This window comes from Salarias fasciatus, chromosome 1 (genome assembly GCF_902148845.1).
Source record: "Salarias fasciatus chromosome 1, fSalaFa1.1, whole genome shotgun sequence".
Lineage (NCBI taxonomy): Eukaryota > Metazoa > Chordata > Actinopteri > Blenniiformes > Blenniidae > Salarias > Salarias fasciatus.
In genome coordinates, this window is record NC_043745.1 from 37,281,763 (window position 1) to 37,397,304 (window position 115,542).

General features: G+C 43.5%; 3 protein-coding genes across 3 annotated transcripts; 2 read left to right on the plus strand and 1 right to left on the minus strand.

Annotated features, from left to right (window-relative positions):
• The first annotated feature begins 5,519 nt into the window (after positions 1-5,519).
• LOC115387748 (transmembrane protein 138-like) lies at positions 5,520-9,605 on the plus strand. The gene is made up of 4 exons (XM_030090595.1): positions 5,520-5,763; positions 5,979-6,150; positions 7,058-7,133; positions 9,185-9,605. Exons 2-4 carry the CDS (start codon positions 6,025-6,027, stop codon positions 9,295-9,297), a joined length of 315 nt encoding a protein of 104 aa, XP_029946455.1. The 5' UTR covers positions 5,520-5,763; positions 5,979-6,024; the 3' UTR covers positions 9,298-9,605.
• A 192-nt stretch (positions 9,606-9,797) lies between these two features.
• cfap70 (cilia and flagella associated protein 70) lies at positions 9,798-24,367 on the minus strand. Its single transcript, XM_030091558.1, is given in 26 exon segments — positions 9,798-9,902; positions 10,139-10,186; positions 10,816-10,917; positions 11,071-11,160; positions 11,245-11,406; positions 11,727-11,879; positions 12,042-12,184; positions 12,595-12,795; positions 12,915-13,030; positions 13,612-13,745; positions 13,995-14,126; positions 14,217-14,348; positions 14,762-14,935; positions 15,023-15,083; positions 15,313-15,404; positions 15,894-15,983; positions 16,496-16,657; positions 16,829-16,966; positions 17,517-17,589; positions 17,716-17,810; positions 19,334-19,516; positions 19,604-19,845; positions 22,368-22,409; positions 22,547-22,642; positions 23,287-23,471; positions 24,294-24,367. Coding segments are annotated over 26 exon segments (3,225 nt in total).
• A 493-nt stretch (positions 24,368-24,860) lies between these two features.
• ddb1 (damage-specific DNA binding protein 1) lies at positions 24,861-84,983 on the plus strand. The gene is made up of 27 exons (XM_030089387.1): positions 24,861-25,017; positions 26,875-27,023; positions 28,544-28,660; positions 28,972-29,193; positions 29,412-29,526; positions 30,051-30,148; positions 34,648-34,806; positions 36,657-36,740; positions 38,044-38,160; positions 42,328-42,430; positions 43,022-43,097; positions 43,205-43,313; positions 48,198-48,376; positions 50,953-51,116; positions 54,684-54,791; positions 56,971-57,178; positions 57,923-58,018; positions 58,355-58,466; positions 61,217-61,340; positions 62,918-63,082; positions 63,525-63,619; positions 69,612-69,782; positions 75,184-75,293; positions 75,892-76,061; positions 80,841-80,943; positions 81,981-82,104; positions 84,388-84,983. The coding sequence occupies exons 1-27, from the start codon at positions 24,957-24,959 to the stop codon at positions 84,469-84,471; spliced, it is 3,423 nt and encodes a 1,140-aa protein (XP_029945247.1). The 5' UTR covers positions 24,861-24,956; the 3' UTR covers positions 84,472-84,983.
• Positions 84,984-115,542: the final 30,559 nt, after the last annotated feature.

Sequence of the window (115,542 nt, forward strand, 5' to 3'; positions counted from 1 at the left end):
GCAATTTAAAAAAAAATCTATTTTCTAAAATCTGCCGATAAATAAAGACCCTATGTCAAAATTAGAATTAAAGCATTCTGCATAGATTCTGGATGATTTGTTAAATAGGAAAACTGGCTTTTTATTTAAATATAATAGCTGTTCAATCAGGTGGTTCAAGACATCTCGTCATCGGTGTGATTAGGCCGCAGGTCCATGGTGCAGTAGCACAGATCGACCACCAGGGGCCAGTGCCACATCCCTCACAGCATTACCGTAATGCTGAATAAATTGTGACTGGAAAAGGCTGAGACTGCATCCACCTCCTCCACACAGCAGCTTCATCACCAGCCTGCTGGAGGCTGCAGCCTTAACCTGCTGTCCTTTCCAGTAAATGTCAGGCAGGAAAGGAGAAGCAGACTCTAATGAACGCAAAGAGGGGGGAAAAAAAATAACTCACTTTGGCATTTCAGTTAGTCTGTTTGTGTGAGTGTGAGCAGGACCTTTATGTCAGAGAACAGCATTAAGAAGAAGCCAGGGAGTGGGGAAATTAAAGCACACTCTTCCAGGGCTTGGAAATCTCCCGCCTGTCTATTAGAGAGCAGAAGGGATAAAACCTGTTAGTAGGACAGACACAAGCTGTCAATCTGCCGCTCTACACGGTTGTTGGTGGAGACCACATGCACCATCTGAAGGAACACACTGACAGCAACACGCCTTCAGACACAGGTGGGTGCTTTTCTCTTCAGATTGTGTAGCTGCTTGTAGATTATCACATAAAAACAGAATAAATATAGGAATGTGTTGTTGTTTCTGTGTAGAGCAACAAGCAGGTTTCTAAGAAGATTAAGTCCTAAGAACTACGAGCTAGAAGCACAATAATAACAACGGCTTTCAAAAGCGAACTCTTCACTAAGAAACACAAACATCCAACGCTGATGTGTTTTTAAAAACATCTGAGCTAAAACTGAACAGAACACGTTCGTGTCAGAGGTATATTTAAAGAGAACACGCTTCCATGATGCTTCCCCGTCAGCACTCCATTGTCTTTGTTTGAAAAGTGCTTGTTGAACCTAAAAAGGATCAATAACCCAGAAACTGAGTGGGAAAGCTTTCAGGATTGAGCCGTCTTCTCCCGGTGGACGGTTCGGTTGTTAATCTCCCTCACACCTGCCATGGCCGTGCCAAGCTATAAATACGGGGTCATAAGAGGATCCGCCTGGTGTCAGGAGGAGCAGCGATCCCACCTCACAACATGGTGGAGGACTCACTCTGTCCAATGATTACCAGCATGCATTGCTCCAAACGCTACCAGGATGCATGAGTTCTCAGTTCAAGCTCACTTGGGAGTGGTTTACATCCACTTGGACATTGCACAAACTTATGCTCCAGTACCTTGTTGTTTTTATTGGGCCTTTGAATATTGATTAACTTTTTCTTACCAGGAAGGCCAATAGAGAGGCGGTTCTCATTCAGGGGTTATGAGTGCAGTGGTTCTTCATTACTGATTGTACGGACTTCATGGAGTAAATGTACAACATTGTGTCGTCTGTTACAGATGATTTCAGTCATTTGCAGCAGAAAACAGAAACAGAAGAAGGTTCAGGCTTTGGGTGTGACTGAACTGAAGCAGCTGCAAGGCTGCAAAATGTGCTGTGAATATTGAGAAGGGATGGTCGATATAGAGAAGTTTTGTATAAGAAATGAAAGCAGCAAGTCAGTCTGTCTGTCCAGTTTATCGGTGAATACAACATTAAAAAAATAAAGCATAAAAAAATGGAAGACAGATCATTTAATTGCATGTGTTACTTGTTTAAAAAACTGAGCTGAACTGGTAAAGGTAGAAGGAACCGAGAACATGATTTCTAAACAGGAGGTCAGTGGAGGTGCGGAAGTGGACGATCAGAAGGACAGATGAAATCAGAAAACTAGTTTACGGAACAAGACGCTGTGAGACATTAAAGCACAATCAAGGTGAGCGAAGGATAAAGGATGAGTGGAAAAGCAACTGGAATGAAAGAACTATGAGTCGAAAAACAGAATATAGAATCTCAGGTACTACAGTCCCATAAACCAGACAATAAACTGACTGAAGGTTACTGGCTCGTCCTGTATGAAACACAGGTGTTAAAACATGATTCCTGTAATTTTTCTCTTAAGAAATCATGACAAAACATTCATTTGACCAAGTTGGATTGTTAACACGATGACTGTAGGAGCCAAACAATGGAAAGTGGGCTGTTCACAAGGTATTGCTGTGGTTATTTAGGTAGCGGTTACCCGTCACAGTAAAGGCTAATGTTACACTGGAAGAGCAAACAGGTTTCTGAATGTTTTTTGCCACTGCTCTTATCACAGTGTCGAATATGTTTGACTTCAAGCCAATGTATTTTCACTATTGACACAAATCATTGTTGTTGCAAGATAAACGGTATATTACTATGTTTTTTTTGCCTTACACAGCAATCAGAGTTGTATCCAGGAGGCAGCAAGGGAGTAAACTGAATGTCAGTCAGGTCTAACTTGGGCCGACATCCCCTCAGTAGTTAGTATTAGACTGTGCTGCTTTAATTTCAACTCTAAAACCACCGAGTCCCTGGAGAACAATGACTAGAAGTCATGACACTCTAGAGATAAATGCTGTTATTGTGCAGAAAACCTATTTACTATGGCTGTGGTGCTCATGCACATTGGCAGCAACTCCTCCGTCTACAAAGAGTCGAAGATAGAGCGTTTTCAACAACCTCCATTTTTGCCCAAAATGCTACTAACGTTTTGTGTTTCCACTTGAAAGTGTTGTTTTGTAACGAGGCCTTATTTTATAAAAAGACCTTACTGAAGAACAGGGGCCTCGGTGTGGTGTGGAAGTTCCCACTCTCACTACATGACAAGAAGACTCCCAGTTTAGTCCATGTTGCGGACATTCCTGTGTTATTTGCATGTTTCCATTGTGGATATTCTCCAGATATGGGCACACCACTACAATCCAACAGCATGAGTTTGAGGGTAATGAGCAATTCTAAATTCTTGCTTTTCCCATAGTTAGCTGGGATCCAGCGCTCTATAACCCAATACCCAAGGATGGATGGATGGATTCCAACAGCTGATTTAATGTAAAATACCATTGGAAGTCTGAAATCGACCAAACCTTAATTTGCTCCAGAGAGTTGGCAGTTCATCCCCATTTGAGATTTAATTTCCAGTTACAGTGCTTTGATCAGCCTGCTGTTACAGTAACTTCCATCACTGTGATCGGGACAGATTTTACCCGGTCACGCTAATAAACTGAGCAGATAGCGGATACATCCAGCCGGGGGCACAGCTGGTAGAGTTTCAGTGCATTTGCCTTTCTTAAGCTATATTCTCAGTTATCTGAGCTACAAAACACAAAACCAGTGAAGTTGGCACGTTGTGTAAATCACAAATAAAAACAGAATACAATGGTTTGAAAATCCTTTTCAATTTATATTCAATTTAATACACTGCAAAGACAAGATATTCAATTTTCGAACAGAGAAACTTTATTTTGTTTTTTTTGCAAATAATCATCAACTTAGAATTTAATGGCAGCAACAAATTGCAAAAACGTTGACACAGGGGTATTTTTTACCACTGTGTTACATCGCCTTTCCTTTTAAGAACACTTAGTAAACGTTTGTGAACTGAGGAGACCAATTTTTGAAGCTTGTCGGGTGGAATTCTTTCCCATTCTTGCAGCTTACAGCTTAAGTTGCTCAACAGTCCGGAGTCTAAGTTGTTGTATTTTACGCTTCATAATGCGCCACACATTTTCAATGGGGGACAGGTCTGGACTACAGGCAGGCCAGTCCAGTACCCGCACACTTTTACTACAAAGCCACTCTGTTGTAACACCTGCAGAATGTGGCTTGGCCTTGTCTTGCTGAAATAAGCAGGTGCATCCATGAAAAAGACGTTGCTTGGATGGCAACATATGTTGCTCCAAAACCTGTATGTACCTTTCAGCATGAATGGTGCCTTCACAGATGTGTAAGTTACCCATGCCTCGGGCACTAATACACCTCCAGACCATCACAGATGCTGGCTTTTGAACTTTGCGCCTGTAACAGTCCGGCCGGTTCTTTTCCTCTTTGGTCCGGAGGACACAACGACCACACTTCCCAAAAACAATCTGTAATGTGGACTCGTCAGACCACAGAACACTTTTCAACTTTGCATCAGTCCATCTTAGATGAGCTCGGGCCCAGCGAAGTCAACTCAGCATTTCTGAGTGTTGTTGATAAATGACTTTCACTTTTCATAGTAGAGTTTTAACTTCCACTTACAGATGTAGCGATGAACTGTAGTTACTGACCGTGGCTTTCTGAAGTGTTCCTGAGCCCATGTGGTGATGTCCTTTACACAGTGATGCCAGTTTGTGATGCAGTACCGCCTGAGGGATCGGACTTCACGGGCATTCAGTGTTGGTTTTTGGTCTTGCCTCTTACGTGCAGTAATTTATCCATATTCTCTGAATCTTTTGACGATATTATGAACAATAGATGATGAAATCCCTAAACTCCCTTGCAATAGCTCGTTGGGAAATGTTGTTTTTAAACTTTTCAATAATTTGCTCACGCATTTGTTCACAAAGTGGTGACCCTCGCCCCATCCTTGTTTGCGGATGACTGACCATTTCCGGAAAGCTGCTTTTATACCCAATCATGGCACCCACCTGTTCTCAATTAGCCTGTTCAACTGTGGGATGTTCCAAATAAGTGTTTGATGAGCATCACTCAACTTTCTCAGGCTTTTTTGCTACTTGTGGCAACTTTTTTGAAACATGTTGCAGGCATCAAATTCAAAATGAGCTAAGTTTACCAGTTTGAATGTTAGGTATCTTGTCTTTGCTGTGTATTCAATTGAATATAGGTTGAAAAGGATTTGCAAATCATTTTATTCTGTTTTTATTTACAATTTACACAACGTGCCTACTTCATTGGTTTTGGGTTTTGCACTTTGAGTCATTGAAAAGAAGTAAAATATCCAGTGGTCCAGTATGGTAGTGGACATTTGTTTGTATGCGGGGTCCTGGAAATGTTGGTATTTCTTTAAGGGAGCCACTAGAAAAAGCTGGGGAACCACTGCATTAGAGTCACTGAATTGGGCCGTTTCTAACTTCTGGATGTTGATATAGATGCTCCCAGTAGCAGAGCGAAAGCTGAACTACATGCAAAACACTGTTTCATCGCATCTCATGAAGTCTGTCTTGTCTCTGTTTGCAGGCTGTCCTCGGGGTTCACTCGTACGCTGACGACTCACGTCTTCCAACACGACCTTTGCTCCCGCAGTCGCATCTCATCAGGCCGTTCTTCTTCGTGCCTCCAAGTTGGTAGGATCGAAACCGAAGCTGTGACATGACGTCTTCTCGACGGTTCACCCCTGAAGCAAACTCTGCCGCTGTTCCAGAGTAAAGAGGATTCATTCAGACAACAGGACCCCTCATGCTGTATCGATCCAACGTTACCAGGGTTTCGGCCGTCAAATCGGAAATATGTGAAGGTCTCCCCGAGACCCTCGGACCGTCACAGCTGCCGTGCAGGGATTTCTATGTAGTGTGCGTGTGTGAGTGTGCACTGCAGCCTTGGATCCGCCGAGGAACCACAGTCCGCCCGGGCGTCTGGCCTTCGGGCCGGAGACGCTCCAGACCAGCAACTACTCCCTGGTGCTGCTGATCCAGCTCAGCCTGCTGTCCTTCGATCTGTTCGTCAACTCCTTCAGCGAGCTGCTGAGGACGGAGCCGGCCGTCCAGCTCGTTCTCTTCATGTGAGACACACTTTCTCCCACTGTTTCCTAACACCGTCTCCAGCTGGAGGGGCAGACAGTCTGCGGCTAAAAATAGCCAGCTTAAGTTATCTATATGAGTCATTTGGGATGTTGGAATACAATGAGCGTGATCCACAGAGAAATCTTGCAGACAAATTGCATCTTTTTGTCCTCTTTCTTCCTGCTCTTGACTCAATTTATCTTCTCTTCAACAGCATCCAGGACATTTCCATCCTCTTTAACCTGATCATCATTCTGTTGATGCTGTTCAACACCTACGTGTTCCAGGTTGGCCTGGTTGCCATATTGCTGGAGCGGTTTAGATCCCTGCTAATGCTCTCTGCTCTCTACCTGACCTTCAGTATCATACTCCACTCCTGGCTTGTGGTGAGTGCGTGCCCAAGCTGCAAATGCACAGGCTTCTGGGTTTGTTTTATTTTTCAGCATCAAAATAACAATTTGCATTTAAATTATTTGTTTGTCCTCTATCCAAAGACAGCTGAAGAGACACGGTTAAGAATTTTCTTATTAAAAGAGAAAGTAAGAATGAAGGTTGAAAAGTGGCTGACAGAGGAGCAAAATATAGATTCTTGCAAACTTTTTAACAATTATAAAGAGAAAAAAAATCTAAATAGCCTTCAGCACACATTTATTTAGAAAGCTAACAGTTATTAATTTGTCATTTTTGGACAACAGTTTAGTTTCATTTCAGTTGTTGTCTTTTTGAGACCCTGTTTAAGCAACATTTCAAGTGAAAATGCATTGTTTTTGTGTTTTTATTTAAAAAAAAATATTTGTAAAGAAATCACATGCATGCAGAGAACAACACATTATAAACATTATCAATGGCGAGTACACGGACATCAGTATGGACAGACGACCAGGTTGGATTGCTATCACTCACTCTTAATTCTAAAACTACCAAGTCCAGGAGAATATGGAGTTGCGTTTCCTCCCTGTTTCCACGGAGACGGTGCATTTCCAGAAAAGCTGTATTTATCAGTGTTTCTGAGCACCGTTGTCATGTAAACAGACTCTCAGACCGAAGGTTTCCATTTTCACTTGAAAACGATGTTGTGTGAACAGTTGGGTGATGTAAATGTGACATTTTTCTGAACTGAATATGTTCATAAAAGCCAAGAACAACACAGACAAAAACAACAAAATGCTATTCTGGTACTGGTGGAATACTGCAGTTATTTTATTTTATTTTATTTTTTTAACCGCCTATGAAATAAAAGGAAGAAGGTACAGACAGGAGGCCACACAGTGAAAACTTTTTTTTTCCTTCCAGAATCTTCGCTGGCTGAATTCCAATAGATTTATTTGGACGGACGGTCTTCAGACTCTGTTTGTGCTCCAAAGATCTGGTAAGATGCTGAGTTGCTACCTCTTTTTGGACAGAATATCCAGCCTTCTATAATCCAGAGTCACCAGTTCACCTGGAATGCATGTTTTTGGATTGCATGTGGAAACTGCAGCACTCATCCCAAACGTACATGCTAATGCTAAAGCAAGCTTTAGTGGTGGGTTTGTTTGGAGGTTTTGTGCCCCCAGTGGACGAATTGTGCTGAGTTTCCAGGCTGTGGCAGCACATCACCACCGGTGTGATTCTCACATAAGCTCATAAGTGGATTTAAATTTTTTTTTTTTTTTTTTTTTTGTCTGTTTTGGTGTTGTTCTCAGCATGAGATGCGACAGTGTGAGAACCACTACAGCTCTGTTGAAGTTCCTCCTTTGTTTTGTCTGCTTGTTAAGCCCCGTGCACACAGTGACTCAGTGGGTTTGAACCATTTCTTTCATTATGACACAGTAAAACCCTCCCATGCTGAGTTCTTCTCCCACAGTCCCACGCTGGTTTAAACGCTGCTGGGAAAATCTCTTTTCTCTGTCTATTTCAAAAGCAAGGATCCACTGAAATCTCTCACATATTCACAACTAACTTCTGCACTAATAAAGCTTTGGCAAATTGCATTATTCCCATCATTAGTATAATATTAGCGAAACCTGAATGATCATTACGTAATGTTTGATTATCTTCATTGTACCCTTCTAGTGCATTCATTCACTAAAGATATGACAGTGGAAGAGGATTATAGGAAACAGCGTCATCAACATAGAAATACATTATGCATTAATTTAAACTTAATTGTGTGACAGTTTGATCACTTTAACGCTTCCCTACAGATTTTACTGTACAGAAAAGATGTGCAAGGATTTTAAAAATTCACCAAGCAGTCTTGGGATATCTTCTAAAAACTGCTGCAGAGTTGATTTTTTTTCAGTATTGATGGATATCCTAAAAAGGTAATTGTAACTTAGTGATTTCAAAACATTTTCTCTCAGATTCCCCTTTTAAGTTTGCAGAGTTTGCCCCACAGACTATGCTCCCTGACGCTGGTTTTAGGAAAGTGTGACTGAGTCCATAATGTGATGTAGAAGATGGATCTAAATGTGGGATCTAAATTTCTTTTGGTTGGAATTTACAAAAACATTTCAATGAAATTGTTCCTCTATTTTTAGACTAGTGAACCTCTTATAAGACACTTTACTGCCCTCAGGCCACATTTACACAACAACGCAAAACTTTCATTGTGTTTTGGGGGTCCATTTACATGGAATCACTAAAAACACAACTTTTTGACCCACAGTTTTCTGAAACACAGTTTTATTTAACACTGCTGCTCTACAAGGAAAATAAATAGACTTCATTTCCAAAATGTTGCCGTGTAAATGCAAATCTTCTCTGAGATAAAAACAGAGAAACAATGCGTTCTCACTGGAAATGTCTTTTGTATATACAGCATATTTGTTATCCCATCCTTAACCTTTTTTAGTTAATGTCACTCTTTAAATACAGAGAAAAATGTCTTGAATTATTATTAGCTGTTCTTTTTTCAATTGCAGTTGTAATGTTTTGCAGTGAGCATTTTTTTTAATCATTTGGATGAACAGAAAGTATATTGTTATGTTTTCTTAAAAAATGCTTCTCAGCTTCATATTGGAAGAATTAAAATGATGTCTAGATGTCTGGTGCTAATATAGGCTCTATGCACAACTCAACCACTTCCTGAACTTCAGGAGGCTCCTTGTTTCCTGTCTTTCATGATAGGACGAGCTGATTAATACAGGTGTGTCTGAAGTTGTTACAGAGGCCAGACACACCTGCATTAATCAGCTCGTCCTATCATGAAAGACAGGAAACAAGGAGCCTCCTGAAGTTCAGGAAGTGGTGAAGTTGTGCATAGAGTCCATTATCAGATTCAAGATGCTTGTGATGTGAAAACTTTCACCATCACAAAGAGAAAGATATTTGAGAAGTGGACACCAGGAGAAACTTGACAGTGGGATAAAGGTGTCTTTTCTGTGATGTGCGAGTGATTTTTTTCTGTTTATATCTGACTTATTTTTCCATTCACAGCTTCAGTTTTGTACTACTACTTCTACAAGCGGACCTCGGAGTACCTGGGTGACCCTCGCCTGTACGAGGACTCGCCGTGGCTCCGAGACGCCTTCGCTCGTAGCCGTCAGTGATCAGGAGGGTCTCAAGCGATGTGACCGAGGCAGCATCGTGACAAAACGCCCATATAGTGTACGTTACAACCATAACACGTGGAGCTGAAACAATGGCCACTTTAATTTAAGGAATGTACTTCAAACATACTTTCTTACATTTCGGTAACATTTATTTCCAAATGACGACACTCAGCGTAACATTTCCTTTCAACACAGGAGGAATTGTGCCAAAATCTGAGAGGGTGTTTTAAATACAAGCCAGAAATTCTTGTTTTCATATTAAAAAATGACGTGAAAAATGGGATTAAATATGTTTCTATGTCCTGCTGTTACCACTCACCACATGCCCTTTGTATTACTTTGTTGTTGCTGTACATTTTTTAAGAAATACACTGCAGTTGTTTTATATAAGTGATACTTTGAGGGTTTTTTTGTTGTTAATGTCTCATTTTTTTTGCCCATCTTGTCAAAATTCTGCACTCGCACAATAAACGTGTTTTAAAACTGGTGTGTGTGTTTCAAACTTGGGTGTGGCTGTTGAAGCAGGACTGCAGGTGACTGAGTCGGAGCCTTTCTTTCTCTTCGTCCAGCTCTTTCAGCAGCGACTCCTTCTGCAGGTTGAACTGTATCCCCAGAAAACACAAAGAGTCCTACCTGTCAGTGGCTATATGGACTGTAAGGACTCAGATTAGATGATAATTCAAACAAAACTGTGTGTGTAACCTCGACTATCTGATTAAATTGAGCCTATCCTGGTTTAGATTGGATCAGAGGAGGTGGTGTCAAGCGATAGGTGTCACAGCATGATCAGTTGATTTGATCTTATTACACACCTGATCAACACATTAAAGCTACTCACCATTTTTGCATATCTATAAAACTGCTCTGCTTGCTCTTTCTTGCCAGACTGAAACAAAAAGATCATCAGATTAATTCAATCAGTGTTAATTCCAATGTTAAGGAGGCACTCAGGAGCTGCATTAATGAAAGAGCAAAGGTTACGGGTGGAAACTTTAAACGCTTTTTATATCTTTTCTAAAGAAAAATGTTTTTTTCTATCTTCCCATCCGAACCGGTGGTGAAGTTCTGCCATCAGTGAAGGCATCTGGAGAAGCTATGGGACGCACTGCATGTTCAGGAAGCATGCTGACGTACGCTCATAACCCTGAAGGTATATTCACTGTCTCATCCACCGATTTATCTCATAAATGATTCATGTTTTGGACGTTATACTGAAACATTCAAACTGACAGAATCACTTCAAAGGATGATCTTTCTTTTTGCTATAAAATGCAAAATTGTCAATAAAAATATGTGCGAGAGCTGCAGGAAGCCAGTGGCTAGACGTCAGAGCTGCTTATGATTTGATCTGCCTCCTCCTTATTGCTGGTGGCGATCGGGGTCGACTGAGGCTGGCTGGGTGGAGAAAAGCTCCATTTCTGGTTCTTCTTTTGGGCAAACTGTCTCGACAAATAGACTTGAGGGGAATCTGAAGTGGGACACGGCTGGAGGGTTTCTGCAGAAGTCATCACTCACCCTGAGGCGCAGCAGAGACAGGTACGCACACACCTCTGCGTTCTGAGGGTCCAGACGGTTGGCCTCGATCAGAGCTTCCTCAGCCGCCGCCAGCTCCTCCAGCTGTAAACACACACAAGACCCAGCTCCATTTAAAGTAATCATCACAGGAAGTCATAAAAAAAAATCTTCATTAGGTACAACTTTGTTTGAGCTTGTTCCAGTCAGATTTGCTGTATTTAGATCGAGGTCGGGGAGTTGGAGGTTGAGTTTTACCCGGTAACAGGCCGTGCCAAGGCCCAGCCAGGTCAGGCAGGATGGAGACTGCTCACAGGCCTGCAGGTAGATGAGTTTGGCGTCCTCAAACTGAAATAAGAACAGTCATTAGTGTCTTCATGGAGGAGGTTTTACACGCATTTTCTTCCACTTCGTCTTTTCCACTAAAACGACCTTCTGCTGCAGCAGGTAGATGGATCCAAGGCGGAGGAAGACGATGTGGGAGTCGGACGGCTGCTGCAGCACGTTGAGGCTCCACTCGTAGCTCTCCTGAGCGTCAGTGAACGCCTCGCGCAGGTAGTGACAGTGGCCATTCAGGGCCCACGCGTCAGCATCCTGATCAGAGGGGAACACGTCAGGTCAGTGCACAGTGCGCAGTTCTACTGGTAACGGTAGTAAAAGCAGGGGTTCGATGTCTTGCTCAAGGGCTCATGGTAGAAGCAGTATTATTAGTGGTAGCAGTTGATAAAACAGTAGTGGTAGCAGCAGTCATAAATTAGTGGCTATAGCAGCAGTTGTGACTCAGTTTCTGTGTATCTTTGCTGCAGTTTGAACATGTTGAGTCACAGATGGCAGATTTTAACAGCTTGGTACAACAGAAGAGCACAGCAACACCAAACCACACACTCCACCAGCAGCCAGCAGGCAGTCAGCACCTGGTTTGAGAGCAGCAGCGCCTCCCTGAGGCTGGAAGCGGCACTGCAGTAGTCGGCCTTCAGCAGCTGCAGCTGCGCCAGGTGAACCAGGTAGGAGGCGCTGCGGCCACCCTCTGGACTCAGCAGCTCCTGGGACAACGCCAGCTCGGCCATCTGCGGATGGCAACAGCGGATTATGACTGGACGGATGATTAGATTCCATTTTTAAATATAAAAACAATCCCCGTTGCTGTCTTCAAACCCACTGATCATGACCTGACGACGCTCCAGATTACATTCAGCCTCGCAGCCTGCAGGCGCTGTGTGTGTTTGTACCTGCAGGGCGTTGTTCTGTAGCAGGAAGTGGATCGTCTGTGTGTAAATGTTGGCTGGGAGCTCAGTGGGAGCTGATGTGGAGCTGACACTCTGTGTTAGAGACTCTCTGTGAAGATCCAAATCCTGACCGACAGATTCTGGATCTGAGGGAAACACGGGAGAGTTCAAGCTGCTTAATTTGTGGTGGTTACTGCCAACGGGATGCATTTCAACAGGACATCGAATACGAGCTGAGACTGTGTATTTATACAGGGTGTGATTTGTGTGTATTACAATTCAAATTAAACTACAGTTTCACAAGTGAGCTTTATTGTCAAGTCCGCTGTATGTGGACAATATACTCCTGAATGTGGAATCTATGATACAATATACCCCGAAGCCTGCAAGGAAACAGTCCAGTGTAGCCTCAGAATAAGCAGTGAGAGTCCATGCATGTGAAATGTGCATAATGAACAGACATCCTGCTCCTCAGGTGTGTTTCTATAACGGTGCACTCCAAACGACAGAGAGGTCAAACTTTTTTCACACGTTCCCTCCTCCTGCTGCACCTCACCTGTGTTTCCACTGGGAGACTGTGCAGGAGCATCAGTGTCTTCTTCCTCCTGCTGGTCCTTCTCACTCTGATCCTCCCAGTCTTGACTGCACTCCGCTCTGTGTGCTCGCTCCTGCGCTTCTGCTGCCCTCAGCGTCCTTCTGGCCTCCAGAAACGCCCTCTCACAGAGGATGGATTCGTTTTGGCAGTTATGGAGCAAACCTGGGCAGCGAATCCAGAAATGTTGAATTAGATTCCCCTGAACGTTCGTCAGCACGAGCTCCTCGGCTCCCTGAAGCAGTAAAGCCAGGGGATTTCTGACTGGAGCCGGTTCTCCTCACCCAGCAGAGTCCAGGCCGCCACGCTGGGCGGGTCGACAGAGGTGGCTCGCTCCAGGAAGATCTGAGCCTCGTCGTAACGCTCAGCCATCACCGCTAACACCCCGCACATCATCAGACTGGAAACAAAGGAGGATATACACACACAGATACACACAGTTAAAGACGGTAGGGCTCGTGTCTTTTTGACATTGTGATATGTGAGTACATTTAAAATTCAGTACTATTCTATTATAACATTGACTGAGTGCAAGTTAAAAAAGAGAAGTCAAAACCATTAACAGTAGAATTAGTGTGAATGTTCCTTGAAAGGTGAATTTGCCAAGTTTTAATGAAACATTCCTATAAAAATGGTGGATGGATGTTGTTGTGTTATTAGATGCTTCACAAATTTCAAAGGAGGAACTTATTTCAAGTGTATATCTATTATTTGCTTGAAATATGGGAAAAGTTTTCTTTTTTTTTACCTCATAATAATTCTCACCTGTTGTATGAAAGTCATCTCTTCATCCAAATTGCCTCATGGGGGAAATAACGCTCACTTTGAGCTTGAACAATAAAAAGTGTATATGAAATTCTGCTGGTATTTTGTCCTGGTAGAGTGAGGATGAGAGTTTCTAACCTGGGTTGGTGAGTTTGTGGAGTGAGGAGAGTTTCTAACCTGGGTTGGTGAGTTTGTGGAGTGAGGAGAGTTTCTAACCTGGGTTGGTGAGTCTGCTGGATGGAAACGGCATTATGGAAACACTCCTTTGCCTTCATGTAGTCTCCTGTCAGCATGTACAAACTTCCCCATTCAGACATGTGAGAAGCCTCACGGGGGTTCCTCACTACTAACTGAAGAAGAGCAGATATACAAAATAACAGGTTTATTTTACCAGCTAGACTGTTATCCACACAGAGATGACCACTGTCACTTAACCATTACAACATTTTAATCCTTTGTCTCACGGCCGGTTGTCACTATGAGTGAAGGCAGGCTCTGTCCCAGGTTGTCTCTGGACTGACCGCAGGTCCCTGGCCTGAACCATGCCGACCAGGATATAGATGGGTCTATAAAGAATAACACACTGCTCCTCTTTGTACCTCTTTATAATACTCAGAAGCTTGAGGATAATTCCCAGTGAGCTGTGCTTCTTTGGCAAAATGTCTGAGCTGAGAAGTACTTGGCTGGAATTCATTTGTGGATTCTTCATCATTAACATCATCGGAATAAATCTGGAGAGACAGTAAAAGAATCGTTAAAAAGCCACCTGCAGACTGACGGTGTGACAGTAAACAGTGACGGTGTTGAAGGATGTCTGTGACCTTGTCAAGAGCGACGTGCATCTCGTCCACCAGGTAGACGTAGAGGCGGCTGACGAACGCCTTGAGCTCCTGAGGGTCAGTGAACGCCTCGCTCCGCTGCATCTTATCGCGAACGACTCTCACCACCGCATGCTGCACACCGCAAACACAAAGACCTTCATCTCATCTCTGATGGCAGCAGGAAGTGTTTAGAATAAACTGAAATCCAAGATGACATGAATAACTGAACACTGTGCTACACAATCATGAAGAAAACACTGTTTTTACTGTCCATGTGCAGAGCAACTGTTCACTACGGCCACGAAGCACATCTCCAGTGGCAGTGTTTCTGGCATTTCCTTGAAGTCTGAGCATTTTGAGAAAGTTACGTTTTCATAAAGTTGAAACCATTTCCAAAAAGTTGTTTTCAATGACTCCAAGCACTCTTGTCATGTAAGCAGACACCCAAAAGTTTTTCTTTTTCACTTGAAAAACTGTAGGCAGCTACAGTTTTAGTGTCTCTGTATGTTTCCTGACCCTGTCGAGGAGCGAGCGGCTGATCTGACCTTCATCCGCTCCTTGAACGTGAAGTATCTCCCGGACACATTGAGCGCCTCCACCAGCTGAACCTTCCTCAGCTCTCTGCTGTGCTCTTCTTGACTCTGTCCAAACAATTCTTCATATTGCTCTGAAATGTTTGCTGCTGCGTTGCTCACCTGCCTATGGAAGTCCAGTACTGCCTGCAGGAGAGAATTTAACAGCTAAGCAATTTTTCAGTTTTTTTTTTTTGTCAGCACGGTCTGTGTGTGACTATTTGTATCTGTTACCCTTTCTGCTCTGCTGGGACCCGCTGGGATTGGAGGTCTGGGAGGAATCAGAGCTCTCAACCTGCAGGACAAGAATAATCTGAGTGCACCATCCTTCCAGTTTTACTCGTCAGTTATAAGCCAGCTGGAAACTAACAATAACGAACAATAAATCTGGCCTTAGTGGATCACAGTCATGAAAGTAGCTGCTGAGCCAAAGGGTGAAGTGACAGTTCTTCACCATAATCTGACAAAATATAACCAAATGGAGCAGATCCCCCTCACTGACCACAGGGTCTCTTTAGCGTTACCTTTTGGCTAGCTCCTCTGGAGATGTTTTTGGCACCAGGGGTTTCTCCAAGGCAATCTCAACAATGACATAAGTTCTGGCCTCCAGGTAAATCTGTTATACGGCAGATGAGATTGGATTCGGTAAGATTACATCACTTTTTATTGATCCTATTGGGCATCATAATGGACAGGAAATAAAAAGTACAAATGGAACAATACAGAATACTATTAGGCGAAAACAGGAGTGTCAAACACGTTTTAGTTCAGGAGCCTCATACAGCCCGATTTCACCTTAAGTGGGTCGGACCAGTAAACTAGTGCCATTATAACCTTTAAATCTAAACTTTAAAGTTCTCTATTGTGGCACAACGTAAACATGATGAAAATGCTGACATTTTCACAAAACCAAACAACTGTGATGGAAAATTACTATAATCTCAACATAAAGACACTTTTAATGAAACCTTTTGATGTAAAACACAGTGATATGTCCACAAACTGCATGTTTTTATAGACTAAACTACAGCTGACAGTACATTCTGAATAGAGCCTAATTGATGAATATTCTCTGATACCATACGTTGTTGTGTGGCGTACTCACATTTTCCTTGGTATTAACTTGCAGCTCGGTTTCAGTCAGACTGTCTGTGATGTTCTCACCGACGGAAGTCCTCTTCTGACTGGTAGTTTGCTGCAGTGATTAAAATATAATGCATCATGATCCGACACTCATGACAGAATTTATAATAAACAATCATAATGCCATATTCAGAGAAACAGTGTTGAATGATTTTATTGTGAGCACTTCTGCGTCGGTATGCAATCAATCCATGACATCTCTCTATCAAGATGAAAAAAATGAGATATAAACATGATTTTACAGTTTAGGAACATGTAAACATATTCATTAATTGCTGGAATTCCAGAACATCAGCTTGAATGGAAAACATTTCCTGAGATGTGATCAGACTGTCGTTAATGGTGATAAATTAAACACACACTTTTTTCCAGACAAGTTCCACCACAAATTGATTTACAGGCTCTTTAACTACTTAAATCTGGATTGATTGGGGGACCAAAGGAAACACCTAATGAGTGTTGCTCCAGTTGGAAAGCTTTCTCTGACTCCCAACTAAACATTCTTTACTTGCTGTTGCTTTTATAATTCAACTTTATAGCGAACATCAGTCCAGTATTTCCGACCTTTTTGGCAGACTGGTTGGACTCCTTTAATGCTTTGTTGATTCCATCCGAGTTCTTCCCAGCTTTTGTCCTCTGGGAGCCGAGGGCTGAGCCGGCGCGAGTTCTGGCCTCTCTGGCCGCTAAAACAGCCTGTTCCTTCAACACACTGACACTGCGCCTGGTCTGAAGGGAAAGATCAATGATAGACTCACTTCAAACCACTGAGCCAGCACAAAGGGTGGTTAATCGACTGTTTTTAGCCAAATAAAGAGACGTAGTGTAATCTGGATTCTACATATCAGACATATGTACAAACAAATGAGCACTGAAGAATTATGGAGGCGTCTGTGTGACCTTCTTCAGCATCTCAGACTCGGAGAAAGGCTGAATGCAGAACGCCCCTCTGATGCGCTTGACTCCGGGATACAGCAGCCGCCCCACGTCCACTAAAGCCACTCCATGAGAGGGGATCTCTGGGTTTTCATCAGCGAGCTACACATAAATATATGCAAAACATCAATGGTTTACCTCTACAACCTGGACTGAGGGTCAGGGGGGTCAAACACATTTCGGTTCAGGGGTCACATCCAGCTCTATTTCATCTTGGGTGGCTGCAGAGTATGCCTGATAAAAATGTCCATATTTTCACAAAATAATTACTACCTGAAATGACTAGAATTTCAAAATAAGGCCAATTTAATGAAATATTATAATGAAAATTCTGTGAAATATCCACAAAATTTCTCCTACAGCTGTTGCATTATGGGTGTTTTTACAAACTCGCCCTGACAGCATGCCTTTGAAGGGAATGCTAGTTTGCTAGCAGCGCAGTAGTTACTTTTCATGGCATCTTCATTGATATCTCAGCTGTTGTGTTGTGTCTGCTACTCTTAAGAAATTTGGAATTACTTTTTGCCTGGTGGTTTTACGGGCAGGACTGGAACCTCTTGTGGGCCGGTTTTGGCCCACACACCTTATGTTTGACATCCCTTTACTTTGTAAATAACAACAAACAAACTGGAGACTCCAAACAGTTCCAAACCTTTTCCAGAGGAGCCGGCGACCTCATGACCTCCAGCGGCCACAGTCTGCTCTCAGAGATCTTCTGCTGCATCCTGAAGAGACAGTCAGCTTTGGCTCAGAAGTTTCACTATCTCGCTCTGTGCGAGATCCTTTCTGTTTATCTTGTTCCTGAACGTGATGTAAAGTAATCACAGGGGGCAGGTTTGTTTGTATCTCACCTGGAAACTCCGCCTGCATCCAGGAAGCAGCAGATCTCGGTGTCCCAGCTCACTCTGCTCTTCAAGGTCTCCGCCTCGTTACGAAACGCCTGATCCTGTGGGAGCGTTTATCACTTCAGGATTACATTCACCATGTACCGTACCTGTTATTGTCTGTGATTCTCTGCCCAAACGCAACAATAACAAGATCCACCTAAAACTGTGAAAACCTCTCAGGACCCACCCAACTCCAACATCTTTAACTTGAGCAAAATAAAAGACTGAGACTAATTCCACAGAGGAAGTTAATAAACATCCATAATTTTTCCTTCACATTTATGCAACATTAGTAAGAAACATATGCTACAAATAGTGTGGAATCTGTTTCAGGTCTGAAAGTAGCACACTTTCCAACGGAAAACTAACTTCAAGACAAAACTGGATTCTGCCATCGATCTGATCAACACATGGAAAAACAGGTCATCTTGTCTCTGATATTCATGTTTTTCCCTGAAGCTACAAGAGGTGAAGTTTTAGTTCACCTACAATCTTTTGGACTGCAATGAACAATCTACAGAACTCTCCATCCATCCATCCATTTTCTTCCGCTTATCCGGGGCCAGGTCGCAGGGGCAACAGTCTCAGCAGGGATGCCCAAACTTCCCTGTCCCCAGACACTTCCTCCAGCTCTTCCGGGAGGATCCCGAGGCGTTCCCAGGCCAGCCGAGAGACATCGTCTCTCCAGCGTGTCCTAGGTCTTCCCCGGGGTCTCCTCCCAGTGGGACATGCCCGGAACACCTCTCTAGGGAGGCGTCCAGGAGGCATCCTAACCAGATGCCCGAGCCACCTCAGCTGGCCCCTCTCGATGTGGAGGAGTAGCGGCTCTACTCCGAGCTCCTCCCTGGTGACTGAGTTCCTCACCCTATCTCTAAGGGAGCGCCCAGCCACCCTACGGAGGAAGCTCATTTCAGCCGCTTGTATCCGGGATCTTGTCCTTTCGGTCATGACCCAAAGTTCATGACCATAGATGAGGGTAGGAACGTAGATTGACTGGTAAATCGAGAGCTTCGCCTTTCGGCTCAGCTCCCTCTTCACCACAACAGGACGATACAACGACCGCATCACTGCGGCCGCTGCACCGATCTGCCTGTCAATCTCACGCTTCATCCGTCCCTCGCTCATGAACAAGACCCCAAGATACTTAAACTCCTCCACTGTGGATTGGGTGGCAGCCGACGGCAGGGTGCCCGGCGACCCGATCCTCAGACGCAGAGACTACAGAACTCTCTTTAAGGCTAAAATCAAAAAGGTAGTTTTCCAAAGTGGATTTGGTTCTTTAATTCCTAATAAAGATTTTAGTGGGGAACAAAGAGGAAAAGCAAACATTGAGGTACAGTACAGTCTCCAGAAACATTCCTTTAGATACAGTAATAAAGCACATACTGTATATTCTGACCCTTAAGATCTAACTGTCTCATTTGTAGGTCAATTAAACCGATAAGTTGAGCCTTCTTTGTCATTTTTGATGCCGTATTTTCTGTTCTGACACTTGATACTTGCATGTAACTCTGTTTTCTATAAACTGCAGAATCAGGGCACTGACACTTTCCAGCCGAAAAAGAAAAGAGAGTTTGATCACCTGTGAGCTGGTCAGCTCTCCGGCCTCCTGTTCGATGGACTCGGGCTGGAAAAAGGTTCCGGGCAGGAAGTAGTTCCCGGGGATGAGCGTGGCCCGGTGGGGCCTCTTCTTCTGCCGGCCGCCCTCCTCCCTCTGCCCCCCCGCCTTCAGCTCTCCGTCACAGAACATTAGCACCTGATCTTCCTGGGAGTCGGAGGGAGTCGGAGGAACCGCACAGCTCTGATGTTCTGACTCCAGGTCAGTCAGGAAGCTTTAGAGACAGCTCCTTACCTTGGCGGTAAGCGGGATCTCCAAGGCGGCGATGCATGTGTAAGGAGTGGAGGAGGAGTTGGACGGCAGCGTCCACGACTCGGGGACCGAATATGCAGTTTCCAGAGTCACCCTCATGAGGTTGCAAGATGAACGCTCGGCCTCAGACAGCAGGGGCTTCGAAACACTGACACACACGTCCAGGGTTGATGGCTGAAAGAAGGAGTCAAATCACAAATCAAAGTCACGACAGGACGTATTGTCTCAGGAATTGAAACACTAGTTCACAAAAAGTGAAGTCAAAGCTGCTTTCCAGCTCAGTATTTCAAAATTTTCTGTGTGGGCTGTCTTCCCTCTCTGACGTTGACCCAGATGCTAAAAGTGTGGAGACTTTAATATGAAGACACTAATGGCGCTCTGTTAACGCTCGCACCACACTGTCCCGACACTGACCCTCAGCCTGTGCCAGTTTATCACACTACATTCAGCAATCAGTCAGAATGAAAAGTCCATAAACCCTCCTAACAACACGATTCAATTAGAGCAATCAACATGGAGGTCGATAGAGGACAAACATAAAGGGAGTAAAAACAGACGTGAGGTTGTAAATGTATTGATTTCCTTTCAGCTCAGTGACAGACTGGTGCAACTTCACTTATCTATAAATCATAATATAATATCAGAGTGTGCTGCTTTTCGTCAGGACTGATTGATTACAGAGATGAAGAACCAAACCAGTGTCCAGCTGCACCAGTGTTTCCAGTGGCAACAAGAAGAGACACAAAGTTTCAGCTGCATAAACAACTGGAGTGTTGCCTCAGGTTACAAGTCTGGTCTTGTGTTTTGCTTCCTGGCTGCTGAGTAAGCTAATGTAAGTTAGCCTTGAGCGAGCTTTTCCCTCTGCAACTACGGAGATTGAGTGGGGGAAAAAAAAGAAGACCAATACAGGTTTTTAAGGGACCTCTGTGGTTTCCTCATCTCATTCCTGATACACCTGAAACATTAAAGGAAATTTTATCTTGAAATCTTAACTGTTAACCTCAGATGCAGCTTCTCCAACAGCATGAAGGCTAAACACACGACTCAAATCATAAACTGAAGTGCTGCACCATTTATTTCCCAGACACAGCAGTCAAAAATGAAAATTTATCGTCACGTCATGTCTGTTTCAATTCTTCTTCTGGCTGCCCTGAGCATTGCTCAGTGGTGTAGTGGTAGTCTCTGGCTTGAGCTCATTTTTGAGGTCAATTGTTGACTTTAAATTACTCATAAGAGTGAACGTGTGGCTGTTTATCTCTGTTTACCTGCCTAACCTGTCTAGGCTGCATCCTGCATTCACTCAAACTAACCTGTGGTCTTCTAAATAACAAGATGGATGGATGGATTTATGAATGATGTAAGTGCAGCTTTTTCTCATGTCTTCTTCTCTCTGCATCTACAGAAATAAAAAAGCTGTGAAAACCTACATCACTCACAATCAAAACTACAGCCTAAATCATTTTACCATAAGGTTCTTTGTATTCATGCATCCAGGATGGTAAATACGGCGGCAAAGGGACTGAAGTGCTAAAGTAATGGGGCCATCTAGAGGCCAAAAGTGTATAAAGCTTGCAAGATGGAGAAAAATGTGACTGATGTTTTCTCTCCAGACGACATTTGAGCATATTCTACACCTCTGCATTGATTACTTTATCTTAACACTGTGTATTCGACACATGCAACAGATGTCAACATGGTTGAAATTAAAGTGCCTGCACTGCAGCCTGCTTTAAAAACAGAGATCAGAAATCTTTCTTGGTGACATGTGGGAAATGCTACATTCCCCCTACTGTGGCTGTTACTACCTTGAGATATTCTAAATGTGATTACCTTCCTCCACCCGCTTAGGTGGAGCTGACTCTCCATCTGCTTCTGTCTGGCTGTCAGAGCTTTCTCCACGCTGCTGCTGCTCTGTGGTGGCAGAATATTCACTCAAACTGCTGGAAACAGCTGCCAATGCAATCACTGACTTATCCTGTAGAGCAGGGGTGTCAAACATAAGGCCCATGGGCCAAAATTGGCCCCAAACAGGCTCCAATCCAGCCAAACCATACCGGAAATTGTACAAATTTCAAAGAAAATATATTTTTTTAAACATTTTTTTTGAAGAGTAGCTCAAACAACTCAACACTGGCTGAACTATCGGTGATGCTGCCATGAAAACGAGCAAACTACCATAAGCCTCGAGGCCATGCTCTCAGAGTGAGTTTGTAGAATCATGCATCATTTTTTGGACATTTCACTGCATTTTTCACCAGGTTTCATGAAAACTGGCTTTATGTTGAGATTGTTGTAATTTTTGGTAGTCGTTCTTTTGTGAAAATATGGATTTTTTTTCCATTACGTATGATCTGCGGCACAACAACAACAAAAAGTTTAAATCCAAAGGTTATCGTGGAAATGTTTTACTGGCATGGCCCACTGAAAAATGAAATTGGGCTGTTTGTAAATTCTGTTTGACACCCCTGCTGTGGATGGACAGTCGGCATCATGGGGAAAAAAACGAAGCTTCCATCGGGTTATTTGTGAAAACTTCAAGGTTAATCTCCACAAAAGCCAAATATCCTATAAACAATCCTACTCATAAACTTCTATCATCTAGACTGTTTCTGTACATTTAACTGTTTCATTCCATGAAATCAAAATGAAAGCGAGAACGTGCCTTCTGTGTATGTCAGTGATTTCCCAGAAAGTGAGAAATGATGATGATGTGAACCAACCTTCCTTCCTTCTGCTTGGAGGCTGCTCGCGGGATTGACTGAGACTGTGGTGGAGAAGCTGCTCTGTCCTGAGGACGAAGAGGGAAACCATTCCAACCATCAAGGCTCCTGCTTTTTCTGCTCCCCCGATGTTCACACAAACAGCTGATTGGCTGTTCAGTCCCAAAGGGAAGTACTACATCACTTATAACAGGTAGAGTCGCACCTTGAAGCAGAGGTAGGAGGTCGAGCACAGCCTGGCCTAACACTGAAGTCTTCGCCTGCACTTTCTTCTCCTCGGGCAGGAACTTCATCACCGTCACTGATCACGACAGCATCACACAGCAAGTCCATACATAAAAGACACATCAATACTCCTGATCTTATTTTAGGTCTGGTTAAAAAAATTGTGAGCACTTGAATGGTAGTTGACAATTATTGTAGGAGATGTGTCAGTATATTAATACTATACTGCTATCAGTAAGTATATATGATCACTGATAAAAACACTCTGAATGTCCCAGTACAGAACATAACAGAGTGGGATATCAGATGGACGGATGAATGGATAAATGAGCATGTGCATATTATATCTCTCACAGACAATAACCTTCCACTACTAAATGTTACTTTTCAATGAATTGTGAAGGCGACTGTCTGTCTCTTTCACTGCTTGTGTATGAATTACAGAGAATATGAAGCTGGAGCTCCAGAGAGGAGGAAGAAAGCCCAGCTTCCTGTGATGTGAGGAGGAAGCTCGCTCTCTCCACAGACCTCCCAGTGTTTGCACCACAGGAATTTTTTCTTTGTTCTTTACACCTCAACATCACATGCCACATTCTCACACATCCAGTCTTCTCTTCACTGCTGATTACACAACCATACTTAACTCCTTTAATTCATGTTTACCTGATCTGATTGTAAGCCATAAAGCAGACGCTAGATTTGCAGAATGTGTCCGCTCACCAGTGATTGGTTTGTGGGCAAAGTCACTGAGGGCCTGAGCATCACACGGGCTTTGGAAAGTGCAGGTGAAGTCATAGACGACATGCTGCTCCGCAGGGTCGACTTGCTTCTTTTCAGATTCGCCCAGCACCAATTCATTGAACGCAACCTGCAAGAAACTCTGCCAACTTTCTGCCTTTTTTCCAAGCTGTCAGGGAAAAATCAGAAGACAATCAGATGGATGTTTTCATCTACGCACCTCATCAATCTCCGTTAAGGCCTTATAACTCCAGTCCAAATGGACTTGAATCGCTGAGCAGCATGATTATGTAATCAATAGTACTAATGAGTAAGTGTCTGTCCCACAACTTATAAAATAATACTAATACAAAGACTAATAGTAATAGCAACACTACTAATAACAATTGCAATAATAATTCACACTTAGAATCGTGATAGCAAAAAGGTATGCTCATAGACTTGGAAACTAAAAATACTTTGAGGAATTACTGAATGATAGAAGGGAGGTTGCAAGGAATTATTGATAATACGAACACAAAAATATATTTACATTGATTGAAATATTTTGGGAAGTTCAAAACAGACCGAAATGTGATATTTTTCTAACATGTATAACTTAAAATATCTCTAAACAAGATTTTTCACTGGGTTTGAAGGTTCTAACATCTGGTTTCCATCTCATAGCTATACACCAATATCCCACATTAATGTGTTCGTAGAAAATATACTCTATATAAAGAAAACATTAAATTAGCACAGTGTGTATACCCTGTGAAGAAATGTGGAAAAGTGGCATATATAATGATTAGTGTTTCTAATTTTCTCTTTTGTCAGCAACACAATGTAAATATTGTTTGTTCCCTTTGACCTTAATATTTTCAGCCAAAACACATAATATGCAGTCAGATACAAAAAGTGCAGCTCCACCTTCGCCCGCGTTCAACAGTTAAAATTAGCTAACATCTACAAATCTATCACTTACGCTTACATTGACGCTGGACGAACTTTGTATGTTGTTTCCGCGTAAAATTGAGATTTTTGTCAATGAGTTTGGTCCTGCGTCGCCTCCAAATGTCTCCATTGTGTAGATAAATGTAAAAAAGAATAGTTTAGTGTTGTTTCTGTTCAGCGTGTGGAGACCGCTGACAGTGTATGGTGGAGACACGTTTCCATGGGAACGCCAACCCGCGGCTCTGATGCTTTCATGAACATCGGAAATTTCAGGAGTCAGAATCGCAAAAGATCTTTATTCAATGTAATTTAAGCTACAGCAAGGTTTGACATGAAATCATGGTTGGCACATCCTGATGTCTCTTACAAAGTATAAAAAACGACGCTGGACTTTTGGGACTGACTTTTTGGTTCCGTGGTTATCTATTCTTGGAAATGTACCATACTGTAAATGCAGCGTTATGGAAACATAAAATTTCCAGTCTTTATTCATCGTCAATAACACTCGTATAGTTTTGCAACTTTAAACCATCTGTCTATGTATCCATCAGTAATAAATGCAGTTCTCCTCCGTACCACAAGAGACGGTGTGACTGCTGATTCTCCCTGATTGCCTGCACGGTTCCGCTAACTACTTCCGGGAGTGTGTTAATATCAATGATTGCACTTGTGTGATATTAAAACACTGCATTGGTGTTTGTTTTTTGTCGGTGTCGAAAATGTCGTACAACTACGTAGTGACAGCCCAGAAACCCACGGCGGTCAACGCCTGCATAACAGGTAAAAACGTGTTGTTTTTTTGGAGAGTTTTGTAGTTAAAAACACAGCATTAGCCTTCTGCGTGCTAGCTGCGTGCTGCTAGCTGAGCTCCCGCGCTACAGTTCCGAACGGGCCTGTAGCCGCTGCTAGCTGCAACGCACTGCTACGAATAATTCTCTCTCCTCTCCATGCATGACACACATTTATTACATTTCCGACTGCATCGTGCACACATTCAGGCGGACTTTCTGCCTTTGTGTGTGTCGTGCTGTCGACTGTCCTGCTATTCAGGTTACCAAGGATCTAGACGCGTTTTCTCCTTACCTACATTTTCTTAGAGCTTCCTTTTTTAAAACACCGCGAACAAAAGTGCAAATAGTTCAAATACTTGATGATGAGATTGTTGAAAATGTTACGGTTGTGGTGAAATAATGCTAATGCTTCAAACACATGTGATATTTACCATCAATTCAATATGTCGGAATGTTGATGAGATCAAGACGAAACAATTTTTTTCCAATATTTCTACTTTGAATTTTTGAATGACAATTGTCACCGGATTTCTCTTAAGGCTTGTAAGATCATGTTTTCATGACATATATATCACTGCAGTGCAACAAATTACCTTAAAAATGAAGTTCTTAGTTTTTAAGATACGCCCTAATATCAAATATATTAAATTAGACCATATAATGGACTCTTCTTCCTGTTAGTCAATTTTCTGTTTAAACCAATAGGTATGTTGTGTGCAAGTGATATATAAAACGTGTTATTTATATGTTGAGACGTTTAGAACAGGCCCAAATCAGACATTTTTTAGCACTTAGATTTTCATTCACACTGTGTTGTAGTGAGGATCTCTCATCTTTCTACATTATTCTGCTAAGCACTATATGCAATTATGTGTATTAAACCAGAATCTGACATATTCTCCTCATTTTTTTCTTAGGCATTAATTAGGTTATTAGGTTAATAGGTCACTGACTGTTTTACTGAGTGTGGCACTGAATGAAACGCTTGAACATGAGGCTCAGTGATGACGGTTATTCATCTGTGTTGTTCGGAGGAAAGAGATGGTAAGATAGAAAAGAGGAGCAACATCAGATGATAGCCTAATCAGCACAGTGCAGAACAGATCACAGAAGAAATCCTTCAAGCTCAGAGGGAGGTGCATTTGAATATGTAGAGTGAGAATAAGGAGAGAAGTCTGGTGCATTAAAGAAAATCTCCCAGTCTAAATCTATAGCAACTTAATTGCAGAATAGCACATGTTGTCTTGAGCCTGGGTTCAAGTCTTAAATGCTTCTATTTCAGAACAAAAATCTAGAAGAAACAACCACTCAGTAGTATTAGAATATCTATCATGCTTTTCAAGCACCAGTAACTTTCAGCAGTCATTCGTTATGTGGGTAATAAATTCTATTAACTATTTGAATAACTATTCACATCTGTAATGTTTAAAATATGAAATAATTTCCAGCTTTTCATTGCACTATTTCAGTTAGACTGAATACCTCTGAAAATCAGCCGTGGTTGTTCTTTTAAATCATCAAATGATTCTTGAAAACGTCTGAGGTGGATTTTTCTTAGTTTTCAGTTGCTATGTCATTTATTGTGGTTTGTATTTCCTTCAATTATTTTCATAACTCTACTTTTTCCACCCCTTTTACTCATTTAGCTTTAAGTATGTTATGTTTCTAGTTGATCTCTTTCATAAGAGGTGATTTGAAAGAAATGTCTCACTGGGTCCAACAATGACAACATAATTCACACCTTTCTTGAAATTGTATGTACTTGATAGATGTTCTTGTACTTGTTAGATTTCTGTTTTTGAAAAGTGAAACTCATCCATTGATTAACATTTTGACTTCCATACAGGCCACTTCACCTCTGCTGAAGATCTGAACCTGCTGATAGCCAAAAACACTCGTCTGGAGATCTATGTGGTCACTGCAGAGGGACTCCGGCCAGTCAAGGAAGTGGGCATGTATGGCAAAATTGCTGTCATGGAGCTCTTCAGGCCAAAGGTATGTGCAGCTGGTAACAAGGTGAATGCTGGGTAGGATTAGCTGGTCAGTTTGTTCCATTTCATTAATTTCAGCAGCTTTAAGTTTGTCAGAAATGTTTCCACTCAAGAACAGTGGTGGGACTGTAATGTACATCTGGAAAGACTTGTTTATTTCAGACACCGTAGCCACCTTAGTGACGCCACTGTGCTCAATCTGCTTTCATTACTGATCTGGGTCACAGATTGCTGGATCTGATCCAGACTGTATCGAGAGATCACCACCTGCACGTAACAAATAGTCACGCCCACTCACTTTCCCTCCTGTGGGTCATGTGGAGTTATTAAGTAACCTCAAATGCTTGTTTTCACACTGTGTGCAGGAACAGTGCATGCACAGGAAGAACTTGCAGATTTACCTCAAAAAGGTTCTAAAGCTGGACTTGAAGCAGGGATATTGTCACTATTGGAGCTTTTCTGCTGGTGGCTTTACTCCTGTCGGGTTTCCCATCATGGCCGATTGGCTGTGAGTTGTTTGCAACAACCTGCCATCTTTAAAACCCCAAAACTAGAACTGTGTGTTTGTATATGAAACGGAAGCAGTGAGTTTCGCTGTGCACATGAAGAAAGGAGCAGTTTACCAGGGAATTCAGGCAGCAGTGCTGACTGGAGCTCCAGCCACAGAGCGGACAGCAGCATGGTGAATAACATCCAGCTAGTGAGGGAGAGTTTCTGAGGCAGATCTGTGGATTATATCGCGTTAATCTAAGATTAGGACAACTGTCATTATTATGACGAGATGTTGTTTGGCAGAATTTGTAAAGGAAGGATTTGTTGTGGTCAAGAAAGCAATGCAGGATTTGACCCTCTTGAGCAGCATATTGATTTGTCTTTGCTGTCAAGCCAGATACTGATACTTGTAGCTTTGAATGTACTCGCTATAAGAGTAATCCAAGGAGAAAGTTTTGAGTAGATCTGTTATTGAAGTTTTATTTTAGTAGTTTGATTTGTGTTCAAAACAAAAGTAAACGGAGACTGGAAAAAGCTAGTTGGAAGCTATGGAAGCTGGCTGTAATGAAGACAGTGCGGCAGTCAGGGAGGAACTCGATGCATAAATAATGGTGTCATCGGCTTACAGATGCTGGCTCGCTGCTCGTTATTTTCCCAATCTCCATTTTTACCCGTTTAGGCTCTAACACGGGTCTGTTATTACGGCTTTAATGCATTCTGTGGCTTCCTTAAGTTTTAAAGTCATTCATCAATGAGCCTAAAGGGGGAGGAAAGAGATTACCGCCACTGATTGATGATTACGACTTTCTAAACTTTGTGAAGTTGTTTGGGGTGATACATGTTAGCACCAGACTTTGATCCTAAAAATAAAAAATGAGCCTCTTTGTTTGGAAAAACTGTTTTCTGACATTTTTTTAAAGAGTCAAACCGAGTTTGTGATGTGATGTAAATCAGATGATTACCACGTGCAAATCATCCTTGAAGTGCAGCTGAGATTCATCCTGAATGTGTCTTCGTCTCTGTATTCTCCAGGGTGAGAGCAAAGACCTGCTCTTCATCCTCACGTCCAAATACAACGCCTGCATCCTGGAGTACAAACAGAACGGCGAGAGCATCGACATTATCACCCGCGCTCACGGCAACGTGCAGGTCAGTCCAGCCATAGTAACACTCCTCACCAGCGGTCCAGGCAGATTTCACACACGGGTGTCGAACGTAAGGCTTGTGGACCAAAACCGCAACCGATTTCTTTTTCTTTTTCCTAACAAAGCTGTGCTGTCATGGTGAGTTGGAAAAGCACTTAAGTACATCGATAAACCCTCGTTAAGGTCTTTTCATGCACCATCCTGCGGGCACACATAAAAATGATGTTGCTTAAAACCACACCTCTGTCCCATGATGCTTTCCTAAAAAGTGCAGCGCCAGATCGGTGAGTTTCTCACTGAGTGCTCCTTCCACAGGACCGAATTGGGCGTCCGTCTGAAACCGGCATCATCGGAATCGTGGACCCGGAGTGCCGCATGATCGGCCTGCGGCTGTACGACGGCCTGTTCAAGGTGATCCCTCTGGACCGGGACAACCGCGAGCTCAAAGCCTTCAACATCAGACTGGAGGAGCTGCAGGTCATCGACGTCCACTTCCTGTACGGCTGCCAGGCCCCCACAGTCTGCTTCATCTACCAGGTAACAACAGATCAGTACCACTCCTGCGTCGGAGGGAAGCTTTGAGTCTTTTTCCTTTTCCTTTCTCTTTTTAAAGATTTTTTTATTGTTCTTTTTTATATACATATAAATTTACAGAAAAAAAGGAAAACTCAGTGATTGAGATTACCTACCTTTCTCCATGAAACTAGTTTTTTGATTGACATGTGAGGGCATATTTTACTATCTCTGCATCATAGGACCCACAGGGACGCCACGTGAAGACATATGAGGTCTCTCTGAGGGAGAAGGAGTTCAACAAGGGTCCCTGGAAGCAGGAGAACGTGGAGGCCGAGGCGTCCATGGTCATCCCAGGTAATTATTGAGCTCAGCGCCTGAGAAAGGGGAAGAGTAATTGATGTGCAGAGGGAGCAAATGTAGTTTATGATCACGAATTAACATTAATAACAGACCCTGTTATGATGTGACAGCTGATTGTCAAAAAGCGTGGCTCTTTTTTCACTTCAGCTGTCAGTTTCTCACAATTATTCGGTGTTGTTGTGTTCTTGATGTTCCGGGTTGCAGTGAGTGAGTCTTGTCGGCCACAATAATGCTGTATACACACACAGCTGTACTTCTTTTTAAGCTGCTGTATATATAAACAATATAGGAGCTATGGTTATGAAAAGTTTGAATGTCTAATCATTTCTGCAGTGTATTTGAAAAAGGGTCAAATCACAATACAGAAAGCAGAATCATGGCAGGGATAATAGTAATCTGTCCTAATTAACATTATCCAATGATAACAGACCTGCGGCGTCTTACACTGCACCCAGAAAATGCCAGCTCCTCAGATAGTTTAGATTCAGCTCTGACTCTCTCTTCTGCTTGCATTTCAGTTCCTGAGCCATTTGGTGGCGCTATAATCATAGGACAAGAATCCATCACCTACCACAATGGAGACAAATACTTGGCCATTGCACCACCCACCATCAAGGTAAGGGCGTCCCATCAGGCAGATCGCTGCATTTCACTGTCAAAACAAAAGTCGCTTTTTTCCCAAAATTTGTGGAAGTTTGCAGGTTTTTATCTGCGAAGGATCAGCAGCAATGAATGTGATGTGGATAAAAATGTTAATTTTATGAGAACACAAAGCTTCACAACTTGATCTGTTTCCAGAATAAACCAGAAATGCTCCACTGCTCATGACTGTTCTGTTGTGAAGTGGGGTAGTTTTAGCATGCTAGCATCGCATTGAGAATGTACCCAGGTTTTGAGTTCTGGCACGGGAGCCTTTCTGCATGGAGTCTGCATTTTCTTCCTGTGTGTGCATGCATGGTTTTTCCTCACGAACTGCCTGCATAAAAGCAGGTTTTTTTTTTTTTTTTTTTTTAAAAAGGAAGCCGTTTTCATTATTACATAACATTATGTGCAAATGAAGTTTCCTCTTATGGGAAAAGTCATTTGAGTTATTGTGATCCATGCTATTTTCATTGCTAAGATGTCTCATCAAAGCAGTTATGCTCATTTCTTGACAAATTGATTGTTGAAAAGGACTTTAATGATTTATTTTTTTTTATTTTTTATTTTTTTTACATGTAATAAAAGACTTTAAATAACCTCTGCAAGTATCTAGACCAGGGGTGTCAAACACAGGTTACTTCAGGGGCCGCATACAGCCCAATTTCATCTTTGGTGGGCTGCGCTGATAAAATAATGCTATAATAACGCTTAAATTTAAAGTTTATTTTGTTTTCCTTTGTTGTAGTGTAGAATATGTGCTGATGATGTTGTCGGTATTTTCTCTAAAACTAACTAAATACCACTGAAAATGACTCTAATCTCAACATGAAGCCGGTTTGATTGAAACCTTCTGGGAAAACAACATTGGAATGTCCAGCAAATGTCTCCTATAGCTGTTGAATCAGGGATGTAAACTAATGTAAAATCCAGATTTATTTGCTGAACGGATTGTTCCTGCATCGCCTGCTTCCTCGTTCCTCTCGATGAGATGAAGCTGTAAGGTGTGAACATGTGACTGTTGATCAGCTCTCAGAGCCTCCTGAGTTGTGCGTGTTGGTTCAGACCTCGTGACGATGACTGCAGCTTCCCTACGCCGCTGCCGTTCGTGTACCACATTAACTGCAGGTCTCTGCTCGCATTTTTACAAAGCTCAGGACCCGGAGGAGCTCCTAAATGGACTCCTGCTTCTATAATTAACAAACACGGCCTCCTCTCTCGCCGCTGTCTGCTACCACAGTTTGGGGAGGAACATTTCAGGTTGCTGTCACGTTGTAGCTCTCTGCTGTTATACAGCTTGACTGAGCACCGAAGCCAGAAGTATGGTTTGTCAGATATGACGAACTACATGACAGCCACTTGAAAATGGATAGAACTGTGTAGCGTTAGTGTTTATTTCCGCAAGCAGCAGACTCAGGGTGATGCCACTTTCTGGTCGTGTGGCGTTCACAGTGCAGCCTGATGGAAGACGTATTGACCGTGTAGTGAGAATGGTCACTGAAAGAAATCAGATCTCAAAGAATCGGAACTGAGCATCAACATTTGCATGTGTGAACAGAGTCTGACCTGCATTTCCTGCACATTTATTAATGATGTCAACCATTACCTGAGTTTAACCTAAACATAATCACAGTCCTAAAGATAAGAGATCAGATGAAATAAACCTTTATTTGGCCCTCAGTGGGCGTGACTCCCAGCCATTATTCTCCTCGGACTCCGTTTTATAGGCTGAGGGTCTCAGTAATATCAATCCAACTCTGTCGTGTGTGTGTGTGTGTGTGTGTGTGTGTGTGTGTGTGTGTGTGTGTGTGTGTGTGTGTGTGTGTGTGTGTGTGTGTGTGTGTGTGTGTGTGTGTGTGTGTGTGTGTGTGTGTGTGTGTGTGTGTGTGTGTGTGTGTGTGTGTGTGTGTGTGTGTGTGTGTGTGTGTGTGTGTGTGTGTGTGTGTGTGTGTGTGTGTGTGTGTGTGTGTGTGTGTGTGTGTGTGTGTGTGTGTTCTCGTATTTCTATCCTTGTTGGGGCCAAATGTCCCCACAAGGATAGCAAAACGTGAAACGACGTGCCTTGTGGGGACCTTTTTCTGGTCCTAAGTAGGAGAAACAGTGTTTTCTTGACCATGTTGTTGTTACTGAAAAAAGTAAAAGTGCAAAAACATTTCTTTAGGGTTAGGCTTTGTTGTGGTGTGGGTTAGGGTAAGGGTAAGGGTTAGGGGCTAGACATGAATGGGAGTCAATGGACGGTCCCCACAAGGATAGAAATACAAGACTCTGTGTGTGTGTGTGTGTGTGTGTGTGTGTGTGTGTGTGTGTGTGTGTGTGTGTGTGTGTGTGTGTGTGTGTGTGTGTGTGTGTGTGTGTGTGTGTGTGTGTGTGTGTGTGTGTGTGTGTGTGTGTGTGTGTGTGTGTGTGTGTGTGTGTGTGTGTGTGTGTGTGTGTGTGTGTGTGTGTGACCATCCAGCTGTGCTAACTACATCTTTAATGCCATTCTTGTATGAACACACATCGTTTTAAAAGTGCTGCCATGTGAATGTGAAACTTTTCTGAAACAGAAACGCAAAAACAGTGTTTTCACTTGAAAAGTGGTAGAAATTTGAGCTTAATGTTCAGTATAATCTACTCACGCCTGTGCAGATAAACTATCCGCTTCGACTGTAGTGCGTATGCAAAAAAAACCTTGCTTTATTGAAGCAATTTTCAAAATATGTCAAAGCAGTACAAGTGTAATGGTGTAAAAACATATCAGCATCTCTCGTTTTCACAAACCAACCTGTGTGGATTCGATTTGGATGCAGTTTTCCTGAAAGCCGGATTAGTGTTTGGCCATCTCGAAATGTCCCGCGGGCCGAACGGAGCCGTGTGATAAGTTTGTGTTATAAGGTTTGTGTTCAGACAAAACACATCCTAATTTCCTCAGTGTCAAAGAAACGCCTCTGATGTGTAACACCGTCTCTGGCAGCTAATTAATAAATTGTCATTTCAAGGTAGTGAAGTGAAAAACTAATATGAGACGCGGCAGACTGAGAAAGTTTACTTAACTTGTCTGAGTTTATGCAAAACAGTTTGTGTAGTTTGGGCCTGCGGTGGGCCGGCAGAGTGCTTCTCGCTTGTAGAAACTAACAGGCTAATTATCTGCCTTTGACTGGAGAGCAGCGCCGGAGGTTTGAGGAGCTGTGAAAAGAAAAGTGGGCTCATGTTTTGACAAGAGATGTAAGCAATGCCTCAGTCAGGAGGATTGTGAAAATGAGTTTTGTAAAGGCTCGATCAAGTGAGAAATTGACTGGGCCCGTACAGTAGACAATGACAGTGACAATGACGGCGTCTTCTTTTGAATGAGAAGCGGAGCGGGCTGAGTCACTCGACGTGACTTTAATGCCAATTCCAGTCATGGATGCCGTCCCAGCCAGCTGGGCAGCTCCTCCTCTGTTTGCACTGCAGGAGGAACGTTTTGGGTGTTAGAGGCTTTCTCTGTTCTTTAGCGCACGTGTGTGCGTGTGTGTGTGTGTGTAGCCCAGCCTGGTGAGAAAGCTCAGACTGAAAGCTGAGAATGACCCTGGCAGTATCTAAATGGAGCCGAGTCCAAGATGAAAGTATTAAAAGATGTTTCTCAACTCCCACTTGCTGAATTCAGCCTGTGTGTGTGTGTGTGTGTCTCTCTCTTCCTCCTCTTTTGAAGAGCTGTGCAGTTTTCTTTGGAAAACATGTGCCGCACAGTCTGAGAAATGTCCTGATGAGATTGATAAAGCCATTCAAATCCATGACAGGGTTGATAAACCAGCCTGTCACATGATTCCAGATGAGCGAGCTCGGTAACGAATGCTGCAGAGAAAGACGAGTGTGCTGAAAGCGTGTGTGTGTGTGTGTGTGTGCACTTGTGCGTAGTGTGAGCAATGACATTGTTGCACATGGATCTTGTGATTTACAAGCGTGTGGCGTGCGAGATTACTTGTGTGTGTGTGTGTGTGTGTGTGTGTGTGTGTGTGTGTGTGTGTGTGTGTGTGTGTGTGTGTGTGTGTGTGTGTGTGTGTGTGTGTGTGTGTGTGTGTGTGTGTGTGTGTGATCAGTGCCATTGCTGTGTGCAGGTGTGTAATGAAATGTGTTTGTGCAGAATTGTGTGTGTGTGTGTTTAAAGGCACTTCTGCGTCTTTGTGTGTTCCAGGAAGCGTCCGGTCAGCTGTTGGATGTTTTACCACATGTTGATGGGACTTTACCTTTGGAAGACAAATCGTAGAAACAGAGAATAGACTGAGGAATTGTTTGTTTTCACCTCTTTGTCGCATTTGTCCCGGCGGAGCACCGAGAGCTTTGTGTTTTCTCGGTTCCTTGTTATAAAACCCACATCCTGAGGGTTTCATGGCCGCCGTTTGGCGTTTCCAGGCAGCGTAGCTAACGCACGCGGCGAGGAGGAAGATTTGGTTACAGGTGCAGCTCTCAAACCTCCACTGAGACGTCCCTGTGTGTGTTTTTGCTCTCAATTTGCAGCAGTGCACCATCGTCTGCCACAACCGCGTGGACCCCAACGGCTCGCGCTACCTGCTGGGGGACATGGAGGGCCGGCTCTTCATGCTGCTGCTGGAGAAGGAGGAGCTGATGGACGGCACCGTGGCGCTCAAGGACCTCCACGTGGAGCTGCTGGGAGAGGTCTGCCCGTTTCTCTTTCCGTTTCTGTTTCCCCGCCCGCCTCGTCCCATCTGCCCCGCTCCACCTGGCTCCACCCGCCCGTCTGCTGCTCTCGCCACCCTCCTTCTGTGACTATCGACTTTTTAATGGTTTATGTGCCTGACAGGAACTAATGGATCTGTCGGCGCTCGAACACAAGATGAGAAAAAATGATCGCACCTCTGTGGCGCTGGCTGGCCGGGGTGTCACTTATCCCTTTAAAGTTGATTTAGACAATGGCCGTATTTCAATACTGTGAAGTGAAATCTCAAAGGCAGCGCCTTCCTCTGATGACTCGCCAAAAAGTGCAGGAAGGCAAAACGCTTTCTGGAGAGTCGTCTGAGCAATCGGAGCAGACACAGATTGCTTTTCAAATGACTCCAGTTTAGTGTTGCGGCCGGCCCGTTCAGTCAGCCGCAGATCTGCAATGAAACGTCAGACAGAGAAACCGCCATTTATCTCGTTTCAGCAGCAGCTCGGGGCAACAAACCTGTTCACGCATACGTGTCAACAAAAAGCAGTTCTTTTTTCTTTAGTTTTCCACAATAACCTGAAGAGTCTGCTCCGTCATCCAGAAGACAACACTGTGCTGTTCTGCTGCCGTGTTCACCAAAAGCACGACGTCAACGGTTCAGCAAAGTGCAATTAGGGAAGAACCGATACGAAAACTTTGATACAGATAACTGATATTAATGTTACAGTTTTTGCTGATAGCCGATGTTTACTGAGTTTTAGGATGACTTTAAACTTGTAGCAAGAACCTGAAAGCACAATTAAACTTGCAAAGCTTTTAATCTTAAATCACAAATAAAAATACCCTGATGACCAGATTATTGGATGGAAGAACTCTCAATTTTCCAGTCATTTAATTTTTCAATCACATATAAAGTATGAAATCATATTTAACGTGTATGTTCTTAACAGAGTCTAAAGTGACGTCTCATACTTGACTATTTAAATCACAAAAGAGAAAACCAGCAACATCAGGTCTGTGTGATCCAGCTGAGAGGAATAAAAGCTTCTCAGCTGTCAGAACCGATGAATATTGAATATTTTGGGAGTCTCCAGAAGGTCCTTTTATCACCGTTCCAGTTTGTGTGAAGTTCGCTTGTGGCTTTTATTTTATTTTGTTAACCTTCATGTTATGCAACTGAATGCGGATGGAAATTGGAAGCAGAGCACAAACCGCTTTCAGATGTTTCTGCCTAATTGCGGGCTGGATCGACAGTATTATTCACAGTGTGATTGACAGAAAACAAATCTACAACGAGAGTTTTCAAATAAAAACGGAGAACTGAGTAAATTAATTCTGACTCCAGCTTTTGTGAAGCTTTTTTTTTTTTTTTTTTTACATTATTATTATTCCATTCTTGTGAAAGTCTGTTATACAGATGCATCACAGAATGACGTTTTCTAGCCGGGCGGAGGGGATAGTACTAGAATTTAAAAGACTACCTTTAGACATTAATAGTTAAAACTAAAATGCTCTATTACTGTTATTATTCAACGCATTAAAAGATGTTTTCATCAAAGAAACCTGGAAACTGTGGTTCAGTTAATCATTAAGTTTACTCCAACAGAAACAAACTGGGGAAGTTAGGCTCATTTCATCTCCTCTAAAAAAATCTCTGCAAACCTGTTTAAAATACACCTTTTTTTCACTGGACTGTATTTTGTCTCGCTATTTTAAGCTGCATTGTTTCACTTTCCATTGAATTTGATTCTTTCATTTCACTCTTCTCTCCCGTGTCGTTTTGTTTCATAAAGTCAAAGCAGCACAAATAGTTTCTGTCCTTGCCTCCTGAACCATTTGTGTTTCTCGTCACCGACAGACGTCCATCGCCGAGTGTTTGACCTACTTGGACAACGGCGTGGTGTTCGTGGGCTCCAGGCTGGGCGACTCCCAGCTGGTGAAGGTAAGACGGGAGACGAACCCGGGGTTCAGAGCTGTGCTAGCGTCAAAGATTTCTGGAACAAAAATGAGGCGTTGTCACTTGGAGTGATGTGTAAAAGTCCCTTGTATAATGTTTATGAAAGTCTTTAATGACATTTTTAGAAGTTTAGAGGGAGACAGTCAGTCCATGGAAAGGAAAATAAACTCCTATGAGAAGAAAAAATGATTGTAAATGGAACGGTTCCTTATTTGTTTGTGTTCCAGTGGAAGTGTCCTCTGGAGGTTCTGAACTCGGTTTAATTTTTCAAGCCCGATGATATTTGACTTAATTACCTCCAGTTCTCACCGACAGGTTGCTCTTGCACACAGACATTTTAATCCAGTGAGAGTTTAAATGTTAATTATGTGGGAAATACCATCTGAATTTGTGTTTTGATTTACAAGTGTTGCAGCTACATTAATTAGCTTTGCTCACTCCGGTGGCCAGAAGTGAATGAAGACTCTGCTGCGATGAACGCTCGTCTCAGGAGATGGTTTATTTGTTTTAATAATCCACCAATAAAAACTGGAGCTAGAGTCTTTAAAAAAAAGAAAAGAAAAAGAGTCCCAGACCAACGAGTGTAGATCAGATTGAGAGTTTCCCTGAATGCTTGGTGAATCAAACAAAAATAACTCTCAAGTCACTTAAAGTCGTTAACAGTTAAGACTCCTGTAATGCCATTTGTGTCCATTTGGGGGCAGTGAACAACAACTTTATCAATAATCTATCCAAGGTCTCAGTTTTCTTCTTTTTGTGAAGCAGTTATTTCAGTCATTTTCAACTGGCAGGTCATAGTTCTTCTTCTTGGCTAAAAACACACTAAAGCACCATCTGGTGGCTTAAGGTGGTATTGCAGTAGATGTGCAGCGACTCCACCAACCAAGGCTAAACGGTGAGCCTTCTAAACTCACAGAGATGATGCCACTGTTCTTCCGTTAAATGCGTAGAATCATGTGAGCTGCAGAATATCACAGATTGCGCTCTGTAATGCAGCAACAAGCCTTTGAGAAGTTGAAAAAAAGAACATGAAGAGACATTTTTACATGATAGATTCTCCACTCATAGTGTGAACACAAACATTTGAAGCATTTCTTAGAATTGACTTGTCATAAGTGGGGGAAAAAACTAAAATCCTTAATATTTTGACATATTATAAATAAAAGGGGTGAAACTTTTCACTTTGTATTGTATATTCAGTTCTACATTTTGTATTGTGCCCTAACAGTTTCAGATGCTCGACGCAGGCAGTGTGTGTGACACCGGAGTGTTTTTTTTTTTCTCGCAGCTCAACGTGGACAGTAACGACCAGGGCTCGTACGTGGCGGTAATGGAGACGTTCACCAACCTGGGCCCGATCGTGGACATGTGCGTGGTGGACCTGGAGAGGCAAGGCCAGGGCCAGGTAACGACCCCAAGCTGCCGAGTCACATGAAGCACACCCGAGAAACTCAGCCTGAAAAGTTTAGCTTTATTTTTTTTTCTAAACTACCTTGATTCTTGCTCCCAGCAAAAACAGAAAACTATGATTCACACTTACATAAGAGAAGGATATCATTCGAGATTGGGTAAAAGGTTTCCTGGGTATCTGCCAGAGGATGTAGACACGACACGCTGATTAGTGAAAACCCACTTAACACAGTCCCTGGATCCACTTGATGGCGGATGTCTGTTTTCTGTCTTTGTTGTCGTCTCGGCCTCAGCCTTCAGGGCGTCTGCTGCAGCGCACACTTCTCCATTCATGCTAACACTGTTTTTTGTTTGTTTGTTTTGTTTTTGTGTTTTGGGGCATAATGAAGTGTGCTGCATGGCGGAGTGGGAATCTGCCACTGGCTGGAGTATCTGAGTGTATTCAGGAGTTTTATCGCTCGTCTGGATGCTGGTGTATCTCTTGCAGCAGACATCAACATGCGCGGCGTCGCCCAGTGCGAACGTGATGCAGTACGACTGCAGCTACATCAGATGTTAAAATGCGTCTCTTGTACACAAGCGCAGATTGGCTCTTCTTGTTCGACTGCTAAAAAGGCGGCATGTAATTCCCTCTAATAATATTTACACCCTTTAAAACCGCCAGCGAAGACCTTGCCTCAGTCACTTCCTGTCCGCGTGCTCGCCGACCATCCATCATCCTCACGACCGGTGTGTGTACTCAGGTTTGTTTACTGTCACACACTTTGCATTTTGACGACAGTGTGAGGTAACCTCCGTTGCATCTTAATGGCATTCCCGCCAAAAAAAATAACACAAAAAAGTGTCCACAAGGTTGTTAGGTTTACTTCAGACAAGTCTGTTTATTCCTCACCGAAGGTCGAAGCCACCCGCCAATCACTGCCGAGAAAACGTTGAAAGCCGATAAACGTGGATGGGATTTCATTTTTATCTTGAGAATGACCTGGAATTAGTTTACATGTATTACACATGTATATATTGTTTTAACAGTGGATATTTCAGAACTTTTATTTATTTCATATTCCACAAAGTTTTCTTCTTTTCATAATAAAGTCCCATCAAACGGATGTTTTAGGGCTTTAAAAAGAGTCATTAAAGCGTGGAGGGATAATCCCCCCAGAGCTTAAACCACCGTCTCCCCCCCATCAGCTCTGGACAAATAGTCATTTTATGTTGAATGCTGGAATTCCTCATTTTTTCCACTTCATAACATTCTCTTAAGAGCTGTTCAGATCCACAAGGAACAAAAAACAACTGTTCTTCTGCTTGTTAATTTTAATTTGATTGCTTTTTTTATGCAGTTTTCAGTTTTGCACCAAAACTTATTTAATATATTTGGTTTTTTTGTGACAATTAGAGTAAATTGTGATCTCGAAATCTATGCTTTGTGAGAATAACTAGTAGTAGGGATGCACTGATATGAACGTTTTCATCGATACTGATATTAATGTAGTGGTTATGGTCGATAGCAGATAATTACAGATATCAGTATTGGTATGAAAACAAGTTTCCATTCCATGATGCTTTTGTATACTGAAAACCATGTAAAACACTGAATATGAAAAAAAAAATTATTTGTGTTGATAACGGACCGCTTTTACTTACCGGATCAATACTGATCTGTTAAAAAAAAAAGAGAGAGAGATATCGGCCCATAATGGTGCCTCCACACTGTAAACATTAATAAAGGCGAGTCACTGGTTAATATAAACCATGAGATCATCCAAACAGCTGGAAGCTGTGTGACTCGCAGTCCTGTAAATACAGTAATATGTGTCTGTTGTTTCCGTCTTTTCTCACAATCGCAGCATCCAGCTGCTGGTTTTGACTCAGGAGGACTGAAAAGTGAGCTTTCTGAGGGAGAATCGGCCGAGCTGTAAGGCTGGAGCTGCAGTGCAGAGGGTTTTGTTGGCAGGTTTCAGGAGCAGGGCCTCGGGGGTTCTTCATGTGCTTCCAGGGGGCAGCGGTCCACTGGTGCACTGAGCCGCTCTCTCCCAGATGGAGACCAGAGACTATATTCATACGACTCCAACTGAGGTCCGGAGCTCCTTCCAATCTCAGTAGTTTCGATTTGCCAATTGCTGCGAGTCCGCAGAGCATTTGGTCCCAGTTAATGGAGACGGACACATTCCAGCACAGTAAAGAGACGATTCACGCACAAAAAACATAGAAAGATAAAATGACTCAATCTCCGTCAGGAAAAAGAAAAGACATGACGGCACTGGAAGCTGGAGAGCGATTCTATTCATGGACTCGAAATCAGGCAGGGATTTGAGACTGATAACCGGCGCTCCAACACATTAGGTGCAGATGAAGAGGATCCCCTGGGAGGGGGGGCGACGCGTGTGCAGGAATCTCACTCCATCCGGTGGGCTGCCGGGTTCGCCGCGGCCGTTGTGTGGCAGGTGGCAGGAGCAGCGATTATGTGGGCTCCAGTATTAATCCTGTTAGTGCACCATGACTGGATGAACAAATAACACTCCGCCGCTCTCCAGTCACACGACAGGCACCAGATTTATTTACCTCCAGGCTGCTGGATCTCAACACCGCCATGTTTGTAATGGCAGTCTCTGAGAGACTCCTCCACCATCTAGTACTGATTCGCCGAGTCCTCCAGAGCCGCAGAGAGCTCTTCTCCGGGCGCCAGGCGGATGAAACGAGAACAAACAGCACAAACGACTCAATCTCATAACGCAGCGTTACTGCGAAGATGGCACAAAATTTGTAATGACCGCTATTCTTCGTGCTTTCATACATCCGGTAGTTAAACAAGCTACGCAGAAAAGAGAGGAGAAAAACACCTGATGGTGACGGTTCCTCGTCGGGTGCTTCGGTGCACGTAGGAACGTGAAGCTGCGGCTCAATCACCGCTTTGAGGAGATCTGTGTTCAGCTCACACTTCAGAAGTGGATGATTCACGTGATCCGCTGACGATAATCTCATTGTCGTTTTGAAAGAGAAGAGGAGATTTAAGGTTCATCTGTGTGCTGCCTGCTCTGCCTCGGCCGTCCAGACGGATCTCAGGACGCTCGGCGGCAGCGGCGGCGTTGTGGATGCTGCGAGCACACGAAGAGCAGAAACACAAATAATGAACATGTGATGGATGGTTTCTTCTGCTCTGTGAGAGAATCAACATGGAAGTGTTTGTGGAGTGGAGAAGATTGCTGTACAATCCCCATGGATTGTGTGTGCGCTCTCTCTCTCTGTCTCGCTCTCTCTCTCTCTCTCTCTCTCTCTCTTCTCCTGACTCGAGGTGTATTTGTTCATTTTTATTTCTAAGACCTTTTCCCCTCCTGATGCAGTGAAAATGCAAACCGTTGATACGCCTCCCTTGTATCTCACAAACACCACTGTTAATGTAAGATGCTGATGTGTGACTGCAAAACGCCGGAAATCAAACATTTCCCACAAGGAAGTGTTTTCTCGATCCACATCTCACCTTTTCCAACAGTTTGTCGTTTTATAGTCTTTCTTATACAAACCGTGAGCTCTGTGCGGTGTAAACAAACTGCCCCCCTTCCCCTCCTGAAGCTGTTTAACAGAGAAACAGCCTGAATCATCGATTGTGATAACTTTGATAACGTTGTTAATTACGCGGAGCTCTGAAACGTGAAGGCGGCGCCGCAGCGTTTGGCCCGATTATTTAAATGGCTTCATTTGGAAGTAAACACGGCGGCGGCGCCTGGCTGCACACGTTTTGTGCCCCATTAGACTTTTGTTTCCGAATCCGCTGGAGTTTAGTCCGCAGTGTCCACACCGTTTCCACACTCTGAACAGTCTATTTACCCCTCCCGGGAGCTCGAAGCCCGGAGGCTCGGTTCAAACATGCACCGTCACGTCTCCTGTTAAATGGAATAAACTGACATAAATCACTTATTTCACCACCTCGAGGCTAGAAAATCATCTATGTGGTCCGTTCACACAACGTTGGCGCTTGAGTGTCTTGACGAAAGCATCACTCCTTTCATTTTAAGTCTGTTTAATGGAAATCAAGATGGAAGTGACAGAGATAAATGGTTAATCTATGACGATGAACCTGAGAGCAACAGGACGGGAATTAAAAGAATGAAGCGGTTCGAGCTCGGTGTCAAACTAACGGCGTTGTGATCCTGTGTCCTTTCAGCTGGTCACTTGCTCCGGTGCATTCAAAGAGGGCTCTCTCCGGATCATCCGCAACGGCATTGGGATTCATGAGCATGCCAGCATTGACCTGCCGGGAATCAAAGGTGTGTGTGTGTGTGTGTGTGTGTTTTGTCTTTGAGATCCACTCCCCTCCCGCCTCACAAGCTCCTGTGTTTTCTGGACCTTAATCCTCGGCGGCGCCGCGGGCCCGAACATCTGCCTGCCTCGCCGCGTCCTCAGCCGCCCGGCACCATCTGCCGCTCGCTCGCACACCGGGTCCTGGAAGGCGAAGAGCTCCTCTGTTGTAAACGCCGGCGTTGAAGTTGAATCCCGTCAGCTTTTAACACAGCCGAGACCTCTTAATCCCTGAAAATGAGGTTCCTCTCGGAGGACTCTGCTCTCGCGCTCAAAGGAGACTCGCGGGCCAGTTCAGGTCTGCTCGCTCTTGTTTTATTGACCGGCGCCGCCCTAAAAGTCTCCGCCGCCGCCGGCCTCTTCACGAGAGGCAGTTATTCCATTAGCCGATCAATGGCTCTCAGAGAGGGATCGCCAGCTTCCACATGCTAACATGTGGCAGATGGAGTAGTTAAAAGATTACAAGCTGGCTGCGTTCTGTCTTTATCTCAGTGAAACAGTGCAGAAAGCGACTTTCTCCTCCTTTTTTTAACACTCTCCCCTCCTGCATCGTCCTCCAGGCCTGTGGCCGCTGCGCTCCGAGGCCGGCCGCGAGACGGACGACATGCTGGTGCTGTCTTTTGTGGGTCAGACACGGTGAGTGTTTACCAGATAAGTGCAGAGTGGATTCCAAACACGCGGATCTTATCTGAAGTGTGTGTGTGTGTGTGTATATATGTGTGTTTCTCCGGCTCCACCTGCAGAGTGCTGATGCTGAGCGGGGAGGAAGTGGAGGAGACGGAGCTCCCGGGCTTTGTGGACAACCAGCAGACCTTCTACTGCGGGAACGTGGCACACCAGCAACTAATTCAAGTTGGTGTTCACACACACACACACACACACACACAGACACTCCTCCACTAATCGCAGTATTTTCTGAAGTAGGAACATCCTCAGATCTCGCAAATTCTAAATTAGTTATCAAAATTCATGATTCATCCTGGTCTCCTCAGTAGAACACACGGACTCCTGCATGTTGAAAATGGGCAGTTCAGATTGTAAGAGCACAAAATAATAGTAAAAAAGACTCGCAGGAGATGAATATTGCTCCTCATTTAAATACGAGTTTGCGAGTGCAGGAACCCTGCTGGGAAATCTGCCAAATGTTCGACCTTCAACTGTAAGTCTTTAGGTTGTTATGACAACCGTGGCTGGATTTTGACGCGGGAGCCTTTTCACTTGCCGTGTTGTTTCGTACAGTCGGCGTGTTTACTCTGAGTACATTTATGCCACTGCTCTCCTGACTGCTGCAACACAGCTGATGCTTCAGGAAGTGTCGCTGCAGACAGCAGCAGTCAGCAATAAATTAGCATTCAGCTGCTCATGTATGCACTATAACAGAAAGAATCAAGAGATTTCACGTGTTTTACTTCTCATTTTCCAGTTTTTAATGCTGTAAAACAATAATAGATTGTGCCTGAAGCCACATTTTATAAAGTAAATCAGTGCATGTAAAGCATATGTTGGCCATCATTGTTCCCCATAGTGCCAAGCTCTAAAGGAAACTGTGCTTCCAGCTTTCAGCTCTGCTTTAGCTCATTATTTTGATGCCGCACACAGTGGGTTTTTATTTATTTATTTATTTTTGAATGCAATGTTAATTAGAGTAGCAACACAATCTGGAGGCATCTGAATCCAGTAAACAAGCTGCAACAAGCCAAGTGTGCACAGCCTCCGTAGCAGAAGAATCCAGCGGATCCACTGGGAAGCAGAGCGCGAGACCATGCTGCAGATATAGTCAGGACGAAATCACTCTGGGAAATAACATAAACACACTCACACTGGTCATGATGGATATTGAGAAACTGTAAATCAAAGACAATCATCTAAATTTCTCCAGTGTAGTTCTTTGGCCATTTTCATGGTGTTGAAAGACTTTCTGCAATCGCACAAAACAATTGAAATAAAATGCAGTGGGATACAGTTTTTTTTTTTTTTTTTTCATCCGACATGGAGCCGAGTTGTTGGACTCGTTACTAGTTTTTTAGTGTTTCTCCCTCCAAATGTAATTTGGCTGAGTTGGTTCATTTTGCTGGTCGATACACAGAAGCTGCCCCTCAGTCTGTCGGTTGAGCTTTTATGAAGTCTGTATCTGAAGCGTTCTGCCATCCTCACCACCTGCTGCAGGTCCCTCCCTTCTCATGAAGATCCTTCAGCAGGCAGGTTGAAGCTGTGGCTCCCTGATCGTGACCCTAGACCCCCAGCGACTCCCCAGCGCGCCCTAACGCGGGTGTTCTCCGCGTGATTAGTTTAGATTATGGCTGATGTATTGAAGTCAGCTGAAAGGACATCAGTGCGGCGTGCAGAGGAAGTTGAAAGTCTCTGTCACGTTGACATTATACATTCTGTAAGGAAACCAGAAACGACACACACAGTGAGAGAATGCAAACTCCACACATAAAGACCCTTGAAATATTCTGAGGGAAGAGTGCTGTTGTGCCCCCTGCTGCTTAACATGGCCCTTCTGTGGATGAATTAATCACTTAATTTGTGATTTCCACACTTAGTTTCTCTACCCTCTTTCTCTGTCCCAGATCAGAAATCCCACATGATGCTACGTCATCATGCTAATAGGTTTTTAAATCCCAGGTAGCAGTTATTATCGAAATCAGAGGCAGTGTTTTAGAACAGAAAGTAAAATTTCTCTGTTTCAGCGGTTAAAATAGACATGGCAGAAAAATGTCGGATAACTGAAGTAATGTGATTATCCTCAAACTTTGCTCTGATGCAATCTCACAGCCGTCAGTGAGGCTGAATCTGCCTTCTGAACACCGCCTTCAAAATCACCCATTTTATTCGTTTCTGATTTATCTGTTCTGAGTCACAGGAGATCCTTCCTTCCTTCCTTCCTTCCTTCCTTCCTTCCTTCCTTCCTTCCTTCTGTTCTTACACCAGTCACCACTGAACCCTGTATTCCTTTATGTTAATATTCAAATGTCATATTGATGTTTAACTTGAATTTATTCTGTTCAAAACAAAGCTTTCAAAATATATTCTATTCTTTATATTAAAAAGATATCTTGTTATATAATATTGAATAAAATAGATTTACAGTTTACAGCCATAGTGTCAAACATAAGGCCCGTGAGCCAGAACTGGCCCGTGAGAGGTTCTAATGTGGCCTACCAAACCCACCAAGCAGCTGGTTATATGAAAGCTGTTGGATCATTTTCTGTTACTGTATTTTGTACCAGAAGTTTAAATAAAATCAGCCCAATTTTTGAGACTGTAGTCATTTTCTGTCACAATAGTTAGAAAGTTGTGGAAATAAATACATTTTCATCTGGAATACTCGGCACCACTACAAAGGAAAACATTAAAGTTCAAGTTTAAAGGTTATTACGGTCCCGTTTTGCCCGTCCAGCCCACTCGAGAGAAAATCCATCTGCTTGAGGCCACTGAACTAAAATGTGCTAGACACCCCTCGAGTTATGGCCAGGAGCTGATATTTACCAGTATTCATACTGGTATAAAACTAGTTTCTTAGACTAGTTTTAGGCCAATTTTAAAGTTCTTACTAATCAAACTTGTTGATCAGACAATATAGTAAGTATACGTTTTCCTACTTTAGATTGTAACATTGAAGTAAATGTCCAGACATCGAAATCATGTTTTGAGGAGGAAACCTGAAAAAACGCTCGTCTACTGGTCCAGTTTTCCACATCACTTCAATATGGATATGTTAAAAAATGATGATAAATTGGGCTTCTCTGTGCCGAACACTGTGTTTCCTCAGATGTAATAAAGCTCACAGTGGAAACTGGACAATATGGTCTCCAGAACTCCTTCCAAGGACTCTATTAAGGCTACATATTGAATATGTGCTGGTTTCACGTCTCATTACCCCTCCAAATTATGTCTGCCTCCTAACTGTGCAACACCTCCATTTATAGCTTTTCTGTTTTTTTTTTGTACCTGCTGAAGTTTGTTAATGAGACTTCTTCAGCTCCTTTTCTTTCCTTTGTCTTGCCTTTCCGAGCTGTGCGCTTCTCACATCAAATTATCACACCAACAAAATGAGAGCTCCGCACTGTCCTCCAGCATTTTTTTTTTTTTTCCAACACACCTTTTGTGGATGTTGTAAGATAAATGCGGTCGAAGATACCTTTGTACCGCTAATCAGAGCTCTGAACCCATCGTCTTCATGTTGCACTAAACAGGATTTCAGCAGCATCTTTCCAGTTCAGTGCCCTTTAGATCGGATTTCCCGGACGCTGTCCTGCTTGGATCGACTGTGCTGGTCGTGAACCTGGTGGCGCCGCTCAGCTCTCTGGCCCTGCTCTGAATGCGGTAGTCAGTCTTTACGAGAGGAGGAGAGGCGGCGAGAGGGTTCAGAGGTCACACACTCAACGAGGGGAAGAAAAAAATGAAAAATTGGTGCTTAAAAAAAGTTTCCAGTGTTTGGACCGCTGGATCCCGGCTCTAAATATGGTACAGGGCAGGTTTTTTTTACCCTCTAAAAGTCCTCATATTATGGGTTTGCACTTTAAAAAAGTTTGGAAACTTTAGGGCAGCGCTCTGCAGTACAGTGGTGATTGCTCCAAAGACTGGCTAACCCAAGGTTTTTAAATGAAAACGAAAGAGCTTTTTAGCAAAAGAAAGAAGCTAAAATGGCAGAAGTGCTCAAGTGATAAAGTTGGAATTAGTAGTTAATAAAATAGGTAAGTACAGAAAAATAAGGTCAAAATGTTAATTATGCTAAGTAAAGCGAAACCCAATGCTACTTTTTTTTAGACGGTGTAATCTTTATCTGGAAAATTGAATATGTTTCTTTGGGTCTTAAAGCATCACAGAGACCTGTGGTTCAGGTGTTTGGGGTTTTTAATCCAGCGCTGAACAAACTGAAGCTGCTGATTTTACATGTGTTAGTTTTATAGTGCAGTGACTCCTGATGTATGATAGGAAGTTTTGAAAGCTTTACTTACTTTGGTTTAGGAGATCTTTGATTATGGATGATGTGATTAATGAAGGCCAGTCTTCTCTCTACCGCTGCGTTACGGTCTAAACATTCACCGGCAGCGCTAATCGATAAAGTAGATTATTCAGTATGGCACATGGAAACAGTCACTGAAGCAAATCATGCAGAAGACAAACTAAATCTCCGTTTTGCTCAGTGTTTTCCTCCATTAGAACAGCCAAGCGTCTGGTAACTTGTGTTGCCAGTTAATATGTTGAACTTACAGGACGCCAAAGCGTTTCTTCCTCTTCGTGAAACCATTATCCTCTATTCATCTTGACATTTATGTTATTAAAATGCTAAATCTCCCCTGAGCACACACATTATTTTGCTGTTGTTTGTACTGAATGAAATGTCAGTGTAGCCTCTGTGTGGTTTAATTATCCGCTCTGATCCTCTTTTCAGCGTGTATCGGCTCAATCAGTCCTGCTTGAATCGGGCTTTTTTTCTTTTTCTGTTAAAGACGAACTCTTTAAACATTATCTCGCCATCAGCTGCTGCAGTTTATTGTGTGGAAAGTGATTTATTTTCTGTGAGCTGCAGAGAAAAATAATGAAACGCAGGTTTTAGTGGGTGAGAGTCTCAGGTACAGTCCTGGAATAGAAGCACATATAAACAATGGGATTTGCTTTGAAACGTCTCCCGGCTTCCAGCCTCCTCTTCAGTTTCTGTCACTTCCTCCAGATGCAGCTGTTTTACTAAAGAATGGAAACCGTGTTTGTGTGTGTGTGCGTCTGCAGATCACGTCGGGCTCCGTGCGCCTCGTCCTCCAGGACAGCAAGGCCCTGGTGAGCGAGTGGAAGGAGCCGCAGGGGCGGAACATCAGCGTGGCGGCCTGTAACCACACCCAGGTGGTGCTGGCGGTGGGGCGGGCGCTGTACTACCTGCAGATCCTGGCCGGGGAGCTCAAACAGATCAGGTACGTCTCGGATCATCACTGGCGTCCATCCCAGATCTTCTTCCCACTACTCGCTTTGATCTGCTGGTGATTTTAGGCCCTGTTCACGTGGAACGTTTTTTTCTTAACAGTACTTTAAAGCGGTGCTCTCCAACATTTTTTAGCGCCACGTACCAGTTTCAAACAAACCTTTTCTTCAAACCATCAGAACAGCACTTAAAAAACGCCTTAACGAGGGATTAAAGATGCATTAAAAAAAAACTGACAGCCTAAAGCGCAGGAAAGAAGCGCTGATGGACGTGAAGCGTTTTCAAAATAAAACTCGGTGCGCTCCTTAAAGTGCACTTTCAAAATAAACCGTTTCATTTTCTCTTTGCTTCCCAGGACTGAATGATCCATGGACAGTTTTGTTTTGCTAATAGCCGTTGTTCAGGGTAATCGTAACCGCATTAGTGTTAATAAAAGGTGAATTTTTCACATGATTTCTTGATTGATACATTTTTGAAAATGTTCTTTCTAAAGAGAAATAAAAAATAAGTAGTTCTGGATCGATAACCTGTATCAGTATTCGTAGTCCTGCCAATGTCCGTTTCCACGACAACGGTGCTCGGAGCCAATTAGAGTGGAGAAATTATTTTGCAGGTCACAAAAAGAGGGAATGTGGTGACTGCCGTTTGCTCGTCTGGACGCCATGCCGCCTTTCATTTTACTTCTAGATGAAAGTACGAACAATATGCAGGTTTTTGTGAGACGATGTGAAGGAAATTTCCCTCCGAGCTGCTTTGAAACTGCATTTTACTGCATCACTGCTGTGTGGAGCGGCCGGATGTCGGACGGCTCTGCAGCTCCGGCTTTAAGGGATGCTCCGAGATGGAACATACTGCACCCTTAAAACATATTTTTACGCTACTTTCCAGCTAATTGACTTGGTAATAAGATCCAGCCGCAGTGAGATTCCGTTTCCCTGCATGCAGTTAAATTAATCAAACATCGATTTCAGCACGTTCCCTGTAGTTACCTGTGAATTACAGTGATGAATGTCTCCACCGAGCTGCATTATTTTCCTTTCGTTTGTGCATTGCACCAAAATTTTGGGAGTGCTCGGTGAAAGGAGCAGCGCTGCAGAGTGGATTATTCTTCAGTCTGGATGCCGCTCCGGCGGATCCTCACGGCGATCTGTGGGCCCGCGCCGCAATAAAGCTGCTTTGAGGCCTTCTTTGTACAGGTAGTTCTTACAGAAACCAAGGACACACAGACATGTTGGTTTTTTTTTTTTTTTTTTTATCCTCTGAACAAACAGGCGCAGCTCGTAATAAAGAAAAAATAAAAAATGGCCACCGGGTCTGCTGGAAGCACGCGTTATTTGTTTACAGCCTTGAGAGCGTTCAGAAATGATGAAACAAAGAAGGTGGCGGAGCGCAGCGCCTCGCCAGGGCTGTGAAATAATATTCCGTCGCTATCAGAAAGCAGCTGGTTTTCCATCAGAAAACAGCAGGCTGGATTTCAGCAGCGGAGAAGTCTGAAATCCTCTCAGCAGACTGACGTTCTCTCCATTGTTTGCATTATTAAGAAGCTCCAGCGAAAACTGTGAAGTCTGGAGCGTCTCCCATCAAACCTCCATGTTTAACCTTGGTTGTGCCGAGCGGTGTGTGACATTAAAGGCTCGTGATTTCTCAAAACCGTCCTGAAATTCAACTTTGCGGTGTGTCTCTGTAGCTGGATTTGGGACTTTTTTTTAGTTTTTTTTTTTTTTTTTTTTTCCACAATTAGTTTGGAAGCAATCCAGGTCCAATAAGGAGCTTATGTAAGTGTGAAGGGAGTCTCAGCCAACTTTTGTCACACTCTCAGGAAGAAACTTTATATTAAACTATTTTTATACTTAAAAATGATGGGTTTTTATCTCAGAGGGAGGCAGGTTTAGATGTCAATTTAGGAATTTGAAAGCAGGTAATTAACTCCGATTTAATTATTCAAAGTAGAGTATATTTATCTCAGACGTGTCTGCTCTGATTTTGTGTCCAAGATTGATCTAAAACCCTGTTTGCACAACAATTGCAGTGAAAAGTTTCATGTTCCTGTGCGTCGCTGACGATACTTCCATCTTCAGTTGTTCTTACAGAGAAAGAGTGAACAGTTGAGATGATGAGCAGTGTCTTCTTCTGTTTTTGGAGTACTGCTGTGTTTTGCTGCCGCGCCCCGACAGACCTGCTCTGGATACAACGGTCTCATGCCTGCAGGTTTTGGAGCTCAGGAGGCTTTTAAATAAGCAACCTGTCCATACAGGCAAGATGTGTCACATTTCATGAGCAGTGAATGAATAGGTCAGAGGTCAACCTGGCGTTGCGCTCGGCGGAGGAGATTCCTCCACGGCTTCATGAGAAAATTGAATTTGACCATCTGGCAGCTTCAGTCGGTGTGAACTCGAAGCTCGGCTCACCAGATGACCGCATAACAGTTCATAATTCACATCTCGTGTGAGAGTGAAAATCAATTAGCCCCTCTGGTCCGCAGCCCCCCAACACAATTATCCCGTTTGCTCTGGAGGTGGGGGGCGGCTGGCGACTGTGTTCCTCAAGTCCTTCTGTTCTCTCCTCCAGCACCACAGAGATGGAGCATGAAGTGGCCTGCCTGGACATCACGCCTCTGGGCGAGGGCGGCGCCGAGTCGCCGCTGTGCGCCGTGGGACTGTGGACCGACATCTCGGCCCGCGTGCTCAAACTGCCCTGCTTCACGGCCCTGCACAAGGAGATGCTGGGCGGAGGTGAGACGCCTCGGACATGTTTCTGTAGCCCGGCGGCGCCGGCGGCTTCTCCGCAGTCTCACAATGGGAAGCTTTCCTTTCAGACAACTCTCTTAAAATATCTCACAGCTGGCTGAATGCCGCAGATTCAGATATTCACAGTGACTTCTTCACCGACTCGTCACAGAAATGAACAAATCGCACCAGCAGCCTTCCTTACACTCATCAGTATCCTTCCTGCAAGTCCAATTCAATATCTATCCTCAGTTGATATTAAATATTTTTTGGCCCAAATCAGTTCTTGATGCTGAACTCCCGCTAATGTAGCTGATTATAACAGCTTCTGTCAATATTACCATATACTAAAATTTATTTAGCCTCAACCACATACAGTCTGATTCTGAAATAATCCAGAAATGCTACATCTTCTTCAGTTGCACATGCAGCTTCGTTCGCGCTGGTGTGACGTTATAAGTGACCATGGAGAAGCTGTTTGAGGCTCCCACATACGAGGAATGACGCTCTGACCGTGACCCCACACGTTCTCACTCTTCTTAATTAGTAATAAAGTTCACGCAGCCAAACTAACAGTTCAAAACCTCAGCATCCATTTATGCCATTTGCAGTTTGTGTGTTATTTGCGTTGTTATGCAATGTTTCAAGTAGGAATAGGTCAGGTATTCTAAAACCTAGCACTTATGTACCACTGACTAAGTTGACACACACACACACACAAAAAAAAAAAAAGGTGGGGGGGTAGTGGCTCCTCTTCTGCAACTTGATGGCAACTCCCTTGACCAATCGCACTTGAAGCAATTGAAGCATTTGCTAATGGTTTCTTTCTTTCTTATGTCTATATTCTTGCTTGTGTTGTACGTCGCTTTGGACAAAAGCGTCTGCTAAATGAAATTGTGGAATTGTAGAATGCACCGTTTTTACTGGGGGTTTTTTAGAAACCGTTTTAAAACGATGTTGGTTCACATAAAAATGACTGAAAAGCTGAATATCGTTTAGTTTTCCACTAGTGGGAGCTGCTGTTTGTTTTTATGATGGGAAAAAGACACGTACACTGAACAATACGCTATTAACATCAACAGTAGCTGAGTTTGATTGCTAAAGATTGATACAGTGACTGACTTTCAGTACAGTTGCTTTTTCCTCCTTTTCCTCAAAGACGGAGCATTTTCAAAAAGTTGTCTCCGACACCATTGTCATGGAGACGAACCCCGAGAACGCAATGAAAATTTTGCATTTAACAAGCAAAAACATGCAGAATGCAGCCACGACAGAAGTATTTTGGACAGTTCACTGTATTTTCCACCGGGAGGTTTCATTAAAACTGGCCTGATGTTTAAGTCTGCACTGAGTGATGATGGAAAAAAAAAACAAAAAGCTTTAAAAAAAGTGATTATAACGTGTCAGAGGTCTGTCCTGCTTGCTGTCGGGCTTATGGGTAAATACAAGTCATATGTTCACATCCTGGATATAATAGCAAAACATATTTCAGTGTTTAGATTTTTGTCCGTCAGGCTGGAAGCCAACAAACAGTTAGCTTAGCATAAAGGCCACAGATGGCCTGGCTCCATCCGGAGGTGAAAAATGAACCCAGAAGGACCTTTAATGAACATGTTAATGCTCCAGAGCTGATCTTTTCCCCGAAAACGTGCTGCACATAGGCTGCTTCGATAAATGAGCTATAAGGTCTCCTCCGGTGAAATGCAGCGCAGCTGCTGCGTCTTTAAAGATACAAGTCGTGTCTTCATTTGTTTCAGTCCGTGCTTGAACATTAGCCATGCTGCTCCGCTAAATGCTTCCACTGAACCAGTTCGACGCTTGGAAAGTATTTAAACTCCGAACATTAAAGTATGCAAGAGAGAACTTGAAGACTTTTTTTGGTTAAACTTATGAAAAAGTTATCAGTCACTGGAGACTCGGTTTCATAAGACGGAAAGCTGGCACCGGCAGGTCTTTCACTCTCTAATTAGACTGTGAAGAATACGTCTTCTCTCTTCCCCACAGTGTCACAGTTTAATCTGCGTTTGGACAACAGCTGCGATAAACGCTTCCACTTTTCAATTCCTCCACAACAATAAGTCTGACGGCAGAAGCCAAACTGCAAGGCGATTAAATCAGGATGGATCAGGACGAGCCACGTTCAGATCAATTACACTCTAATAGGTCGTTCCAGTTAAACTGTAGCTTGATAACCTTCAATGTGGACAATTCCAAACATCAGCCACCTTTTTTTATACTGTTTTTTTTCTTTTTTACAAAACTTTCTGTGAACAACTAAGTTCCCCTCTTCAGATCCACCATTTCTGCAGCCTTTTTTCGTCTTTTTAGCAGCTCTCTCTTGTTCACTTATGCTAATCAAATTCTTGCTGGAACATTTTCTCCCGTATGGCCCCTTTTACACGACAGTGTTTCAAGTTGAGACGCGTCGTTTTGGCTTTGTTGTTTGAGAAAAGGTTTGTGTTTACGCAGCAGCATTTTGAAAATGATGTCTGTTTACACGGAAACAGCAGAAACACTGAAAGCAGTGTTGTTTCATCTTGTTGTGAACCCACATGTGCACGCAGAGAACAGTATCTTTGAATGTGCATCGGGGTGTTTACACAAAGAGTTTTATCCCGTTTCCACAGAGACGAAGCTGGGCTATTTTCAAAAACTTGTTTTCCCCTGTTTCAACGCAGATGAAATCTTAGCATTTCCAAAAAGTGTTGTAATCACTCGTTTAAACAGAGAGGAAGTTGGAGCGTTTCTAGGAAGTGTTGGTTTTTGCCTGTTTACACAATGACAGAGTCGGGGTATTTTCAAAAGTTGCATTTTTCTTCGTTTCCACAGGGACAGAACAGAAGCGTTTTTCAAAAAGTTACATTTTCCTACATTTCCACAGAAATGAAGTTGAAGCGTTTCCAGAAAGTGTTGTTTTCGCCCGTTTACACGACGACGGAGTTGGAGCATTTCCTCAAACTCCCACCTTGGGAACCGTTTTCAAAAAGTTACTCTTTCAGTGATTTACATTGTTTTGTAAACGGACTCCCGGAATGCAACGAAAATCCTTCGTGGCTGTGTAAACGGTGTCTCAGTTTGAGTTGCATGAAATTGTATGATGTTATGGGGCGTGCCCACGCTGTGGGTGGAGCTCTGCCGTTGACCGTAACTCTCTGATTGAACTTTGGCTGCGTCGCTCGGCCCAAAATAACTGGTCCATATTTCCATGGAAGGACGCTCCCCTTCATCTCACCCCGCTCCGCTCCCCGTCAGCCAGCAAACACTCCGTCAGAGCCAGGGCTGTTTTCGTCCAGCTGGCCTGCAGTCAGAGGAGGCGCAATTTGGGAAAGAGAAGAAGACAGGAGACGTTATATTTATCCCGGAGCGTTGAAATCCGTATCCCTCCGCCCGCACACTTTCTGTTTTCCCTTCTAAAGTTACCAGTCAGTTTGGACAATAGCCCGATTGATTTTTCTGACAAACATTTCTCCAGACATTCATCACATGGTGGAGGAAGCCGGGGCTGGAGTTGAGAGGAAATAAATCATTGGTGTGTGTTTGTGTGTGTGTGTGTTTGTGTGTGTCTTTCCTCAGAGATCATCCCTCGCTCCATCCTAATGACCACCTTCGAAGGCAGCTACTACCTTCTGTGCGCGCTGGGAGACGGCGCGCTCTTCTACTTCGGGCTGGACCTGCAGACCGGTAAGGCGCTCCTCCCCTCGCCGCCGGCCGGGGGCCTTCGGGCACAGCCACGGGCAGCTGTCTGGAAGCGTTTTCACGTTCAGAATGTGAGATGGCGTTGCGTTGCGTAAGTGAAGAAGCCGACGCGTTCGATGGAAGGCCCGGCGTTGACCCGCCGGAGATCTGCAGTTCAGGGCCGTCAGGGTGGAGAGCGAGGTGGAGGCTGACAGCAAAACATCTCCGCCCATCAGAACGGATCAGAGTGATGCTGCCAGCCGTCACCCAGAGTTAAGCATCGAGACGAGAGAACGTCCAACGTCTGCTTTAAATTCCTCACACTCACTCTGGTTTCGATTGGATTTAAAACTTCATTTAATTCAAAGCAGATCAGAACATATTAAATGTTTCTTGTGATGAAACATTAAAAACATGCTGAAGCAGCTTCATCAGTCGGTATGACCATTAAGACACTCAGACCTCATTGATTCCTATCATAATGTCCATTATCCTTCTCTATTGGGACAGTTTGGTAACATGTCTTCATGTTTTGATGGCTTTGAGATATTTTTCCTGTGAAGCACGTGGAGCTCTGATTTAATTGTTTTCTTTCTGTCCTCCTCTTCTTTTGCTCCTTTCCTTCCTCTTCCTCCCACTGCTTCACCATTTCCTCCTGATTCCCCCTCTGTGTTCTTCTAAACCTTCATTTAAGTATTAATCTTTTAGCTTCCTGCTCTTTCTCCTACTCGCTGAACTCTTTTCATCTGATTCTTTCATTTCCTCCACCGGTGTGTGAATGTGAGTGTGAATGGGTGAATGTGATCCTGCAGTGTAAAGCGCTTTGGTCTCTGCTAATGCAGTAGAAAAAGCGCTATATAAGTGTAGTCCATTTACCATTTCATCTCCTGGTGCTTGTTCCTCCTCCTCGTCCTTCTTCTTCTTTGTTTTGTACTCCATCCATCCTTCATTTCAACTCCTGCTCCTTCTTTCACTCCTGCTGTTTTGTTTTCTTCTTTCTGTCCTCTGACTGGTTTTGTCCTGATGATTCTTTAAATTCACCTTATTCCAGTAGTCTTTTTCTCCTTCTTTTCTCTGTACTACTTTTTCTTTGACTTCTTTGAGTTCTTTCACTTGTTCATCAAGATCTATTCAACCTTCCTGTACGGTTTTATTCAGTTTATTCTTCTTGTACTTTTACATCCACTTTAGTTCCTTTCTGTTATAGTTCTTCACTTTTTCCTTTTCCTCTGACTGTTTTCTCTGCCCCTGCTTTAGGTGCTTTTTCTACTTCAATGTTTCATTTGATCTTTAACTACTGGTATTTCTTGCGCTACTTTTTCACTTCTTAATTTTCTCAAAGTTTTTTCTCAATCAGCTCTGACAACTAGTTACTCCTGATGCTTCTTCCGTGTCTGTTTATTTCTTCTGCTGATTCTTTTTTTCAGCTTCTCCTACTTTCTTTAATTTTTCTGCACTTCTGCTTCTTTGTTGTACTTCTTGATTCTTCTTCTGCTTCTGTCTTTTTCTACTCTTACTTTCTTCCACTTCTGTTTCTTTCTTCTTCTACTTTTCTCTTCTTCTCAGTCTTCTTGTTTTTCTTCACCTCTAAGACACACTTTCTTTGTCATCAGTTCCCCCCGCGTTTCCAAATTGTTTGAGATGATTTGTTTTGGTCAAGTGAACTCTGTAATGAAATAGAATAGAAAACGCATTATTAATCCCGACTGAAATGTCTTTAATAATGGGAGTTAATCCCTGAATGGCCTCAGCTGCTTTGTCCAGGGAAGTGGGATAACGCTGCGCTCGTGGCTCTGAATGTAATCAGCCCTCTCTGCTGTGCAAACAGCTTCTGCTCAGCTGAATTGTAGAAAACAGTGAAATATTAGCGCGCATATGAACGAGCAGGTTTCTTTTGTTTTGCTCGGTTCATGCAGAGTTTGCTGCGGTCACCAAGAACAAAAAGAAACAAGGACATTGAGCACTTGGCGAGGTGCACAGGCTGCTATCAGGACTGGTGGTTGTACGCAGAAGTGGAGCAGAGAGAGGAAGCATAATGAAGGCAGACGCCCCTCGAGGGCTCGTTGAATCGCTTTTTTTTTTAGCACACAAGGACAGTCGCTTTAGGCTCCTGTGACCCTCACGCTGCGAGGGCCAGCCGCAGCCGAGTTTAAACACAGGTTTGGATCTGGTTTCCTTCCTGCAGGCGCCCTGAGCGAGCGGAAGAAGGTGACGCTCGGCACGCAGCCCACCGTGCTCCGCACCTTCAGGTCCCTGTCCACCTCCAACGTCTTCGCCTGCTCCGACCGGCCCACCGTCATCTACTCCTCCAACCACAAGCTGGTCTTCTCCAACGTCAACCTCAAGGAGGTCAACTACATGTGTCCGCTCAACTCCGAGGGATACCCCGACAGGTCAGCGGCTCGGCTCTGAACCGTCGCAACCTTTTATCGACAGAACCAGAACCAGAACCGAGCACCCAGGCGCTGTTTTCACAGCGGAGACAGTTCACCGTTAATTATTATTTTAACTTTCCTCTCAGTTCACATTTGCATTTGTGTTCTGACTTCAAATTCAGATAGTGTCAGAAATAAAAAAGAGAAAGTTGAAACAGATGAATGTATCAATGCATTAATATATAAGAGCTTAATAAAACCAGAATTTAAAAAAATAAATGTAATCATTCAAGCCAATATTCAGAAATGGTTTCATTGCTTGATATCTTCATATATATACTCACTTAAATCAATCACAGAAAACTGTAATGTAACAACACAAATACAAAAATTGGTATTTTGAATGATCTAATCATTTTATTCTCAATTATCAGTATTATTGCATTTTTTTAAATGTTTAGTTTCACCATTTTCTAATATGCTTTTAGTTTCTTCATCCGCCTTTTTAAGTCATGTCAAACTGAAAATATCCCTGTTTTTTTTCCCTGAATAATTCAGCATGTATGTTCTTTCCCTGAGTGATGTGAAGTGTTTTCAGGCTTCCCTTTGTTGTGATCCTCGAGCAGCCCCTCTCAGCTCCGAGGCGTTTCCCTCTGATTACAGAGCTGCATATAATCCCTGTGTTTTGATCTGGAGGGGAGGGTGATGTGTTGCTTCTCCATCTACCTGCTCAAACGCTTTATCACTGCCCTCCGTTCGCAGCCTGGCTCTGGCCAACAACAGCACCCTGACCATCGGCACCATCGACGAGATCCAGAAGCTGCACATCCGCACCGTCCCCCTCTACGAATCCCCCAGGTCGGTCAAATATTGAGCGGAGCCTCCGTCACCTCTGCAAATACTGCTGCGCCTCTCTGGGTGTTTGCAGGGAATTTCTCGTTTGCTTTGACTTTAGCTACTTTCTCCCTCCAAAAAAGAAAAAAAAAAAAAAAAAAAAAAAAGATCCAGCATTGTTTAATAAGTTATTAAAGGTCGACGGTTGTGTTATCCAGTCAGACAACAAAAAGCAGGCTCACCGGGGGGCCTTGTTTTGTTCGGCTTACCTCTGTTTGCTCATTTCGTGTTTACCAGCAGCCTCCCCTTTTGCTCCCCCCCCCCCCCTCACCCCACTTGTCTGGTTTTATCCTCCATCAGGCGGATCTGTTACCAGGAGGTCTCGCAGTGTTTCGGCGTTCTGTCCAGCCGGGTGGAGATCCAGGACGTGAGCGGCACCACGTCGGTGGTACGGCCCAGCGCCAGCACGCAGGTACGGCGTCCGCATCTCGCTTTTTGAATTCCAGACACTCGGGGGGCGTGTGTGTTTTCGCTGCCCTGACGCTGTCATTACAAGATCTCACACAGAGCTCATCAGGACAAATGTTTTAGTCACCCAGCAGGCCTCCTGGAACCAGAATATTACCATAACACGTTGTGCACAAAAACCAAAAAACACATTTGTTTTGGGTAGATTGAGCATTTGCTATTTGGAAATAAATCGGAGACCGTTTTAAAGACTGACATTCGCTTTGTAAATTCACGTTTGGAGAATCAGTTTCACCTCTGTAGTGTTTTTCCACTGCATCAACAGTCCCAAAACATTTTCTATGAATGGGTGCAGGGCTCGCACACTGAACGTATCGATGCTACATGCTGACGTGCAGAGTACTGCATGCTGCAAAGAGCATTTAAGACTAAATTTAAACGTTTCGTACACACGACATATATTTAGAACATCTCTTAACTATCCAGTGTGCTGAAATTTGACAGTTTTTGACCATTTTCGTGTTTTTAGAGTAGTTGAATCGTCGTTATTAGATTATTTTCGTGTCATCAGTGTATAAGTCCCTGGTTAGGAGATTGTCAGTGGTCCAGTCTGGTCACACACTGCTGCAGACCGTCAGCCCGCCCGCCCGCTCGGGTCGGTCACTCCATCATGGCCGGTGTTCAGCGGGGCTCGGGTCAGGACTGCTGACAGGTTAATTCATCCTCTCCACTCCCACATTCTGGAGGTGGTCTCTGATAAACCTGGCTCTGCGGGGGCCGGCGGCAGAATAAAGTTCGGTCTCAGACTGTGGAGATATTCGGGATTTCCACTGGTGCAGAACTTCATCCTGATATGTCTCTGAACTGAGAGGCGCCTGTCAGGGAGCTGATTGTCAGAACCAGAGGCTTAAAATGAGTTAAAACAGCAGCAATGAGTGTTTATCCAGCTCGGTGGCTGCAGTAGTTTTCCAGCACTTTTTGTTGCTGGCATCTCTTTCTGTACATATGGTATTGTTTATGTGCTGCCGTCGTCGTTATTTGGAGAATATGACACAGCCCTGCATTATCTGCGGTGGGTTAGCGTGCCCGTCACCTCCGCCCTCGTGACCCTTTTGACCCTGCTCCTGCAGAGCACGGCGCAGGCTTTTAGTCCTCTCACAGCAGAGTAGGGGAAGATTACTGCTTCCTGTTCTCATTCCTTTAATATGATATACAGAATGAGAAAACTCCCTCCGAGCTGTAGCTCTCTTTCTGAAGCAGAAGAGCCAGGTGAGCATTATTTTACCAAATGAAAATCCTCCGAAGTCATAAAACTGAGACAAAACAGCTCATTTCTTTTTATACTTTTCAGCAAATTGAAGATGCGATTTCATCATTTCAGTCAAAACTATTCCAAAGTAATCATCAAATGTCTTCAAGCCAAATAGGCTAAACAGCTAGCCGCTGCCTGATCAGTGTTGCAGTGCCACTTTGTCCTACAAGATGATGCAGCAACTCTCTTAAAGACTCGTCTTTCAGTCCTACGAAGCACCAGATTCTGGATAAATGACCAAAAGGAATTCAACATATTTCTATCACTGAACCCACTGGAACTAACCTCATTACTGCCACCTAGTGCACATTACTGCCCATTACCTAAACTTTACGGACTGTACCTTTAAGAAAAAAACAAATGAAATTTCTTTTTTGCATAGTTTTCAATGAGTAGATTTCATGACAGATTTCTCAGCACAGGCTGAAAACATGAATTTAAAATCTAGTTATTAATAAAACCCTTCAGTGTTGTTATTTGAGCTGCTGCGTTCTTTCACAGAGTGCAGCCGACAAAGACACTAAAGGCCATTTTCTTGTTCCTGCAGTCTCTGAGGATACCAACGGAAGCTAAATTTAGCCGCGGAGAGACTCTGAATCAAATCTAAACAACATGAAACACAGTCGTCATTTGTTTGATGTGCTGACAAGGAATACAACAGTGTGGTTTTTAACGTGCCACAAAAAGCATAGCGGGAGCAGCTTTTAAACGCCTCCCTCTCTTGGAGAGCTAATCAAAACGTGGCAGCGTGTGCTGTGTCCGCTCAGCTTGGCTCTATAGCTTCCCTGAGGGGACAGGTGTGTGTGTGTGTGTGTGTGTGTGAGTGTGTGTTGGTGTTTGTATTTACTGCAGCACAGCCTCTCGCGTGTGATGACCAAAAAAAAAGAAAAAAATCAACGTGTTTTTAAATGCTGCACATCTGCCGCTGCAGATGGTGCCCACCCCGCTGCGCGCGCACGAGATAACCACATGTGAATTGTAGGGATGCACCGATAACCACCGTTTTCAAAGGCGAGTGGAAGTCCGAGCACGAACCTTCAGCTGCTTGTCAATACTAAGTTCCGATAGGAGCACTAAACTTTGACGATACAAGTTCTTACAGACCATTAATGTGAATTCGCACTCCGTATGCTAACAGTATTTGTTGCCGTGAATCATCAACGCTACGCACTCCTCCAGCATCCTCGCAGCCCGAGCGCCTTGTGTGCCGCCACACACTCCAGTATTCCAGTCACACTTGAACTGTGTTTAGCATGTAGCATCGCTTTAGCTCTTTAGCACGAGCAGCGTCAGGCTAACTCTGCCGGTGCCGATGTCTCCGGCGGTTAAAGCCGCCACCCGGTGCCGGTATCGGTGTCGGTGCATCCCGGGGGAATTGTTTGATGCCTGGTGTTCGACTCGTCTCCCATCTTCACTCGTCTCTCTTCAAACCCAACTTCCAGGCGCTCTCCAGCAGCGTGAGCTCCAGCAAGCTCTTCCCCAGCAGCACTTCCCCCCACGAGACGTCCTTCGGGGAAGAGGTGGAGGTTCACAGCCTGCTCGTCGTGGATCAGCACACCTTTGAAGGTGAGGCAGCCAAATGTTCCTCTCCACGTGAGTCCAACAGAAGAATGGCTTTCAAGTAGGGCTGCCGACGGTAAAATAAAGCGCTCCACTGGAGGAACCTCTCATATTGAAATGAGCGCACTTTCTTTTCTTTCCGCACTGTTATTACGTTTAATTTCGTCTGATGGACTGTTTGAATGGCAGATTCTCATATGTGGAAACAGTAAGGGGGCTTTAGAAACGGTGTTTTTGCTCTGTAAGACATGCAGCAGCCTTTCATAACAGGATTAAACGTGTCATACAGACCATCTCGTTGAAAAAGCCCACTGGATGCAGCAGGTTTTTGCTCTGTTCTGTTTTGCAATGCAGATTTTGCCCCAGCAGACCTTTCTTTTAAAAAAAACACAAATACATTCAGACCGCATACATAGGAATATGTTCTATGTTAATCATATGTAAATAAGGATTTGGTTGAGCACTCAGCGCCCGCAGTCGACTCCACCTTATTAACGTGCGATCAGATTAGGCGGCGCTTATTTTAGGATGTAGCCAGATTTCCATCGGACGCGGAGACATTGAGATTCATCGAGTGCTTCTTCCTCATTCTTCTTAATTTCATCAGCAACTTCCTCATGCTCGCCGCAGAGGTTAATGAGCGAAGCCTGTGATAAAAATGAAATGTTCCCGTCCTGGACAGGTGCAGTTAAACCGTATGAGATGAGATTAATGAAGTCTCTGTTCATGTCCCGGCGCGTGCGTCAGTCCGGTTCTCACGCATGGTCCTCATCCTCGTACACCGAGATCGCCTTCCACTCATAACTGCATTTTTTTGTTTTTTTTTTAATCGGTAAAATAATAATAGTAGTAATAATAAAATGTTTCACTACCACAACTGGTGTTGTTATTATCTTTTTGCTTTTGATTGGTTACAATAAATTGTATGAAATTAAAGGATATTTTTAGGTGTGGAAAAGGGAAAAATGAAAAAAAAAAAAAAAAGATAAAAGGGGAAAAAATGGGGAAGGGGGAAAGAATGTGGCTTCAATCAAATCTATTTTAATACAATTTATTATATAAATAAGTTCTTCATAATATTGAAATCATTAAAATTCTTATTTTCATTATGTTCCTGTGAAAGCCCAGTACGGTGGAATATCAAGTTAAGGAGAATCTATGTGAAAATAAACTGCGAAAATCCTCTAAAGCTCTTTGTGTGAAAAGAAAAGAGAATTTTTTGGTCTGTGACGTTGAGTTTTTAATAAGTACAAACTTCTTCGGATGAGGAAACAAAGGATTTATTGAAATGGTTTAAGTCTCCTGTTCAGTCGGAGAAGAACAGACAGTTTGACACTCTCATGTAAATCTCGCTGCGCGCTGAACCATGACCTGTTTTTCTGTTTATTTTTTAATATTTTTTAATACCTGTCCCGCCACTCATGCCAGCTTTATTAAAGCGCCGTTTGGTTTGTTTCTGGAGGAATCGCTGTGCGGTTGCAACAGAGTGGACCCGGGAGAGACGGTCCCGCCGTGCGGACACACACACATTGCGTCGCCGTCACGCTCTGAGCTGTCTGTCGGTGTTTTTGTGTTTCTGCCAGTTCTCCACGCCCATCAGTTCCTCCCCAGCGAGTACGCCCTCAGCATGGTGTCGTGTCGCCTGGGGAAGGACCCGTCGGTGTACTTCATCGTGGGCACGGCCATGGTCTACCCGGAGGAGGCGGAGCCTAAGCAGGGCCGGATCATCGTCTTCCACTACACCGACGGTCAGTGGCCGCTCCCTTTATCCCTCGTCCTCCCCCCCCCCCTCTCCCGTGTTCTCTCTGGCAGGGACACTCTGTCCTACCGCGCTCCCGTCTCCCTCCTCACTTCATCATTTCCTTATCTCTTCTTATCAGACCTTCCTCCTCTCGCCGCTCTTGATTCTGCTCATTTCCTTTCATACTCCGTCCCTCTCAAGGTGCACCGCTTGCCTTTCATTCATCCCCCGCCTGCTCTTCATTTTAGCCTCATCCCTATTCCGGATGCGTCGCCCTCTTCTCGTTTTCCTCCCCTCACACACACGCGCGCCTCGACACACACCTACACCTCGTTCACAGCTGTGAAGCGCCGCTCTCCAGGATGTTGTCGGTGCCTGTTCAGCTTAACTTTGCCGGCTCTGAACTTGAAGTGAGCGCCGGCTGACAGGCGCTGTGCTCTTTCTTGCAGGTAAACTGCAGACGGTGGCAGAGAAGGAGGTGAAAGGAGCAGTGTACTCAATGGTGGAGTTCAACGGGAAACTGCTAGCCAGCATAAACAGCACAGTAAGTGGTGCTTCGACACCGGTTTCACCCCAACACACAAATCTCTTGACTTTCCCTCATTGAAACGTATTTAAGCTCGTGTTTGTTGAGCAACGTAGTTCAAATGTTAGATTTGCTATAGGATACTGACTGAAAAGACTTTGGAAAAACTTTACGATTGTTGGTGAAACTACTGTCGTACCTCTATCAAGAACACCTCTTTCCTGATTGCACATTCACTCCCAGCATCATAATTTACCATCTGGTGGAAGGATGAAAGCCAGCGCCTCATTTCTGCCTCCGTCTCCTCCTTGTTTGTCACCTGTAACATAATTGTATCGACACTAAGTGGGGAGAAAAGTACTCACGTTCTTCACTTCAACAGATGTACCGATAACTTCGCAGGCCAACGGAGGAACACTGATTTAGCTTATTTCCTCAAGTTAAAGTACACACTCTGAAATGTGCCCACCCAAAAGTAAAAAGTAGCTTTTTGAAGGACATTTCTTCTCAGCCGTTTCTCTTCTCAGAGTCGACAACTTCAAACATTTCTCTTAATTAAGGCTGTGAACAGGAAAAGTCTCGCTGCCCTGAATCTTGTTCGCTCTCAGTCATGTTGCTGCTGGTTCTCCCTGTCACACACGTCACATTTAATAGACCTCTTTTCTGTGTGGTCAAGTCTCCCTGGTTTCCATCTCTCTCCCTGTTCTGTGTCGTTTTGGTGGATTGACATGTGCAGTGCACGGAATCCACTGATGGACGCTCTGAAGAGGATCGATGTGTCCCTGCCTCTCCCATTGAGATTGAGGTCGGCCCTTGAGAATCAAGTAGTAGAGAAAACTCTGCTAATCACCCGTCATTATGACTGTACTCTCAGGCAGGTTTTCTGTCTGATGTCCTTGAGACAGCTGCTTTGATCTCTGAAGGGAAGCTGATAATACGCAGGCCATTAATTCTGTCATCAGACTACTTGAGAGCTACAGTAGAGAAATGCAGGAGCTCTGTTTTGTAAAGCTGAGTGCTTCGTTCTGCCTTCATTCCTGTATTTGTTTATAAGTCTGCTGAGAAGGTTCAGGTTTGCAGTAATGGACTGGTTTGTTATTTAGCTGAATTTTTTTTTTCTTTAGCAGTGGTGGGTGGGTTGCTGTTTTAGTTCTGATGTTATCCGTTCGCTGTTTTTTGTTGGTTTTTGACATTCATCTGTTTGCTTTGCAGGTGGTAACAGGAGTGCTCGATTGAATGGGTGTGTTGCTCACAATGGTCAGTTTAGTTTGATTATCCAGCCTAGTTAAGTACTAAAGGAGACATTACAAACTAGTTCAACTTGTTGAAAAAGGTGTAAAATGTGTTCAAGGCTCATGGCCACGTCCAGGTGATCTGATTCAGTTGCTCTGAGAAAACTGGTCAGTTTATTTGGTTGTGACGGTGGGTTGGTAGGTCGGTTGGCTGTAGGGTTGGGTCATTTGAACGGACAGGTTAGTTTGTCAGTTGTGATGGGAGCCGTATGGTTTTTCGACAGTAAGCTGACTGCTTTGTGGATGATTACAGTGAAATCTTTGTTTGCCGTGGCCGGTTTGGTTAGATTGCCCAGCCTAGTAAAGGTAACACCACTAACTGTTGAAGGTACTTGAATAAGTGGCAAAAGTCCTTCTGAGACATCTGATCACATCCCGATGGCCTGGGTTCGAGGCTCGGAGGAGCTGCTGGTTAGTAGGTTGGTAGAGGGGCAGGCAGACAGGTAGGGACTATGGGTTTTTGTCAGTTGTTGTCAGTGTGTAATACCTGGGTAGTTTGTTGGTTTGATTGCAGGAATGAGGATGTCGGTTGGTTTGCGGTTGGTTGGACGTTTGTGTTGGTCCTTTTATCCTTTGGTCGGCTGTCAAGTTGACTCCGTTGTCCCGTTTGTTTCTTGCTTGCAGTAGGTCGATCAATCATGGGTTCAATCATCGATTGCAGCTTTGAACTGACTGGTTGCTGAGGTGAGGTGCGACAGTGGAACGATCCGTTGGCGAGTTGGAATTGTCCCTTGTTTGCAGTGATGGATTTGTATGTAAGTAGTGGTGTTGGTTGGTGGTTGTTTGATTGCATTAAGGGTTTGGTGCGTTAGTTAATAGCAAAATAGCATTGAGTGCTGTCATTTGCTGGTTGGATAGTTGTCGTTTTCTTGCTACAGTGAGTGGATTAATTGTATTATTTCCGTTTAGAGGCAAAGTAAAAACTCTCCTCATAATGAGAACATTTGCTGCTGAAGAGATTTGCTCATTGTTGCTTCACTCCTGGTTCACTTCCCTCACAGACGAGTCGACCTCCAGATGACTTCTGTGTTGACTTCCTTTCTTTTGTTGTGTCAGAAGTGTGCAGTCTGCTCAGAGAGAGCGAAAAGTGCCACATCAGTGGTTTCTAAATAGATTCATCCCGTACGGATAAATGTGAGTCGCTTGACGGCGGGTGAAGAAAAGGCTCCTCTCTGACTGTCCTGTAACACCACTCTCTCCCGCTCCCTGCTATAGATAGATTAAAAGGATTAAGCGCTTGAAAGGAGCTTTATCTTAAGATACTATGAATCTGATAGTCATGGCTTTCAGATTCCTGCTCCTCATTGTTCAGGACAGCGACTCACTTCCCTCTGAACTTCGTCCTTCCTTAAGTGATATCGGTGAGCAGGGTAGGGCGTTTCTCTTAGGTTGCATTTCTGGATGAAACTTCTGTTATTTAGTCCTGGAAAAGAGCTGAAATACACACTTGAGCCATAAGTATCAATGCTCTTTTAGAAAAAAAATCTCAATAAAGAGCACTTTCTTGCTCTCAAAACATACAATTTATCCTTATTCATCCTAGAAGTGGTGTTTATTTGCCACTTTAACAGCAGTATCACTGGAACATAATACAGAAAAGCGACATTTGAAATTGGTTACTCATAATCTGTCTAATGCAATATATTTAGTTTTTTTTAAAGACCTAACTGAATTTAACACACCGCTCTGGTGTTTCTTCCCGTGACATTTAGCAGATAGCTTCTCATTAATGCTTCACATTTAAACACCACAAAAAAAGAAACGCCTTTTTATATCAGAGTTGATATTTTCTTGAAAGGTAAAAAAAAAAAAATTCTGCGACTGAGAAGATGGAAACAGGCAAGGAACACTGAAATGAAACCATAACATTATGACGACCTGAACGGAGAAACGCCTTGATCTGTCGGTTTGTGAATTCCTCCCAGCTTCTGACAATCTGCTGTGATATCTGTGGCACCAGCAAGGCAGCAGCAGGAGGTCTTGTTTAACCTGGCAAAAGCCATATTCACATGTGCAGCAACGAACTGCTTCACATGTCAATCTGGGATTTCACTCGGCAAATCTGTTCGGGGAAGGAGGGACTTGCTGTAGAACTCTTTGCGTTCATTGGACGGAAGGACACAGTGCGCCCGCCTAACCATGTTTAGTTTCAGCCAATCACTGCAAAGAAAAAACCTCCTGCTGATCGTTTTTCAAAGACGCAATAGAGGATTCATCCAAAACAGATGTAATCGCTGTCGGGACATCCATTGTTTTCGCTAGCCATGCTAATATTATTAGCAGTCCGTCACTTCCTGCTTCCGTCAAAGCTTGATGTCCCGCCCTAAACGACGCGTGATTGGTCTGCACAAAAAAAACCCGAGCGTGATTGGTCCAGCTGAAAAAAGTCTGATTTAGAGCAGCCCGAGCAGTACAAGATGGATTCTCGTGGTGTGTGAGAACAAATACCGCGAGAATTCAGCTTGCCGGCAAGGTTAGGTCTTGTTCCCAGGAGGTCAGATTCTCCGCTGTCTCCAAGCCGAAAATGATGACAGGTGACCTGTAATCCCAAAATGGAACAAATGTTTACCTTTCTGTGGGTAAAAGGTTCAAGCTCATCATTTTCTCCTGGAGTCTACTCATTAAGTGTTGATGTGATTTCAAGGATTGGGCACATTTGCAAGTATATGTGGACTTTGCTGTGTTTTGGTTATATTATGGCAGAAAATCAGCTGTTCCTTCTCTTTATCTTCTGCTTTGACTTGCTTTCTTCTTTCAGCTTCATTTACAGCATCGTTCGTTGAATATATTCATCGTCTCTCCTCCACACTCCAAATCTTCTCAACCTGGCACCGTGAGATTTATCCAAACCGCTCGACATCATGTCTTTGTGATCCGTTCTTGTTTAATTTGTCCATCCTGCTCACTCCCAATTAAAATCCCGGCGTCTCCGTCTCCTCGCCTCCTCCAGCCTCAGCCTCTTTTGAATCCAAGTGTCACTGCTGCCTTTGCAAATATTACATTTCTGGAGTGTATTTACCTGCTGTATCCAGTACAGTGTGTCCACAAGCTTCCTCACACAGCTGGCTTTCTCATATCAACTCAGAACCTGGGAAAACATGGGGATGAGGGATGGAGGGATAAGCAAACATTTACTGGCTGTATGTTGATATTCCCGTAAAGGAAGCTCTCTCACAGCTCTGTCAGAGAAATGTTCATGCCAATGTGAAATGATCCCATTTGGCAGGTCAAACACCTTCTAAACGAACCGTCAACGCCGGCAGTGCAAATCATTGGCTTATTTATAAGCATCCAGGGACCCAAATTAACGGCATTATTCCCACAGTCAGACATCAGCCATGAAAAATGACCCTCAACAGTCTTAAAACAATAGATGTCTGCTCCGATCTAATTGTTGATCCTCACACCGACAGATTTAATAGCTTCTTCCTTTTAGTTAATTAGGTTTCCTGTTTGGCAATAACTGCTCAGAGGTATAAATTGTAGAAAATAAATGGGAAGCGTGTCACTAAGGGTGGAAAGGTTGCTGCTCATAAATATAATCAGGTTAATTAGGAGGGTCCTTATGATTGTAAAAATAAAGCACATTAAAAAAAAAAACAGCAGGGTCTGAAGTGCCTCATATTAGGGATTTAAAATAAAGAAGCAAAATGTTACAACAGAAGGATTCTACTCAGAGCCAGAACTCATTTATATCTCGGCTGGGGGTGTCGGAACTCATTTTAATTGAGGAAGCCACACAGAAAAGATTCATCTCGAGTGGGTCGCTCTGCTAAAATTGTGCCATAATACGCTTTAAATTTAAACTCCAAAGGGTTTGTTGTAGTTGTTGTTGTCTTCAAAGTGGAGTGTATGTGAGGAAAAAAAAAATCTGTTTTTTCACAAAACCAAATAATATGAAAAATTACAAAATGAAGTAAATTTTCATGAAACCTTCAGGTGCAAAAGTCAGTCAAATGTCCAACAAAATAGTTCCATTCTGCATGTTTTTACCGACTTTCCCCGACAGCGTGGCTGAGAGGCTAATGCTAGTTTGCTAGCGTTCATGGCAGCAGCGCCGATATCTCGGCTCCAGTCTCACTGTCATGTTATGTCTGCCGCTCTTAAGAGGGGAAAAATGTTTTCTTTAAAGGTTTTACAATTCACTTGATTGTTTGGTGGGCTGAATCGGAGCCTCCTGCCTCCCTAAAACACAAGAAACCTTCACTTACATGTCAGTCAGTCTTAACCTTAACCTCAAGTCGTGATAGTATCAAAGAACTGCCTGATCGTCACAGTTTACTGGGAGGAAAAAAGACAAATGCACTGATTATATTTTTCACTACACACGTCCTATGCGATTAAAATCCAAATAAATCCTGCAGGTGTAGTTATAATTTAGCTGAGTGATCCTCCACTCAGTTTTTCTCTGACCTGCTGAAACTCCAGCATCTTCCGACATCGCCCCGCTGTCATCCGAACGGCAATTAGATGATGGAAACGGCGTGTCTGTGCCTTCATCGCTCACTCACCTCCAGGCCATTTGTAAAAGCTGCTGAGACGGTGCAGATGGTGTGAAGCCGCCGGTGTAATTAGCCGTTGCTGTTCGTTAATGTGGCAGCCGATACCTTGTTGTTAATTGTCCCCCAGCCTCCCGCTCGCCGCGGCCCGTCGCACCCCGAGCCGCGGGGGGGGGTGTCGCGCAGTTCGCCTAAAAGCCGCCTCTCTCTGGGTTCCAGGTGCGTCTGTACGAGTGGACGGCCGAGAAGGAGCTGCGCACCGAGTGCAACCACTACAACAACATCATGGCTCTGTACCTGAAGACCAAAGGAGACTTCATCCTGGTCGGGGACCTGATGAGGTCCGTGCTGCTGCTGGCCTACAAACCCATGGAGGGGAACTTCGAGGAGGTGAGGAAGCCTTCCTGAACATGGCAGTGGTCCACTTTCCCCGTCTCAGCCTTTCTGTGTATGGGAGTCTGGAGAAAGACACTGTTGAAGATTTTTTAACGCCTTTAAATGGCTCTTAATACAAGCCATGTATTTTCAGAGAAGTCTTTAAAATTGTGCCATATTTTGACTCTTCTCTGAGCAGTTTACTCTTTTTTTTTGGATTATTCAAGCTGCTCCTAATTAAATATTTCATTTGGCAATTCAGTCTCCAGGAAAAACAAAAAAAAAAAGAAATCCCTCGGTGAAACTAAGTGAAAATTTAGCTGCAGCACTGCTGCACACACTTTCCTTCCAATCCGTTTGTCCTCGCAAACCTTTTTGTTGGGACCACGCGTCTTTTTCTCCTCGGTTTTGATGAGCGGCGAGTTGAAATTGATCGGTTGCTGGTAGATGAGGCGGAGGAAGGGGGAGTCACGCGCCCGGCCGGACGCCTGCTGGGAGGCGCCGCGCTCGTCGCGCACAAGCAGCTTTTCACCTTAAACGGCCTCAGATAGAAAACGCCGCGCTCTACATTCCAATGGCAGCGCGATCGATAGTTTTGCTTTAACAATGGATCAAATGGCGAGTGATACAGAAAATTGCAGGCCGGCTCTGCGGTTAGCGTCGGCTCGGCGGGGGTTTGGAGCATCTTTCATTCTCCCGCGATTGTTTGGGCTCCTTTGTCTGCAGCCCCTCTGTTGTGGCTCATCCACACTGCCTCTCATCAGCAGCGTCTCCAGCTGCTTTCAGCGAGGAGGAGTAAAAAAAACAGCCCCGGAAATCCATCGGCGCGAAGCCGCAAACAGCACTCACAGTTAGCAAGAGCCCCATATTTACCTCGGGATCTGCTGACGGACAGAAGGAGCCGCGGAGGAGTAAAGTGAGGAGGCTCGGCTGGGTCCTGCAGCTTTGTCAAAGGATCCATGAGATACACAGTGTTTACAACACAGTGTTTTCAAACGGTTTGCAGAGTTTTGGCTGTGAAGTTACACAAAATCAACGTAGCTCTTTTTTGAAAAAGGGGGAAAAAACAAGTTTTCGGAAATGTGCAGTACTGCATATGTAAACTAAGATTGCCTTCTGCACATGAATATGTATTTGAAGAGCACATGAATTTACAATTAGATCAATGGACAACAATAGCAATGAAGGAATCCAGATAGCTATATTTAGCTCCAGTCATCCGTCACCCTATGCTTTCCTCAAGTGCCTCGAGATGACTGGGTTGTTTTTGACGCTATAGAAATTAAATGGAATCGGTTTGAATCTTGTGGATCTCACGCTGAGACACATTTCCTCCACACAGGAGATACCCAGCAGACCAAAACCATCCAGGAAGACAGTTTAAGACACTTCGAACTAGTCCACTGACACTGTTTTTACAGCTGTGGTATCTCACAGTTATATACCCAAACATTGCTGTCTGCAAGGTTTCTGAAACAAAAGTTCTAAAAATGTTGCACTTCGCCACTGTAATATCTAAAATATGTCACAACACTGTTAGAATTAGAGACATGTGATGAAAGCACGTTTTTCTCGCACACTGGATTGATACTGCTCTCACATATATATAATGGACAGTTTAGCTCAATTCTGCATGTTGCAAACAATTTTTTTTGTAATTTAAGTGAAAGCAAATCTGACTAATATTGTCTGATTGCATTTGGATTTCATATGATTCCCAGAAATTATGGCTTATTTTAGGAGTTGTGCATATTACTGAAGTGTATACATGCTATAGAAACGAGTTGCAGGTCGCCCACGTTTGAACTTTGCATCCACTTCTTTTTATTTATTTATTTTTTTTAACCATTTGAATAAGTATGCGATCATGTTTTTGTTTGTAAAAGTGAAGAGCGAGCACGTTGTGTGCTTTCATTGTGGTGGCTGTATTTTTTTTGACGTGATGAACTGGAACAGGACAGAACAGGTTTTTTTTCCCACCAAGTGACACAATTCCGAGTTGAAGAAACAATATTAGGCAGCTTTTACTCAACGTCCTCTCCCACTGACTATTTCTGACAGAAGTGTTCATCTAATGTTAATCTAAGAACTGGTTGCCTTCTACTATTTTCTTCTGTTGGCTAAAAGTGAGAAATCGCTGCAGTTTGCAGAAGTTAATTCTGATGAGATTTCATGTGAACATTTTTTGATGTTCAAAGACTTTGAAGCTCATTTCTAACATTGAGACGTCCACATAGTTTAGATTTCCGTCTCTTTAACTGACATAATCAAATAATTTTTAATTCTTCTTAATTATAGCTTCTCATCCTGAAAATCTCAATGAGCTCAAAACAAATAATTTTTTTTTAATATACATTTTATCTTTTTTTCAGGGTTGTTTTCAGATAGATATCTGAATTATCTTCATAAAAATATTAAAATGGACTTTTTTTGATTTTCATGGTCTGACTCGATAATTAACTAACTGAGCGATCAATGTTCTTGTTCTGTCATGCAGCTTTTATCTGCTGCATTTCCTTCCCTTGGAAATGTTTTTCTGTTGTGCCTCAGAATTGAAGAGGAAATAAAAGCTGTTAATTCAGCTGTAATTCAGTGGAAGCTTCAGGGAGCCTCTCGACAAAGGCAGAAGAGCCGCGGGCCGCAGACCCCCGATCGAAGCCAGCGAAGCCAGAACCGAGCGACTGTTGAACCCAGTTGAACCGACAATTAATTAAACAAAACTGCCAACAACAACAGCAGAGGAGGGAGGTCAGCGCAGACCAAGGTGACCTCCCGCGGATCGTCGGCGACGAGGCGAGAAGTGGAGCGTAAAAGTTAATTACAGCCCGTCGGGGTCGAGATGCAACGATTTAGACTTCACGAGAGCCACAAACTGGATTTTTACTGGTCTTCAATACCAATGAGGAGATGAGTGAGAACACGGGAGTCCATTGCGAGTTTATAGTCGTCTCAGCCGGGATCCAAGTATCAGTGTGTGTGTGTATTGGCGCAAATGTGTGTGTCGGTGAACCATTCAGGGTGTAAAACCTGCTTTTCAACTGTTTATTTGAACCGTTTTGGTTCATATCAAAGGAGCAGGCGTGTAGCAAACAGAGTAATGTCACGGATGGCCTGTGGTGGCAGTGTTGAGCAGTACAGCTCTTGTATGATCAGTAAAAGGAACAAAGAAGACGATAGAACCGTGAGCTCTTTGATGGAGTCATACAGTCTTTATTCAATCAATGAACTACTTTAAACTGCACCACCCTCTATTAGACGCACTGCTTAATAATCACACCGTCATAACAGACGCATAACATTTCAAACACATAATTCCCATCAGTAAAAAGAGTGTAAATGGGCCTCAATTCATATTTTGCATTAAGCAGGCAGTTGGAAGAACATTTATGTTTCTATAATGAGATTTCTCACTGCGTGCGTAGATCTGTAAGTGTGTATTAAATTAGAGTGTGTTTAATTAGAACGGTGCAACTTTAATCCAATCTGACTGTGATATGTCTGCTGTGTTGGTGCGGAGATTTGTGGTGCCTTCACCTTCTCCTCATATGGAACATATGGGCAATATTCTTCTCGGGGCTGTAAATTATTCACTTTTTTTTTTTCTTTTTTTTTGTGCTTCTCTTTGCTGTCTGGTTGTTTTCCTGTGATCATAAATACCCTGGAACTAAAGGAGAAACTGTCCTTTTCTCTGCATAAGATGGTATCTGATAATGATGTTAAAAGACTTGTTTTCAGGCAGGTCTGGATGTAACAAATGGATTCCGCTCATCCTAAACGCTGGGTTTTCTTTGCCCTGAGCAGAAACTCGCAGGCTCGCAAAGATACACATCGTTTCATCCTTATTGCTTTTGAAATCTATTTAAAAATCTGCAGAATGTTTGTGTGTTTTCTTTTCGTAACGGGCATCATACAGAACTGCTTCGCGCAGATCAGCAGAGACGCCTGCCAGTCTTCTTCCAGAGGAAATAAAATGCAGGGAGGTGAAGACAGGAGACATTTACAGGTCCTTGTAGGCATGCCCACGTCTCAGCGCACGCACGCAAATTGGATTACCCATGCTCAAATATTTTAATGCGCACGTACAGATGTGTCTGCACAAATCTAAGTCGGCAATCACAAATCTCATTACAGGCACAAGTATCATTACACACAAATCAAGATGCACACCAGTCATTCTGCCGCCGTAATAACCGTATAGTCCACGTTGTTTATCCAGTGAGTCCACACAGTCAGAGGCACAAACACAAACTCAGTATATTTAAACCTCAGGGGTGTTCAAATCGTTTCAGTTCAGCCCAATTTTATCCTGAGTGGGCTGTAAAACAGTGAACCAGCGCCACAATAACCTTCGAATGCAAACGATGAAGTTTTCTTTGTTGTGGCAAAAGTGATGAAAATGTCTGTTTTTCACAAAATAAACAGTTGCTCAAGAAAATTACTTCGATCTCAACATAAAGACGGTTCTGATGCAGAATACAGGCGCCATTTACATGAGGACCTTTCAAGTGAAAATGCATCATGTTTGCATTTTCAGTATCAGAAAAGTTTCGCATTTACACGGCAGCATTTTGAAAACGGTCTCTGTTTACTTGGAAACAGCAGAAACACTGAAAGCGATGTAGCTAGCATGTCAGGCCACGAGTTGATGCTGTTGGTTGTTGCTCGCAGAGAACAGTATGAACAGTGGTGAGTACACCCACATTCTAATGCATGGTTTTGGATTGGCATTGCAGATGACTCTAAAACCACCGAATCCAGACACTCAGGAGACTAACGTGGTTTTTGTCTACCTAGTCCAAAGGAGGACGGCTTACTGCAGTGGTTGTGCACATTTCAGCCATTTACACAGAGCCCAGGCGTTTTCAGATTGCTCCACCTTGGGAGCGGTTATCCAGTAGTTGCATTTTAAGTGTAAAAACACTGTGAAAGTCTTGAAACCGTTGTTGTGTCAATGTGGCCAGAGTGGAAAGGTTCTCTTATAGCCGTTGGATGTTTTTACAAACTCACCTTGACAGCCTGGCTTTGAGGCTAATGCTAGTTAGCTAGCGTTCATGGCAGCATCACCGTGATCTCAGCTGGACTCTGTGTTGTCTGCTGCACTAAAGAAATCTGTTGGGGGGGGGGGAGAAATCTGTTTTCTTTGAAAGTTTTACCCTTCACCTGGTGGTTTGGCCAGATTGGAGCCTCTCATGGCCACTTTTGGCCCACTGGCCTTATGTTTGGTTTACCTGATCCATGTCATATATGTTATTTTTTTTGTGTGTGTGTCCTCGGAGCCATGAGGCTTGTTTCGCTGTGTATTTAGACTCCTGCGCTCGTGGAGCGTCTTCTCTCGTAGATAATGCGGTGTCTTCCTGCGGAGAACAGCCGCCCCGCCATCGACCGGCTTCACGCTGCTCGTTGTTTTCCCTGACAGATCGCTCGTGACTTCAATCCCAACTGGATGAGCGCGGTGGAGATCCTGGACGACGACAACTTCCTGGGCGCGGAGAACGCCTTCAACCTGTTTGTCTGCCAAAAGGACAGGTGAGACAAACAGGAAGTGGAACTGCGTGAGCGACGTGATTACTGCAGGTCTGCAGTCCAGCTGACTGAAAGAGTGTGAATCACCTGTGAAGCAGCGTTCCGTCGTCGCGACGCGGCTTCCTCCGGCACGCCACGTTCGTACATTTGTTTAGAAAACAAAGACACATTACTCTCTTCAGTAATGCCACTGTTAAACCGCTGTTGACTTTGAGGGAAACGGAAGAGGGATGCGATACATTCACGCCGCCGCTCATTATCCACCTAATTCATCAGCTCACACCTCTCAGCGCCTCTGACCTTTGCTTCTGTACGCCGCCTCTCTTCCCGTTGCCTCCTTCACTGTTTCTCACCATTTCATCTGTTACTCCTCTATCATCCTCTGACCTTTCACAACACGTCTGCTTTCTTTGCCTCTCGTGTTTTCCCGTTGCTTAACCGATCGATCTCGCCCCCCCCCCCCAGCCGTTTGTCTTTCTCCTCCATTGTTGCTTTTCTTTCGCCGCCACTTGTTGATTTCAGTGTCACGACTCGTCTTCCTCCCACTTCGCTCTTTGTAATCTCTGCTCCGTGTGCTCGTGTCTCCGCGTGCGGCGTCCAGCGCGGCCACCACGGACGAGGAGCGGCAGCACCTGCAGGAGGTGGGGGTCTTCCACCTCGGGGAGTTCGTCAACGTCTTCTGCCACGGCTCGCTGGTGCTGCAGAACCTGGGCGAGAGCTCCACGCCCACCCAGGGCTCCGTGCTGTTCGGCACGGTTAACGGCATGATCGGTGAGTGTATATACACACACACACACACACACACACACACACACACACACGCAGAACATCATGTCATTCATTCATTGTCTCGAGCTGCCGCACCGTTTTGCAGCAGCATGGAATTCATGTTACACACTGAACAAGTCACCAGAAAGTTGCAGAGCAAACAGACACTTTATTCACATGACATCTAGAATATGTCATTCTAATTAGTGCAGTTAATCAATTAAATGTTTGTTTGCTTTAGGAATCCACACACTTTTTATGAATGAGCATCGCTTTCCCTTTATTATTGAAATCGGTCGTTTCACATTTGCAGCATGATTGCAGACAGCGCTGCAGTCGGCCTGCAGCCGCTGATTCCTTTTGAAGTTGAGTAATCTTCTTGATATTTCAGTCATTCGAGTAATCTGATAATACACACTGTGCAAGGCATTCTTGTTTTTTCCCAAACTTTGGCCACTTTATTTACTTAAACTGATACTCAAGGGGGAAAAAATGCTTTAAGCAAGATGCATAGAAGTATTTTAATAATTCTCGATGGAAATTCTTTAAATCACAGTTAAATTAATTAACCTGTTAGTCACGTTTCCTCAGCGCTCCAGCAGTTGTATAATCATCATATCAAACTTTTTATTCTTTCTCGTGCCTCTGTCTGTCTCCTCTTATTCCTCTTGGACTGAAATCAGGAGTAATGGCCGTGACTCCCTCCCTACGCCACCTTGTGGAATAAAATGGAATCACAAAAGTCTGATTTTCAAGCGAGTTAGCTTTAGAAGAAGATACAGGCGAAAGAGCGTTAGTGACATGGAATGGTGAAACATGTTTGAATGTGGAGTGAGAAAGGACAGAAGCTCAGCGTCGATCTCCAGCAGTCTAAACCGACAGCAGCTTCACTAGAAAATGGTCTGAACCAGGTTGAGCTGTAAGCTTCATTAAATAGGACAGTTTGAAATCTAACACTAAAAGTAAAGACCGCGTCGGCCTCCCAGTCTGAACCTGCGAGCCGGTTCCACACGAGTGGAGCCTTAAAGCTGAAAGCTCTGCCTTCAGCAGGCAGCACTCCGAGTTCTGCTGGGTAATACGACACTAACAGCTCTTTAAGATAGCTCCAGAGAACACTTCAAGCACTGGCACTTAATTGTGAAAACTCTTCATTCGTTTTGTAAAATAACCAGCCGATTGCACAGAAAAACTTCTCTTCCGCCACATTTCCAGTAATCCGCTTCCTGCAATAAGACTTCAGACCAGAGTGCACAGAAATCTGTCAGAAACATTTGTTCTGAACTGAAAAACCGCCCAATTAGTTTCCATTTTGTAATGGAGAGCGACGGTTTCCATGAAGACGCGTGTTCCCATTTCAGATTGTGACGTATCGTCTGCAGATTAAATCCGCCTCGGCCCGGCGCGCCTCCTCCGCTCGTGGGCGTTCGGCGGCGGGAAAGAGCCGGAGCGTCGCAAACGGCGTCGCTTTGAATGGAAACTAATGTTTCCATTTGGGACGAGGCCGAGAAATCACGGCGTTCCACCTCATTACTCTGATCTAAAGCAGATACGTTCAGCCTGGCAGTAACGATGACAGAGATGAAAACAAGGAGCGCGTCGTTTAGACGGAGCGGCGAGTCCTGCCGGAGCATCAAGACACGACGCGCCGCATTATTCCACCTCAACGCTTTCTCCAGAAAGTCTCTGAACAAAGTTCGGCGGCAGAGGAGAAGAGGCGCTGTTGTTCACACGGGGTGGGGTTGAAGTCTGTTGTGAAGCAGGGTGAGCAGCAGCGTGTGATGAAGATAAATGGCGGCGCTGCTGTTTATTGCTCCTCGAGATGCTGTGAGGAATTAGATGTTTCTGCGAAGAAGCTGCTGGGGCACACTAACTATCAAAAACACCAACTTATCTCACACTCACTTTGGTTTAGTTCTCCAGAACCGGTCCGCAGGAGCCTCCAGTCCGGCCCGTCAAAAACAGGAAACAGATTTTTATGTAATGAATATTGAACACGGCACTGAGGCCCAAACCAGGCTCAAAGCCAACCTGCTGCAGACTGTTTTAATTAGAGGAGACGGTTTTTGGACATTCCACTGTATCATTCTCATTGGCTTTATGTTGAGATTACAGTAATTTTCTCTTCTAGTTATTTGGTTTTGGGGGGGAAAATAAGGTTTTTATGGTTTTTCAGTCCGACCCACTGCAGAGGAAGTCGGGCTGCATGAGGCCGGGAGCTGAAATGAGTTCCACACCGCTGCTTTATGACTGTTCTTGTGTAAAATTGAATCGATGACTTTACCGATGGATCCGTCTGACTTCAGAAAAAAATGCCTCCATTCTGATAGGTTTGATATCAAGGTATTTATACGCACTTTGAGGTTCTTTGTTGTCGTTACAGTGATATGAAAGAAAATATGTTGTTGGCCAATATGGTAAAAACAATGAACAGTACACCTCAAGGTTAGAAAAATATATTAAAAATGAAAAACATCAAGTCGTATACACACATGAAAATAGGGAAAAACAAACGATGAGTCAGCTCATCACCAGACAGCATCGGATCTTCTTTGTATTAATCAGCTACCGTCATGACGCAGAGTTCTGAGTTCTCCGGACAAACTTCAGAGAGAAATCAGCTGGAGATTCTTCCTTTCAAACATTTCTTAGAGTGAACCCGAGATTTTGCAGACTTCGGTTTTGCTGCCTCGTAAGGATTGAAATATCTTTCATCCGGTGATGAGAAAGCTTTGGATTTCTAATTGATTAGAATTAATCTTCTCGCTCTTCTGGTAGTAAAAGCGATGACATTTGTATCGAGGGTGTTGAAACCCGACCAAAAAAAAAAAAAAAGGATCAACTTGATGAAATTTGTCAAATTATTAAAAAGTTATTTAACTCTGGTTTTAATTTAACTCAATGCAAAGCCCTGTTGTGCTTCTGCTGTGGAAATTTGTGAGGCAGAGTTGGAGATGTCGGCGTTTATTTAGAATTGCAGCGAATACAAACACGTCAGCATGTGTGAGAGCAAAGCAGCAGCTGTAAGTCTCACACATTCGGTCTTCCTCAGTTTATACAGAAGCAACAATCCCCAGAATAGCATCTGTTGTTGGCCTCGTGGCGTCTGGGGATGTCAAGCAATCAGAGTTTATGAGGCCTCGTTAACTCCTCTGACGTGGGCTCGGTCTGAACCCCCCACCAGCGCCGTGTGCTTAAAGGAACTGGAAATGTAAATCTGACCCTGGAACCTCAATATTCCACATCACCACGCAACTCTAAAAGCCTCATTTTAACTTCAGACAAAGAAAACTGGCACAAAAAGTTTCTCTGTTGATGGGTTCATTTGAAGAGTGACGCAGACTTTTCATCGTCTCTCATTGATGTTTTTCTGTTTCGTCTCTTTTCTATCGGCAAAATGAACTCAAGCTGCACTAATCTAAAAGACCTGAACAGAAATGCTCTGTCTCTTCTGCTTTGGCACCGGCTTCGTCACACAGTGTAGATACTTTCCATGGGAGGAGATTGTTGATCAGATTACGCTCCGTAGTAATATGAGGAGCAGGTAATGAACCCAGGACGGATAGATAAAAGGAGAAGTGACGACAAATCGATGGAAACAAAAAGTTTTAAGGTTTTCAGATTTGGATTTCAGCTTCTTTTTTACAAAGCACCAAACTCGCATTAATAAAAGAGGCTGGAGCTCTGGAAGCGAGATATCGATACCCATCCTGATGAGTAACTTTTTAATGCTGTGTTAGAAGTGTGTTCCTGATAAATGATCCGGTGCAGCGAGTGCAGAGCCACCCGAGCTCGCCTGTCTCCGCTCACACTCGCAGTGTGAGTGTGAGTACACTGTGACTTGACACCGCGACGCTGTCGGTTTCAGCCGGCGTGTTAGCACAACGTGCCGCTTCTGCAAACATGTGGAAGGTGTCTGCCGGTGACGGCGCGTAAACCGTTTCACTCCCGGGTATCTGCTGCAGCAAGACGGCCGATCGGAAATCAATCCGTCAGCGGCGCTTCCTGCATGCAGGTGAAGACAGAGCAGAGCGACGGCGTGACGTTAACCGTGGAGAAAAAAAAAAAAAAAAAAAACACCTCTCCTCAGCCCGTCTCCACGCACCGTGTCTTCCTGTTGTGTTGGGAAACCCAAAACAACAATTGTCTTCGCAAATCAGAAACTGTCCTGCAAATTGATGAGTGTAATTGTCCGTTGTTCTGCTGCCGGCGGCTCGTCCCCAAACACTCTAATGGCTTCATGTGCAGAAACCGGCTCTGCATCACAAATCACTGCCAGTCTTTGTTCCACAAGTTTGCCTGTTTTTTTTTTGTGTGTGTGTGTGTGTGCGCGTGCTGTCAGTTCGAGTGCAGATTACCTCCCCCGGAGCAGCGGAGCAACGCACTCAGTGTCACACAACTTCAATTTTTACTAGCGGGGCGAAGTCGGCGCTCCCACAAAGCTTTGTGATTTACTCCAGAATGGCTCTCCAGATGTCGCCGTTTGGAAACGTCTTTAATTATTCAGCCATCGATATCATGCTATTTCACTCCCGACACAGTCCCGGCATACAAGCATCAAACTTGCATGAGTAGTTTTGAAGTCACACTAATGATCTTTTTATTTATTTATTAGGCAGCGGTTAGGAGTTTTATTGTGACTCCTCGAGCTCGCATCTCCCCTCTCGCTCCTGAGGAATCACAAGTGTTTAGCATCGGTTCCACAGAGATGTAAATCTTTCTTTATGTCTCCAAAACTTCAGCGTTGTGTGTGTATGTGTGTGTGTGTTTTCGTGTGTGTCGCAGGTCTGGTGACGTCCCTCTCCGAGGGCTGGTACAGCCTCCTGCTGGACCTGCAGAACCGCCTCAACAAGGTCATCAAGAGCGTGGGCAAGATCGAGCACAGCTTATATCCTTCTCATCGCCATCTGTCACGGCGGCGGGGGCGACCCGCCCCGGCAGGCGCCTGAAACGCGAGTAACAAGGCGACGTCGGGCGCTTTAATTGGCTTCAAAGGTGCCGCATCGACATTTCCTGCATTCAGCGATTTGTACCTGGCCACTTCACCGTATCAGCTCATTAGACGGGACGCAAAGCCGCCCGTGTGACAAATACCACGCAATTAGGGGAACAACAGAAGATTAACCCATTGAGACCTCTGCACGTGCACGCGTGTGCTTTTCTGCAGATCAATCACCTGTTGTTATTTCAGTGGTATGAAAGCGACTCAGGTGTCACTGAAAATGCAGCTTTTTCAAAACAAGGATCCCGGCGAGGAACTTTTCGAAGCCGCTGTGACTTTGAAACCGGGAAAGGTGAGAAACGTCTTCTGAAACGTAAATAACGTTTTCCTTCAGAGTAGTTTTGCCAATTTAAAATATGCTTAAAATGACCGTAATCCTCCAATTCACTGTGAAACTAACAGTTTGCTCAGTTGGAAGTTGGCTTGGAGGAGAATAAAGACCAGTGCAGTGGTGAATTAACAACCTGTACTGTCGAAGGATCAGAAGTGATTGAACTATTAGGAATTGACTCTACTGTACATCCTGTAAACCAAACTGTTTGGTTTTCCAGAGAGAAGAGAATTCTCGCCACATTTCAAACTGATTTGACAGAAATCACAACAAATTAGTGAAAGTTTTAGTTTTCATGCAGTTGAAAGCCGTGATTTCACTGCGTTGTGAAGTTTGTCTCTTTCACCGTGAAATGATTCCGCTGTATTGTTTCTCTGAAGCTGCAGTTCTTCAGTTGTTTAGAAGAGAAGGCAGCTTTCTTCCCCGAGCCCCCCTTGTCGTCTGGAGAGCCGTTTCTATTAGACTCCCTTCACGTCCTGTTGAATATGCGTGGACGGCGCCGGAGGTGAAAACCTGTGTCGGTTTACCTGAGGAGCGGCCCTCAGGTGATGCAGCAGCAGACTGCTATTGATTTTCCTTGACTCTGCCGCACCTGGAGGTCTTTCCACACGGAGCGTAAGACGGAGCAGGCCACGGGATTCATCGACGGGGACCTGATTGAAAGCTTCTTGGATCTGGGCCGGGCCAAGATGCAGGAGGTCGTCAGCACTCTGCAGGTCAGGGCCTCGCTTCGTTCTCATCCACGCTTACACATGCAGGCAGAGCCTTTCACCTGCACAGGCCTCCACTGGGGCAGGATTTAATAAACGCATCGACCCAGACAAGCTTAACTTATTCAGGACTCTTTTAAGGACACAGCATTGTATATTCCTATAGATCTCTCAAGATTAATAACACTGTCTACAAATGGAGCTGAAATTATTCAACACTGCAGTCCCTCTGTTGCACATCTTTCTTCCCCAGAACTTCAATTAAACATTTATAGTATTTTCTTTCAATCGTCTCACATTGAAGCTGGTTCCTCATCTCTAGAAGCCTTTCTTTATCCCAACTCGCGTCTTGTCAACTAAATTAAAACTGAAACTGAAACCCTCTGAAATCATCACAGAGATGACGGAACAAGACAAGGGTAAATCATGAAAACAAGAGTGCGGGCGCAGCGGAGTGCTTCGTCTCTCCCTCCTGCTTAGTTCAGTTATATTTATATATTATTACAAAATCATTCAATTCAAAACAGTTCACCTTTTCCAGTTTCAGGAGTGAACTTTCTCCCCAGTTTAATGAGGTTAACCAGATCAAATCAGAGACACTCAGAAAAGGACATTTCCTGACAATTTAATAAACTCATAACTCTCAACAACTCATATGAAGTGATGTCAATGCTGCCTCCCTCTCTAATAAAACTGTGATTGTGCAACTGAACAAAGTAGCTCCTAAAATAAAACTTCAGCTTTAGCCACATAAACAAGACGCTCCCCATCGTTATCGCTATGTCGTCATGGAAACACGACGCCCTCGATATCAGAATGCTTTTACTGTTACTCTCAGCATCCGTGGAAGAAAATCTCTTCCCTCGTCGTCGTGGAAACGCAGCGCTTCCCTGATTAAGCTCTGTTATCACTGCTTGTCCACTGACCGGTGATGGATACTTGTTCAGAGAATTAGTTTTTCCAGCTTTTAATTTGTCCAGACATCCAACAGAAGCATCTGTTGAAGAAATAAACCCACTTTGTTTTTTTTGTCTTTGAGCCTTGTTGAACTTTGCGCAGCCCTTTGGACAGTTTTTAAGCTGCTGACTGAGTGGGAGGTTCGGATAACGTTCATCCTAGAACAGGTGGCAGCATCACTTTTGGCAGGAACAGCTTTAATGTTCTCCCTTGAGCCTCTTTTTTTCCCTTTAAACTGAGTTTAAAACATTTAATTTTAGCCCATAAACAAAGGCTGTTCCCTGGTTGCCTTTTAAGAACAGCTGATATAGAGCGACTGAATTATTTGGACGGTGTTTTTATCAGGAGACTCTCCTTGAAAGCCAATATCCTCCTCAAGTTAAAATGAAATATGTTGCATCAGTTGTTCACTTGCTTGTTTTTCTCCCAGCAGAAAACATGAGATAAAATCAAATGCGTACACCTAAATCAGTGAGGATCTGGAAGGTTGACTCACCTTTTTCCTCCATATTCATGAACTGAAATGAGCCTCTTGACTTAGTTCTTGCGGTGGAAAAATCCCGTTGCTCCAGCCAAATTCAAAAAATTGTTCAAACAACTTTTTCTTTTTTTTTAAGTTGTCAGAGAAAACTTCAGTCTGCACCAAGAAACGCTCCAGAATGGAACGAGGTTATTTTGTCCTCGACAGTCACAACGACAGACTGTGAGTTAAGTGGACAGAATAAAGCGGCTCACACGACGCTCAGTGGAAGTCCCAACACTTCAAAAGCTCTGCTGGTCACACACTGATAAAAATGTCCGACTAGTCTACTTGCAAACAAAAAGGCAAGTTTTTTTGCTTAATTTATTTGTTGATCAACCAATATTGCTTTTTGTTTAAACTCCTTTTTTGAACATGAAAATACTCAGTGTTTTGTATTTGGATCCAATATTTCTGCCTTCAGTGTGAGAGGTATCTGTGTAAAGATCCTAACGCGCCACCGCAGTCTGCAGTGTGAGGACAGAAAGTTAAAGCCGCCTCACCGCAGGGAGTTGCCAAAGGTTTGACATTGTTTGCATCAAAAGTGTCTTAAGAGACTATTTGATTTTCAAAAGACTCACCGGTTCATTAATTTTGTTGATTGCGTCCCCGGCTGACGCTGAATGCTTCAGCGAGAACGTTTAATTGGAGTCTGCACACAACGCTGAAGCGAGAGCGGCGGCGGATGTGGAAACTTGCTGATCGCTGTCAAAACAGAGGGAGGATTACTTCAGGTGGAGAAAGTGTCAGGAAGGCCGAAGAGTGGCGGCTCGGCTCGGCTCGGCTCACGGCTTGGTGTGGTTGGGTTTCAGATCGATGACGGCAGCGGCATGAAGCGCGAAGCCACGGTGGACGAGGTGATTAAGATCGTGGAGGAGCTGACGAGGATCCACTAGTCCCGGCCGCCGCCCAGCCCCTCCGGCCGGCGGGGGAGGGGAGCGGAGCGCTGTGGGGAGCTCTTTTTTTTTTTTGCAGATTTGTAAATAGTTATAAATAAACGGCGTGTGCGTGTGGGATCTTCAGCGTCGGGTTGCTCGATACCCTGGCGGCGGCGCTGCATGGCGGGAAAGCTGCAGGCGAAGCACGTGGCACAACCGCTTTAAAACAGCAGAGCGACCAAAGTGGAGACGCTGGTCTGCGTGTGTTTGAGTGTGTGTGTGATTGTGGAATAATGCGTGATCATGAAGAGCAGAACATAAATTTTCCCCAGAAAAAAACCAACGCTCAGGCTGAGGATGATCCGCTCCTTCACTTCCCTCTGTTTCAGTCTGATTTACTCCTTTCAGGTTTGTTATTAAAGTCAGACGCACGCAAACGACGATGAAGAAGATGATAGATTTATAGCTATTTTGTCTTTGTGATGTTTTTTCTTTGTTTATTTGAATAAACTTTGCTTTAGTACAGTTCACACCTGTCTCTGACTCATTTGTATGGGGGAAGGAAAGTTTTGCTGATGAATTGATCAGATTCTGCAGCAGAGGGTTTGATTGTTTTGCTCCAACACTTTGCTCAGGAAGTCGAGCGTCGATTTTTCATGAACTTTGACAACATTTGTTTCTGATCCGTCCGTTTACTGAATGCTCCATCGGAACGGAGCCGCTCCCAGCTGAGTGTGTGTGTGAAGCTGGATCAGCAGCCCGTCTGAGAGCAAACACACACACTAACACCTCTGGTTAACCTCACGTTTCACATGTTCCTGGACCACAGAGGACTCGAACCCACAACATTCTCCCTGTGAGGCCAATGTGCCACCCACTGTTCCAACGTGCAGCCTGATAATTTTAACTGACGTCACATCTTTCAGATTAAATACAATTCAGAGATTAAAAATGAAAATGATTTGTCTGCACACACACACGCGTCCATAAAATTAGCCTGGAGTCCAGAGCTGTGAGAAACATCGATCCTTATCGGGGTTGTACTGATCCGAACAATGAGCGGCCGTTGTTTTTTATCGATGGAGAAAGTAGCAGCTTGTGATTCAGGACATCGATGCCGTTTTGACACAGAGCCAGAAACTGATCCACTCTTCACCCGTTTGCTCAACAGGAGCTTTGAAAGGAGGCATGAATCCTGCTTTAGAAGAACGTGCAGCCACATGTCTGGACTGAAGGACACCAGTAATACAGATTTCCCTCATTGTTCACAATAATAATTAATCTCAGAAAATAAATGCTTTAATTCCACAACAAAGCAACGTTTTAAGAGCTTGAAAGCCTCGAACTGAGAGGGGAAAAACCTGGAAGTTGTGTTCATGTTGTGTTTGTGTCACAGACCAGATCTGCTTTTGGGCGGAGTAAGCGGGAAAAGACTGACGCGTTCAGATGTTTTGAGGTCAAATACAGGCTCCGTTTCATGTGGAAGTGAATCAGGTGTGTGTCTGCGACTGCTGTGGAACCAGGCGGATGGGATTTTCTCCACATCGCACCGACGCCACCAAATCTGCAGCCATCAGGCTCATTTTGTCACATAAATAATGAACAGAGTCGGTGAATGAGAAGCATGGAGGCAGGAGGAAATTCCAGCTCAGAGGTCAGTTGCAGAGGTCACATGACGGCTCAGGAAATATTTAAAGCTTAACATGACATTCTTCCTCGTTTCCCTCCTCTGCCTAAAAAAAACTTCTTATGCGTCAAACGTCGTCGGTTTTTCTGGCTTCACAGTTTGCGCTCGGTTCAGAAGGAACCTGAAGTTTTTTTAAACACAACAAGGACAGGTTTCTGACGGAGGCCATTAGGACTGTAAATATATACATTAAAAAAAACAAACTTGTTTTCCAGTAAAAGTTATTTATCCATATTAACCCTTCATTGGGTAATATTTGGTGAATTTGTGGTTAAAACTGACAAAATCAAAGATAGGAAATTATTCTATAAAAGAGATCTGAGCTCCATGAGAGTTACCGCTCGTGTGTTTAGAGCTTAAAAGGACTTAAGGCAAGATTTGTGAAAAACTACACATGCATTTCCAGTTTATTCAATGCTAATGGGCCGTGAAGCATTAAAAACCTAAAATAACAGGCCAATCCGCGTATCTGTCTGTTGCCTTATACAGGCTGTGTGCCACATAATTGGCTGCAGTTCGGAGTCCGAATTTCCCGCCCAATCGTGGGGATGTGACGTACGAGGGCGTGCCCAAAAGAAACCGGAATTTGGTTGTAACTTTTTATTTCTTACATTTCAAAATAAAACACCACCGTCGCCTTCAAAATAATCTCCATTCGCATTAATGCAGCGCTCCAGCCGTGTTTCCCACTTCACAAATGTGTCGGCAAACCCGTGCGTAATTGTGCCTTTAAAGCTCGTGTCCGGAGTTTCCGTTCGTTTCCAACGTATGTATCATTTTTCAACAGAGCTTAAATGTGTCAGTCTGGTTCGATACTACAATATAATAGTAGCATAAAGCAATATAAACATTTATTTATGAGCCCCGCCTTCGTCTCATAGACCCCCATGTTATCCGAAAAAGCGCTGGTCAGCTTCAGCCAATAGATTTCGAGCTTCCGCCTTGTCCTGCTGTCAATCAAAGTGTGGAGCAGCCAGAGAGCACGGCCGCTCGCCCAGGCAGAGGAGAGTTAGCTACGCAGCAGCCGCCGCGCTTACCTCGGATATATCCACTGTCTGCTGAACATCCACCGTAAACAGCTAAACATGGAGGATGCTGTAGGACTCGGAGACTCTCATTTCAACCCAGTCTCACGGCAATTCGTGCTATGAGTCACGTTAATTAATCTATTGCATCGTGTCCGGGAGCACGACTTGCACAGTTTTTTCGTGTCCCACGTCACTCTTTTTAAACTAATACATTTCAATGAGAGTCGCCTGGCCACGCCCCCCTCGCGATTAAACGAGGCATAAACTGTTGTTTCTTTTATCAAGACACTCAAATAATAGCCAGTTTTACTGTTTTATTGCCCTGTCCACGCTGAAGGTAACTTTAAAGATGTGTGCACCCACATAGCTGAACAGGAACATGCTGGAAACATCGCGATAGTATCCATTCAAATATAAAAGGGGATCACCCGACGGATAATAGCGTGCACAATTAAAGGGGCGTGGCTTGGTCGCTCATGAAAGCAGAGCGAGGGGGAACCTCGAGAGGTTGGATTAAAAAAAAACCTCTCTCTTTCAAAACTCCGGACACGAGCTGCTTTGGGTTTTTTTTTTTTTTTTTTTTTGCACCTCCTTTTCGTCTGCAAACCGCCATCCCTTCAGCTGCTTCTTCAACTTGGGGAACAAGGAAAAGTCACATGGGGCCAGATCCAGCGAATAATTCGGATCGGGGAGGACAGTCATCCCATTCTCCGTCAGAAACTGCACCATTTTGGCAAAGACCCGGCACGGCCCCAGATCCTGGCTTATGATCCTCTGGCAGGGACCCCAGGAGACCCCCGTCAGATCAGCCACCTCTCCAACGCCCCGGCGTCGATCTGCCATCACAGCCGCTTCAATTTCCCCAACAATTTCGGCTGTGCGGTAGGTGGAGGGTCGTCCTGATGTGGGCTGATCCTCAATGGACATCTGGCCCTTCTCAAACCGCCCGAACCACTCATGGACCTGCGGCTTCCACAGAGCATCATCCTTGTAGGCTTGCTGCAACAAGGTGAGTGTTTCTGCTGCTGTTTTTCCAAGCAAAGAAACTAATTATTATTAGTAATTTATGACCAAATTCCGGTTTCTTTTGGGTACACCCTCCTAAATTGACACTGTATGCGCGTTGGCGACAGCTCTGTAACAGGAAGAACATGGCCGCCGTGGACACGGACTCAAACACTGCTGGGATACAAATGGATTCTTCAGCAGCCATGAAACGACCTGCATCCACTCAAATCCCACAAAAAAGTGCCACCACAAAGAAAAAAAGGACTTTATCAGCGTTATCTCGTGAGTCAAAAAAAAAAATATGACCGAAGCCGGACAGGCACCCGAATAAATATTGGATATGCGTTTGATTCATGGAGGGAACTTCAGCTGCATTTGGGAGTGAAAACGGATGCTGACAAAAATCACATAATATGCACTGTGGTCTTGCAGTAAACCACGACGTAGTAAACAGCATGAGCATCCCTGGTGCAGCGCTGTGAAGCTGGACATTCTGTAAAATGTTTGTGCGCGCTCCCGTGCCGTCTTGGCCGGTGGCTGCAGTTCCCCACAGCGCCTATCGCGGCAGCACTGAGGTACATTTTGTAAAGTTGCCTTGAGTCCCTTTAACCACGTTTTTGTTTGTGTCAGTTTTTTTTAAGCCATTCTTGCAATATGTGATAGATTTTCAACATATTGACACAGTTATGTAAAAATGTGGGTGTTTAAACTTTTGTGGAAGAAAGTGTAATAATCAAAATTGGTGCCTTGAAAGGGTGAAAGTTAAACCATCACAACATTAAAATTAATTAGATTTTTTTAATAGGATTTTCAGAGTCCAACCCTGAATCAAAAGTCACTGTACTTATTATAAATCCACTAGAAGCTAAAGACACACCGAGTATTACAGACTTTGCAAAACATTATTTATTTAAAAAAAAAAAAAACAGCTATTTTCTTCATCTCCTCCTCTTTCTTCCGTTCATTCGTTCTTTCTCTCGTTTTCCCGCTCTTTCAGTCTTGCCACTCAGACGTCCAGCTGGTTTCTGGAGCCTGATGATACTGAATACTGTCATGCTGCAGCTGAAGGCTCCCTGAGGAAGAAACGGTGAAGTGAGGTCCTGAAAACGTTTAGTCGAATAAACCGAGCGTCGACATGTCGGCATCTGGCGTCATGTGAAAAGGCTTCATCAGAATTACAGCAGCACCTGACAGAACGCCAGATTCAGGTTAAAACTGAATTTGTTGTGTCTCGGTGAAAATACACGTGGCGGTTTTTAATGAATTGTGGTTGTTTTTCCTGTCGGTGCTCTTCCTGCATTCAGCTGCAGCTCCTGTGTTTTCTTGCGTGGTGTTCGTTGACATGAGGGTCGTGGCAGAAGCTCCGATCTTTACGCTGAGCAGCAAAATGACGGATCTCAGAATCAATGGGTTTGAATTCAAATCCCCGCCAGACGCGGTGACCCTGTGGGTGTTTCGCAAGTTTGTTTCCAAATGTGCTTAATAAGCAAAGTTTTCAAAGGAATAAAATAAGTTCTATACACTTTTTGCACTTCCAAGTCAAGACATTGTGTCACAGGAATTGATTTCCATACAGTTCTGCTAAATCGTGAAGAAACGAGTCTCACTAAATGCGGTCAGCGGCACAGTCCGGCTTCATTTCCTCAAGAAAAAAGAAACGACTGGTGGAAAAACTGATTGGCTTCTAACTTTAATAATATCCCAGCCATAATGTCAGCTGGAGGCTGAAACGCTTAATGTTCTGACTGTATATTGGCTTTTGTATTCAAGGCATCAATTATGCTGGTTTATTCTATAATGGACCAAATTATTACACTTTCTTCACTAAGTGGAACACCTGCATTTTATAATAGGCGTCGCAATATGCAATCAGTTCTTGAAAAATTAGTCCGCTGTGTCTGTAAAATGAAACTGAAATAAGTGAAATGTGTCTATGTTGCATCCAGTGGTGTGAAAGCAGCAGGGAGCCGCTGCAGAAGGGCTGAGGAGCCTCACGTGGCTCCAGACCGCTTTATCTCAGCTGTAGGTCACCACTGAGCTCTGCTCCGGTTCACCGCAGGGGCGAAAACCAGCTCGTCAATCCTGAACGGCCTCCTGGCCGCAGCGTGGAGGGTGCTCACGCTGATGTTAGTCTGTTCTGACTAAACTCTGAGAAACACGTTTCGTTGGCGCGTTTTTCATTTTTGGAAAACGATTCGATAGGTGGGCATTTTGGGAAACCGTGGAAACGAGGTTCTCTTGACCCCGATCGTCAGACTGAACCGGATTCTGATCTCTGCTCTGAACCCTGGTGATGGATCTGCCTCGTTTTCTCCTCGTCTGAGTCTCCTGCTGGAAATCAGAGTTGTTATAAAAGCCCTGGTCTCAGCATCCTGACGCTGGCCGGCCCTCGTTTCTCCTCACTCCAGATTGTTTTCATTCTCCACCTCTTCATATTTAAACTTGTTTTCTGAATTCTGGGGAGAGGCGGGGGGGCGGCGTCTGTCACCACAATGAAACGGCATAATGTAAGTGCTGAGAGTGAGCGGAGGTCGCCGAGGGAAGAACAAACAGTTTGACTGACGGAATACATGAATGTCAAATCAAGGGTGAAAAACCTCGGCGTTTCTTTATGCTCAACATCAGATTGTGTTTCTCGCATCCCGTCAACAATCATAATGAGCGTCGGGCAGGTTTTTTTTTTTTTTTTTTTGCTATGTGAATAAATGCAGTTGCTGCCGTGTGGTTACGCAAACCGTTGGCAGATTTCTTGACTTCCTGACAATAAAGCTTGATTACCTCCCCTTTAAAACTGCTGTTTTTCAAGGAACCTGCATCTGAGGGATGAGTAACAAAACATTTTTCCCCTTTTCCCACCAAATAATGTGAAAACTGTGTAAACTAACAATATGGAAACAACACAGGGTAAGATCTTCTGGGATTATCGAGATTATGTGTAATACTTATGCAATCAAACGACTATTACTCAGAATCAAAGATATTTTATTGTGTTTTTGCCTTTAAAAGCCTTTTAAGCCACTTCCCTACTCAAATTGCTTTATCATTTTTAACTGTTGAAGCTATTTTGTGAAGGTGTTGCTGTTTAAAGGTGGAAAACTGTCAGAGAATGAACATGGTTAAAAAAAAATGGTTTAAAGCAAAAATAAAATCAGGCAACAGCAGCTAACAGGCTGAAAAATGAGTAACAGCTGAAGCAGCAAAATTGCCTGAACACTTGACAATGGCTGAAACGACTAAATCTACTTTAAAAAAAAAAAAAAAGGACAGATAACAACAGAATCTTAAAACTGAAAAACATGATTTAAAAAATGTTTTTAATAGTTCAACTCTTTTAAAGGGGCTGTATCATGCTTTTTTTTTAGCTAGTCCAAACCCTAGAAATGGCATTAACATGGTTATAGTTTATTGTTGGCGCTAAGGAAAAGTCATTTTGTGTGAAATAAAAGATTTTCTGGGGCTAATTCTGAAACCCGGAAGAGAAAACGCTCTGTTTCACTGAAATCCCGCCTCTCCCCCTGTGGACTTTGACTGACAGCGAACTTCAACCAATCAGCACTTCAAAAGAAATACATTGGCTAGCTTTAGCTCTTTAGCTCTAGCTTCTCTATACACAAAGACACGCGAAAACGTCTTTTCCTGTTAGAAACTCACCAAGCGCAGACCCTTCAGACCTTTCAGACCCTTCAGACTCTTGCTCTTGCTTGATTGTTGCCATCAGACGATGGTTAAAGTTTATCTCCGTAATCGGAGTTACAAAAAAACAGCAACGCTGATTGCCGAGGGCCTGCAGGAGGGGGGCTCAGGGGAGCCGTCTTCTCCGTGTGACGTGAACGTGGGAAACAGAGTTTTCACGGGTGCGGGAGGGGCTGCCTCTCTGAGCAGCAGAAACACGAGGAAAGCTCAAACACACAGGCATGAAGGGAAAAATGCTTTGGGGGTGTTTTTGGTGAGTACATAACTATATAACAAGGTTAAAACATACAAAAAGTGAATTTTGCATGATACAGCCCCTTTAAATCAGCTTGAGCTGTTTCGGTTCGGTCATCTTAGCTGTTTAAACAGTTGAAGCAGCTTTTTTTTTTTTAAACCTTTTTTAAACTGACTCTATTGTTTGATCCCCTGTTTATGGTTTATCTGCTAATCTGAGCCATTTTTACCGCTTTATGCTTTTTTAGCGCATTTAACTCCTATACTGACTTTTATTTTTGCTGTTTTAGCTGAATTTTGCAGGTTTCACCATTTTAACTGTTGCAATAAATTGTTTTCTTTGGCTGCTTTTATCTTTTTTTTACCTGATTTAACTAGTTTTAGCATTTTAGCCAATAAGTGGCCAGTCGATCTTGGATTTAGCTGTTTAAAACCTTTCAGGCATGTTGCTTACTTTCGCCATTTAGGCCTTAAATTCCATTTTAACGGTCATTCCCTAGTTAGCTGTGTTTAGCTGGTAACTTGTAAACCTGGGTTATTAGCAGTGTATTTAATGAGTCTGAAACTTTTCTTGATTTGGTTTCACTTCTTTGCAGCAAATAAAAGCAATTAAAACATAGCAATGTTTATTGAAATGCAACTTTGAAGCGTTTTCACAAAGAAATAATCCACCAAAGAGAAATTTGCTCCTTTTTGTTTGAAACGTGTTTACAATAGCGTTCAGCCTCCCGCCATATCCGCCCAGCTTTGAAAAGTTCAAACATTTCTGTTTGCAGGCGCTGAAAACTACAGAGAGAGATTGTTTTCATACTTTGATTTCAGCCCAGACTCAAACAAACTCCACAGAAAAAGTTTAAAGCCGTCACTTCAGATCCTGCCGTTTCTCCTCATTGATTTCCAAATTCAATTCTTTCTGCTTTTAATCATTTGAAGCCTCTCATACATTTTTAAATGTATGTTTATGTGAAGTAAGAACCCAATCTGCAGCAAGACACAAACACCTGAACACTACAAAAAGAAGGTCTTCAACACAGAGAAAATTTCAGGATTTTTGCACGTTTTTATTTATTTATCTGAAGACAAACTGAAGGGACAGATTTCCGTCATCCAGCCTCACGTCTATGGAACAAAGGAAACTCTCCCATTCAATATGGATTTTAATTAACATCCATTTAAACTCTTTAATTTCACTAATGTAGTCACGCTGCTGGTCTCTGAACTCCATTAAAAAAGTATTAATGACTGTTTTTCCATGTGAACACGGTGTCCCTTCATTCATACGCCTCTTTTTACCATCTAGAACACTCTGTGCCGCGTTTCACTACGTGAAAGTGTTTCGTCGATCGATTCATTGATTGATTTTACATAGAGGGGTGACTTCTAAATGGTCAAATATGTTGTTAATGTGGGCAAAAATTCTACAATGCCCAGAATAAGTATTCATACCCCTTGAAGTTTTCCTCACTTTCTCACAAGTGTCGTCTGGATGGTGTTAAAAGCAGTCTGACGTGGGTCCCCAGCAGTGTGGGAGGCGGGGCTTCTCTCTGGAAGCGAACTGCTGATCTTAGGGTGGGATTAATATGTGGCTGAACACTCCAGAAAGCATCTCTATGAAGTTCTTCAGCACAACTCCAAGAAGTAAGACCTGGCACCCTATGTTTTCGACTCAACTTAAATTTATAAAACACTTTCAAAATGGCCTTCGCTGTGACAAAGGGCTTACACATGAATAGATAACTAAACATAAAAACATAAAGTATGAGAAAAATTTAATAAAAACAATAAAATATCAGTATCAACAAAATGAAGCTAAGAAAGCAAGGGCCCTGAGTCAGCGGGTTAATCAGTATCCCACCAACAGCACCCACCAGTGGCCCAGCATGAAAACTGCATCATTTCAGTCTTTCTGGCGACATCCTTTTCAGATGGTTTCTGTCTAAACGGGAAACTATTCCAAAATGAAAATTCAGAAATGATGCCTTTTCAGTTTAAGTACCATGTAAACGGAGCAAAAATCTCCACTGGTAATAAAGGGCTATTAAAAAAGGCAAATAGCTAAAAAAAAAAAAAAAAAAAAAGCTAAATCAACTTAAATTTAAAGGGAAAAATGCCTGAACAAATGAATCATATAAAATGGCTTTAAAAAGTAAAACTGCTAGAATTGCTTTTAAACATCAAATAATAATACATAAAAATAAATAATTTCAGAACTGATTGGATACATAAATTCAAAAAAGCATTGTAGTGTAGAACTCGGTGTGTTTATGTCTCTCACAATTTATGTAGATTTATCACACCATCATCTGCATAAATGGAGACAGATTTCCTAAAATGGACAGATAAATGAAGCCGCCTGCATTTATGCTGTGTTTAATGGAGCCAGCTTTTCTTTTTCCAAGTTTACTGATGAACTTTCTATCATCACTACGGAGAAAAGGATGGATTTCCATCTTTTTACTGAAAGAATTCAGTTAGAATGTGTCCGTCAGAGACGGATCTCCTTCATCTCCTCCTTCAAGTCACACCCTGTTGGTTTTATTACACGTTTTAACTTCAAGTGTTTTCCAAATGTGCACAACAGCAAAGCAGTGGATTGATAATGAGATGTTAAAAACACCTGTGGCTTTTCCTGTCTGCTGGGAGAAATCCGTGCCGTCCGACACATAAACTACACAAAAAGGCATCATGTCAGCTCCAGAGAGGACGACCGGTGAGATAGCCACTATGTGGAAGGCTGAGGTTAAAGGTCAGAGCAGATAATGGACTACACCGACACTCCAGGATGTTCTCGAAGTGCTTTAACGCTTTCAGTTTATTTCATTTCTTTCAAGATTAACAGTATGTGTTGGAAGAAAGTCCTCAGGTGTAGAAACCTGATGTAGTTACTTCTCATATCTCCTGGACTGTAAGTGACTCTGCTTTGGTTGTTTGGCCCGTCATGTGACTTGCATTTCAGAATATATCAGTAAATACCATCTGGGACTCCTCAGCGTCTTTAACGGTTGTGTTGTGGAATCCGAAAACGTTGATTCCTACTTATGCTGACTGGATTGAGTCCTTTTGGAAATTGAGGCCAAAAAACATTGAAATGTCATTGAACCTTCTCTGCTTAAACGTTTGTTTGTAGACTGTTGTTTTGTGATGTTCTCTGTATTGTACCCAGTGGTGTGTTGCTCCTGAAGAAGTGGACAAACTCTCGATCTTTGCTCTCTTTCTCTCTTTCAAAACAGCCCAGATTTTTTGGGGGGAAACAGTGGCAGTAGTTCTCTATTTTGTGAACGTCTGTCCATGGTATTTGCTCGTTGCCATATAATTGTGGAATAATGCATACTGGTGCATCATGGGAGATTTGGAAGTGGGTGTATGAAATTCTGACTGGAAAAAGGTGGATATACACCTTATACCTGTAGATCCTGGACGACACCATTGGTTGTACCTCAGATTTGAACTTAGCGACCAATCAACACCTCCATCACAGACTATTCGTCCCTTTTTTTTCTTTGCTGAAATTAGACTTATTTCTTGTAAATGCTTCATTATCTTTTGTGTCTCCCTTCACCACAACTCCATTCAGTCACTCTGTGACGAACAAACACAGAAACGGCAGATCGTCCTCATGTAGGCAAAACCCTGTTTTAAATCCTCCTGTTTGCACACAGTTCACTCATGGCAGTTTTTTCTGAGCCGATCAACAAACTGAAAGCACCGTCTATTGGAGCGAGCTTCAGTTTATATAATATCTCATTAAATCAGGCCCAAAGTGAGGAGTACATGTGACTTCAGTGTGCTTCACGCCAAGAGAGGAAATCACACAAATTAAAGTGACAGACTGATAATGGAGCCTTTTTTTTAATCAGGTGGGATTAAACCATGCCAGACGACTCAGCAGTTTATCATCAGATCATGAAATATTGAAATATGAAAACATCAATATTGGAATTCTCCTCTTCCAAATTTTTCAGACTTAAACCAGAAACTACAAACTGCAATCAAATCCCAGTTACCTATTTTGTCACTCTGTCTTCCCTGTAAGGTGACGTTGGCAGGCGACATCTAGTGGAGGATGGTAGAATTGCAAGCAATGAAAAAAGAAAGAAAAAAATGTTTTTTTTTTTTGTAGTAGTCAGCAATGTTTTCAGACAAGTAATGAATTACTGTAACTTAACAGAATAATTTATGGAGGGGGTGGGGGGTTAGGCTTCATGTGAGCACACTGCAGGAAAAGAAACATAAACGTTCACATTACGTGTGTGTTATCGTGGCATGAATAAGTGTGTCTCTTCAGACTAATGGGTTCTTTTCAGCTCAGCTCTCCCGCTGCTCCACACACACCAGGACAGGCCTTCAGTGCACGTGTGAAGCCATCATAAATAACAGCGTGTGCAGCTCAGCGCCAGCAGCCCAGAGAAACATGCGTGTTGTGTGATTTATTAGCTCCAGCCTCCCACACGTGTTTCCCACGGACCCCTCCTGCTCTGCTGCTCCAGCAGCTGCAGCGGCGTCGGCGAGGAGCCCAGGATATTTTGAGCTGCGTGCACCGACAAATAGAAATAAAGAAACATTTCAATTTCAAAATAACCCTCTTTTATCACGTGTGTGTGTGTGTGTGTGTGTGTGTGTGTGTGTGTGTGTGTGTGAGGCTTCAGAGGAAGGCTGAAGTTAGCAGCAGCACCTCGGGGAAACGTCCACTCCGCGCTGAGTCTGGTATTGATTCCACTCCGCCGCTGCGGGCCGATAATTCCTCCTCAGATTGTTTGAGGCGTGTTGGTCTGGCGGAGCGCGAGCCGACGTGGCGGGCTTCTCTTCTCCACCTACACCTACAGCTCACATCTTCTAATTCCACCGCGCTGCAGCCGCAGGGAGCTCCTCAACGTTCCCGCCACCAAAAAAGCGTGTGAGGCTTTGATGTGCGGAGCCCCCCGGTGGAGGTACCACGGTTTGATTCCTGGAGCTGCTGCTGCTCCTCTCACCTGAGCAGGTTCTTCAGGACTGTTCAGACGTTAACACGGACAGAAGTCTCTTATGCAAAGAAGTGTTTTTAGAAAAAGATCCTTTGTTTTTGTTTAGTTTTTTTTTTTCACATTCTGACTTATTTCTCACAATACTCACTTTAACTGTGGAGTTTTGAACTATTCTGAAAAAATTCTGTAGAATCCAGACTTTTTACTGCAAAATTCTGTCTTTCTTTCCACAATTCTGACTTTATTTGTAGAATTCTAACTTTATTGTTGGAATTAGAACTTTTTGCACAGAATTCAGCTATGTATCCAACAATTCAGATTTTAATATTAGAATTCTGAATTTTTATAAAATTAGAACTAAAATTGGGACTTTTTTTCTCCAAAACATTTTGACTTTATTCTCAAAATTTGGAGTTTAACCACAGAATTAAATTCTTCTTCTTTTTTTTTTTTTTTTTAGAATTCCAATTTGAATCTCAGAGTTCTGAATGTGGTTTTAGGAATCCTGACTTTTTTCTCTTTTTTTTTTTTCAAAAGTCACAAATGATCAGAATTCTAACTTTAACCGCAGATTTAATTTTTTTTTTCTTATCTTCTTATTTTAACTTATTTCTAATAATTCCAACTGGCATCCCAGATTTTTAATTCTAACTTTAGTCTCAAAATTCTGACTTTAACCTTGGAATTTTGTCATTAAACCTTGAATTTTCACTTTTCGCTATGGTAAGCCACTTTCCAAGAATAAAAGTCAGAATTGTGAAGGAGCCATATTCCTTCAGACGCCTCTCTTCCGTTTCCCCTGATCCTCTGCGGTTTGCGGATGACGGCTGTTTACCTGCAGCTGAAGGTTTTCCAGGTAAATGAGCTTCCTGCTCCTGCAGTGAGGGACCCAGCTTGACAACTGCCAGCGCTTCGCCGGCTCACTCTGAAAAATTCCCAAGAAAACAACCTGACGGCCCTGTGCCGGCTTCCCAGACCTCTCAGATGTTTGTTTGTTTATACTGTGTGTGTGTGTGTGTGTGTGTGTCGCTGAGAATCAGCCTCCAGTATGGACTCCATGCAGCAGCTCTGTGGTTTTCGGCAAACGCTCCTCAAACAGCAGTAAATAATGAATTTTCTGGGGACATTTACTGAACTCGTGGTGTTTCACAACACAACTGTTGGAAAAAAAAAAAAAAAAAGAAAAAGTGTGGTTTCTGCTTTGTCTTTATAGTGGCTTTGCTAAAACTCAGAAATCACAGCGACTCTCCAGCGGTTCCCTGACGTCAGTCGCCTGCCTGGTTTGTTGGGTCCAGGCCTTTTCCTAAAATAAAAACGAAAATATGCGAATGGATCTTTTCACTAAAACTGCTATTTCATGGTTATTTTACTAGACTCTACTAAACCAAACACATGGAATCATTCCTTTATGTTCTGAAACAAGAAACTCTAAGAATTTGAAATGTGGAAAAAGGTCTAATTAATTGAGAACTCTTTAATAATGAAATATTTTACAGGTGAACATCTCATTCTGCTTCAGCAGGGAGGAATTACCTTCGCTTTAAATCTTTCCCATCAGTGAATGTTCAGTCGCAGCGCCGCCCTGGAGGACTGTGTGTGTTAACACGGCTCCTTATCCTGGCCGCGGTGAGAGCAGCGCTGCAGCGGACCTGCCTTCAGGCCCCTGGAAGTGCCTTTTTTCCCTCCGTGTGGGTTTTTATTGGTGCTCTGCAGCAGCTGCTCGCCTCTGATTTCCTCCTCGCTGCTGAAAGTGTGTCTGAGTGTTTCTTGTCTTTCCCAAAAAAAAAAAAAAGGAAAAAAACAGAAAAGCAAAGCTATTTGTCACTGATTGAAGAGAGTGAGAGTCCACATTGTCCTGGGATGAACTGTGTTGTCCCCCCCCCCCCCTCCAGGGACTGCTTTATGGAGTCTAAACAGCATGGTTAATGCACCGGGCCCTGGCAGGGAGCCCCTGCTTTCTGCCACATCATTTGTTGCTGCCACTCTGGTCCTGCAGCGACTGAGGGGGCGTCCTGAGTAAAACTACCTCCTTTTTGGGGCAAAAACCTCCTCATTTACTGGATTCTCTGCTCACATACGAAGCCAATCTTCCAGTTCTGAGAAATTCCGAGTGCAGATATTGAAATAATTTCTCAGCAGTAATGCATTTACACTTTTAACACCATTACAGAATTGGATTACAGGAAGATTGCAATGTTGTTTCCCCTCCTTTGGCCTCTCGGTCCCACAATTATCCATAATAACTCGGGAGGATTAGGACATGTGCGAGCACTGACACACCGATGGGGAGGATTGCAGAATGCAAAACGCACAAATTCTGAAGGAAACACGAGCGCTGACATTAAAAAAATAAAAAGGAGCCAGTGCTCTACATCAGAGACACGAAATCACTGCAGCTTTATTTTAAAGTCGCAATCTGAAGGTGAAAATCTTCCCGACGCCGCCGATATTCGCTGGGTGGACGACTGTTTCCACGCCGTCGTGTTAATGGTGTAGCTCCTCTAATCACGTTAACTTAGAAATAACACGGGATTGGTTTTGATGCAGGCGTACGGCATTAAATATTTAAATTGAGGTGCCCTACATTAGGCAGAGAATCTTAATTTTTTATTTATTTCGTTTTAGCACACTGGAGGCGAGCGTCTGATAACACAGCCCAGCTCTGATAACCATGTTGAGATGCTAATCTGGGAATCCAAACATGTAATTACGTCGCCGAGGGAAAATCGAGGCGTTTCCTGGCATTGTTTAAATATGGAGATAGAAACACACTCGCACAGCACAAAAAGAGAGTAAAGCGATGCGCAGATGAAGGAGCACAAGCAGCCTCCGTTTCTCTGATTCCCATCAAATTATGCACGAAAACTGATCAATCACAAGTCGAGAGGAAAAGCTTTTTCACCAGATGAAAGCGACGGCCGTATTTAGCTTCAGGACGCTAAGCTAAATAATACAATAGCATGTTAGCGCGATCAAAGCGGCGGGGATTTCTAACGAGGGGATTTCTCTGTTGATTCTTGGTGGAGTTTTTGGCGTGTTTGGTTTCTTAATATCGTGGAGAGAAGATGGATGGACGCAGTGGAGGAGGTTGGCCGCTGGTGTAAAAGTGGAGAATATAAAACAGATTTTGTTTTTTTCGTTTTTAACTAAACACTGGAAGGAAAAAGTCGTCCGTCCTTGCTGGATACCATAATTCATAACCAGTTAGCATTTACAGTAGAGACTTCCAAGATTTGATAAACCACTTTGTAGTATTATTGTGTGTTAAATGTCAAATTGTATTGATTAAATGTATTGAATAATTGCCTTATTTTCTGAACTCCAAGTCACACCTGAGTATAAGATATGTTTGTCAAAAAATGCATTGTTAGAACAAATTTATTTTCCTAAATATGATAATCCTGATCCAGCAGCTGAATCTGGAGGTTTATCGATGATACTACATTCTGGTTATGAGCAAAATAAATTTGTCCCAAATGACACGTAAATGTACATTTCGATTAATGAAACACTCCTTAAGGTAAGTTGCATAAGAAGCCAAACAGCTAACAACAACGTTTCACTGTTTATGGTTTATTTTACAGATATATTAGGGAGCATTTTTCCCTTTTGGCGAAATGTTTTCAGATCTATTTTTTTTCCTTTGTGGTCACTGCATTTCCTCTCATCTGCGGACCATGAAGGTGAGACCAGTCACACCTGGAGTCAGTCCGGCTGATTGGAGCTGCAGGACAAAGTGTGTGTGATCGCTGCAGTCTGGAGAGTGTGTGACATGTGAGAGGTGAAAGTGGAGAGCCGTGGTGGTTTTTCTCTCTGCAGAGGATATTTTTGGAAGTCTGATTGACTGATCATTTTTGCCTTGCTGTTTTTATTGATCTTGCCAAATAAATGTTTTATTTTAAGAACCTTGGACTCATTTAAGTTTTTTTTTCTTCCACTCACACTGCCTGCCATAACACTGAAAGATACAAATTTCTAAAATCCTGAAACAAGAGATCAATGCTTGGTGTGTTACTTTGATCATCTGCCCGTCTCCAAACTGAATCGATGCTCAGACCTAATAATAAAACACACACACACACACACACGGAGCAACAACTCTCCAACCACACGCACGTTTACTGCACCATCATCTGCATACGTGGAGACTTGTTTCCTCCACCCAGAAGACACTGAGAAGAAAGACAGTTTAAAGGAGCTCAGTGAATTAATTGTTAGGAAATATTATTATGTCGTCTTCAAAAAGTGTTTTCTTGTTATTTTTTTCCAATATTCCTGAAAAATTCTAAAGTTAGCTTGGTTCGGGGTGAGGAGGGCTTCATATGTGCAGCAGGTTTTTACCTTTTTGCCGCTCTCATTCACACACCGATGGAGCTGCCGTAACACACCCACAGGAACTGTTTGATCCGTCCAACGACTCCTCATCACGTTGATGTGAGCTGCCAGCAGCCAGCTGTCAATAATCTGAAAGTGAGAACTTGGAAAACAACAGAATCGGGTAGTGGATTGAGTCCTTGTAAACTGATCAGCTGATAAGGTAATGAGACCATCGAGCTTGATTTGATTACCTGATTGGTTACAGTTGATTAAGGTGGACATGGTAACTGTGTCCAATGTTAATTAGATTCTATATAGACGTCAGATAGCCGTCAATGGAGCGCCATGTAGAATCACTTCAGCATCAGAGCGTCTGCTCCTGGATTTAATTGTTTTCGATCTATTTGGTTAGAAGTTGCAGTGATGTTTGTCTTCACACTTACAAACATCTCCGTGTACCTTCTTGGTGGTCAAGCAGTCATTTTAGACAAAAAGTGGTGAATGTCATGTAAAACAGAGGTGTCCAATCTATGGCCAGCAGACCGATTGTGGCTTTTGGAATGTTTTTAATTGGGCCTCAGCAATTAATTCACGTATTAACTTTTAAAAAATGCTTCAAAATGGAAAAACTTCATTCCAAAGACATATTTTGAATGCAATTTTTTTTTTTTTTTTTTTTTTTGCTTTTTTAAAAAAGCAGCAATGGAAATAAGCTTTTCACACGTAGATATGATAGATATGTTAATAAATGGAAAACTGACTGAAACCACACTTCCCATTAATGACCCTTCTGCAGGTTCACCTCCAAAAACCTTGCTATATCTTTAGCTATGACTGTATAGTCAAGTCTGAGAGCCTTTTGGACCGTGACCCCCCGCCCCCCCCCCCCCCCCCCGCAGTGGGACCAAAAACGAAACCACGGACGAAATCGACATGAGCCTATTCCCGTTACTGGGAATGCCTCATTCTTAACTGAAATCCCCAAGCTCCCTTTGAAGGCCTTCAAATTCCTTTAAAAGTCTCAGTTTTTCATTGGATGTCTATAATCATGTTGCCAGGCTCTACAGACCTCTGTGTCCTCTAATATAAGACAGCATAAACAGGAAAAGCTTGGTGAATGTGCCACACCAGATGACTTGACATGAGGATAAAAACTGGCTTCCTGCCTTGTGCCTGAACCACATTGCATACTGTATATTTTATAGGACTGCAGTTGCAGATTTAATGATCAAACATGGTGTCATGATTTACATTGGATGCATCAGTTACTCTGGGAAAAGTAACAAAGTAAAACCAGCATTTGTCGTATTTTCACAAGTGCAATTAAGATGTGTTGTTGATTCTCGAAATCTTAAAAAACCAGAACCATCTCAACATTTAATACACATTTTTAAGATTGTATTATGTTAATGTAATCAGTTTAGTTTGCAAGAATCAAAGAAATGCTCAAATTACCAAATACTGTATTTGGGATGACCATTTTATACATCCAGTCAATCTGAAAACATATTTATTGTGATGTTTTTTGAATGAACTGGAACAAACTGATACCAGTAATATACTAGAATTCTGCAGTATTTTCTGGACTTTCAGAGGAAAACGTGTAATGCAGAAATTAAAAATGTACCTAACCCACTCAGCAGTGACTCTGCCTTTCTTCTTTTCCTCACAAGTTTCTCACACAATCTGAACACTTTCTGTTTACATTGTCTGTTGCAAACTTGATTGTTTTTACTTTAAATCCCTGTGTTGTTCTTTAAATATGTTGTAAAACTGAGATTTTTTTTAAATGTTCGCAGCATTCTGTTGTCTTGTAGCGACATCTAGTGGTATGAGATGATAACATCAATATATTTAAGATTAAGAGGCTTCATTGTCATTGGAAGGGGGAATAATGAATTTCAGTTTGGCAACATCTCCCGCAGCAGCCAAAAAAATAGTGTCAATAAAAATGTTGCAAAAGTAAATAGTGCAGATCAAAGTATTTTCAGCAGATCGTATAGTCTGTATTAACAGTGCACAAGAGTCAGTAGTCAACAAATACTTGTTCTATATAAAAGTTGTCAGACCAGACACCTAAGAAATAAGCCACTTGAAGTCACAGTAGCCTACTGGTTTTGTGTAGGTTCTGGACCATCTTCTTGCTGCGTCTTTGAACAACTCAGTCGACCCCCTGGTGGAAAAGATGTTGGGAAACTGGATCGTTCTCTGACCTTCATTGTGTGGTGGCGGGGCGTGGCCAAGCTGGGGGGCATGGCATGGGGCTGCTGGAGGAGAGCGGGCTGGGAGAGGACAGCAGGGGGAGACGATCGCTCTCAGGTGTGAGTCGTTAACCGTCTCTCCCTCCTCCCTCCCCCAGGGCTTAGAGGAGAACCCTCTCTGTCTGAGGGGCAGAGACGGAGCAGACGCTCTGCGTCGTTTCTGAACTGTCGAGCAGACAGGGGTGTCTGGTCGCTGCCTGAGGGAATCCGGGGAGGCTCCCCAGGCAGGGCGCTGTTTAATTTTGTATTTTTGAATTTGCAAACAAAGACCACGGACGCCGTGACCATGCTGGCATCCTCCCTGCCACAGATCCTACGGACAGTGACATTTGACATCCCGACTGCACTTTTATCTGATTCAGCTGATTATTTGAGATTTTACAGAACAAAACTATCACGTACTTCACACTGATCTTCACTCGATTTCATTTAACTTGTTGTGCTAGTCGGTGATCTGTTTCAGTCTTGAAGTTATGTTCAGTTTGAACGTGTCTAGCTTTTTTTTTTTAATTATTTTACAGAAGTCGTGACTCCTTAAAAATATATGAAAGCTTTGAGTGTGGTCTTTAATTGTGCATGTGAGGCCGCCATACGGCCTTCAGGCACTCCTATCTGAGAATATCTTTTCTAGCATCAGTGTCTGATGAATTAAATATGAGGTCACACTGGTCTCCAGCCTGAACACAGTCCTGAGGGTCGTGGGGTCGTCTCGCCGGGGTTCCTGGAGGGACGCACTGATTTCAGTTTGTTTGAATCATTCAGCGCTGCTCATGTTGAGTCACGGTCATTATGTGGAGTCTGAAAGACCTCAGCGTTTCAAGTCAGTAACCCGAGTTATGAAAAAGATCCATCCATCCGTGCAGCTTCTGTATTGCTTCATCCAGTTCGAGGTTGCTGAGTGGAGGTGAATGTTTTCATTAGTTCTCTGTAGTAGAGTCGACAGTCACTGTAACGACAATTCAACTTGGTCGTCTGTCCATTCGGAGGTCTGTTTTTTTTTTTTTATGTCAAAGCATTTTTTTCTCTGTGCATGTTTCTATTACAAAACCAAACCCACTAGTGGCCCAATGTGAAGAAAGCATCATTTTTTGCAAAGCTTTTCTGAAACGTTGTCACGTGAACGCGTCTAATCATTGTTCTTTTCTAAATCTGTGCCTTTTCCTTCTTTCACATCATGCAAAAAGCATGTATTTGAGGTTAGTAACTTTAAATTCCATAAAAGTGTAAAGTCTGTCACGCCTGATGGACTGGCTGCACGTCCATTATGTGTGCGACCTTCGACCTGCTGGGATCTGCTCCAGAATCCAGAATCAGATGAAACTGATGATACTCAGACTCAAATCAGGGATCGTCTCACTGTGAGGTAACAGGACAAACCACTACTCCACCGTGCAGCCCTCATGAAAAACACACAGCCGAAAACAAAGTAGAGAGAGGCGGACGGACCCAAAAAGGAAGTGTGACCCGCCCACGGCGGAGGGGGATATATGGGTTTGCGGGGACCTGAACTCTCTCAGCAGTCCTACCTGCAGGATTCATGTTTGCCTCGCAGGCTGTCGGCCGACTGAGCAATCTGGAAATTCATTGTCTGGAAACAGCAGTAAAAGCACCGCTGGTGAGATCAGCCTGAAGATTTGTGTTGTTCTGAAATGGAAAACTTGGACAGTGTTGAGTGTGAGTGTTACTTAGAGGGATAAATATTTAAACTCGCACTGTGCTCCACTAAAAAAACACTTAATGGCCTTTTTTTTTTTTGGACGTATAGATCATTTTAATATCTCCACGCTTTGTGCAGACACTTAAACTCACAGTACTGAAGGATCGGGCTGGGACAAACTTAGCCTGCTGTTAGCATGCGGCACACGGACAGGCAGGTGCAGCGGGGAAGATTGCACAGATTTCAGGGTTTTATAGCTACATATTTTCTCCGCCTGCTCCTGAGGGACCCCCGGCCTGCAGGTGTGTCTGAAGTGTCCGGCGAGACGAGCACACGGAAAGGACTCAAACCAGGGGTTTTCTCACTGTGAGGGGAGCGTACCAACCACTACACCGCCGTGCAGCCCCTTTAACATCTCATGTATTCTAAATTTAGCTCATAAATCCTTCCCGTTTCATTCCGGAAGGAGCGTTTCTCCAGACACGCTGGGGTCTGTGGGATCCCTGGTGAATGCTAAACAGAGCAGCAGATTAGAAAGTCAATTAGGAGAAGCTCCAAAAAAAAACTTCAGGGTTTCATTCAGCCAAAGGTGGAGGGACGACTCTCCACTTCCTGCCAGGCTGCGGTCACGCCCCACCGAGCAGCATTATCAGTGCTGGCAGTGCATTTCAATACAAACACAGAAATAATGGCTGCGGACAGGAAAAGCAAAGGTCACGCAAGAACTGAGCCCGAGAGGAAAAGCGGCAGAAACGACGGCTTCTTTCACCTCTCGCCCTGGAAAATGTAAAAACCGATTCGACTCCAAGTTATTCTTTTCCCCCACTGCTTACAAATTGTGGTGTAATTCAGGATGTCAGATGATTGGTGCAGATTTAAAGTGAAGCGGTTTGATGGATGGCCTCACGCGGCGGAGGCTGCCAAGTCTCACTTTTTAACTCTGCAACGTCAAACCGGCGAGCGAGCAGCTCAGCTGCCTCCTCCTGCGGGGTTCTCACTGTAAGAAGGGAGCTTTTCATTCAATTCATGTGCAATTATTTGGTTTTTATTAGTAAAAGTGCCTTGAAATGACTATTTTGTATTTGGCACTACAGACGTGAAATGAAATTGAAACTGAAATGTAAAAACCCAACTGCAATTCTCCATTTTTGGAAATGAATGTGGTTTGTTTACAGCTTTTGTGCCGTTTGCTTATCAAAATAATGGATGGTGTTTAGTCATCAGATTCACTGAGGATTTGCACTTTTCTTTTGCTATTTTATCTGCAAGTTTTCACATTATTTTCTTCATGACATTCAAAGTGTCCTTCATGTTTACATTACTGACAGGGTTTATATTAATGTAAATAATTACAGTATTTGTTGTTGGAAGTCTTAAATGTGATTTCAAGACTTTTGCCAAAACAAGTCTTATTTTCCTGCATACCTGGATAAAAAACACTGTGAATTAAACAGCTGATGTTAATAGTCTCATGCACAGTTTGATATAAGGTCAGGAGCATCAACTGAATGCTTGCGTGAAAATGACTTCTGGAGAAATGACTTCTGAACATCTTACAAGGATGGAAAAATTAATGAAATTTGTGTTTTCTGAAAATCAAAATCAAAAAATCGACACCGAGCCAAATGTCTGCACCTGTGTGCCTCATTTGGAATGAAAGCGTCTCTGTTGCTGAAGAAAATGATGAGAGGCGTCCCGACGACACGAAGCCGAAGCCTGTCGGAGAAGAATTCAGCTTTGAAATCACAAAACTTCTCATGTGAGCAAAATTATTCACAGCACTTCAATGGAACTAGTGAGGTTTGACTTTGGAGGACCACTGCTGGATAATCCAGTCTAATCCAATTTTATTCATGTAGACATAATTACAACAAGTTGTGGCATTTCTACAGAGAGAAATCTAAAATCTAACTGTTGCACATGGGGGGGGGGGGGTTAACCAGGAAGAAACCTGCAGGAGCCTCAGAGGCGGCAGCTTCCTGCTTCTGTTGGGTTTAGAAGAGGAAAAAGGACGAATCCAAAACACAAGCAAGCCACAAAGCTGGAAATCCGGATTGTACAAAGATGGTGTCGTCATGGGAACGAAACTCCTCCCACTAGCCAGGTGTGAATATACATGTCTGTATCTTTATTTGTATCAGTGTGAACTTTGACCCTGCTCCCCTTTATGATGACTATTGAGACGAACGATCACATAAAGCAAAGATGCTAAATTTGAGCAATTCAATTCAATCCATCTTTATTTATAAAACATTTCAAAACAAAAACTGTGCTGCACACAAAGTAGACAACTCAGTGAAATCCTTAATATGTTATAGAAATTATACACTGTTGATCAATCATGCAAACAATGACTGATCATAAAAACACTGGCTGATAGCGCGTGCATTTATCAATTGTGCACGCATTAGCCGATCAAAAACACACTGACTCACATATTGATCACTCTAACATTGACCCATCATGATAACTCACACAGTCATTGATCGATCCTGCTCACACTCACCGATTGTGCACATATTGGCTAATTGGCTATTGGCTAACATATTGGCTACAGTGATCGATTGTGCAGGCAGTGGCTGATCGCGAGTGTATTGACCGATTACGCACAAGTTGGCCGATCACACATGCATTGACCGTCAGCGTACACATTGATCGATCGCACAGATGTTGATTGATCGTGCACAAATTCATCGTTCATGCAAACACGTGCGTATGTAAATGGATGATGGAGTGAAACACCATATTAAACCTCGCCCAGGGCGCCGTGGTGGTTCGGGTCGGCTCTGGGTGGAGCAGCACCATGCCACGATTTACAAAACAATCAAAGGCACTTCAAATGGTTTCCAGTTAAAAGACTTGCAGCAGCAGTTTCAACCACCTGGAGACGTCGATGTCGGAACGTTGCCGTCTCAACGCAAAGCTTTTCTGAAACGATGAAACAAAAACGAAGCGTTCTCAGTTGAAATGCTGCTGCCTGGACGGACCAGAATGCCACAGCGACATGCTGCAGATGATTCAGGAACCAGAGGAAGGTTCTCCCTTCAGTGTGATCAGCCCAACACATCAAACCAGCCGAAACGTCTGCTGAAACCTGAAACACACCAAATACCTGCAGGAGGATGAGTGAGGAACTTTCAGCGTGACACCGTTAAAAAAAAAAAAAAAAAAAAGGCCACACACACACACACACACACACACACACAGCATCTGCCTCCTGTGTGGAGGAGTGTGTGTTTGGGTGCAGTTTCATGTTTCTTGCCGCCCGTCTCTCTTCAGTCAGATGAGATGTAAAATGACCCTTCAAGCTTCAGACATGTATCTGGTTTACATGAAAAGATGAAATTTTTAGATTCTCTTGTTGCAAATAACACGTAGCATAGCAAATCTTCCGAAACAACAGAAGATCTGAGCAGAGAACAATAAATCAAACTACTTTTGAAGTGCATTATTGTTTCCATTTACTCTTTTTTCCTTCTCCTTCCATTGGTCCATCCTTCCTCCGTCCTATAAGCACCAAACTCAACAGTGATGATCAAGAACAGAATCAACACTTTTACAGATCAGGAACGCGAGTTTCAGAACGGCGCCCAAAACACAACGCGCTACTTCTGTTTTCACCTGAAAATGACATGTAAGCTGATGAATGTTTACACTTTGACTTGTTTCATCACATATGAATGTAATACACCATGGGGGGGGGGACTTTCCCTCTGCTGAAGAATTCCAGCTCATAATGACTCATTCCCCAGTAATTGCTTGAGCGCCACTCTTCTCGCGCCCTCAAGTGAAACCTCACATTACAGGAGAATTCCCTCATCACGTCACAGCTATTATCATTACTTCCCCCGTCCGGCCTGAAGCTGAAACTTCAACTGTGAGCCAGAAAAGAAAAGAAGTGGGCCATCAGCCGGCCAGGAGGAGCGACTCCCCGAGGCCACGTCCGAGATGGAGAAGTGAGCGGAAGGCGTCCCGGAGGAGAGCGGGCCGCCGCCGCCGCAGAGCATTAACGCCCCTGCTTTTTCTAAATGAGACGCTCAGTGATCATAGAGACGTGAGTTTGAAGGACTGAATGCAGATTGGGTGCATGGAGATCAAATCAATCCAGCTGTGACTGGAGCTGCCGGAGTTCCCAGGTGGCTTTGAGGAACAGAGAACGCCGTCTCTCTGGGATCAAGTTGATATTTTCATTTTAATATGAACATCCTCCGGAGAGGAGAACCAGAGTCGTGGAAAGAATCAGAATCATCTTCACCGGCTGAGATTCTGCTCACAAACAAGGAATTTTGTCAGAACGAATAGGGAAGAAAGAATATTAAAACACTGGACAATCCAAGAAAGGTCCCAGAAAATCAATCAGTAATGAAGCAGTTTCCTGATCTGGATCACGTTCAGAGGACGGAGATTTCTGCAGTGTGTGTGTGTGTGTGTGTGTGTGTGTGTGTGTGTGTGTGTGTGTGTGTGTGTGTGTGTGTGTGTGTGTGTGTGAGGTGAGTTAGTGAGAACTGTGTGTTGGCTGTTAAGGTCCACGTTTTCCAATCAACATGGAAAACTTTGGCTTCGTTTTGGGCGTGTGTTCACATGCCAACGGCGCTCAGAGCCACAGAAAACACAACTTTTGGTAGCTTGAACTTCCTTACAGGAGATAAAAACTCTTCTTTCAGACACTCTTTGTTCATCATAACTGAACCCCAGTTGAAAAACCTTTTTGTTTGGAGTTTGCACGTTCTCCCTGAGCTTGTGTTGGTTTTCCTCCGGGTTGCCACAGCTTCTCCCCTCCAGCCAAATCCATGCACAACCGATGACTTCAGGCAGATTTATAATGTACAATCACCTCCGATACGTGGAGATTGTCAGTTTTTATTATTTGCAGAAAAATATGATGCAAGATTTTTTTTTCTTTTTAATAGACTGTGTTTATTGCAGAACTGCGAATTGCGTCTGATCCCTGTGGACGAATAGCCCGTCTTGTTGTAATGAAACCGAATTAAGGATTTCATCCAGCTTCCCTCAGAACACTGACCAAACCTGACACTTTCCAAATGACTCTGCATTGATCAGTTATTCTTGGATGTTTCCTTTTCAGATCTGCGTGCTTTAAAAAAAGGAGCGTTTCCTGAGAGGATGAGTTTTTGAGGCTTTTTAGAGATAACCTGAAATTTAAAGATAAATCCACAAAGCTCCCTAACAGGAGATCATTGTTTGAATCCTCATGAAGATTTCTCAACTGTATGTATTCAGTTTCAAAATGTCGCCCCTCAGTTACCTGAGTTGAAATATACTGGAGAGGTACAGCAAAAAATACTCAGTAGCTTTTCATCTCCACATCTAATGAATACAAATGGATCCCTGAGCAGCGTTAGTCTGTTTTGCTGTAATGAAACCCATTTAAGGAGTTCATCCTGCAGTTAAGCTTGATTTCCCCCCGTTTTCTCCAGAACGCTGACCCAGCCCGACTCCTTTCACAGAGATAATTTATTCTGCGCCGTGCTTCCTCCTCCACAGCTGCGTGCGTTAGAACAGATCCCCTCTGAGAGTTCCCTAAAAGGACGTGTTTTTCTGGATTTCTGGGGGATAACCTGAAAGTGAGTGACAAATACAAGGAGTCCCTTTCACCAGCCAAATTAGCGAGCCGGCTGGCGGCGGGCGGAGGCGGCGGGGGAGCGCCGTCGCCTCCGCCCGCTGTGAAAAGGCCGTCCGGCTCTGTGCTGTTTTATCAGCTCGGCATGGGCTCACGGCAGGATGGAGAGGTGAGAGAGCAAGAGCACAGGTATGTTTTATTGATCAAGCACAAGATGGGAGAAAGCCCGTGAACATAGGAATGAATAATGCATGGGGGGGGGGGACGGGACGGTGGTGGTGGCGCGGGGGGGTGGAGGCGTCTGCTGCAGGGATGAGGTGAGGTTCACAGGCAGCAGCAGCAGCAGGACGAGGCCAGGCTGCAGGCCTGGAGAGCGTTTGTTGTCTTGTAAGCAACTATATTCCCCTGCTAATGGGGTCAGTGAGATAGTTTGGGTTTTTTCTCCATGGCGCACACACACACACACACACACACACACACACACACACACACACACACACGCATGACATGGACTTCTTTGTGTATTTGTTATCCAGCTGTGACCATGGATGAGTTGAAACAAAAGGTTTTTGACCCCAGTGGACTGAGGACACACACACACACACACACACACACACACACACACACACACACACACACACACACACACACACACACACACACACACACACACACACACACACACACACACACACACACACACACTGAGCTGAATCTGTCACCAAACCAGGATTATTCCACATTTTCTTGCTCTTTTCCTTCTGCTGGGAATTTGACCTTTACTTCTGGCCTTGCTGCAGAGATTTTAAAAATAAAGAGCAGACTTTTTTGGGGCTCGGGGCCTAATTATAACCACATCAGTAGTCTAAACACACATCAGGGGTTTCAAACACTATTTAATTCAGGGGCCACAAACAATCCAATTTTCTCTTGAGTGTCCCAAACCGGTAAAATAGTGTCATAATAACCTTTAGATTTGAAGTTTTTCTTGTAGAGCAGAGCGTAAGTGATGAAAATGTCGATATTTTCACGAAACAGAACAAATACTATGGAAAATGACTTCAATCTCAACATAATGTCAGTAACTAATATCGTGCGGTCCAGGAGTTCACCTGAGCAGCCAGGCTGTCAGGGTGAGTCTGTGAAAGCATCCATCATGCAACAGCTTTAAAGGGAAGTGCTTTTTTTTGACATTTCACTGTAGGAAGGTAGAAGCTTTCATTAAGATTAGATTTATCTTGAGATTTTGGTAGCAATTGTTTCATTTTAAGAAAAAAATGTCATTTCCATCAAATATAGTCTTCACCACATCAAGGAAAAAGTTCAGAGTTTAAATGTAAAGGTTTTTCTGGCTCCATTTCACCGGTCCAAAACACTCCTGAGCCAAAACCTGATTTAAAGGGTTAAAGTTCAGACTGGTCTGTTTTTTAGGGCTCTTCTTCCCAGTGCATGTGTGATTTTTTTCTCCTCCGACAGTCCATGTGAGACAGCTTGATAATCTTAAATTACCTGTAGATATCATCATCCTCATCCTCATCCTCATCCTAATCCTCATCATCATCATCCTCATCATTTCCCCTCCTTTCATGCTTTTCTCATTGTTTTTTTAAATGACTTTCGGTGTAGTTTTGCAGGTAAAACCCACCAAAAAGTCTGGTTCGATCCTGTTCAGTAATCCATCTCTCCTCTTATTTTTTTTCAGAGCTTCAGCATCTTGAGCCTAAAAGTCTCGCTCGACTTGAAAACACGTTTTTCTTCTTGTTCCCACAGTGGAACGTTTGAGCGGCGCTGTGCAGACTGCTGCATGTGCAGAGCTGAAATCCAATGGCTCTTTTCTCATTCGTCTGCTGAAGGAGGGGGAAAAAAGTTTGTGTTCACCGACAATCTGATTTCATGAGCTTCTGGGCCAATAAACACACAAATAGTTTGCAAGCCAATTCTGTTCAACTCTGGCAGCCGGGTGTAAAACGGAGAGCAGGGTTTCTGTCTGGAAACCTGCAAAGATGTAGAACAAGTTTATTTCAGACTGACAGCGTAATTTTCTGCTGCTCTGATTAAAATGCATGAATTGAACGGCCATAACATTATGACCACCGAGAGGCGGTCGAATCCCTCATTATCTCATTTCAGTGTCCTCCGTTAGTGGGTGGAAGCTACTAAACAGCAGATGTAACTTATTTTGGAAGGACAGGCGCTAACGGAAGGCTAAATGCAAGGAAATTCTCATTGCTGTCTCCACTGCCTGGATACAAACCCTGCAGCTCACGGTCAAATATAAAGCGAATGCCATATTCATTCTATGCAGCAGTTAAATATGAGCATGAGTGTATTTTTTTCCTACAATTTTATTTCATTCTTGCCTTTATAACATTATAAATTTAATATATGTTATCTTTTATGACATTATTGGTCAGTACGTGGTTCAAGGAAGGAAAAATCCTGCCACACATTGAAAACTCAAGGTTTGGTTGATTTTGGGCTCCAGAAACAAAAATGGATGGAGCATGTTTAAACGCTGCTCTGCACTTTACCCACAATCTAAATCCTCTGGTAAAATAGTAAAATCAAATACGGAAACGGTCAAATACTCTCTCTTCACAGACTTTAAGCTCTGAGATTTCTTTTGCTACAATTGAGCTGGAGCTCGGCAAAACTTTATAATTGAAGACATGATGCAGGAAGAACCTGAAGATTTTTAATGAGGTGAATTGCAAGGTGTTATTTCTTCACTTGCAAAAAAGAAAAACATCAGACAACAACTATTATTCAAAGTACAGTCTTATAAGCTTTTTAAAAAGTTTCCCGAGGCGATATTTAACCGAGGATTCTTCTCATCTTCACTTTTTATTCTGCAGATGATTTGTCTTGAATTCACCATGAGAGCAGCTTATTTTCCTGCTACTGAAGGATCTGAGCTATGGAGCCATCAGAGGCAAGGACAGGATATTGTACAATGTGTGTTACTGTACAGCTGAATACGTACTTCCATTCCGTCGCCGCTGGGTTTTTGAACAGTCTCTTTCCCCTTCTTCTACCAAAGGTCTGAGGATTGTCGTTTCCATTTATTGTCTCATCATTCTGCCGCAGTCAAGCCTTCGGAGACTCTGCTGAAGGCCTCTCCACATAAAACTGACTGATCCCTTAATAAGAACATTTGAAACCCAGCATGAAAAAAAGGTGTAAATGTGTGCCGGGGCTTATTTTTTGACCAAACACCTAAAAATCAATATGTGCTGTTTACCTCAGTGTCAGAAGTTTCTGAGAATTCCTCCATGTCAGCATGAAGGACTCGCTGCAGGAGCTCCCTACGCTGCAGAAGGCAGAAAAACAGACGTTTCTATTATCATTTTTCTACTAAGATTATTTACAAGTGAAACTACAAAACCTTTTGTTGTGTTTTCAGTGTCTGTTCACATGCAAACGATACAAATATTACTTTTTGAAAACGCTCTTGCTCCTGCACATTACACCACGACCTGGGCAAACACTTCTTCTGATGGTTAAAATGGGTCTAGTTACTAACTGATGGTCGAAGTGTAACTAGTTACTCGGTTTCTAGTTACCGGTGTCTCAGTAGGTTCATTATTTCTGTCAGAGTGGATAGTGGAGCTGCAGAGCTGCTGTCTTTTGCTCAATTTCACGGTGCTAACTGTTAACAGCATTAACATTAGCATGAGCCAAATTTTCTCTATCGCAGACAGCTAGCTTAGCTAGCGTAATCCAAGACTGACATATTGAGCTTTGGAACCGACGTCACCGCGCAATGCATTATGGGACGACGGCGCCATTTTGAAGGGGTAGAGAAATCAAAACAAACTATGACAACACTTGAAAATGCAAAAGAAAAGAGATGCTACCGTGACCGATTGCGTCCGGATGCACAATTAGGATACCTCGTTCTCACGACATCTTAGGACAGGTCTGACATCATGTACGCAAGTTTGACTCAGTGTGGATTTACGGTGTAGTGCAGAAAAAAACCTGGCGGAGCGTGAAAAGCACATCTCAAACACGCCGTAAAGCAGAAGCAGCACATATGCGTGCAGATTAAAAAGTGAAAGAATAAAAAATAAAATAATGCCCTTACAGAACATCTAGTAATATCCCCTCTTGTGGTATTAATGAAGGATTTTTAACTTTCAATAACTCCGCTGAGTCCATCCTGCCACGGAGAGGAGGCTGTTTTAACAGTGCGCAAAGACGCACACGCTGCTGCTGCGGAGCAGCTTCAGACCCAGCGGGGGAAACACTGCTGTTTAGCCCCGAAAAGATGGGACTTTATTTTGGCAGTTTTAAACAATATTGCACTGGGTGATAGATAGTTACTTTTGATGCGCCTGCGCCACGAGAGGAGCCGACGTGGAAACCAGCAGAGCCTCGACTGGCTGGACCGAGGAGACAGGACCTGAAGAACCGCTATGAAATGTAAATAAACTCTAAAGTGTAGCAAATTATTAATTTAGTCAGTGGTGTGAAGCCAGCAGCCCAGAAAATAACATATCAGCTAAAGGGAGATAAAATACAGACAGAGGACGTTTAGTCAAACATTTTATTAAGACTTCTATTCTTTAATTTAAGCTGCACCGACAGCGGGTGGCACGCGCCGCCCTCGGTGGCCTGAGTCCCGGGTCCACTCGGTCCTGAGTCCTGTTCGGTCCCGTG

Coding starts and splice junctions, on each gene's coding strand:
- LOC115387748 (XM_030090595.1), top strand. CDS start 6,025: ATGCTGTTCAACACCTACGTGTTCCAGGTTGGCCTGGTTGCCATATTG. Junction 6,151..7,057: donor TACTCCACTCCTGGCTTGTG/GTGAGTGCGTGC, acceptor TTTTCCTTCCAG/AATCTTCGCTGGCTGAATTC. Junction 7,134..9,184: donor GTTTGTGCTCCAAAGATCTG/GTAAGATGCTGA, acceptor TTCCATTCACAG/CTTCAGTTTTGTACTACTAC.
- ddb1 (XM_030089387.1), top strand. CDS start 24,957: ATGTCGTACAACTACGTAGTGACAGCCCAGAAACCCACGGCGGTCAAC. Junction 58,019..58,354: donor CCCCTCTACGAATCCCCCAG/GTCGGTCAAATA, acceptor ATCCTCCATCAG/GCGGATCTGTTACCAGGAGG. Junction 82,105..84,387: donor AGGTCGTCAGCACTCTGCAG/GTCAGGGCCTCG, acceptor GTTGGGTTTCAG/ATCGATGACGGCAGCGGCAT.